The 136,671-nt window shown below is 37.2% G+C and overlaps 1 protein-coding gene across 33 annotated transcripts; it reads right to left on the bottom strand.

The window, feature by feature from the left end:
- Positions 1–64,131: 64,131 nt before the first annotated feature.
- On the bottom strand, positions 64,132–135,981 carry chl1a (cell adhesion molecule L1-like a). Of its 33 annotated transcripts, none has more exons than XM_051880406.1 (35): positions 135,861–135,981; positions 103,035–103,225; positions 102,739–102,847; positions 101,210–101,400; positions 100,799–100,921; positions 99,646–99,816; positions 96,694–96,729; positions 96,267–96,366; positions 95,980–96,161; positions 94,893–95,027; positions 92,520–92,660; positions 91,951–92,062; positions 89,840–90,006; positions 89,606–89,765; positions 87,236–87,360; positions 86,830–86,931; positions 86,350–86,547; positions 85,974–86,044; positions 85,328–85,550; positions 84,164–84,279; positions 83,402–83,606; positions 82,384–82,506; positions 81,981–82,154; positions 81,402–81,467; positions 80,763–80,828; positions 79,808–79,873; positions 79,487–79,552; positions 78,538–78,603; positions 76,968–77,006; positions 75,987–76,055; positions 75,437–75,544; positions 73,522–73,680; positions 71,090–71,215; positions 70,198–70,270; positions 64,132–66,128 (listed from the first exon to the last, which is right to left on the bottom strand). In XM_051880406.1, exons 2-35 carry the CDS (start codon positions 103,120–103,122, stop codon positions 65,930–65,932), a joined length of 4,155 nt encoding a protein of 1,384 aa, XP_051736366.1. In that variant the 5' UTR covers positions 103,123–103,225; positions 135,861–135,981; the 3' UTR covers positions 64,132–65,929. The 33 variants fall into 33 exon arrangements, 25 of the variants coding, with proteins under 25 accessions (XP_051736366.1, XP_051736364.1, XP_051736363.1 ...); XM_051880404.1 differs by lacking the exon at positions 135,861–135,981 and adding an exon at positions 112,989–113,108; XM_051880403.1 differs by lacking the exon at positions 135,861–135,981 and adding an exon at positions 108,244–108,502.
- Between the last annotated feature and the right edge of the window lie 690 nt (positions 135,982–136,671).

The raw sequence follows: 136,671 nt of genomic DNA, 5'->3' as shown, positions 1-136,671 counted from the left end.
GAGAGAGAGAGAGATACGGATGCTCATTTGTTTATATATTCTGCTAATGAAAAATCTTTCAAAAGAAGTGTATTGGAGCATCTTTTGAGCATATGGGTGAATCAAATCGATGAGTTAATGGTTAATTTCGGGGCTGTTTCAGTGTCTTTAGATGTTTCAGTTCAGAGATTTTCATTGTCTTACACTTAAGAACAGGTAATCATTATTGCCAGTAAAGATGAACTCACACACCCAGCAGAGTATGTGAGTGGAGCGACCACAATTTCCCTTTCCTCAAAGTATCCTATAATGACTCCAACTCCACTCCAGGTTTTATGTGATTTTGTTTGTATTTCTGATCATGAGTTCGTACCATTCACATATTCTGACACTGTTGCACAAAGTTAAATAAGGCACAACAGTATTTATTTATTTTTAAGTGGTTAAATTACTTTTTTGTTCGTCAAATTCTGTGATGTCTGAAGGTCACACATTTCTTAAAGCATAGAACCATTTAATGAACTAGAATGTCAGAATGGTATGAAACAAGTCACATTACTATGGCTTACCGGTAAATGAAGATTCAAATAATGTCTTTTCCCATTTTTTGTGGTGTAATTCCTGGATAAACATCATCTGTTCTTCCTGGAACAGCTTTCCAATCAACCAGGTCTCAGATTTTATGATCATAGGTTTATTGTGTGCATTTTTTTTAGCTCTAGAAACTAACTGATTCTTCTCCTTGCTTTGCACATTTATAGTGTTTTTGTTCTGTATTGCATAAGTATAACTATACAGCATAGAGAGACGGAAATGAAAATGCACTAAGAAAAAATAAATTAAGTAAAAAATAAAAAAATAAAAAAATGAAAGAGAAAGAAAATTGCATGTTCACAGCACTGAAAGTCACTTTGTGAATTCATGTTAAATTATATTTAACAGAGCATTTCATTGCATACATGAAAGGGTGCTGAAATATTTCCAGCAGTCTGATGATTTTCTCAGACGCCCATGCAAGTTCACCTTCACACATAAGCAAATGTAGAGAAGCTTCAAAATAGCACCTAACAACTCCTATATTGAAATAGTATGTTGCATAACCAGACACGAACGGAAAGGTAAACCTGTTTCATGAGCTAAAATAATTCATTTGATTGGCATTAATCTTGGATTAGGTATCGCTCAACAGTGCCTTTATGTAAGTGATTATATCTCTGCTGATGTCATTTGGGCACATTACAGGGTAGGCAGGATTTCAAATCTATCTGTAAAAGTTAGTAGTAAAGCAAACTACTTGGGTTTCAGTTCACTCCAGTTTTTATACAATATGATATACAATATGGTTTTATCATGGTTAATGAGCTCTGGACACTTTACATTGATCCTTGGAGCATGTATTTTACCCTGGTAAAATCACTGTAACACAAAGCCTCTTTTTTTTGCTATAATACAACATGCTCTTTCCATAGAATTAAACAAAAAGCATCCATTATTTATATTGTGCATGAGAAGCAGAAGCATGGCTCAGTCTGAGAGCTGTACTGGGGCTGCCCTAAGGTTCCACTGAGTGTGAGGTTTGCCTTTGATGTGTGTCAGAGCGCTATGACAGTAAGCTTTGATAGCGACAAACCAAAATGATCCTCCCTCCACTGGGTGGCATGTGAGGAACAGGCCACGATAAAAAGACAACAAGAGAACAGCATTGTGGCAGAAGAGCTCAGGAACTTCAGAGACGACATAATGAGGACAATGGGGTTCATTTGATATGCTGCTTTGGTGAGAGCATAAGGCACCGTGCCAAAAGTTACCTGAAGAAACATTTTTGTTTTATTACAGCTTAATGATTGCACTGCTACAAAGGCTTCTGTTTTTTTTAAGCTGTTGTTTTACATGGCCAGTTACATTGTTGCTGTCTTTAATGAGACTGAATCAACAAGCTGTGGTGCACATGTCAGTGTCATGTTCTATGGGCTGAGATGTCTCCATCCCATTTCCTTTCTCGAATGTTCTGCCACTTTCCATGGGATCAGTCTTATAAAAAGGCAAAAGCTTATTCTTCAGAAGCTTAGATGTGAATTACTGGCAGCATTTGCCCTATTGACTTTTGAAGAGTTTGAGCCTTGTAATGTTTTAGAAAAGATAAAAGTGTCATGTGTCTTAATGGAATGCTCTGGTTAGGTGAGAAATTGAAATAAATCATCAGCTAAGGGCAATATTAAGTGTACACTGAGTCATAATCTGTTAAGATCATTTTGTTCAATGGTTTGCACATGAGACAAATTCAAGAGGTTGAACCACAATGTAGCCTCTTAATGCAATGAAACTCCTTAAAGGTGAAGTAGTTTCTGCACCACTATAGTCACTGAATGAAATGGAACACTCCTGAACACTTCTCAGCTACAGTAAAACTGACAATATCTTTACTGTTTGTACCACTGTGTATCAAGTGCTGAGGAAGCTCTGGAGCTGAAATTCAGACATGGTAATTGGCGCTTTGTTTCAGATGTGCTGTAAGCGGTAGACTAATCACAACAGACTGGGCCATCTGACCAATCATAGCAGAGTACAACCCGAATTCTGCAAATGTTGGGATGTTTTTTAAATTTGAATAAAATGAAAACTAAAAGACTTTCAAATCACATGAGCCAACATTTTATTCACAATAGAACATAGATAACATAACAAATGTTTAAACTGAGAAATTTTACAATTTTATGCACAAAATGAGTTCATTTCAAATTTGATGCCTGCTACAGGTCAAATAGTTGGGACGAGCATGTTTACCATGGTGTAGCATCTCCTCTTTTCAAAACAGTCTGAAGATGTCTGGGCATTGAGGTTATGAGTTTCTGGAGTTTTGGTGTTGAAATTTAGTCCCATTCTTGCCTGGTTTTCAGCTGCTGAAGAGTTTGTGGTCGTCTTTGACGTATTTTTCTCTATTGGTGAAAGATCATGTTCACATAAGGCTTCCTTTTTGGATGATAGAGTTTTAGTTGGCATCTGCAGATGGCACCGGGGATTGTGTTTACCGACAGTGGTTTCTGGAAGTATTCCTGGGCCCATTTAGTAATGTCATTGACACATTCATGCCGATGAGTGATGTAGTGTTGTCTGAGGGCCCGAAGACCACGGGCATCCAATAAAGGTCTTCGGACTTGTCCCTTACCCACAGAGATTTCTCCAGTTTCTTTGAATCTTTTGATGATGTTATGCACTGTAGATGATGAGATTTGCAAAGCCTTTGCAATTTGATGTTGAGGAACATTGTTTTTAAAGTATTACACAATCTTTTTGCGCACTCTTTCACAGCTCTGCCCATCTTTACTTCTGAGAGACTCTGCCTCTCTAAGACATCCCTTTTATAGCTAATCATGTTACAGACCTGATATCAATTAGTTGCTAGACGTTCTCCCAGCTGAATCTTTTCAAAATTTCTTGCTTTTTCAGCCATTTGTTGCCTCCGTGCCAACTTTTTTGAGACCTGTAGCAGGCATCAAATTTGAAATGAGCTCATTTAGTGGATAAAAATGTAAAATTTCTCCCTTTAAACATTTGTTATCTATGTTCTATTGTGAATAAAATATTGGATCATGTGATTTGAAAGTCTTTTAGTTTTCATTTTATTCAAATGTCCCAACATTTCCGGATTTCAGGTTGTAGACCAATCACAACAGACTGGGCCATCTGACCAATCAGAGCAGAGCAAGCTTTCGGAAATGAGGGGTTTAGAGAGACTGGATCCTTTATCAAACCATTTCAGACACTGAGAAATGAAGGTGATGCTGCAATGTATGTTATGATCAAATAAAATAATGTTTTGACCTTGGATGCATTTAAACCTAGGAGCCCTCCAAATCAAAATTAGGAACATTTAAAATAGCATAATAGAAGCACTTTATACTTGTTGGGAGTCAGTTTACAAATGGTTTATTTTAAAGTTTTCTCTACATATTAAGCTAGAATACAATAAAGTATTTTGACAAAGAAAAACTGTACACCACCTTTACGAAGTACTGAAAATGTTTGTTTCTGCCATTTTCATGGGCATACTTTCTGTCAGTGAAGTAATATCTGTTTGAGATATATTATGATGCATCTGTTAGGTCATGTTGTGTAAAGATCCATGTATACCATTCTGTTAAGATTAATCAATAATATATCATCTGTTAAAATGATGAATGTCTATCGATTTCCTAATAAAACATTCGTCTTAAGCTTTTATTGGATGCAGTAGCAAGCAAATGAATAGGTCTCTGCAGCCAGTCAGCCACATGGTTAACATCACAGATCCATTTTTCTTTTTCTTATCCTTTGATTTGTGCCAGTGGTCGACTGGCTGCATTTTCTCTGTGGAAAAGAGGCGGAATCAGGCTGTATTTGTTTGTTCAGCAAAACCTCGCTGTGCCAGTCCTCCTCTTTGACTGCTCTGCTCTCACCTCAGGTTTCTGTCAGATAAAACAAAATTGAGAATTACCAGTCCACACTATTCAAAAAAGAAAACAAACTCAAACAGTTTCTTTCTTATATCTGACATTTACACATAGTTTCTGAAGATAAAAATATGCATGTCATCGTCCCTGCTTTTGTTTATTTTCGACTTATTTGCTTAGCTCATTTTGTGTCCTCATTTACCTACAACTATGAAGGCGGCATTGTCTGTAAATATTGTCAAGCAAAATGTCTAAACAATTAAATATTCATGCAACATCCAATTATTATAAATATAAAAACGCACATTTACTGCAACGGTGTCAGGACACAGACAGAGGCAGACAGGTAAGTGTATAACAGGTAGTTTATTTAGATCAGAGGCACGGAAACTGGCAGACGGAGAATGCAGGTGAGTAATGGCACAAGCACTTATGAACAGTCACTTAGCTGAAGAGTAATTGAGGAATGTCTCTTTGCAGGAATGGAATCAACGATGGATGGAGAACAGACGAAGGAAGACGGGAGGAGGAAGATCCGGATGGCTTGGGTAAGTAGTCCAGGTACGTGTAACGTTGTGATATCCATTGACGAGACCAGACAACGTGGTGGAGTGAACATGGGACTTTAGTAGTGGTGTGCTGATGAGTGCTAACAATGGTGATGGCTTTCAGGTGCAGGTGATTGATGATGGTGTACCGGTGAGGAACAGAAGGGATGCTGGGAAATGGAGTGCAGGGAAGGTGACTGAGCTGGTGACTGTGACAGTACTTCCTCCTCCTGGAAGGTGCAACCTTGCGCCGTGGATAGATAGCCGGGGAGGGGGGGAGGGAGGGAGGGAGGTCATCCTGGAGTCGTGACGAGTGATCAGGGTGATACAGGGTAGGTCGTCTCCAGGATGGTACTGGCTGATCGGGGTGCCATGGTGGATCAGGCAGCTTGGGAGGCCATGGCGGTGTTGGCCCTCCAGGAGGCCATGGCAGGCCCTCCAGCCCACGAGCCCGCTCAAGAGTCTTCTGTAGCCCAAAGACCCAGAGTCTCGCTTAAGTATTTTTTTTTGGGGGGGGGGGCTATCTGTCCCCGACCTTGGTGGCCGAGCCTGGGGTCTGAGCCAAGGCCACGGAGCCCGAAGGGCCGGACCCACCATGGTGTCTCGAAGAACCTGACCGTAGGGTGTCCCATTCATCATTTAAGCTTAAAGAAGGGTGCTCGTGAGCGCCCCCTTTGCGGCTGCTATGCGCCCTCGATGCGCACTTCTGCTGAGCCCACAAGACTGTGAGCTACGCAGAGGACTTTACCCGGCAGTCAAAGCGGCACTACGTCGTGAAAGTGCGGACTCAGAGGAAGACCATGAGGCTTTAGGATGCCATTTGGGAGAGGGCCAGTGTGTTTGCTGCTACGACCTACGTCAATAGAACCAAGTGAGCCGGTTCAACCAACTGTCGAAGTTTGCCGAAGATTGCCGAAGACTCAAAAACAACCGAATGAGCCGGTTCAACCAACTGTCGAAGTTTGTCGAGGATTACCGAGGAGTCTGATGAGTGAGTTGACAATACCATGCAAGCCTGAGGCACGTACGGGAAATATGCTTATTATGACAACTGTTTTTAAATAACATTTATTTAAAACCTGCAAAAACCTTTTTGTCGAGAGATGTAAATAAATCTTACTATGGTTTATTATACATACAGATTATATTTTAAGTTGTTAAGTGAAATCAATGAGTTTATTCTTTCGATAGGGCTACTTTAGACATGTAGAACATATCTGCGTTTGTGCATAAATATGTGTGTTGTAGTTGCGAATCTTATCCAAGATGTAGGCTAATCAATATTGGTCAGTCATATCCGACTAAAGGATCCGCGATCCAATGAAACTGTGACCACAAACTTGTGTGAATATGAATGAAAGGTAATAATCAGCAATATGCGTTCACATAAATAACTTTTTATTTGAATGCTTCAATATGCGTTGACACAAATGACTTTATTTGAGCGTTTCATTGATATAACATGACACTGAGTTGTTAGAAAAGAAATGCATAGTGGCAACAGATGCATGGAGGGAAAATCAAACAAAGGAACACAGGAACTGAAGAAATACAAACTAAAAGTCCATGAACAAAACTAAACTGAACATACTGGTGACATCTTCACATTGTGCCTGACTTTAAATGTATTTTCAGAAGCAAGAAAACCACAAACAATAGTACTTTTCTTTAAAGTACTTTGTTCTTTTGTGACAAAGGAATTCTCTCCATCAAAAACAAAAATGTACATAGCTTTGGCCTATTTCTTTTTTGTGCATGGTTTGCGTCCAGCTAGCAATCTATTTTTATTTCTACAGTTGTTCTACATTGATATTTCTTCACATCAAAACAAAGTGTTTTCAAAGGCAGAATTAAAATAGGCTAATGATTCAACTGATGTTAAAATACTAACCATGTATTATTCTTCTTACCTCACCATTAAGCAGAAGGTTATTGGTTTTTGTTTATTATTATTATTTTTTTGCCTTTTAACTAGTTTTAGTCTTCTTTGACCTTTAGGTTTGTATTTAGCAAAATATTTATGAATTTTGAGTTCTTAAAACACAAGATTCACTGTTTGAAAAACATTTTACAATGGAAATTAAGTGAATTCCCATTTCAGTTTTTGAGGCAATAGAGCAAATCTGGCTCCCATGCATGATTATGTGATGGCACTAATTGATGCCATTGATAGCGACTGAAAGGGACCGAGGGAAAAGTCTTGTCCATTAAAACGGTGTTAGAGAAAAGTTCTCTTATTGCAATTATTAGTCAGTCACATCGCTTTGTCCCCCTCTTGTTTGTCTCATGCTCAGTTCACGAACTCATCAGACGCCTATTTTGATTGTAAAGTCAGATGACAGATGTAGGGCTTATGCCATTACAAACTTCCCTCATTTGACACCAGAGTTGACAGCACATCATATTTCTGTTTGACAGTTCGATTATGTTAGCGCATAGGAGTTTCATGGAGGATGTTTAATTTTTTCTGTTGTTCTCATGTTAACTTTCTACCTGTTAACTGTCTACCTGTCATTATGACTTTAAATGAACAAACAAAAAAAGACACGATGAGAATATGAAGGTATGAAGTTGTCTCTTGAGTCGTGCTTATATGTGAGGGTTTTGAAAAAATATTTTAGATCAGTGCTTTAAAACTGGATGCAGGTCTGTTTTGATATTACTCGATCAATCAATCAATCAATCAATCAGCCAACCAACCAACCAACCAACCAACCAACCAACCTCTCTCTCTGTGTCCGTGTGTGTGTGCTTAAGAAAAAGGGTTTAATGTAACATTTAATAGCAACTTAGGGGTGGGCGATATGGCAAAAATATCACGATTTTTTTCAGGAAAATCACGATTCACGATTTTTATCACGATTCTTCATGTTGTTTTTAATATTTTGCAAGTGACTGAGCATTACAGCCAAACTAATTTCCCTATTTTAAAAACAAAGCCTTACAAAATAACAAAATATAAAATAAAATTTTAAATGGCAGACATTTAGGCCAAAGTGGCGAAGATAAAAATCTTTGTCATTATTTTTTATGTTATTTGTTATTATTTGTTATTAATTTTATCTTTGTTATTAAAAAAGAAGAAAAACATAGGCTACACATTATACAAATGAAATTAATAAAATGATTTATTTTTTCAGCTACAGTAGATGTATTTAACAGTAGCATTCAAATAAAAAATTAAATGAACAAATATAAAAATATAACACTAGACTTCACTGTATAAATTATACATTTATTCTTAATAAAGCTAATGTATTAAAGTTCTCAGTCAAGAGCAAAAAGTTATTTTGAAGAATGTGACCAGACAAAAGACAAAAGTTTAACCGGCAAGGCACATGAAATAATGAACTTCTGTGGATTGAAGTGTCCCGCGAATATTACTCTACCGCTGCGTTAAAATGTGACGTGAATGTACGTCACGTTGAACAGTATGCTGAGACGGAGGCGCTGGAACTGCAACTGATATAAAGCACTGTAGCACGATACTACGATATTTCTTCATAAGCAGATCGTGGAGACATTTTAATTGTCCACGATTAAAAATCGTTATATCGCACACCCCTATAGCAACTTTATCAAACATTATTACCTTCTTTAAAGGGATAGTTCACGCAAAATGAAAATTCTACAATGATTTACTCCCTCAAGCTATCCTAGGTGTATTTGACTATCTTCTTTCAGATGAAAGACAAAAACGCATCACTTCGCTTTAAAAGGCCTTTATTAACCCCCTGGAGTCCTATTGATTACTATTTTTTTTACTTCAAAATGCAGTCCCACATTCACAACCATTATAAAACTTAAAACTTGGAGGACTAAAGATATTTTTAAATATATCTCTGATTGTGTTCGTCTGAAAGAAGATAGTCATATACACCTAGGATGGCTTGATGGTGAGTAAATCATTAAATAATTTTTGGGTGAACTATCCCTTTAATGCTCAACAGATCATTAATGCACAACATATCTTTTATACAACAAAACCTTTTATAAACAATGAGATTGGACTTTATATTAAAACTCCACGCAGCAGCTCTGCAGACCCCTGGTTGACGACCCTGGCTTTATGATTATGAAGTAACAACTACAACAAAACTAAATGATCACTGTAACAAAGTTAAAGGCAAATAACGAAATGAAAGTAAAGCGGCAGGCCCTCACGGACGACTGCTGCATAAAAACTGTCGTGGAAATTCCCAATACTAATCTGACTTCACCGCTGATAATTCAAACAACCTCCATTTGTCAATATAATAAAATACAATACTACAGTACCAATACAGTACTACAGTACCTTCGAGGTAATTCCCATCCCGAATATAATACAATACTACAGTACCAATACAGTACAACAGTACCTTCGAGGTAATTCCCGTCCCGAATATAATACGATATAATACTACAGTATCTCGAGGTAATTCCCTTCTCGAATACTTCTAATACATTTCCAATACTTCGAGGTAATTCCCCTCCTGAAGTAAGGTGACGGCGTCCCGTCAAGAAGCTACTATCACTACCTCAATCACACATGAGCACACAGGTCTTTAGCATCTATACACTCTCACCATCCTTCTCAGGTGTACGCTGGTCCGACACAGAATCATTAATACTAACTCCGAGTATTACAGCCTCACCCCGAGGGCGACTCTATAGTCTTCCAACATTATCACTGTCTCTGCTGTGGTCTTTTGAGCGTAGAATCTTTAGTACTTCTATTCCTTATCTGCGCAGCATATACCTGACACGACTTCCAAGTTGCTCTTTGCAGAAATGAAGTTGTATTTACGGCTGGGAGGTCACTCGTCACAACAACAGAGTGAGTCTCACTGAATAGAAAGATAAATGCACATTTAAGTCTTACAGTTGAGTAAAAATCAATGTCTTCTTCACTGTGATTTGTTCTGGTGATTGGTTTGTAATGATCTAAGCTAATCATATGACTGGTCTTTGACCTGAGCATCCTTAGTCTGCATTTTCTGTACATTTCATGTTGACGTAAAATTTTTCTATCACAAAACATAATAAAACAACAACATAAATTGTCCAGGCCTGGACCTCTCTCATCCTTCATTGTCATCACTTCTTCTTTTATCCTCCCGGAGCTCCTCCGTATAGCTCAAGGCCAGTGTGGCACGCAGGTAACGCTCATTAGCAATTGCGCCACCGGCCTTGCTCCGTTCCCACAGCTCTCAGTGCCACCCTTCTTGCCATAATCACCTTCTGACCATTTTTTTCCTCCAAAATGGTGGACCTTTGGCTGAAAAGTAGCTTCTTTTTTTTCTAATTTAAAATTTTGATGTTCAATTAGCAAGTAAAATTACATTTCATCACATTAAGTTTTCCAATTTAAGTGGATAGTGTGTGAAATCTCACATCTCACTCTGGAAAGAAATCTCAGTCTATTTTCATATGTATTAAAAATCTCCAAGTTAAATCCATGATCTGTTTGACTAAGCCTTCTTAGTGTAGAGTACTCTAAGCCTCCATCTGCAGTTCCATGAGTAACATTTTTCCCTGTCACAGCAGCTTTTTTTTTTTTTTTTTTTAATCCATATGTCTAGCATGTTCCATTTAGGTAAAGTATCATCTGCCACTAAACACTTCTTACCTGCACAATTTCTCTTAATTTCTCATACAAGCTTCAATTCTGACTGACATTAGCACTCTGTAGAAAACATCTGGTCAGGCTTGGCATCTGAAAACAGCTTTAAATGCCTGATTTTCTCTACTACTTTTCACTTATTGCATAGTATCATAGATTGCTGCTGAATTCTCAGTATAGTTTTGGGAATTATGAAAAATATCCTGAGAATGCCTGTAGGAAATTTAACATGATACATGATTGTGCTGTTTGCAGACCTGAGATTACTTTTCCCATACAGGGGAAAAAAAAAAAAAAGAAAAGAATGTCTTTCTTCAGGACATACATTTTTTAAATACAAAACATTCTTTAAATACAAAATAAGGTGGAAGAAATGTACAGTACATGATTTTATTTGTGGAGCAACTGTATAATAATCCTTGCAAAAGCTGTTTGACTTTCTACATTCTCTACTTTCCTGCAAATTAGGAAGATGTTAATTACCGCAAAGGCATCTATACTGTAAAGAAACAAATGTTCCATGTTCTTGTAATATGTTTTTGCTCAAGCGCGTCACCTCAGCTGTTGATATGGAGACGATAAAATTACTGATGTGGCTACTAATGATATCACACCTTCTATGGCTAATTACATTGATATTTTCATTAATTAAAATACACCCACTCACATCCTTGTAAATTGGTGACTTATAAAAAGGAATGAGCCCCTTAATGTCTAACTTAATTATAACCACCCAGCATTATCACTTGCAACTTGTGCTCAATTTCAGTGATACTTTTTGGGTATTTGATTTTTTTTATTTACTGAAGTAAATTGTCTGGCATTCAGGTCAGTGTTTCTTGATCTTTTTTCGTATGTAGGGTCAGCAGTTTGAAAAGAACATTTATTTTATGACTGCATTTAATTTGATAATGTTTTGATTGGATGAGACAGAAATCTACCTCTATAAGGAGTCTTGCTATGTGCACATACTTTGTATAGTCTCATCCACACAAACATACAGTCTAGATTAGAGCACTGGGATTTCTCACGGTTTGTATCACTTCACTTGTGTGTATTTGCGTGTTCTGTACAGACTGTATATTAATTGTGGTGACTCTTCAGTGACTCTTTTTGTAGGTTACATTAGTACGCCAGTAGGTGGCGACAAGTGACTGTCTTTAATAGTGAATCATTTGAATCATTCACTCAAAAGGTTAATTCAAAATCTGATTCGTTCAGGAATGAAAAAGGTGTCTTTGTTTAGGAGTCACTGGCTGCGTCCGAAATCGCATACTTCCCTACTATATAGTAGGTGAAAAACATTATGTGTCAAAAGAAGTATGTCCAAATTCACGGTAGCCACATCAGTAATTTTATCGTCTCCATATCAACAGCTGAGGTGACGCGCTTGAGCAAAAACATAGCCTACTCGTAAAAGAGTAGGCAAAAGTACCTCCTACTTCCAGCAAGATTCTGATACGATGGACACTTTACTATCCCATGAGGCCACGGGAGAGGATTTGGGAATGGCAGTGAAGTGACGCAACTGACGCTGGTAGGTTACAATATAATGACAACATGGTGAATGCAGTAGGCTACGTCCAGATTGCATCACACATTCATACTATATAAAACTTACTTCTTTAGTGCTCGCAAAAAGTACCTACACTCAAAAGAGTATGCAATTTCAGACACAGCCAGTCTTTCATTCAACTGTCGTAATGCCTGTTTTATAGGTTTAACAAATTAAAAACTAAATACCCACTGGAACCTGCTAATGTACAGCTTTTTGGTAATCAACCCGATCACATGAGAAATTGTAACTATTTTACAGGTGGTTTCGTATGAATTTATTCAATGTGATTTGTACTAAAATTTATGATTTTTAGGGAAAAAGTAAACATGAAGGTCTACCCCTTCACCTACACTTTTAGAAAAAAAGTTTGTATATATGAAGCGTCTGACAGAACCCTTTAAACATTATCTTCTAACACCGTGTACTAACCAAACGCGACGCCGCGACACACGATAAAAGGTGTTTTTTTTTTTTTTTTTTTTTTTTTTTTTTTCACGGTAAACAGAGTTTTTGTCCTAACCAACCGCGACACGCGACGATTCTATTTTTCTGCGACATTCCGGCTGGAACAACAACACAAAGTATGATAATAATGTAATCTCTGGTATTGTTTATGTGCTTTATTTAATGTTAAAAGCGTGTAATGTGACCTTGAATATCATTTTGTGAGTCTTTTATAGCCGTACTGAAAGCAACAATGGACAATTCACCTTAGATCTTCAAAATAAATGAATGGAAACAAAAACGTTCAAACTGTCAACTCATTGTGAACAGACAAGTGTATTCTATGACAAAGATTGTTTCAGTTACTCAGCTTGTATTTTTAATAATGTTAAAATGGTGTGATGTTCATAAATTTGATTATGTAGGCTACTTATCTATTTCTTTGTGAGTGCCGAGAGCTTGACAAGAGAGCCCGCCCACTTGCTCTTCTGATAGGCTGTGATTTTTGATTGATCTCGTAGTCGCGTCGTGTCTGGTGTGGACAGACAAGTTTGTCGCTGGAATCTTATCGCATCGCATCTGATTACGGTGTAAGAGCGTAACCGTCAGAAGACGTAAAGGTTTGAAAACATACAAATGGAAAAACATTTTGGAAAACTTTATGGTTTCATACAAATTAGTTGCCAATTCACCAAAACTACAATGAGCTATAGCTGACTTGAAGCAAGGAAGTAAAAGGCAGTTATTCGACTCATAGAATGACTCTAAGAAACATCTGTAGACTGTGAGACGAGCCAAATCCACGAACACTGTTGAAACAAATATGTTCACTAGACTGTGAAACCCATGTCAAGGACTACACACACGTGTTTGCGCCCTCAATGTCACCATCTGTTGATCACAACACTTTAAAAAGAGATTTCCCTTTAGACTGTGTTAAACATCTAATCTGATCTAATTTTAGCATAGCAATTTTCAGTGTCTTCCTCACATTCCCCTGTCATTACACAGCTATCGCAACCTTACAACCTACATTTAATTAGCTGCTGCAAGTCAATTAGTGTCCTGGAGAAATCACCATGTGCTTATCAAAATCACCATTGAAGGAAAAACTGAAAAGACAGAAAATACAATGAGTAGAATTATGTCAGATAAAGGGGAAACATAGTCATGAATGTAAAACAAGAGAAGGGAGTTTGATATTCCCCAAACGGGTCACTGTTGTCTTCAATATCAGATCATTCTCGAGAAATAATTATGCATTATGCTAGAGGATTTGTCATCAAATTGCCTGCCAAAATCATGATGAGCCAAAGCTTTCAAAGTAGGAGAAATGAAATAAAAACTTACTTCTCATAATTTAATCATTTGATCTATATAAAAATCCAGACATGTTGCATAACATTGTTCAATAATAGAAATTGTCAAGACAAGTTTGTTGGATACATCTGAGATCCTTTAGATTAAATTAACTGGGACAGATGGCTCAGACCTGCACTATGTAACATATAGTGCACTGAAGCTTAGTGTGCTTTATAAGCTTGAAATATCTGAAACCCATATTATCTGATACTGTATTTTTTAACACACAGAAGGACCATAATCACCCATTAGTTCCATATTTTCTGCATACTGAAAGGAATAGTTATATACTATGTATAAAGCAATATTTATATATACTGTAAATAATATCTTATATTTTATTATTTTAATATAATTAATAAATTAAAACTAAAATAAATCATTTTAATTGCTACAATTGGAGAATTTAAGCCTCGTATGAAAAATGGATATTCATTTTGAGATTTGCTAAAGATTACAATTAACAGTGTTATTAAATTATTTGCTTTTTTGGATTAGCTTCACGTGAGTGTTAGATGATGGCAAAGTAATAATAGCGGTGATGACCATGCATAATCATATTATATATATATATATATATATATATATATAAAACATATACATACACACACACACATATACATACATATATATATATATATATATATATATATATATATATATAGGGCTGTCAAGTGATTAAAAATGTTAATCTAATTAATTACATGATGTGGCGATTAATTAATCTAATTAATTGCAATTTAATCACATCAATTTTGGCTGAGAAATTACCCCCAAAATATAATTTTAAAAGTGATTATTGCGTAAAACATCAAATAGATATTACAAAAAGTAGCTTTAGAAAGAAGAGAATTTATTACACATTAACTTTTGGATCATGAGGTTGAGTAAATGATGACTGAAATTTCGTTTTTGGGTGAACTATACCTTTATTATTTTCTTTAATTAATATGGAAATATGAAATTATTTTTTAAATAAAATTAGACTCTAAATAAGAAACTAAAACTGCCAGTAGGTGACGGTAAATGTCTTAATGATAAAGTTGTTCATTCATTCATTCGATTCAGTTAAACGGCTGATTCATTCAAAAGTAAATGGATCTCTTCAGGCTTGTTGGACTTGAAGAGGCGTTACACAGAATGATTGGTGTATGTTATCAAAATAGAGATCATACGGCTCTGTTTGCTTTTTAATCGCACTCGCTGTACTTCAGTGTCGTACACCGATTGGTCTGTGTAGCGCTGTTTCAAGTCCAACGAGTCTTTTATGAATGGTCTGCTGAATCATTAAGGTTCATTAGTTAACTAGTTAACATGATCTAATAATGAACTGCACTTATACAGCATTTATTAATCTTTGTTAATGTTATTTATAATACGTTATTAAAATCTTGTTAAAATTAGTTAATGCACTGTGAAATATAACTAATGAACCTTATTGTAAAGCGTTACCCATTAGTTTCACTCGGTTCGTTCAAAACACGGATTCAGAAATGAAACACTTCTGTGCATTGCGCTGAGACGAACAGTTATGCTTTGTCTTTATAGTTTCATCAGCAAAACTGAACAAAATATACAATATTGTGTCTAAAATTAAATCTGTAGGCTATCGCATTTTCACTCATATGGGACAAAAACAGCACTCGTGTAGGCCTATTGTGCTCCGTTATTCGTGTGATATTGCTTAACTCATATTATCTAAATATGAGACAAACTCATAGAGGGGCATTTTTGCCCCATATCTTTAATTTTAGAGACATTCTACTGCATTCTATAGGCTCCATCGCATAGTGAGTTGTTGTTATTGTCATCAATCATCTGTATGAAATGTCAGATGACCTACAAAGGTCTGGGGCGGGGCAGGTGCGTTAAATGTGTTAAAACATTTATTTAATCTAAACGCGTTAAATCGATAGCCCTAATAATATATATATATATATATTATATAATATGCTCATTAACACTATTACTTTATTATTATACTTTATTTTTTATAGTTCTTTTTATATTTCGGATCGAAATTTAGGATTTTAAATGTGATTTCACTTTAAAATTGCTGTAAGTTGCATGCAAAAACATATTTTTATTTTCTGCACTCCCTCAGTATTTACAGTCAATCTTGGGACTTTTTTTTTTTTTTTTTTTTTTTACAAAAAGACATCATACAACAGAGGAAGCAGCAAACCTTTTAGTCACACAACGAGAGTGTTCTGAACCTTAAACCTGCAATCTAATTCTTGTGTTGCATTTTATGACGCAAAACAACTTTCATACTCTCACAATGTGAAGTATTTAGCACAGAGATTAAAATGTAATAATGTAACGTCACACATCCCTACTCCAGATGTCAGATGGACGTATCTAGTACACATTTGTGTTCCTCAGAGGATGCTGCTTTCATTTTACTCCAGCACTCTACAGTCACACAGTCCTCTGACTTCTTTTAGATTTTGAGCTCTTGTGTTCTGAATCGCATCTAATTTTATAACGGGAGTCCCAGCGAGGGATGTTCATCTGAAGTGTCCAGCTGTGCTTACAACCCCTACCCTACTCGTTTATTAACGGCCTTGCATCAATTACCCAAATGCACCGTAGTTTTATGAAATATTGAAGTGAAGCAGAAATCCTTCTCACGGTCTCAGGCCTTTTGCCCATATGTTTCACAGCTTGCCTATTCAGCTTCTCCAAAAAGGTTTGCTCTCACAAACAGTTATGCAGATTGTAGAAGTGGACAGGCAGCTGCTGATTAAATCTGAATGTACAAGGGTCTCTCCCTTGTTATTCATGAGTGTTCCTGGCAATTCTAAATTCATAACAGTTTTACATCTGAATAGCTTTTCTGCTGCAAATAACAACGTCTCATGTGGGAAATACATTTAATGGAGAAATGCTTGTGGTTAATGTGGTCCAATTTCTCCAACAAAGAATAAAAGTGAAAAGATACCAAATAAATAGCAACTGAAATGCAACTGAAGGCACCTGAAATCAAAATTGACAAATCTGTAACACTTTATTTTGATGTTCCCCTTTAGACTTTCTGCTGACTATACAGTAAGTGACGATGCACTTACATGTCTCTCATTTGAGTATTAGAAGACTGTCCTTATAAAGGTGGGATAAGTAGATTTTCAAAAACACTGTTGGACATTGTTGATATCTGAAATCAACCCAAACAAACCTACCCCTCTCTTCATTGATCTGCATTCAAAACTCACCGTCCAATTCTAACCACCCTACTCCGAGTCGGTCTCACACCCCAGCCCGATCACTGCTGGCATGCAAGGAGAATGCACTACCTATGACGCTAAACACCGCATTCTCTAGCAGTCGTCAGTGTGCAGTAGTTTAACAGCAAAACTCTCATTAGTTGGCCACTGTTACACACGCAATGCAAGTGGATGTCTGTTTATCACAGCAGACGCACAACAAAATGCTACACGAAAAATAAAGCGCAGCTGATGAACGAATGACAAGGAAGCAGAAATGAATGAATGCACAGTACACCAGAGTAAATACAAAGTGTTCGTTGTTAGTTGCCAATAGCACAGCAGCTCCAGACACTCAAACCCAGTGTTACTCACATGAGAAGGAGTCAAAGCAGCCTCCGCGTCTGTTTTCAGGCCTTCCCGCTTAGCTCTCTCCAGCACTGGAAAGCTTTTCTAATATAAATGCGGGTCCTAAAGCGTTTTGCCCAGGCATAAACCTTCATTCAAGTGATATTCTTTTGAGCTCTTTTGTATTGTGTCTCATCTCTCTTCCTGTGGTTTTTCTTCAAATCTTCCACTTGCTCGTTCTCTCTCCTCGACCGTCATAAGCCCCCTAATACTGATTGGTTACACGTTTGTTGTTGGTGTCGGCCCAACTAACTTCCAAACAGTGTTTTTCAAAATGTACTTACTCCACCTTTAATACCTGCTTGACACATTATTGTGATGGTCCCCTAACAGAAATTCTACTGACTAAAAGTAACTTTGCATGTATGTCAACATGTCAACTATTAATCCTAACCCTAACCCCTTATTTTACTAACCTTAACCCTACCCCAACAGTTTACTAAGGGTACGTTTACACGACCCTTAGTTTTTCCTTTGCATTTTTTTTTCCCCGTATAGACGACAACATTGTCAAAAGGATCCCGTTCACACTCTGAAAACGATAAATGTGTTATGCATGTCAGGCCAGTAGTTGGCAATGTCACTTAAAGAAAAGTTTTCACCTGTAAAGAAAATGCATGAGGTCACTGTTTTCACAAATTCGTTTTTTTTTTTTTTTTTTACACTGTAGTTAACACTGTGTTGATAACGGCATAACGGTTTTCAGTTTTTAGCTGAAAATGGCATTGTGTAAACGGCCCCTAATACTCTAATGAGAGTTAGAGCCTGTACACGGAGACGCGTTTAGCTGTATATGTAAAAATTTTGTATCATATTGACGTTTCGTCCAGACGGATCTGCCGTTTTTTTTTTGGTCTGAAACCGCTATTTTTTTAAACTGGGTCCCAGAGTGGATAAATCTGAAAACGACACCCTGCCACCTGCCACTCATCAGCCCTCATCACCAGCACTATGAAGCACACACACCATCACAAGTTGTCTGGCCTCGCCAAGAGAACCCAGACTCTTTTACTTGGAAACTTACCTGGGAATATCCTACTGTAAGCGTCTATGATCTTATGCAATGCAACTTGTTACATGTCAGTCAAAGTCGTCCAAGTCATCTTCTCGACTCGTCTGCTCCCTTGTGTGTGTGTGCCCGGACTAACCCAGTAAGACAAACTCAGTTATCTTCGTCAAAGTCTCCATTGTTGTTATATTACAATCTATTCACTTACCAGTTTGTCATTTCTCACTCTCTGCCATCGTCATTGTGTCCAGGCCTATTGTGACAACATGTAGGTGCAACGCTCTTATAGTCAACAGAATGTCTAAAGGGGACCATCAAAATAAAGTGCAAATGACAATTCATATTTTTTTAATGGAATATTGCAGTATTTATTATAAATGATTTATCTGTCCATATTCAATCATTGAATAATTTACTCAACCATTTTGTTCAAAGTCTACTGAATTATTTAGGTATGAAACACAAATATGCAAGGATCTGCTGTGGCTTCATTGGCGGAGCGAAAACAAACTGGCAATGTTGTGTCTAAGTATTAACTTGTAACAGTTAGATGAACTGTTGTACAAAAGCAGTAGCACACAAACCCTTCTTGTTATTCCTCTAAAACAGCCCAAGCCATAGTTGCCAGCAACACTCTGTTTTAAAGGGGTACTATTATGCCCTTTTATGAAGTCTTGATTTTGTTTTTAGGGTGTACTAGAATGTTTTCATGCTTGTTTGTCCAAAATACGCAGTATTTTTCACATATTTTACATTATTACAGCTCCTCTCTCCCCAGTCTGTCTCTAACACACCATTTAGTTTCGTGTTACGATAAAGCCCCTCCTTCCAAAATACGAAATGTGCTGTGATTGGTTAGCTGGCCCAGTGTGTTGTGATTGGCACTGCTTAGCGTGTGTTTAGGAAATGTCACTCACCTTCATAGCAATTTGAGTCCGATTCAGACCCCGACAATGTTAACGAACGAGAGGATCATGCAGAACGGATTTTAAGCACGGACTTCACAGGACGTTTCAGTGTTTTTTTTTTTTGTGTGTAATTTTCTTATAGATAACAGAAACGATGTTATCCACCATTTAATCATATTTGTCAGAAAACTATGTTAATACAAACAGTAATCTATCACAAAACCATAGATAATTTTCCTAAGAGGTGGTGAACGGTCTTACAAAAGCAACAGCTTACAAAAGCTACAGGAAACCCTGTTGAAAAAACCAGCATATGCTGGTAAGGAAGGTTTTGATGCTGGGATGCTGGTTTGAGCTGGTTTATGCTGGTCAAGTGCTGGTCCTATGCTGGTCCATGCTGATCTTATGATGGTCCTATGCTAGACCATGCTGGTCATGCTGGTAATAACCATGTTTTCCTCCACTGAATGTTATCTATTTTAGAACCTCCCCAAAATTTTCCCTTTTGGAGAAATTGAGTTTCAAGATTGAGAAAGTTGATGAATAAATATATTATAACATTCTTTACTTCAAAGCAAAACACCTCACAAACACAACTGTGAAAGTTGTTTTGAGCATGACTCATGGGTAAGGGAAGCTTTCATCATACATATTGATCCATCAGGAATCGTCTTTATAACAGAGTTGAATTCTTTAAATGGAACAGGACATTGATGGATATTCATAAAACATTCATAAGATAACAAATCACCATTAGAGTTGAATAGATCAGCAAAAAAAATATGTTTTTATTCAACCATTTATCAAAAAAAGACTGATCTATTTCTAATTTTAATATCCAAATTATTCCATAAGATTTGGTGGGGGGGAGTTGTGGTTGTAAACCAGTTTCCAGGCTAACAAAGCTTGTTGATGAAATCTGGCCAGTTTAACAGGTAATTTACCAGTGGAGTAATTGCATTTCATCAAAAAAGAAAGGCCACCTACCCTATTAAATATATTATTAGGAATAAAATACCACATAGAATCTGACCCAAGCAAACATCTTTTTAACCAATTAATTTTAAATGTATTGTTAGTATCATCAAAGTTCAGGATTTTAAGACCCCCATCACTCCTTTTGTTTGCTAAATCATATTTCTTTAATTTGTGAGATTTATTACACCAAATAAAATAAAGAAAAATCTTATCTATTTATAGTTCTTAATCTGCTGTAGGTATGACTTACTTTGGTTTGCCTGAAAATCAGGGGAGTACAGGTTCCTATAAAAATTAGTAGGTAACTCCGAGCCTCCTGTACCCATTCTGTGACGTCAAACAACTTACCTGTGCAAAGGATCATGGGGCCCCTAAGTGTTCATCAGTTGTACCCTTCGAAATCCTTCATTCCCAAGGGCCATTTGTAGTGGCCAGTTTTGAGCACTTCGGTTTGGAACAACCCTTCAAAATGGCGGCCATGATTGTTTTCACTCCGAAGTGCCTTTCAGAGGGCGATATCCGCTTGTTAAGTCGTGACGTAAGGAACGCCGTTTCTGGGTCCAAGCATCGACTCGTTTCACTTGAGAATGGTATCTCCACGACTGTTTATGAGCGCTTTTTATTCATATTAAACATTTAACATTTTAAAGTTAAACATTTAAAATACTTACAGTCTACACAACAGTCTCCGTGCTCACAGCGTCACAGACATTAATATTTTAACAATATATAAAAGATGAATCACTGTCTGGCCATCTGGGATTTTGGTATGGAGATAAAGGTTATGATTATAATTTTTTGGAAGTATTACACCACATCGTGTGTGTATATTAGCACCATTTGTTGTTTTCTTGTGGTATGAGATAGAGCGTTTGGACCCGGAAGCGCTGCAGCGTGACGTCAGACTTAACAACCGAATATCCCGTTTGGAACGCACCGATCGTAAAGAAGGATTACGCGCCTGTGCATACGCATTCTTAACACTCGCACCAAACGTGCATGACTATCCACCTTATTTTTTACAGTTTACAGAACTTTCATATTCTTCTCATTATTTCCCTATAGCGGCTAATAAATCAGAAGTCTTACACATTCACAGAAATACCTTAATTCCGCGTTGACAAATAAGGTGGATAGACTAAACACGTACTACGCATGTGCGTGACGTCACCGTTTTCACAGATTCGTGTTTTTGCAGTTTACACCATAGATATACATAATAAAGGCTAGATGTCTTACGGCGGAGTCTCTAACGTCATCACCGGTGGCCATCTTGTCACAGGCAAGCTTTCTGGTGGGCTCTGTGGTACCTGATGTAAGGTGAGTGATCTGCACGAACACAAATACTCTTATCTCGCTGAAATCTTGACGGATTTACAAATGGTTTCGTTTCTTACAAACGTTATTAACGTGGCTATAATTCTGGATGCTTGAACATGTTGAAATTGCAGCTTTTCTTTTCGAAAAACGACTTAATCGTGCAGCATAGTTGTGTATCACAATCGAGCTGTTCAGTTATATAGGTTTTACTGACACCAATAACGATTTTATGACAACTAATCTTTTGTCTAAATTACAATCTTTGTGGATGTGGTTGTAGTTATTAGCTGGCTAATAACAAGAAGCTTTGAGTGAGACCTAGTAGTTACAGTTTAGCTGCTACCCAGCAATTTTACATCAGTGGGAGAGGCAGAATTGCTCTTTCTTTTCAATATAACTTAAGTTGCACATGATTTCCAATCGGTTTGGTTTGTTAAAAACATCTTGCATTATGATACAGGAAATTGCTGGCTTTATAGGAGAAGATACCAGACTTTTGTGCAGCCTACGGATGCTCCAATCGCCGTAGTCTCAAAACGAGAGCCCGTGGGATCACCTTTCACCTGTAAGATATGACAATATTATGATTATATTTGGGATAATCGTTAGTTACTTAGTGGATGTATGTACAATACAGGTCCTGTTACACAGGAACAGTGGGGCTATGACATAATAGTATTACAAGATTGTTGTTGACCCAAAGCTTTTTACAAGTTTTTTACAACCCTGAAGAAGTAATAATTCAAATTATTTTATTATAATAGTAATATTCATATTATAAAAGTATATATATATATATATATATATATATATATATATATATATATATATATATATATATATATATATATATCTCATGTTGCCATTCTGTACACTGAGTTTTAGTAGCCTATATATTGATTTAACATAAATAGCCTACCTTGTGCGTGTGTATATTCATTGCACCTATCTGTTCTGTTCAATGTTATTTTCATATGGAAGTCCATGGTTATAATTATTCATAAGTATGCAGTATCATAAGTACATCTCTGACGTTTATAATAAAAACCAAACAGTTTGAAAATCGGTAGAAAATTGAGCAAGTTATGGTTATTTAAAAAGTACATGCACCATTAAAACACAATGTTACGAATGAGCGAGCTGACTGTTACAAGATGGCCGCCAGGTGCGGACGTCAACCTCCTTTGGCCAGCAGCGCGGACGAGACATCTAGCCTTTATTATGTATATCTATGGTTTACACAGAGATGACAACGGTATCGTTTTAAAAAACGTTTTCCGGCCACCAAAACGCCATTGTCGTGTAAATGAACAGCCAAAACGCATAAAAAGTTTTCCGTTTTTAGTTGAAAACGATGTCGTGTAAACAGCCCCTTCAGTTGAAAAAGTGGAAAAGCATAAAAGGGCCCCTTTTTAAAGCAAAACTGGTCACTAACTGTCCGTGATTCGTCCAGCAGGCTTTTTTGTTAGCAAGCGAATGCACAGCATATTCTTGACACCGGTTGGTCCGCGCGTGTCTGACTCGACTACAGCAGCAGCAGCAGCATTCGTGTGCCTAACAAGCACTTCACACTACAGCAGCGGATGCACAGGGAACAAGGTGAGGAAAACAATGTGAGGCACTCAATATACTGCACACACTAAAACATTAAGTTGCATGTTAACCACGTTGAAGTTGGTTAGAAAACTAACCAGTTGTGTAGAGGCCTCTGAAATCAGAATTTGATTTGAACTGATTTGATTAACGTTAATAAATGCTGTAATTGCTCATCATGTTAGTTAATGCATTAAATAATGTTAACAGATGAGACCTTATTGTATAGTGTTAAACCATTAAGCCATATAAAAACCATTAAACCATATAAAAAAAGATTTAAATATGAACTTAAAGGAACACTCCACTTTTTTTGAAAATAGGCTCATTTTCCAACTCCTCTCCTTAAACAGTTGAGTTTTACCTTTTTCGAATCCATTCAGCCGATCTCCGGGTCTGGCGGTACCACTTTTAGCATAGCTTAGGATAGTTCATTGAATCTGATTAGACCGTTAGCATCTCGCTCAAAAATGACCAAAGAGTTTCGATATTTTTCCTATTTAAAACTTGACTCTTCTGTAGTTACATTGTGTACCAAGACCGACGGAAAATGAAAACTTTGCTGCCGTACCATGGGTGCGTAATATCATTGCGCCTGCTGCACCCATGGTACGGCAGCAAAGTTCCTTGATTATTACACTGGAATGAGAGTATAGTCCCTAGCCATATCGGCCTAGAAAATCACAACTTTTCATTTTCTGTCGGTCTTAGTACACGATGTAACTACAGAAGAGTCAAGTTTTAAATAGGAAAAATATCGAAACTCTTTGGTCATTTTTGAGCGAGATGCTAACGGTCTAATCAGATTCAATGAACTATGCTAAGCTATGCTAAAAGTGGTACCGCCAGACCCGGAGATCGGCTGAATGGATTCAAAAACGGTAAAACTCAACTGTTTAACTCTAGTTGAGTTGGAAAATGAGCCTATTTTCAAAAAAAGTGGAGTGTTCCTTTAAGGCTTATTCTATCTGTAATTGTCTTACTTTTTCACATATAATGAGTAACAGAGGCTTGATTCTGAATCAGTAATGTAAGAAAGTAGTTCCTCACACAAGGGAATTTGGGACACTCCTTGGTTTTTCCTTACTTTTTTACATATTTTTAACCGTTTAACTGTTGATGTTACTTGTGTGATATTGCTTTAGTGTGATTTACATTACTTTTAAAATGTTTATTGTTAGCATTAAAGCATTTTTATAGGTAATCAGACCATAACAGAAATGATGATGACAACATACCGTCTCTCTGTCCCTTATGTCAAAAGGGTCGCTGCATAGCTCAAGGGCATGTGGCTTTGATATTTCCCTATGTAATTATAGTACATGACTCAGCCCAGCTCTTCTTTGAAGAAACAAAAGTGTCATTCTCAGACTTAATTAACCTTTGGGCGCGCTGCACATTTACCTCATTACGAGCAACAAAGCATGACAGGTTCCTTTTCTGATGTTCTTTCTGAATGTCACTTTTTGGTTCTTGTTTAACTTGTTTAGTTTCCTAATGAAGGTAATTCGTAGGAAGGTAATTCCTAACGAAGGTAATTCATTTTCATCCCCTGTGGTGTAAATTAAGGTTTTTTGTGTTGTTTATATGTCTAAGTGGTGTTTTTAATATACTTTAAGACAAACCATGTGCAAATTCATCACAAAAGTCAACACCAGTGCTGAGTATTTTCTCTTTAAAACTGCAATGATCTAAAGACAGTCTCAAAAACACGGTTTGAAAACGTCACAAACTACCTTGTAACCAATCACGGCAATGTGCTGGCGGGCTTTATCATATAATTAACTACAACAGCTCTGAAGTAAGAGAATCTCAAGAGAAGCTGGTTATCCCAATATATTTTTCTGTTCATATGACAAATCGGTAGATTTAGCAAGATAGCTGGTGTATGATGTATATTACGATGTTATGATGAAATATATGCCTTTCTCCACTGTCGTTCTGAGTTATTCAAAGCTTTTCCAAAGATGCTGATATTTAGAAGGCCGACTGAGATGGCGAACGGGAACATGGTTTGTGTAACATTAGCAACACATTATTAGCTGTTTGATAACATAGTCAAGCAAAAGGTTAATTATATTAATTACCGTTATGTGTCCGATGTTGTGAAAAGCGATACCATTGTGCAGCATTTACTTTAGTAAGTTGACCGAGTGGATCTCTGAGCTCATGCAAGTGAGTGGAGGCGGGGCTAATTAGCATATTCATAGATCTGCGGATAGTAAATGAAACAAGGTTGTAGAGTTACCTTCAAGCTATTTTAAACGGTTAGTTCACCCAAAAATGAAAATTCTGTCATTAATTACTCACCCTCGTGCCGTTTTACACCCGTAAGACCTTCGTTAATCTTCGGAACGCAAATTAAGATATTTTTGTTTAAATCCGATGGCTCCGTGAGGCGTACATAGGGAGCAATGACATTTCCTCTCTCAAGATCCATAAAGGTACTAAAAACATATTTAAATCAGTTCGTGTGAGTACAGTGGTTCAATATTAATATTATAAAGCGACGAGAATATTTTTGGTGCGCCAAAAAAAACTAAATAACGAATTATTTAGTGTTGGCCAATTTCAAAACACTGCTTCGGAGCGTTATGAATCAGCGGTGTCGAATCCGCAGTTCGGAGCGCCAAAGTCACGTGTTTTCAGCAGTTTGGCGGTTTGACACGCGATCCGAATCATGATTCGACACGCTGATTCATTACACTCCGAATCTTCCAGTGTTTTGAAATCGGCCATCACTAAATAAGTCGTTATTTTGTTTTTTTTTGGCGCACCAAAAATATTCTCGTCGCTTTATAATATTAATATTGAACCACTGTACTCACATGAACTGATTTAAATATGTTTTTAGTACCTTTATAGATCTTGAGAGAGGAAATGTCATTGCTCCCTATGTAGGCCTCACGGAGCCATCAGATTTAAACAAAAATATCTTAATTTGTGTTCCGAAGATCAACGGGTGTAAAACGGCACGAGGGTGAGTAATTAATGACAGAATTTTCATTTTTGGGTGAACTAACCCTTTAAGGCATGAAGAATTTTTTTCAAAGGAAAAAACTTTTAAATATGTCATTATGGTGATCAAAGATGAGCTTTAAGGGATAATATTATTGACTACAGGAGGACTTTAAATAACTTTAAGTCAAAATGAAAGGCACTTTTTCTATTATTAACAAAGAAAAACTAAAACCATGTACAATACAGATTTTAAATGGCAATTTAGAAATTGGCTTAATAAGCTCTGGAGTTTTTTGTATCTTTTGCATGGCCTCCAGGGACACGTCACGTTGAGATCTACTGATCTTCAGCAACATGCGAACCAGCGGCGAAAAAAGCCCAGCATTCTCCTCTGCAGAGCTCAGAGAACAAACACGCATACAAATCAACTCGACTCAAACCGAGACCCCAGGGACACATGAATCCCATGCAAACGGCCGCCCTGCCTAGTGTTTTCTCCTTGCCTATGGCAATATTTGTGTGACTGAGTAAAAGTCTTATTTGTAGATCTACTATAACTTTATATAGCAGGCACATGAAATCCTACTACTCTTTTTGGAATTATAGGCATAATAAGAGTGGGTGATGGTTTCTCCCTTCATGTAATCAAAGATAACTGACCTGTGTGCAGAACAATCATGGCTCAGTCCGTAATGGGGTCTTCAGATAACTGGCGGTATTGGAGCAGATTACGGCATGCCTTTTTAAAGGCCCTACCTGTGATGCAGTCATTTGCTCGGTATGATGGGATGCAGTGAAAGGAGCTAAATAAGCATTGAGGAGCAGATACGGCACATTAGGTTTATAAATTGATGGGCGGTAATGATGAACTGAGCTGAGGGCGTCTGATGGACAGTGATGGCTCCCCAGAGTGAAGGCTCTGCTGAGTTTTTGTTGGCATCTATGGCAGTGATTGAGGGTGTATCGGGCCCTTTGTTGTTAGAAGATCTCATGGTGCATTGAGAAAATGGGAGCAGGGCTGAACATTGATAGCACTTAAGTAGCTTATCGCATCTGTGGAGCGGTTTAGCTGATGCGCAGTGAAAGAGGGCCCCAAGAGCGAACACTTATCTCATGCTCCAGTGAAATATTGTCGTAGCTTCCTCACTCAAGGGCTTTCTTACAATAGATCACCCCGGTGCCCTCTTTTCACAGTGTTTGTAGTATTGATTCACTCAAATTTAATATGAACCTGTCAACCTTTAATATGAACTGTAGATTATTCTGAAGCGAACATGTAAAAGCATGTGTTATATTGATGAATGCATCAGTAATGCTCAAGTATATGGGCTGTATGTATGTATGTAATGATATGCTGATTTGTTAGTTATTCATTATTTAGTAGATTTATTTATATTTTCCTATCCAAAGTGACATTTGAAAGGGACATTAGAGGGACATTTCTCCCAAAGCAACTTGGTGTTAAGTGCTTCGCTTAAGGGCACAATGACGATCATAATGTGAAACTAAGAAACTCAATTTCATGGATCATTCTGGGATGCTTTTAGTTTGCTATCTTTAACAGAAAATCTACCTGCAGAGTTGCATGTGTGCATTGTGATACACCACACAGTTGTGCTACACCACACAGTTGTGCTACATTCATAATTTAATTGAGATTGAATCACTTGTATTGAATTTGAATGAAAGCAAACAGTTTGCAGAATCAAATTTAAATTTAAAGGTACACTGATACTTTTGGCCTTCTAGCGGTTAAAAACAAAAGTGGATGCATTTTGCGGAAGAACATTGTTTTGGTTGTGCTTCAGCTCTACGTGACTGTGCGGATGAATATGATTATCCTACTGTTCATAAAACATTCACTACTAGGCTTAAGAGATATAACCAGTTTAGATCTAAAGGATCTCAAGCTGATTAGCTGAAGATGTTACTGTAGCTATACCCATTAATAGACACGGTACTTGCTTGAAAATAAATTTCAACGCAGCTCTACACCAACCATAATGAAATGACCATTCACAAGAGATAATGCTTCACAATGAACTCTTAGAGAGCTACATATGGCAATTTATCTGTTTAAATAAAATGTACTCATCTGTTGAGTAATAAAAATGCCATCTCCGTGTTGCTTTTACAACATTTCAAATCCCTCAGTTCTCGCCATCTCTGAAAAGCCAATCCACTGTTGATTCTCGTTTTATTACGAGCTCTTTCGTGGTCTCTTTTTGCCAGCAGACTCTCCTCTGTTCAGCTTTTTATTTCTTTTCTTTTTTAACGGGTGATTCCCTGAAGGGTCAAGATTTAACTGCTCCATGTCAGCCTTTCTCACTCGTTGTGACAACTAACCTATGCCACTCCCACACCATACACACGTAGGCTTACCATAGTGAATTAGGGTAAGACAAAAACACATTTTGGAAGAAAGATTGATGATGACTCATTATTTGAGTTTTGTTAAAGAGGACTTTTATTTTGTGTTTGTCCCTTTAAATGCAAATGAGCTACTCCCTGCCCACTTTCCAAAAGAGGGCGGAGCTTTAAAGGATTAGTCCACTTTTAAATAAACTTTTCCTGATAACGAACGGAACGAACGCAGCGGCAGTTAAATTTTTTCCGTAAGTAGAATAGGGAAGGCGTAGGACGTACAGCGTAAACTTTTTGAAGAATACGGAAATGCGGTTTTGGCGGAAGCACTTAGAAGGCGAACATTTGTTTATATAAAGCATATACATTTACATTTTTTTTTCGAAAATGACCGATCGTTTCACTAGATAAGACCATTATTCTTCGTCTGGTATCGTTTAAAGCCCTTTGAAGCTGCACTGAAACTGTCATTTGGACCTTGAACCGTTTGGTGTCCATTGAAGTCCATTATATGGAGAAAAATCCTGGAATGTTTTCAAAAACCTTCATTTCTTTTCGACTGAAGAAAGAAAGACATGGACATCTTGGATGACATGGGGGTGAGTAAATTATCAGCAAAAGTTTATTTAAAAGTGAACTAATCCTTTAACAGCTCAAGCTTTGGTTGTTCAACAACAACAAAGCTGGAGAATCTCACGCAGCCAAAATGAGGATTGTCAGTAACAGTGTTCAGCCTTACATTGTTCAAACCGGAGTCGGACACTGATGGAGACTCAGGAAGAAGTTACAACTTTTAGAATGAAACTGGATGTTTCTGAATGGTTAGTGGATAAATTTATGTAGTTGCTTTGGAGTTGATTCAACTCATCGACTAGCATGTGCCGTCATGTTAATCTTTTGTGCAAAACCCGCATGGACGCCCACTATACATAGCGTACCTGTTTGCCAAACAGAGCCATACAGAGTAACGTTTATGATTGCTATCAAATGCTGTGAATGGTCTAATATTTTTTTTTCCAAAATATCACTTGGACAGAAACGCTCCATCCCAGGTAAAAAAAAAAAAAAGTACACTTCTACAATATACTTAAAGTGCTCTATTTTCGTGCACTAATTTTGTACTTAATATACTAAAAGTTCTTCTTTAGTACTTCTCTGTATTTAAAAAATGTATTTAGATACTACTTATAGTACATTTGAACACATAGTGTACTACAAGTGGTAACTAAATATATTTTTTAAATACAGAGATAGTATATTAAAAGCACATTTTAGTTCATATTTCATGCTGTCTCAAAATAGCACAGTTGAGTACACTTAGATGTTCTTAAGATTATCTTAAGAAGTACTAAAGAAGAATTTTTAGTATATTAAGTACAAAAATAGTGCGTGAAAATAGAGCACTTTAAGTACATTATAGAAGTGTACTTTTTTTTTCACCTGGGTTTTTTAGTAGTCGAGCTTTACAGGGTCAACTTGCAGGCTATCCAAGACTCTAAATAGTGTTCTGTGCTCGTCTGTGCAGCCAACGATAGAGCAGTTAGCATGCTTTGCTCAAACTTTTGCCATGGTGTTAGAACTGGTACACCATTTTTGCTTGCAAAAACAAAATGATGGTGCCGTGGGTGGAAACGTGCAGATTAAAGGGCGGTAAAAATCCTACGTCACAATGGGAGCGAAATCTGAGTGGCTTGTTTTTTCACATGTTTGCAGAGAAAGGCTTGCCAAAACAAAGTTACTGGGTTGTCCTTTTCACGTTTTTTGGGTTGGTAGATGCACCAGGAAAAAGTCAGATTTTCATGATATGTCTCCTTAAAATTTTAACAAAAAAGTTACATAGTGTACCTTTAAGGAATTAAATGTAATGAATTAATATAAAAGTCATATAACTGCTATGTTTAGTTTTAATATTACATTTCATTCCCCCATTAAAAAAAAAAAAAAAAAATGTTAGTAATTTTAATTCATATCTGTCTCTGAGTGCCATACTGACATTGTTATCTGAAAACACTTGTTAAATATTTATAATTATATTTATTTATTTATAATTATGTGACTTTATTGACTTTATAAATAAATAAAAATGCTCTTTCTCTCATTCCTTTTCAAATTCAAACTCTTGAATTGGAAAAAAAATGAACCAATTCTTAAATTATGACTTTTGCCCAATCCTGGTACAGCATGCATCATTTTAAGCAGCATTTATATGTCTTTGTGTTCAAGTTAATAACTTTTATGGTTTACTAAAACAACTGGTTTGAAATGTGCTTTTATAGGCGTTTTAAGACCAGAAGCCATTACAAGCATGTGTGTTGCATTTGCGCTGAACAGTGCATTTTAGAGTGCTATAAAACTGCCTTAGTCCACCGCTTGTGTCCAAGGACATCAGTCTTATTTGTATTTAAGTGCAGCTCGCTCTCATTTACTTTGACTCTAAGGAGCTGTGACTCTACCTCGACAGACAGCAGAGCTGACTTACTGTGAAAATGGAAATGGCACTTGCGGGGCTTTGTGCAGTAATGGTATTTATGCTGCAGTATCCTGCGCTAGGTTCATATGTTTGTGTCTTCCTCAGTGTCCGCTCGTTTCATTGGCCAGCTTAATGCTAGTAGGTACATCCGTGCTTTGTTTATAATGTGGACATTACTTCTGATAAATGTGTTATGCTTTGCAATAGCAACAATGACTAACTGTGAGGGCGGTTTCACAGACTAGTAAGTACAAAAGCACAACAGGCTTTTTCATGCTGAGCTCCTCAAATTAGTTTATTCATTCTGCCTGTAACAAAAAATGTGGAGGTCACTCAATTTTCCTGAAAACAGTTTTGATGAAGACAATTCTATTTCGATGAATGAAGTATTGTAATGTTTTGACAAGACAGGCTATTTTTAATACATGATTATGGCAGAAAAACTGACTCAAATAACACATTTCCATGCTCGTTTTTCCGTTATTTATATCTGCCAGGATTCTTCCCATCATAAACAGTGTTTTTTCACAGAAATAAACTGTGGTTGAATTTTAAAACACCTAAAATTCAATACTTTGCTATTCCTTGGTTCTCATAACAAGAACATGAAATGCTCTCCATTTGCTTGAGATCAAATAGGAAATATTGGAAAAGTATTTCACATAGAGCTAGCTGATGTGAATTCATATCTTGCCTCTGTATAAGCCACCTTTTTCAAAGTTCTAGAGCTTTAAGCATAATCAATGAAAAGGGTTCGTTTTGTACCAAAATGATACTTTCCTCTGGGCCGCCGCAGACACGCTGGGAGTTGTATTACCATTTTGCTTGAGAGTATAAATCATCCAACACTTGTACATTCTTTCCAATACTGCTGATGAATATTTCATGAACGAAATTGCACTTTCACTGATATTCAATTGTGCCAACCACCCCCCACACCACCCCATTGATCAAATCCACTAGGACAGAAGAACACCTTCCTTCAGGCCAAGGCTTAACTCGTGTCCTTAAACTCACAGCGAGTTTGCTGCTGTACATCACATCCAATGTAATCAGAATCCGAAACTTTATTATCCATTTGCACATTTGTACCTCGCGGTCAGATCTTCTGACTGCTTTCCGCGTGGAGTTTGTCATTATTGTGGATGATAACAGCGGTGTCATCAGCGGTTTAGTGTGCTTCTGCTGAGTGTACAGTCATAAGAGTTAATACAGGCAGGGTGTTAAAAACTGCCTGGAGGATGTTGAGTATTTTGAATCACTTTCATGAGACTTTATTACCCATTACCCATTTAGTACCGCTTATGGGCTTCCCGTCCGACAATCCTGTTTAGACAGTGTTGCGAACACCGAGATCTATGAGTCTGATGACGACCACAGAGCCTGTGTTGGTGTTAAAGAAAGAACCACGGCCAACAACAACATCCTGATATAGATGTGTCACTTATGGTGAGACGTTCACAGGGAGAGATGACATTATCTGCAGATATCTCTGAGGAGAATAAAACTAGGAGTGAATCCACTCAGACTAGATACTAAAGAGAAACACTGGTGGGAGGTCAGCTTTTGTGTTGGCTTGGGATGGATTTGAGTTTAAATTCAGCTCAAAATAAAGGATTTGTAGGATTTTGTAGATAGATGTTATCTATAAGTGACTTTTGAATTTTGTAGCATTGTGGTTTGAGCTCTAACCCCAGGACACGACTTGCAGGTCTCCAAAACATCCTCATAGTACAAGCAAATCAAGCGGTTCAATTCTAGTTGCCACAGCAATTCTCTGCCAAATAAAAACACCCACAGCTTTCTGTGTGATGCAGCACTCAAGTCAACCACTTTTCTTGGATTTGCAGGCTCATATGGTTACTATTTTACATGATTAGAATTGAATCTGAAAAAAGAGCTACACATATATTTGAAACAAATATTTTTTTTTCTAATATAGTTTTCTATTCCATGCCAAGCAATGTGCCAATATGAACTTAAATAATACCACTTTTGGATGGGTCTCCTGAAGCACTAAAAGAAAGTTAGTGAAGTGTAAAGGAGCACTCACACTACACTCTTCCTTCACTGACTTCCATCAAAGACTATATAGATATAGAAAGATATCTCCTATTAATTATGAATGGACGCAATATGGCGGAATACATCCCGACTTCTAAGTAAAAGAGCCTGTCGCTGTTTGATAAAGTCATTGTGTCACTGCAGCTGCCATTAGAAGCTCCGGTTCCCATAGAAACCTGAGACTCGCGCATAGGACTGCGCATGCACATTGGCCCGTCTAGCCTGAAAAATAAGCTTTTTTAACGCTATTTGAGCATAACAAACAGCATTTATGGGAAAGTTCATTTCAGATTTTGTTGCTGATTTGAATTATGTTATTTAAAGGGGGGGGTATCACACACAGTTTCTGTAAACTTCATGTTAATCTTGAGTACATATAGATTAACAACGCATCCTTCATATCTCTGAAAAGTATTTAGTTTTATCATATTTATAAAAGATAGATACGCTAAACTAAGTCTTTCCGGAAAAAAGCTGAGATCCTGGAGGCGTGTCTGGCATCAGTGCCGTGGGCGGAGCTAAAGAGTCACGAGCACGCGCAACTTGTGTAGAGATCACATGCTAGCTGCGACATCATTAAAAATAAAAAGGGAACAAAAACGTTCGTGTTGTTTACATTATATGCTCTTGCGCGCCGATTGCCAACAAAGCACAGACATCTGATGCAGCTTTACTCACCACCCGCGATCTGCAAATCCAGCGCCGAACTGGGAATTGTTTACAAAGTATTCATCACTGAAATCCCGGGAACAAACAAACATACATGCACAACTCCGTTGCTGTCCCGGAAAAACAAACATCATCCACTGTTCCCTTAATGCTGGCTTCTTTGGGAAGCTGAAAAAGGTAATCTTTCCCTCACAACCAAAAACACACTCCTTCGGTGACAGGAGCTGCGTCTCATTTCAGGAGCTGCATCTCATTTCGGAGGCTGCATCCTTCGGAGATCGCATTTGAAGGCTGATTACTTAATCAAGAATGTCATATTTAAGAAAAGTAACCGTAATAAAATTGAATGATATTCATTGTGAGGTGTAAAATACTGTAATTTCTTTCTTACGTTGCAATCTAATGATTATTTTTCTTAAATGAAAATGATGTATGCAGCCTTCAAAGGGGGCAACTCCTGAAATGGGACACAGCCCTTGTTGAAAAATCTCTCGGTTTCCGTATCCCGAACTAAACGTGTTGATGGGCGTGCTCTTGCTCTGTGTGGTGTGTGTGTGCACGCTTATCAGGGAGAAGTGCCTATACAAGGAATTCCGCTCTCTTTTGATGTCATACAGGCCATACTCAAAAAAAATTCTCCGAAACCCATACCGAATCCGGAAGTAGTGGATTTGGCTCAGAAACGTCCAACTTGTGTTTTGAAACTTTGGAAATGTTTAGCATGAGAATGCAACTCTTTAACAGTGTAAATAAGTCAGAATGCATGAAATACCGTTATAGGAGATAGGACTTGGTCTTGGATGCCCGAAATAGCTGCCCGGAGGCATTGCAAATATGAAGACAAGAATGGAGACAGGAAACGCAAGCTCATGCAAATTTAGCTGCATTCCAAAGTTCAAGTTTGGTGAACTCTGCCCGGCGAATTCATATCATGTGAAGATGCGTGGCCAATAGAAGACTGATATGTCACACCTGACCTCTTAGCTAAATTAAAATAATGCAAATTTTAAATCTGCAGCATTGCAGTAAAGTTGAGTAGACTGGATATTTTTACATTGTACATGTAGCTCTGGCATATTGATGGTTCCACGAAAAACCTTTAACATCCATATAAACTTTTTATTCCACAAAAGGTTCTTTATAATGAAAAAGTTTCTCTAGATTCTGAAAATGTCCTTCACACTCAAAAAAAAAAAGTGTACTGAAATAAAAAATGGCATTGCTGTGAAAACCCCACTTCAGAACATTTATTTTAAAGAGCATTGTATGTTGAATTATGTTTTGTAAAAAAGATGCTATATTATATTGTATTATATTATGACCATTACAGTGTTGGTAGAAATTTTGTGTGCTCAAAGTCTAGTTTGACTGCAGTTTTAGATTTATTTAATCAGGCGCTTTTCCCAACAGTAAAAACGCTTATAAATTAATGAGAGCAACTTGTTCCACTTGCTTTCACAATGTGTCGTGGGACACAAATAGATGATTAATGCATTTTTATTATTTAAATGCCATTGTACATTATATTTAATAATAATAATAATAATAGCAAAAGTTTATGGATGCCTACTTTAATAAGCATAATTGGGTAACACTTTATTACTTTATTGTTCTTGTTACATATGTTACATATATTTGCTAATAACAGTAAATTTTGCAAGCAACTGACATTAAAAACCTAACCCTAACTCTAACTATATAGTAAGTACATGTTGTTAATTAATTTCACATGTATAAATACACTGTAACAAAGGCAATACAGAGCTGATAAATTACATTCATATTTTGGTAACACTTTACAATAAGGTCTCATTTGTTAACATTAGTTAATGCATGAGCTAACATAAACCAATATCAATATTACCAATAAACCAATATTTTAAGATCATTTTTATATAAATATTAATATATTTCCAATAATATGAGACTGTGCAACAGTTTTTACTCTTAAATGAATAAGTACCTACACACACACACACACACACACACACACACACACACACACACACACAAACACACACACACACACAAACGCACACAAACGGGCCTATGTTAACAGATTTGAGCGACTGTGCACTAAATGAACACATGCATTTATATTATATTATATTATATTATATTATGTTATATTATATTATATTAACAAGCAGAATTACATGTGAAAACTGCAGAACCCCTTATCAGCATGTCATGGCATATGACATAATATGCATTTATTTATGTGTAGTTGAGCATTAATCTTTCTGAAAGCTTGTCTACAGAAATTATTTTTCTTACAATATTCAGTACTGTCTAATAACTTCAAAAGACCACATGCAATTTCTGTTTGTCAGTTCCATTATGTTTATTTGCGTTATTTATTTACAAACTACTGGAGATTTACTTGGTCTTAGTTTTGGACTTACTTTCTGTGCTAATTCTAATATATATTTTACAGCTAAAATTAATATCACTTGTGAAAACTGTGATTGCTCATGAAGGATGGTCTTACAAAAAAAATAAGTTGTCTTGTCACTGTATTTATTTTTCTGTCATTATCATATACTTTATTGCATGAAATATATGTTGTGATATTGTTCAGCACTGCCTCATCATGTTTAAAGTGTACAGCTAAACTTTCTGTATGTTCAGGTTTTGCTCTTGGTTTAAAAGTTTGGGTTAAAATGCCCAGAGTGGCATAAACCCGCAGGGATATTTACAATCATCTGCCAGCTTTAAGAGCTTTCTTTCGGGTCTCACTCCATCTGACAGATGCTCTTTTAATTCCCATGGCTCTATCTCCCCAGAACAGAGCGAATCCTTCTGCTGCAGTCAGCGGCTTTGGCACCTCATTTACACTTTGAACCCCCTGCAGTAAGTCTCGACAGGTCTCCGTCCCGTCCGCTCAGATAACTCTGTCTTCCCAGCTATTGTCTATAGTATTAACTGATTGCAAATCCTCTGCAGGATATAAGCAGACAGGCTCTCTTCGGTCCCAGGCACTATCTTCATGCAGTAACTGAGAGGATGTTGAATTATACATTAATGTCCCAAATAATTTGTGATAATACAAAGAAACATGCCAAATCATTTTTGGCCAGGCTGTCATAGAAATTATGAACAAGAGAGAACCAACAAAATATTAATAACTAATTATGTTGTAGTCAATGTATGCTTTTTCCTGGGAGCTTTTTGTATTTCTATTCAATTTTTTTTTTTTTTTTTTTTTTTTTTTTTTTTGCATAGTAAAATAAAACAGTAATTCCTTGTAGCAGCAGTGCTACAACAACCACAATGAAATTGTGTGTGTTGATTGCTGAGGTGTGTAAATGCTATATTCTTTTCTTCAGAAGCAAAGACTGTAGAGTTCACGTCATATTAATTGCTCAAGAATCTCAAGTGAATAATTATTGTTGCTAATTGGTCATTGGAACTAGAAATCTAGTTGCAGTGACAATTTATAAGACATTTTGCATTTTGCAATGATCAAATTGGCTATACAAAGTAACATTAATAAAGGGATAGTTCACCCAAAAATGAAAATTTGATGTTTATTTGCTTACCCCCAGGGCATCCAAGATGTAGGTGACTTTGTTTCTTCAGTAGAACACAAATGATGATTTTTAACTCCAACCGTTGCAGTCTGTCAGTCGTATTATGCATGTCAATGGGAACACAGTCTATGAGAGTAAAAAAAAACATGCACAGACAAATCCAAATTAAACCCTGCAGCGCGTGACGACACATTGATGTCCTAAGACATGAAACGATTGGTTTGTGCGAGAAACCGAACAGTATTTATATAATTTTTTACTTCTAATACACCACTATGTCCAACTGCCTTGCGCACGGCATCTGGTGCGTGAGGTGTGTACGCGCTCTGGCGAAAGGATTAGTCCACTTTCAAATAAAATGTTCCTGATATTTTACTCACCCCCATGTCATCCAAGATGTTCATGTCTTTCTTTCTTTGGTCGAAAAGAAATTAAGGTTTTTGATGAAAACATTCCAGGATTATTCTCCTTATAGTGGACTTCAATGGTCTCTCTAAACGGTTGAAGGTCAAAATTACAGTTCCAGTGCAGCTTCAAAGGGCTTTAAACGATACCAGACGAGGAATAAGAGTCTTATCTAGCGAAGTGATCGGTCATTTTCTAAAAAAATACAACTGTATATGCTTTATAAACACACATGATCGCCTTGAACGTGCTTCCACTTTCCGTATTCTTCAGAAAGCTTACGCTGTATGTCCTACGCCTTCCCTATTCAACTTACGGAATGAACGCAGCGCCAGTTCTGTTTTTTCCGTAAGTAGAATAGGGAAGGCGTAGGATATACAGCGTAAGCTTTTTAAAGAATACGGAAGGCAGAATGGTGGAAGCACTTGCAAGGCGATCATTTGTATTTATAAAGCATATACAGTTGTGACTGACATGAACATCTTGGATGACATGGGGGTGAGTAAATTATCATTTGAATTTTATTTGAAAGTGGACTAATCCTTTAAACTACACACCACGCACCAGATGCCGTGCGCAAGGCAGTTGGACATAGTGGTGTATTAGAAGTAAATTATATAAATACTGTTTGGTTTCTTGCACAAACCGATCGTTTCGTGTCTTAGGACATCAATGTGTTGTCACGAGCCGCAGGGTTTAATTTGGATTTGTCTGTGCATGTTTTTTTGACTCTTATAGATTGTGTTCCCATTGACATGCATTATATGACTGACAGACTGCAACGGTTGGAGTTAAAAATCATCATTTGTGTTCTAATGAAGAAACAAAGTCACCTACATCTTGGATGCCCTGGGGGTAAGCAGATAAACATCAACTTTTCATTTTTGGTTGAACTATCCCTTTAAGACAGTTGCTAAGAGAACTATTCGTTGCATTAAAGGCACAATATCTAAGATTTTTGGTTTAAAATATTCAAAGACCACTAGAACAATATTATATATTTTGTTGACTTGTGTACTTACATTATCCCAAATGAGAAATCAGCGATTTTAACCATTGTAACGGCCCTTGTCATTGCGCTGCCTGTCAATGACGCCATATCCACGTTACCCTCGATTTCCGGTTTTACTTCCGTAGAAACCGTGGAATCACCAAAGACGCTTTAATACATTGTGTTTTATTTAGGGAGGTGAGCAACTGTTTGGATACATTTATCGGCAGAAAACTAATCATTGTTATATAGATCACCACGGTTAATCTTATTGTTTGAATATTTTCTTGATTTACCGCGAGTAACATGTTTGTACCGTTTCTCAGAGACAACACTATTTTGTCAAGTGGCTAAAAACAGCATAATCAGAAAAGGCTTTATTTGTAGTAACAGTAATATAGCATTTCCTCTACCATACAATATATTTTGAAATTAATTGCTTGCCATTTAGCAACACAAGTCATCCAGATTTTATTAATATATTATAATATTGATCTAGTTTGCTGCAGTGTGCAACAAGTGTCTCATACCAGCCATAGAGCTAAAGCATAGTAACGTTATAACATAACTTTAAAAAAACTTGTATGTATTTTTAGTATGATTGTTTTGACCAAGTAAAACAGTACTGCATTACCCCACAATTTTTATTTGTCAAATAAAATGACCTGTATTCATTAGAATGAAATAAAGTAATGTGAATTTAAGTGATCAAACATAACTGTAACAAAGTTCAAGTTCAGGGAAGAAGGAGGCGGACATTAAACATAACTTTAATCGTAAAATACACATAAACAACAAAACGAAAGGAGCAGCAGTGACCGACTGCATCATATAAGCATAATAAATACAGGAATGTAAAATGTCCCAGGCTTCATACCACAGTAACGTTAATAAAACTTTAATACATTTGCTCATGAACATGATTTCTGATCTATGAGTCCTGTTGGATTACTTTCCATTTCAGGTGAAGACGACAGCTCCCATTATTCCACTCTCATTCATGTCGTCATCAAGGTACGCTTTTGTTATTGTTTTGAATAAGCGACCTCTAACTTACATACTGTGTCTTTAAGTGAATGCATCATAGTGCCTTGCTTTTTGAACTTTTGGAAGGGTAAACAGAGTAAACATATATGACCTTTCAAAAGTTTAGAATCACTATAGTATGCTTTCAAAAGCAAATTAATACTTCTTTTGATCCAAAGTAGCATTTGTCTCATCAAAATACAGTGAATATTATTATTACTGTTTGATATAAATGTAAAACACAAATGTTATAATATTTATTTACCTGTGACAGCCCCATTTTCAGCAACAATGACTCCAGTGTAGTAAAATAACAATGTTACATAACCATTCTCATGTGCTAATTTAGTTCTCATGAGACTTTTCGTGTTGTCTAAACACAGCTGTGCTAATGAAGTGTGAGATCACAGAACAAAGCCCTTTTTAGCTGATGAAGTACTGAGTACATTTTGAATTTCAAAAGATCATTTTTGTTTAAAAAAAAAAAAAAAAAAAACCCAAACAAATTTCTCTAATTCATCAAGTTATTGTACTTTTAAGAAATGAAGGCTATTTTCATGTCTAAGTAACAGTGTCTTGAAAGCTGGATTTAATCAGAACAGCAAAAGAAATTAGATGCACAACTTTGGAAAAAGACAAACACATCAGAGAAACAGATGCTCAGCAGGCAACTTCACTGAACAGAACACAATAAACATCAATAATTAGAAAAGGGTTGGATGAGTTTGAAGATATGAACATATTTTTTTTTTAAAAATGTCTCAGTGATTTTTTTGTTTTTTGGTCCATTTGATTAAATTCAGTGGGGTCCAATGTTGTTTGGCCCCCAGCTTTTTTCAAAATATCTTTTGTTACAGAAAAACATGTTTGGAATGAGTAAATAATGACAGAATTTTCCTTGTAGAGGTAAACGCTTGAGTGACTATGTTTACATGAACCCTCAAAATGGATGTTTAGGAAATATTGCCATTAAACTACCTCACATATAGTAAGCAGAATACTTCGATCAAATTGATGTGATTAAACTCATAAACATAGTAACCATAATCGTAGTAAAACATGTGGCGTATGCTGATTTTAATCGCAATAAAGATATATGTAAACACATTAATTGTATCTATTCCACTGTGACCAAAGTATGCATGTGCTTGCGACATACACAGCGGCAAAGGAGGCATCATATTTTTGGGGTGCTGAAGAAACATGAGTTCATTGATGGTAAAAAAACATTAAAATGAAGATATTTTAGGCTCGTAACAGAAAAAATCCAAAATGTCTTTAAAATATGTTTTAAATTTGACACAAGTAGATTAAAACAGTGGCCAGTGCATAATGTATGTGAGTTCATCATTTGTGCTGTGCATTGGGCTGTGAATAATGTTGGTAAAAATAACCACAATTAGCAAATAATCAGAATAATGAAAATCGCTTGTAAATGGGAGTGAAGAGGTTTGCTCGTGTCATGAACACATCCAACTGTGATTAAATCTTTACTCTGATTATCGGAAATGATCACATTATTGATGCACATGTAAATGTAGTCACTGAGTGTGTTAACTGTTTCACTCTAGAGCACTATAAATTTATATGGCATGAAACAACCCGATCTCAAAAGAAAACATAACTATTTTACTATATTAAGTTGGCAATTTCAAAGACTTTTGCATTATTTGATTCATACTAAAAGAAGAAGGGAAAAAAACTAAGCATGAAGGTCCACCCCTAAATCTAACCCTCACTGGGAGAAAAAAGTCCCCGATATATTTAAAGCAAAATTGAAGAACGAACTGGTGTGACGTCATTTTGAACAAAACCAGGCCAAAACAAAGTCCATTCAGTGTTCGTTTCGAGAGTTCGAAACAGCTTGCCAAAGCGAATTTTCCAGAGGAGTTTGCTCTGGCTGGTAACACATTCAAACTACCATTGGTCCGTGGCAATTATGTCATAGGTGGGTGTGCTCTAAAGGCTCCGCCTTCTTTGATGCAGAACTCTTCTCCGGGTTCATTTCTTCTGTTCAGTCCATCGAGGTCAGACGTAAAAAACGTGAAAACAACGGAGAGCTGTGTTAGAGCAAAAATGGAAGTTGTAATCCTGATTGAACGCAAGACTGACAGTTTTTCATGTTTAATACTGTAAAGCTGCTTGTTTTTAAACAATCTTTTGTATAAAGTGCTATATAAATAAACGTGACTACTGGAGTGTCGAATTGCAGCGCTAACATATCCACATTGCTATTGGATGCTTTCTTAAAGGGTTAGTTCACCCAAAAATGAAAATAATGAGGGTGAGTGATAAATGACAGAATTTTCAGTTTTGGGTGAACTAACCCTTTAACTGCTGTTTTCTCACTGCTATCATTTTTTTTTTTTTTTTTATTGGAGGATAAATACATTACAGATAAACCTAATTGAAATCAAATCAGAAGTTCCTCCAAATTTCCATATGCAAAAAAACAAAACAAACAACCAAGTTATAATTTCTTCTGCAGTTAACTATACATATTTGTACATACGTATATACACACACGTGTAAACCAATAATCATTACTGCTATCATTTTTTATTGTGTTTATTTTGTTATTGAAAGGAAAATTATAAAAAAAATTATAAAATTTATTAAAAAAAAGATAAAATTTCTCATATTATGGTCATATTGCCCACCCATACATACCAGCTGATATACCGTGTAGTTTTGATAAGGGTGGTCAATCTGCATCTGAAAGATTGAAAGCGTTTTAAACCTAGCTAAATCAAGTAAAATGACTCAAAATCAAGTAATTTTAGCATGCCAAAGTCAACTTTAATCATATAAAATGTAATTTCCCAATCAGCAAAATTGTGGCCAGTGAAAGTGCTGAGTGGCTAGTAACTTTGGAAAACCACTAGCCACAGTGGCTGGTGAACGAAAAAGCTAATGTCAAGCCCTGGTTAGTAGAATGTCTAAAGTGGACTATTGAAATAATGTAACCATCATTTCTAATATAACGCTTATCTTGAATCTTTTTTTTTAAACCACGGCTGAAAAAAAAAAAACTATGCTGTTAACATAAATCATTACATCAAATCAGACCTACTTGTAAAAAAAAAAAAATGTAAATATGTAAAATGCCCAGATTCTTTTGTAAGATGCATGAGAAATCTTGTCGATTTTAGCAACACAAGTGAGCACATATCAAATTTATTCTGGTAAGCTTTGGGTGTTCCAGAGTAAATCTGTGGGAAAGTACTTTGTGAACAACCAGTTATTCAGTGTGATAACCGAATGGGATACTTTAGCAGTCTTGCAATCTGGCTTATGGTGACCATCATGTATTGTGTCTGTAAGTTACATCAGGCAACAAATGCTGGCCCGCATTTATGCTCAACAATAGACAGTTATGAAAATGTATAGTGTATTCAAATAGATGCCTGCAGCAAATGGCACTGTGAATAAATAGCTCCAGTGGGTTGATCAGCACTAAAAGCTTTTCAAAAATGCCTCATGGTATGGCTTGTTCAGAAGAAGAGAGAGAACTGAATGCTTCTTCAAAACGCCTTTCTGCAGCCCACATGTCTGGTTCTCTCTCACACTGCTTGATAAAACTGGCACTCAGCAGTTATACAGACTGAACAGAACAGAAACTCTAGTACAAGCAGCAGTCAGTCAGTTGAATCTAAATGTTACCCCAATTTATCATCTGACCATCATGTGACTTTAGAAAACTCAAAAAGATGGACAAATGATACTTTGGAAAAATGTAAATAAATAAATTAACAAAATAGTAAAACATCCACTACAATATAAATAAATAATTGCAATGTACAGTATATGTTGCTTGACACAAAATGGCTGTCAAACCAGAAAGATTCTTTTTGACTTTCAGATGGATTTGTAGCATCTACCAGCAGTGGTTAACTGGGTCATGCTAACCTGTCAAACATTGACTCCTTGATCTGATTTGCAGTATTTCTGCTTACCCAAAACAATTCTTTGTAAAAATGCAGGTTCGTAATTATTATGCCACAGTCTGTTGATGTTGCAAGTATGATGCTCCATGAGCAAAGGTGGAAAATTTCAAAAGTCTTACCCTTGTGCTTTAAGAGCAGCATGTGTTCAGAGACAGATTCACAGTGACTCATTTTTAATGAGTCAACCTACCATAAGGTATGGTGTGTCACTACTGTAATGTTTTTCTTATTCCCCTACATGCGTTTTAAGGGCATGACCAGAGAATGCTCATCAAACCATATTTTGAACCTCACTCCAGCCACTTTTGTGGTTCCTCCATCGCAAAGATCATTAAATATTCATGATTACATACAAGGGCCCAAGGCAAGTTAACCAATTTATTGCGGTAGAGTAGGTGTAAAGAACATAGAATATTTAAATATGTGTTATTAACACAAACACCCTTTACAATGATTTCAATAGCTACATATTTTCAAGAAATCTGTTCATGAACAGTGGAACTGTAATCAGACCAATTGTAATCAAATTGTTATCAACTAATCGAACTGTAATCAAATCTTGACCAATCAGATTAAAGGAAACTAACTGGAACTGTTGTATAAATTCTTGATTAGTTCTAAAGGTCTCTGGGTTAGTTTATTAATCTTCACAGGGAGACAACATGATAATATATTAAGAATGACTACTACATTTAAATGTTAATTTGTCAATAAATTAAAATGAAAAAGTACTTATTGTGTTCATGCTGTATTGCAAAACACTCGTGCTGCTACTGAGGTGAAATACGGGTAAGGTTAGGGGCAGGTTTGGTGGTATGGGTAGGTTTAAGGGTAGGTTAATGTGTAAGAGAAGGGTCAATGGTGTAATTATATTTACAAATGTAAAACATGTAGCCAATGGTATCGGCGAGGATTTCCCGTCAGGATTTAGACCGTGTCATTGTACTGAGACTGCCCTCATTAGAGTTACAAATGATTTGCTCTTATCATCCGATTGTGGTTGTATCTCTATTAGTGTTACCGGATCTTAGTGCTGCATTTGATACTATCTATCACAACATTCTTTTGAATAGACTCAAAAATTATGTTGGCATTTATTGGAATTGCATTGGCATGGTTCAGATACTTATCTGACCGTTATCAGTTTGTAGAAGTAAATGAAGAGATGTCATTCCGACCACAAGTTCAGTATGGAGTACCGCAAGGCTCAGTACTAGGACCACTACGTTGACTTGTTTAAGTATGGATATTTATTTTACACAAATGCATCGTTTCGCTTCAGAAGGCCTTTATTAACATTCCGGAGCCATGCGGAGCACATATTTATGATGGATGGATGTGGATGGAAGCACTTTGTTCAGCTCATACTTACTGATCCCGTTCACTGCCATTATAAAGCTCAGATGCGTGAGGATATTTATTAATATTTCTCCGATTGTGTTCATCAGAAAGAAGAAAGTCATATACACCTAGGATGGCTTGAGGGAGAGTAAAGGTTGGGCTAATTTTCATTTCAAAGTGAACTAAACCTTTAATATCCTTCCTTAAATTACTACACAAGTTAGGTAAAAAGGTACTGCAAGAGCAATGACCCACACAATGTTTAGCATGACTGAACATGTTTACGCAAGAATATCATGTTATTTGACATACAATGCAATACTGTAAAGAAATTTGTCAGATCATGTGGGGAAAAAACATGTCCAGTGAATGAGTTTCACACAGTAAAGACATTTCATGTGGGTATTTTAGTGTCAGACAGAGGACTGAATCATTTATAGGTGGTATTGTGAGACCATAAAGGCTGTGTTTCAATGTTGTTGAAAAGGTAAATGCTTTTTGACGGAGAGCTTTGCTGGGAAGATTGTACAAAACCCCATTACTGCGTTTTAATGGGTGACAGTGGTGCAATTAACTGCATTTTATTCTACCTCAACATTACAAGCAGTGAATCCCCACGTCTCTGATACTATTAAAACTGCTGGAGTGCAGTAGATTTAAACACAGCCGACCAAACTGTTATTAATCTTTTTGATTAAATCTCAGCTTTGCTGTTTTCTTCCCCCCCCGATCATCATGGCATTTCTCCAATATATAACAAATTATTCAGTAACTGTTCTGAACCTAAAGGTTGCTAGTCAGAGTCTAGAAAACTAGACCACAACTTAAAAATGGTGACATACTCTAGCAATACTAAAACTGAAAGGGAGAGCATTTTGAAAGTAATGTACAGTATGCTCATAAAAAAATAATAAAAAAAGAAAAATCCAGAGTCAGCATTCTGAAGACACTAAAAACCCACATTACGGTTCTTTAATCATATCAGAATTATTTATTTGATTATTTGTCTTTTCCGTTTTATGTTCAGTCTTGCCATTTTATTTTCTACTCGCATTCCCCCATTTACCTTGCAAACCACATCCATGTCAAATAAAACCTAAATATAAAATGATCAAAAGATGTGCTTTGCATCAAATGCAAATGACTGTGTTTATTGATGCCTTCGTGCATTTTTAATGAATGTTATCTGCAAGCGCTGCATGAAATATATCAAAAAGCCTGCATGTATTCAGACTTCAACACTCACACCTCATTGTAGGCTACTATCGTAGCATAACGTTTTCCTCCCTCATTAGTGTCTGAGGTGCTTTGAAGTAAACTCTTTTTCTTGTAATGACTGATCGTCAGATCTCATTAGGTCCTGTTAAGAGCGACCACATTAAAATGGAATATTTGCTTTCCCATCCAGCCCCTCGCTATTGAGTATTTCTAATTAGCTGAACGCATTTTGGCAGTTTTCGTATTTTGTTAATTTGCTTGCAGTTGCTCTGTGAAAATCTGCTACAAATACTTAAAAAATAAGATTTTGTTTCCTTAGCTTGAGCTCATTTTCAAAAGCCAGGAAAAATAAATGTTTAAAGGTTTAAAGCATTTGTTTCACTGACACTTCTTCATTCCAGCTGTAATGGACTTTATACTGACACCTACTGGCCTGGATGTACTGCTGCTGCTTCACACATAGATGTTTGTTAATCATTGATTTTGTTAATTTATGTCTGTTTTTCTTTATCTCATACCACATAGTATATGAAATGGACATTCTTGGATGTAATCCCAACAAATATTTACATATAGGTGGACTGTGCTGGTGTGGGTCATGGAGGGTCATGGTTTGGCTGATTAGCGTGACACAGTTAGCCTAGCTTTTTCTAGAAGACTTATCTTATGTGTACTGCAGGGTTATTATCGTTAACTAAAACCAAAACCATAAACATTTCCATTACTTAAAAATAAAATAATCATTAACTGAATTCAAGTAAATATAAACTTATCTTTTATTTCAGCAACATTTCTAATGAAAACGAGAAAAAAAACCAAAATTATTAAAAGCTTAATTAAAATTAAAATGAAAACAGAAAAAAAAAAAAAAATCAAAATATTAGCAAAAACTATAATAGTATATCAATGATACTAAATTACCCCCCCCCCCCCCCCCCCCCCCCCAAAAAAAAGAAAAAAAAGAAAAGAAAAAGACAGATGTTGCAGCTACGGATTACACTTCCGACAACTTTGTGGCCATGTTTTATTTATTTAATGCCTCATTTTTTTAGTTCAGTTGTGGCCATGTTTTATGTGAGGGACCAAATCAAATGTGAATTAAATGTGATGTACCTAAAACAAAGAAACAAATTCTTAGTTAGTGGCCACAATATCTTGTTTTTTCCCCTGTATGTCATGTGCGAGGCTCTGTACACTTGAATGTAGATCATTTTAATTTCACTATTCACTTTGTGTATTTGTAAACCTTTTCTATTTTAAACATTACTGAGTGTACATTTATTTAAAAATCTTTTTATGTGATTTCAGTTGTTTTTAGTGTGTCCTAAAGCATTGAAAGATGTACAACATATGCCTGTTTATGATACTGTGTAGTACCTCATGAATACTGAATGAGCGATAAACAGTAGAAGGTAGTAGAGGTTCTCACTCCATTACCCAGTCGTGCTATGTAAGCTTATTAACATCGCTCGGCTCTCATTATTTCTTTCATGGCTGAGAGTTTCCTTGTTCCTGCTGATGCCACAGTGTTTGCTCTGATTGGCTTGCTGACATGTGTGATCGCGCAGCCACTATCTAAAGCGTTGTACCAGGAAGTAATGACTTCTAACAGGCGTCTTTGCATAATTGCCTTTCTAGTGAGACAAATGAAGTTTCAGTCTAGTGTGAGAACAGGACCAGCAGAACAACAGAGAACCCGAGATCACAAAAGGACGTGGATGTTTTTTTTAAGACAATCTTTTGACTCTGTTCTAAAACCTTGTGAACTTCATTTTAAGATGTTATAGGTACTCCTCATGTGAAGTTTATGGATGATGCCTTCTAAAATACCAAATTCTGAGACATTACCATTTATCTTCTTAGAGGAAGTAATGCATTAAAACAACTCTTGTGGAAAAGAAATGTATAATGGTATTGAATGTGCACTTGTATCGTATTCAAATCTTAAAAGTATTTTTGTAAAAAAAAAATTCTTGCAGATAATATAATATTTATGAAATAAAAAGTCACTTAAGTGTACTTAAAGAGAGTAGCTATACTTCCATGTTTCTTAACACACTTGAGTATATATTTTAAAAGTGCACTTTGTAATAATGTCAAAGTAAAAGTTTTACTTAAAAGTACTTTTTAAATCATGTTTTAATAATATTTTGTCGTGCTTGAAGTACACATATTTCAATGTGTTTACTATGACATTAAAGCACATGTAAAGTACTTTATTATAATTTTACCTTTAATGTGTTATTTGATTTTACATTTAGCCTAACATTAATATATTTTATGTAAATTGCAACTTCTTCATTGTTACAAATGTGTAATTGCAGATATATTTTTTAAGTACATGACATACAAGTTTCAATAGAAATGACATTAAAGTATATTTTATTGTTTATCTTTACTGGTCAGTACATGTGGCAGAACACTTTATTCATATTTCAAAGACAATAGAATTATGAAGTTACATAAAAAGATGTATGTAACTCCTACTAAAGTTTGTCAAGTTCAGTTAAGTATCAGTTCGCACTTAATTTGTGTTCTTCTAAAGTATATTATTTTTGTAATAAGTTCTATGCTAATGCTATAGTATACTTATTTTTCACAAGGGAAGGTCTGTGGTCTGTGAAAACATAAAATGTTAAAGGGATACTAAAACATGGACAATCTGTCATCATTCACACACCCTCAAGATTCATATTTTTTTTATAAATACTGCATATATCCTAATAAAGAGACTGAGAAAGAATTATATATGGTCATTATACCATCGCTAAAACAACATCTAATGGTGGCCTAAGACTTTTGCACAGTACTTTATATATATATATATATATATATATTAGACAGAAAATTAGACAGCGCAAAATCGTTATTGTGCTTTAGTGACCTAGTGTGCTTTACAATTGGAGAATCAGTATCTGTATGGCTCAAGATGCAGAAAAGCTCTAAAGCCAGAAAGACAGAGAAAGACAAAAAATTAGCGTAAACATCAGTATGACAAACACAAGATGAAAAGATTTGATGACGGAAAAAATCTTGTCTTGTGTTATCAGTATCTAAAGGGTTAGTTCACCCCAAAATGAAAATTCTGTCATTATTTACTCACCCTCATGTCGTTCCAAACCCCTAAGACTTTCGTTCATCTTTGGAACACAAATACATGTTCACGAGAGCACCAAAAAGCATGCGTGTTGTGTTGACGCGAGAGCATACGGTGTTGCGTGAACACACGTTGGAGATTAATATTTTTAAATTAAGTGGTAAATTTATGTTTTTTTGTTTACAAACAAAGTACTAGTGTCGTGTCATAAAATTGAAAGTGGTTAGTTACCTAAGATGTCAATGGGGTACATCTTTATTAGTACATTAGTACACCTTTACATGATAGTGGTGACTGGTGAATATCACCTGTATCCATAATGACTAAAATAAATATCAAAAATGCCAACTTTCATAACACTAGTCTTCTATAATCTTATTACAACTGACACAATGTTATTTAATGAGTTCCATCAAGGCACAAGTTCATCTGTCACACATTACCAAAAATGCGGTTGTGAGTCTTAAAACTTTAAGACAGTTATCTGGTTGTTATTCTTGTTTTTAACCAATCTGTGTTTTGTACTGGCAACCATATTCTGTAGCTGTGAATATATACTAAGTTTTTCTCACTGAACTTGACAACTTGACAGTTTTGTTTGAGAGTAGTTCTCTTAAAAATCTGCTGTTTATTAACAAAGCAACCCAGGAATCTTGAAATATGACACCTGTCATATTTTACCTCCCCGTGAACCACACGTTCATTATTAATAAAACTCCATAGCGTGTGTCCTCCACCTTCTTGTACACTCTGTGATGGCAGCACTGCTCTCTGGAATAATTGGTAGATCAAACCTTGTCTTCAGTGAGCCCTGGTGTTTTTATTTACAGTCTGATTTCATTCTTTATTAAGGCTTTGAGAGCTGCTGCATCCAAATCTAATGGGGTTTGGGTCAGGGTTAGGGTCCATGTTTATGTTTGATGAGTGAAAACAGTGTTTGTGTTGACCCAAGAGAGGGTCACTGTGCACTAGTTCAGGATCACCTACTGAGGTACTTCCTAAAACACTTTATGCAGCACATCTTTATGCAAGGTAACGATAACCTCTTGTACCCAACGTTTCTATAAGACTTTCACAGCATTGATTCACAGAGAATGGTCTATGCGTTCACAAGTTTCCTCAACCTTGGTGCTTTCTTTTTAGACAGCTTGGGAGCAGTGAAAGTAGAAGGTATGCTAACTTTAAGGACTTTTACATTTTATGGCATTGTTTTAGAGCAAAAACTCTAGCTTTACCATATATTCCAGTAGTTAAGCAAACAATCCAGACAGATTTTAATTTCACCCTTGTGGTCCAAAAAAACATCTAGGTTACTATTGTAACCCCCGTTCCCCGAAGGAGGGAACAGAGATGTTATGTCGATACTGACGTAATGGAGTCTTGCCTAGGAGCCCAATCACCTCCAAGTGGTACAAAACGAGCCTATGGGAATTGGCCAGTGAGATTTACATGCCAGGCCACACCCCTGGCATCCGGGTATAAATAGGACCGGCATACTCACTTCCATTCATATTTTGCTTAGGAGCCGAGCCAGGGAACCCCGCCATTCAGCGGTGATTCAGGGCTATGGCAAGGGGACGTAACGTCTCCATTCCCTCCTTCAGGGAACGGGGGTTACAATACTAACCTAGACGTTCCCATTCAGTCAGTCACGTTCAAAGTTACGTCGATACTGACGTAATGGGGTCCCAATGGAAAACATTACGAGTGTTGGGGAAGCAGATGCTGGCAAGCCGTGATGTGCCCAATGCAAGTGCTACCCCAGATGTCGTAACCTTCCAGCGTCCGGAGTAAGCCAGAGGAAGTCTTCCATACCAGTGGGATGAAGTGGACAGTGTGTTACTCAGGGGATGGTCGAAGCTGCTGTTCCTTATCCCCGGGGAAGAGTGCTTCGGGACTCGATTCCCACGTTTTCTCAGCCATGGACAAATGCCAGGAAAGTGTTCCCAGTCCAATGGAGGGGAAAGCTACGGAGACCACACCCTGCCCAAAGGGAGTTGGCGTGTGGAAGACACATATGGACTGACCCGTGGGGCAGTAACGCATATGGAGATCTCTGAGGTAGGACCTACCTAACCAGGGAAGAACACTACAGAGATGGGGCAGAGCCGCCCAGGGAAAGACATGGGTTTACCATCAGGAAAACTGTACCATGGACAAACACATATGGAATTACCTGCAGGGAATCACATCATATGGGCATCTAGCCCAGTACAAGGGCTGACTACCTGGGCATGCACACGAGTACTGGACCTGGCGTTGGACGCCTCCACCTCATCTGACTGCTGCAGGATGCAGGAGAACCTCCACAGGGTTCACCATCTGGGGAACTGAATTGAGTAGCAGAAAAGTGCTCGTATTCCCTCGTCCGAGCGAAATGGCACAGCAAGTGAGAACCCGTGGCTATCTACTTGTACACAGCACATGGGAGGACACCGGGTCCACTCGGAGATTATAAAACCTCACGAATGTGTTCGGTGTTGCCCAGCCCGCAACTCTGCAAATGCCTGCCATAAAGGCACCGTGCCCCAAAGCCCGGGAGCAAGCAACACCCCAAGTGGAGTGAGCTCTCACCGGCTCGCCTTGGGACTGGTACGCCAAGGCGATGGCATCCACTATCCAGTTGGCCAACCTCTGTTTGGAGACAGCCTTTCCCTTCTGCTGACCTCCAAAGCAGACAAAGAACTGCTCAAAGCTTCTGAAGCTCTGTGTGATTTCCACGTAAACACGCAGGGCACGAACGGGACACAGCAACGCGAGGGCTGGGTTTGCCTCCTCCAGGGGCAGCGCTTGCAAGTTCACCACCTGTTCCCGGAAGGGAGTGGTGGGAACTTTGGTCACATATCCAAGCCGGGGTCTCAGGATAAAGTGAGAGGAAGCCGGCCCGAATTCTAGGCACGATTCGCTGACCGAAAATGCTTACAGATCCCCAACCCTCTTAAAGGAAGCGAGCGCAGTCAGGAGTCTTCAGCGACAGATGTTTCAGCTCGACTGACTCAAGGAGTTTGAAGGGAGCACTCTGTAGGCCCGCCAGGGCGACAGAGAGATCCCAAGAGGGAATGAGGTGAGGCCCAGGAGGATAAACCCTCCTGGCACCTCTGAGGAACCTGATAATCAGGTCATGCTTTCCTAGTGACCTGCCACTGACCACATCGTGATGTGCTGCGATGGCGGCCACGTAGACCTTCAAGGTGGAGGGGGACAGCTTCCGCTCCAAGCCATCTTGAAGGAAGGAAAGCACAGCTCTGACTGGGCATTTTCGGGGGTCTTCCCAGAGGGAAGAACACCACTCAGTGAACAGACTCCACTCTGGAACCTCTTCGGCTAGAGGGGGCTCTAGCCGAAGTGATAGTGTCAACTACCGCTGGTGGTAGGCCACTTAAGTCCTCTGCGTCCCGTCAGGAGACCACACGTAGAGGTTCCAGAGGTCAGGACATGGGTGACATATGGTGCCCCGTCCATGAGAAAGCAGGTCTTTTCATAGGGGAATCCGCCAGGGAGGGGCTGTCGCGAGGAGCATCAGCTCTGGGAACTAGGTCCGGTTGGGCCAGTATGGCGCAACTGACAAGACCTGCTCCTCATCTTCCCTGACCTTGCACAGTGTCTGTGCGAGAAGGCTCACTGGGGGAAACGCACATTTGCGTAGGCCCTGGGGCCAGCTGTGTGCCAGTGCATCCGTGCCGAGGGTCCCCTCGGTCAGGGAATAAAACCACTGGCAGTAAGCGGACTCCTGGGAGGCAACAGAACCACCTGTGCATCCCCGAATCAGCTCCAAATCAGCTGGACCACCTGGGGGTGGAGCCATGCCCACCTCGGGACTCGGCTGTGTAGCCAGTGCTGAACCGGTCTCATATGCAGCAATCCGAGCGGCGTGACCGCGGCTACAGATACCATATGCCCCAGGAGCCTCTGAAATTGTTTCAGTGGAGCCACTGTCTTCCGCCTTAACATATTCAGGCAGTTCAGCACCGACCGTGCGTGCTCGTTGGTGAGACGCGCCGTCATACTAACCAAGTCCATCTCCACACTGAGAAAAGAGGTGCTCTGGGCAGAGAAGAGCTTGCTCTTTTCCCAGTTGCCCCCGAAACCCCAGATGGCTGAGGTGCCTGAGCATAAGGTCCCTGTGTTCACATAACTGATCTTGAGAGTGAGCCAGAAAGGGTCAGTCATCAAGATAGTTCAAGATGTGAATGCCCACCTCCTTAAGCAGGGTAAGGGCAGCCTCCGCGGCTTGGTAAGACGCGGAGAGACAGGGACAGCATAAATGGGGAGGAGCTTGTACTGGTATGCTCGACCCTCAAAGCAGAGCGAAAAAATGGTCTGTGTCAAGGTGAAACAAGAGTACGTGTCCTTCAGGTTGATCGCTGCAAACCAATTATGGGGTGAAAACATATGAGGATGCATTCCTGCATGAGCAACTTGAACGGGAGCTTATAAAGGGCCCGATTCAAGACATGCAGATACCAGATTGTCCCTAACCCACTGCTATCTTGGGTACGATGAAGGGCGCTTGCTGTAAAATCCTTCATCTCGGCTGGAGGGACAGGCTCTGTTGCGTCCATCGCCAGGGGCTGGGTTGTGCGTATACGAACTCCTGAGAAAGAGCTGTTCCCTGCAACTCCGGGTCACCCATCCCAGGACCACCTCACCAACCATTTAGGTTTAGCAGTGACCTGGGAATGGGCTGCATCACCTTCCTGCAGAGGGCTTGGCCTCACGGCTGAGCCGGGGCGGAGCACTGCTCGCAGGGGGATGTTCTTGGCGACAAGTAGACTGGACCATGGTCAGAATGTCTGCTTCTGAACTGTCGGGAACTGCCATGCAATCCCCGACAGTGTCGCCAAGAGATCACCTTGTGAGATGGGAGCGTCAAGAAAGTGCACTTTGTTGACATCTCGCATCGCTGCAAGGTTTAGCCAGAGATGGTGTTCCTGGACCACAAAGGTGGACATCGTCTAGCCGAGGGCCCGTGCCACGACTTCTCTCACCCAGAGGGCGAGGTCAGTCAGCATGTGCGGGTCCTGCATCAACCCCGGCTCAGAACTACCCCTGTGCGTTGCCTTGGCCAGCAGAATGACCATAGCATGCAAAAAGGAGGCGGTCTGTCCAGCAGCACCATGAGGCTTAACAGCTAGAGCTGCCATCACCTCACAGGCACTGGATGGGAGTCACAGATAATTCCTCCAGGTGGCAGCACTTTGCAGGTATAAATGCACTGCAATTGCACAATCCACCTGAGGAACCTCCATGAACACCCAGACCGCCCCACAGACGAGGGTAGTGAAAGAGAAAAAACTTTAAACAGATTTTGGCACTAATCTGCCTCCATACTGCCAAGGTTCTTCATGCACTTCTAGAAAGAAAGGCATGGGGGCAGGGCGAGGTGATCTTTCGTGTCGCGCTCCAAGCCCAGAACCAATCCACCAGAGCGAGTCTGAGCGTGCGGCGGCCCGGGAAAGCATGGCTGTCAACTCTGAATCCGATTCAGCATGAGCAAACACCGCCGAAGCGGGAAGCTCAGCTTCATCTTCCTCTCCAGAGAACGATAAGCCCTCTCACCGATGCAGCTATCGACATCTGATCCTCATCTGGAGTGCCTAACGACGCGCTGGGTTGCCGTGGCAACACGCGCTGTCAGCAGGCAGCTCACCGGCACACGAAACGCTGAGGAGCGGGAAATCCACAGGGGTTTTAACGGCAGAAAGCTCTCGCTGTAACTCTCAGTCTCCCAAAGTGTTGAACAGACCCACGGCTGTGCTTTTACACACAAGCGGCGGCTGGGCAACAACAAAGGGGACTCAAGCCTTTACGAGAAAGGAGAGTCACGACCTGCATGTCGACGTGATCATGTTCCCTCGAGAACATGAATCACCCATGAACACTGTATCAACATGTTGGGCATGTGACACAGCGACCGTGGCCGTCGGATGAAAACAGGAAACGACTGCATCCAGGAATGCACGGACAGAGAGGCGTCTTTAAAAAGACACTCGCTGCCGTGCTCGCTTTTTTAGGGAAATACTCTTAGCCGAAGTGCCCAGGGGCGAATGCTGCCCTGTGTACACAGCAAGCTGGATGCAAACACTGCTGGAATGCGCCATCACACCTGCAGAGAGATCCCATGACAAGCTGCAAGCAAAGTAGCAATTAAAATTGCTGTTTTCAGAGTGTTCTCCTGATAGCAATTAAAATTGCTGTTATTTGCTCAGAAATTTACTCTCAATAGAGGTGAATTGGAAAGAGCAATCGCTGCACAACCGTTCGGCTCCAAAGCAAAAGTATGAATGGAAGTGAGTATGCTGGTCCTATTCATACCCGGATGCCAGAGGTGTGGCCTGGCATGTAAATCTCACTGGCCAATTCCCATTGGCTCGTTTTGTACCACTTTGAGGTGATTGGGCTCCCAGGCGAGACCCCATTATATCAGTATCGACGTAACGTTGAATGTGACTGACTGAATGGGAACTCCAGTTTGCCTGTGCTTTTCTGATTTCATGTCCTTGATTATCAGATCTGACAGGAATAGTTCATCAAGCTATCAAGTATCGTGGACAGGATGATGAAGGCTGAAGATTGAATTAGCATTTAGGTAAGCTTCACTCTTACTACCGCTAACACTTAGCATAGAAGTGTTAAACTTGCATGCACTGTTTGTTCTAGTGAGTGTTCCTGGGAAAGCTAAAATGTAGCTACCTAAGCTACAAGTTACTTGTAAACAATAGCTAAGCTAAGCTAAAAGATACACTTCAGAGAAAGTAGCTATTAACACTAAGCTACAATAGTGTTCAAAAGTTTGGGGTCAGACAATTTTCAGAAGAATTTCACCTGACAAAGGAAAACACAGGCAAAATAATCCCATAGACTTTGTGATGGAGAGATTTTGCGCTGGAAAGCATGACTCATATTTACTTAAAAAAAAAAATCAATCTATTTTTATCATCCGTCTCAATTCTAAACACACGCCTGCAGCAGTCAGTTACATTGGCAGCAAGTGAGCACAGCAGATCGACAAAAGAACTGGGAATGGCTGGATGAATATTATAAAAACAAGGGTCAACAAAGTAGAATTGTATGTTGTCTATGAAACCTCAGTCATGTATAATTCAGGTGCACTGACCTCAGATGCTCACTATGGGCTCTTACCTGTGTGTTACACGTTGAATCTGATAGCCTTGGACAAGACGATGTATTTCTGACAAGGCCAAGGTCTGCTGATGGGGGGGAGGGGGTAATCTTTTGTTGTTGTTTAGTGGGTTTCATTGCTCTACAGAGAAAGCAATTTTAGAAAGGATAAAAGAATAATCCAGCACGAAGCAGGGATTATCACTGTGAATGACTTTATTTCAGCTCTAAGCATTGGGTGCTTTTCAAGTGCTTTAGCCATGGAGTCATCTGATTATAGCTAGATGCCTATTTAATCTTAAAGAGCTTTGGATGGAATAATGGCAATTCACCTGCACAATCTGCATGAGATCAGATTCTCACATGGCCTGAATAACTGAATTTGACTGTGAACCTCACAACACACTAATTTTGCATTCCAAGAAATGTTCTTAGTCAGTATACTGTTCTTGGTTTGTCATCTTGACATCTGCGTAGGATAAATGTACTTGATGCATTTTTTTTTTTTTTTTTTTTATACAAAAGTAAGTCTTTTTTTTAGAGAATATATCTTAGTTTACCTTACTTTTATTTTCATTTCAAGTTTATTAACTTTATTTGTTACCTCATTGGCAATTGTTTGTTGTTCTAAGCATAAACCTCATAGCATTTTGCTTGAGTTATACTTAACAATGATAAAAGGGTAAGACAAATAAACTTTATTCAAGATATATTCTTTGAAAAATAGCCTATATATATACACTCAAAGGCCACTTTATTAGGAACACCTGTTCAACTGCTCGTTAACACAAATATCTAATCAGCCAATCACATAGCAGCAACTCAGTGCATTTAGGTCAAGACGATCTGAAGTTCAAACTGAGCAAAAGAATGGGGAAAAAAAAGGTGATTTAAGTGACTTATTTAATGTGGCAATGGTTGTTGGTGCCAGACGGGCTGGTCTGAGTATTTCAGAAACTGCTGATCTACTGGGATTTTCACACACAACCATCTCTAGTGTTTTCAGAGAATGGTCCAAAAAAAAAGAAAATATCCAGTGAGTGGAAGTTCTGTGGGTGAAAATGCCTTGTTGATGCCAGAAGTCAGAAGAGAATGGCCAGACTGGTTCAGCTGATAGAAAGGCAACAGTAACTCAAACCACTCGTTACAACTGAGATATGCAGAAGAGCATCTCTGAACACACAACACGTCCAACCTTGAAGCAGATGGGCTACAGCAGCAGAAAACCACACAAGGTGCCACTCCTGTCAGCTAAGAACAGAAAACTGAGGCTACAATATGCAAGGGTTCAACAAAGTTGGACCAAAGTCTCGATTTCTGCTGCAACATTCAAGATGGTAGGGTCAGAATATTTTCAGGATATTTTCTTTGCGCACTTTGGGCCCCTTATACCAATTGAGCATAGTTTAAACACCACAGCCTACCTGAGTATTGTTGCTGACCATGTCCATTTCTTTATGACCACAGCGAACCATCATCTGATGGCTACTTCCAACAGAATGACGCACAATGTCACAATGCTAAAATCATCTCAAACTGGTTTCTTGAACATGACAATGAATTCACTATACTCAAATGGCCTCCACAGTCACCATATCTCAATCCAATAGAGCACCTTTGGGATGTGGTGGAATGAGAGATTTGCATCATAGATGAGTAGCTGACAGATCTATAGCAACTTATGCTATCATGTTAATATGGACCAAAATCTCAGAGGAATGTTTCCAGCACCTTGTTGAATCTATGCAAAAAGGCAAAAGGGGTCCAACCCGATACTAGCAAGGTGTACCTAATAAAGTAGCCGGTGTGTACATGCATGCCATAATTCTGCTTATTCATTTAATTAGTTATTTAATTAATGTACTAATCTATTATTGCAGTGTGCTCTGTTCTTGCTTTTCTTTAATGATTCTCTGTTTTTTTTTACTTAATTTGAAGCTGTGACATTTGCTCCAGCCTGACCGTAGAAAGCAAAGGGTGGATTTGCTGTTGACAGCTTCCTCCTCCAATATCCACCATATCCAATTTGTTAGAGAAATGAGTCACCTCTAAAGGTATCAAGAACATTGCAAAATTGCCCAGGACATTTCTTTGAAAATGGGATTTGTGTAAACGCATTTCTTATTTACTTTTTTTTTAAAAGTAAGGGTCATGGAAGATATCTCTTCTTATTTCATTTGTCATAAACATCATTAAATTGCCATAAAGCAAAGTCTAAAACCATGTAGTAGGCAGAGGTTACAATGACAGCTTGACACAGTAAATCTGCAGACTATACTCTGAAACACAGAAGAATTGATTTAATCCTAGACTCAATTTACTTGAATGTGACTTTTTGTTGTTGTTGTATTCAACTTGGTACCATTTATGTTATATAATATTGTATAGCTCTATATTATATTGCATAATCTTTACCTAGGTCTCCAAGCCTTTTCAGGCCAAGGACCCCTTGGTGTATAGCAAGATGGAGAAAGGTCCAGGTGTAGCATATTGTATAAATTGAGTGCTGAATTTTAAGCCTGTATTTTATGATGACATTAAAATAATAATGTTTAAAATTTGTTTTTGTTTATTTATGTTTTTACACGTGTAAAGCATTATTGTTCATGCCTACCGCAATGTGCTTAAATATGAGTATGAGGGTGGATACTTATTATTCAAACTATTTCATGGTCAAGCTATGGATGGAACAAATGTTTGCAAAATACACCAGAATACACCAATTCTGTCGTCTTACATAGCACATTATGGTTTCCTAGGATTCACTAAGTTTGCTTTTATTTTATTGTGCAACTTGCATACTGGTAGAAGACAACGTGCAAATACCATCTTAGAAAAAGAGTTTACACACTTTACAAGGTCTCATTTGTTAGCATTATAGTTAATGAACAATATATTTGTACAGCATGTATTAATCTTAGTTAATAGAAATGTTCTTGTTCGTGTTAGTTCTTCGCGGAGCATTAACTAATGTTATCAGATACAACATTTGATCCTAAAAATGTATTAGTAAATGCTGATATTAACATTAACTAAGCTTAATAAATGCTGTAGAAGTATTATTAATTGTTAGTTCATGTTAACTAATGCAGTTAACAAATGAAACCTTATTGCAAAGTGTTACCAGAAAGGGTCAGGAAAATGTGTTGATGCAGGAACTAATGTGTACTTTCACTGAAAATACACAAAATCTGACCACTTAAAATAAAGTGAGGAACCTGTGTTCATCCCCAGGAACTAATGCGTACTTACAGCGAAAATACACATAAACTTAAAATAAAGTTATTGTAAAGTGTTGCCAGAAAGGGTCAGGAACATGTGTTGATGCAGGAACTAATGTGTACTTACACTGAAAATACACAAAAATTGACCACTTAAAATAAAGTGAGGAACCTGTGTTCATCCCCAGGAACTAATGTGTACTTATACTGAAAATACACAAAAACTGACCACTTAAAATAAAGTGAGGAACCTGTGTTCATCCCCAGGAACTAATGTGTACTTGCAGCGAAAATACACAAAAACTGACCACTTAAAATAAAGTGAGGAACCTGTGTTCATTCCCAGGAACTAATGTGTACTTTAGCGTAAAAAAGGTTGGGAACCACTGATATACATCAATAATTAAATCATACTACAGGTTGTGATTTTGAGGAGCATGTAGGTCCAAATAAAGTGGGTACTGTCCCATTTTTAATGTCTAAATGTAAATCCCATTTAGACCTCGCAGAGATTTAAGAAGCAATCATCTGACGATTCGTTTAGTAGGTTCAGAATTATTTCTTTCTTTTGAGAGACAATAACTTTATTTAGCTTGCACTTTCAGCTTCATAACTTGCAGATCATTTACATTCACAGACAGCTGCATTACACATTGCATGAAAGGTAATATTCAAAAAAGCACAATAGGGGCACTTTAATGTAAATTAGTTATTAGTGTGTGATATAGCTGTTTGTGAATGTAAAAGGTCTGCAAAGTTTCAACGATCAAAGTGCCCAAATGAAAGAACCGAACCTGAACTGCTTGAAATGAGTTGTCAGTAATTCCAGTCTCACCTTCTACATGAACCTACATAAGTTTGTAACACATTTGCATAATGCAAGCCTATGGTCTTCATTGTCTGCCAACGAACGACGTCTACTTTGACCCTTAAACACTGTCTATTTTGACCCTCAAACATTGTAGTTGCAGCTGAGGCCTGGTAGAATTTGTGTTGTTGACATATCAGGAAAATGCAGTTTTCTGCGCTACAAAAGCAAATCCACTTTGCATGGACTTCCAAAGAATGAGGACTCACACTCCAATTGATATGGTAAAACACATTGTAAGCAGTAGACCACTCACAACAGACTGGGCCATCTGACCAATCAGAACAGAGTAGACCAACCACAACAGACGGGACCATCTGACAAATCAGATCAGAGTAGACCGATCACAACAGACTGGGTCATCTCATCAATCAAAGCAGAGTAGACTAATCACAACAGACTGGGCCATTTCTCTCTAAACCACTGCACTGACCAAAAACAGCAGAGTAGATCAATCACAACTGACTGGGCAATCTGACCAATCAGTGCAGAGTAGACCAATCACAACACACTGGTCTTCTCTGCACTGATTGGTCAGATTGCCCAGTGTGTTGTGATTGGTCTTCTCTGCACTGATTGGTTAGATTGCCCAATCAGAGCAGATTAGACCAATCACAACAGAATGGGCCATCTGACTAATCAGAGCAGAGTAGACCAATCAAAACAGACTCAGCCATCTGACTAATCAGAGCAGAGTAGACCAATCAAAACAGACTCAGCCATCTGACCAATCAAATCAGAATAGACCAATAAAAAAACCACTGGGCCATCTGACCAATCAGAGCAGAGTAGACCAATCACAAGAGACTGGGACATCTGATTAATCAGAGTAAAGCTGACCAATCACAAGAGACTGAGCCATCTGACCAATCACAACAGACTGGGCCATCTGACCAATCAGGGCAGAGTAGATCAATCACAACAGACGGGACCATTTGACCAATCAGAGCAGAGTAGACTAATCACAACAGACTCTGCCATTTCTCTCTAAACCCCTCCATTTGACCAAAAACAGCAGAGTAGATCAATCACAACTGACAACTGTTGACAACTGAGCAATCTGACCAATCAGTGCAGAGAAGACCAATCAGAACAGACTGGGTCATCTGACCAATCAGAGCAGAGTAGACCAATCACAACAGAATAGGCCATCTGACTAATCAGAGCAGAGTAGACCAATCACAACAGAATGGGCCATCTGACTAATCAGAACAGAGTAGTCTACTGTGACAAATCAGTCCTCTGACCTGATCGGACTCACAATAATAGGAATAGTCAATATCTTCAACCTGAATCTTGGTTCAGATGCCATAGATCTATAATGGGATGCAACCCCCATCGTTCTTCGGAACAATGAAGTACCGGCTGTAGATCCCAGACTCCCACTTGGGAGGAGGAATGCGTTCTATGGCCTCCTTCACCAAGAGGGAATGAACTTCCTGTTCCAACACCTGATCCTGCTCCAGGTCTACGGAAGTCCAGACCACCCCTTTGAATTTTGGGGGGCAAGACCCAAACTGTAGTCTGTAACCTTTCTCTACAGTATGCAGGACCCATTGAGATACATTCGGAAGACCTTTCCATGCTTCGAGAAAAATCTACTAGGGGAATCAGCCTCTTGAGGCCAACTTCGGGTGGTTTGTTTACATTGACTTTGGTACCCTTAAGCAAAGGACTGCCATGGAGTGGCCGATGGCGCAGGCTGTCTCCTTAGTAACTCGGAGAGATAGGTCTGCAGCCTGACGTAGCTCTTTAATATCGTCAGGCTTGACTCTCTCGCCCTCATCAAGGTCCCTTACAGGTCAGCCTGTTACGCCTGCATGATGGCCATCGTGTGCAGGCATGCTCCAGCCGGACCTGCCACCATATATGCCTTTCCCACCAAAGCAGATGTCATGCGGCAAAGATTCCTCAACCCGCGGCATTGTCCTATAACCATTCTCCTTAGTCCCCTGTATGCCACTGTAATTATGAACAGTGGAGCTAGATATATGAGAGGAGCAACTCATTATGCAGATCGGGAAAAAAGGGTAAGCCCCGACATGGAGGCTGTGATCTGGATTGCAGGAAGCGCTCATCCAGCTTACTACTTTTTTTGCACTTCCTGCTTCTCGCGATGCCATTCGATATTTAACTTTGCCACAGCACGAGTCACAACCTCCACGAGCTCCTCATAAGCAGGGGGATGAAGTGCCGAGTCTTCATACTCCCCTGCATCAATTCTAAGAAAATCCACATCCTCAGATGCAGATATCTCAAGCATTATGCCCATGTCCCGGGCGGAAGAAGCCACATAGCAGGCTTCCGCATAAGGATTGTGAGTGTCAGAGCTGGTTGATGAGTGCTGAGAAAGCACCGAAGTGGTTTCAAGCACGTCAGCCACCTCCATTTGCGATCCCCATGACATCAGATACGAGCTGCGGGGAGCGCGAGCCTGGCCGGCCATATCGAACACGGCCAAGCGGGAGCAGAGCGGCAGCAACTCACAGTGCACACAGACAGCTCCCTCGAGAGCTGCCTGTGCATGCTCGGACAGACAGACAGTTTCAGCACAGAGCGCTTGCTGAAGAGCAGAAGCTGACGCTATTGTGTGCCGGCATCTTTTTATAGATTCAATGTATGCCGTCACATGCCACGTCACTGGGTACGTCATGACACAGCACCAATCAGGATTGGTCTAGTTTCACATGTGCTTCAGACGCTTGCATGCCGAAGGCATTCCCCAACGTATCCTAATTACGATGCAGTGCAAGTTCCCTCGAAAGGGAATTAAAAGGGTTTTTTTTTAATTTTTAGTTTTTACCTTGGATGTATATCTTTTGTAGGAGACCTCCAAAACAAAATTAAGGACCTTTAATGTAGCATAATAGAGACACTAGGGACAACCAAACATTTAGCTGAACTTTAGCTTCTATATTGTAGCTTTGGTTGAAATGATTACTTTTTTAATTTATATCGTATTCTCATCTATACAATATTACAGAAGTGTACCTGGTTATGCACTTTGGGATCTTGAGAAGGAAGCAAAAGTACTTGAATGTCAATTTTCTGTCCACTTCATTGACTCTTGGCCAGTTATATATAGTGATCCTGATCTGGTGACCCTCTTGTAGATGTTCTAGTCCTTTTTTAGTCCTTTGGGATATGTTCAGATTCATCAGGATGCGCTTTAGCACTGGTTATAATTGTAGAGGTTGTGCCCTCAAAACCACTGTCTGTCTTTTAAGTGGAGCACCGCTGTATTGTGGAGACGCACATTGTACAAGTTCAAAGGTCACAAGGCACTTTCCACAAGAGCATGTAACGGCTTATTACAAAGCCTTTATCTACAACTCCCCTACAGTTTGTGGAAATGGTTTACCTGGATTTCTAATGCATTTTTTCCAGTTGTACTGGAATCAGAAAATGTTTATTATTATTAATAGAAATATAAACTCAATATAAGGTCATATATAATTGAAATGTTAAAAAAAAAAAAAAAAAAAAAACTGTTTAATAGTCATTTTTATTGTCCTATGTGTTTCTGTGGTGAAACCAGAAATCATTTAGGTTCAGTGTAACAAAATGTGTCTTGATAGTCAACATTTCATAGTATTGTGCATGAATACAAAATATAGAAAATGTGGGGGTAAACATATTTCTCAGGTCTGAAGATATCATAAAGATGAACATTTTTGCAAGGAATATTCTAACAAAAACTCCTGAGTCTTTAGTATAAGCAACATTTTCAGGCAGAATAAAATGCACAAAAACAAAAATGCAAAAAGAAAAACATACAAAAAGAAACAAACAAAACATTATCTACAGATATGTACAGTGCAAGAATCTACAGTGGAATCTCTCAACTAATATATAAAAGAAAAAATATTAGAAAAAAAAATCTCATCTCATATATCAGCAAAAGGGCTTTTTTCTCTCATTAATAATAAATATGTTAGTGGGATTTAAAGTTGGATTGACATTACGTTGGATTGCAGCCTGGACATGATATATTATTAGAAACATGGATTCTGATGATCCACAAACCCTTCTTGTCGTATCATTTCATTTTGGAGGCAAAACATAATTTAAAAAAAATGTAAAAGATTTGCTGAAGACACCAAAAGTATACTGACTTGATCATACATGAGCCTTAGAGTTTCAAGAAGCTAATAAAGCAATCTTAGCATGTTATTGATAACGAAACTTATCAAAAACGAAACAAAAATATAGTATCTAACCACTCAGTGATGACCTTTATCTAAGAATTTTCCCCATGGCAGCTCCAATGTCAGTTTTAATAAAATACATGGTTAAACAGAAATATGTTTTTGTAGATATACTGAAGAGTCAGAACATAATTGTTTTGTTTCATTGTGTCAGTATCTTGCTGAGAGGCGTGCAGAGAGGTTACGTGATTGCCCACACAAGCGAACATGTAACCGAAAATTGTGCTGTCAAGATATCAGTTTTGTGACAGGCCATGAATTATTTATTTTTCTTCAGCAGGAAAAGTGAAAACGTTTCCTAATCCGACCGCAAACGTGTAATCCACATTAATTCTAAGGTGCACGAACCTGTTTGTTTTGTTGTTTGGCAAACCTGCAAATAATGTTTCAGGTCACACTTTATATTAGGTATCTTTTATGTAACTACCATGTATTTATATAAAAAATAATAATTATGTACAATCTATACTTACTGTGTTTATGTTGTATTGTAAAACACTTGTGCTGCTATTGAGGTGGGTAAGGTTAGGACAGATTTGGTGGTATGGGTAGATTTAAGGGTTGGTTAAGATATACCCACCCTTAAATCTACCCATACCACCATGGTATCTGCTGCAATTCTCAAATCTCATTCACATTTGCACATATTCAAATATGGTGCAAATGTGATTGAGATTTGAGAATTGCAGCAGATTATCAGCAAGTAATGACTTAAATTTCATATCATATGAAAGGCTTTTTGAACATAGCTAATGAGTCATATGTTTGGAGCTTTGCCGCCCTATTTACTTTTTAATTTTTGTATGGAAAGAGCATCTTGAATACTCTGCTAAACATCTCAGAAAGCCATTATTTGAGTTTGAAACAACATGGCGATGAGTACTGTAAATAATGGCATAATTTTCATGTTGTGCTGAACTATAACCTGTCATCACCCTTCATATTAATACTGTAAAGAAGTGGCCATTTGTGCAAAACTCTTACAAAACATAGGCACATTCAAGGCACATCATACAAACAAACATTTCTTTTTTCCCTGTTAAAACTGTATAAAAGTTCATAAGATTGAACCAGCATTAGGAAGTCACAGGGGCGTGTCCGTTCACCTCCGTTGACTCCTTGCGCTTGCATCCCGAATACTCGCCAATGAACGACCCGTCTTCGTTGAACTCGCAGTCCTCGTCCTCTGATGTCATAGAGCAGTCTTCACTGCTGTCATCCTCTTTGATGTCTCTGAACAATCGTTGGCTGCTCTTCAGCGGCTTCTCATCATCACTGTCAAACACCAAGAAAAATGAGTCAAATTCAGCTCAGAGTGACTAAGAAGATGATACTAGTCAAAGCTGGCAGAAAGTGCGGGTAAGGAGGGGTGTAGGGGAAGGATGCAATCATTGCTATCTGCTAATTACTAATTGCAAAGACTTCAAAGCCTAATAGCAATTCTCAAAACGAGAGAGAGAGAGAAAATCACAGAGCACTGGTCACGCCAGCCAATGAGGGGACTGACTTAAAAGATGCTTTGTGTGCCTGTAGACAAACAGCCTGTCAGGTTACTTTAGTCCCTAAGGAATGATGGGACAAACCAAAATTAGCTGCCAATTTGAGAGCAGGCACACTGCCAGGAAGCAGGTGTCTGTAAGGAGACGGGGGGTCACCGCGTAAGCTCCCAATTACTATGAGATGCCACAACATCTTGGATAGCAATAAAATAAATCCAGACAGAACATTTATTAGGATAAACTGACATTTGTCCTCTTTTAATTTTAGAAATAGTAGTCCCACAATAGAACATTGAACAATAGGGACTGCATTGTGTCATCTTTTGCTGGTTAATTGGTGCAGATAAAAACTAAAATATTTTTATCATAATCTGTTAGTACACACACACACACACACTACCAAAGACTATCAAAAGTCTGAATAAAATACAGAAAAAAAAACATTAATATTGGGAAATATTATTACAATTTAAAATAAATTTTCTATGTTGACATATCATAACATGTATTTTATTCCTGTGATAGCAAAGCTGAATTTTTAGCATCATTACTCCAGTTTTCAGTGTCACATGATCCTTCAGAAATCATTCTAATATGATGATTTGCTGCTCAAGTAACATTTCTTATCGTTATCAATGTTGAAAGCAGTTGTGCTGCTTCATATTTTTATGGAAAACATGATATTCGATGAAATGATTTATAATTCATAAGAAAAATCTTCTGTCTTTTACAAAGTCTTGTAGGATTCACAATGTGTCCTTGCTGAAAAAAAATTCCTTTAAAAAAAAAAATCTTACTGACCCCAAACTTTTGAACGTTCCTGTATGTATATGCAGATCGCTCAAGTCCCATAAGTTGCAAGGTTGCAAATGCGTAATTGGATTGAGATCTGGGGAATTTAGGGGCCAGCGCAACATCTTGAACCCTTCATCATGTTCCTCAAACCATTCCTGAACAATGTATGCAGTGGGGCAGAATGCATTATCTTGCTGAAAGAGGCCACTTCCAACAGGGAACACCATTGTCATGAAGGGGTGTAATCTTCATGTAGGTAGGTAGGTGTAGGTAGGTGGCATGTGTCAAATTTATGTCCACATGAATGGCTGGACCCAGGGTTTCCCAACAGAACATTGCCCAGAGCATCACACTGCCTCCATCGGCTTGTTGTCGTCCCAGAGTGCATCCTGGTACCATTACGTCTCCAGGTACGTGGTCGTCCACATGATGTAAATGAAATGAGACTCATCAGACCAGACAACCTTCTTCTACTGTTCGAAGGTCCAGTTCTGACATTCACGTGCCCATTGTAGCTGCTTTCGACAGTGGACAGGGGTCATCATAGACACTCTAATTGGTCTGCGGCTACACAGCCCCTATCTTCGATCTACTAAAATTCGATCTACTATCATATTTCATTGCATCAAATGAAAATCATCAATGGCGTAACATGATAAACCAGCTCTTCTATTCCCCAAAGTGTAATAAATCAGTGGCCTCCTTGTGCAAGCCAGAGTAATGCAGTTTTGAAAGCCTATGAGGCTACCGTCATACTCCACAGCTGGTACGGGACGCACTTCCCTATCTGGTTACTTCAGTTAGCAGATGTTTGAGTGTCTGGTGCTTTAACTCCCCAAACAAGGGTAGCGTACAGATCAGACTCCGAGCCTCTGCTGGATTTCTTTCCTGAGGGAGGAATAAAACGGGTATCTCTGTGTCTAAGTGTAATGAGATGGAAACACATTTACGAATTCAAGCTTCTCCATGTGCAAATATACAAGCTAACTGCACATAGCCCCCTTTTTGCTCGCCTCTGGTCACACAGGTTTTTAATGTGCTACTTGTTTGAACCTGGTTGTGACACAGTGTCATGACTATGACTGGTTAACTACACATATTTTATAGGGTTTTCACAATTTCTTACCAACAAACTTCCATGACCTTTCCAGCCATTTCTGATTATGTATGTTCAAAAGTTTGGGGTCAGTAAGATTTTATGTAAGTCACCACTCGCCAAGGCTGCATTCCCTATCTGGTTACTTCAGTTAGCAGATGTTTGAGTGTCTGGTGCTTTAACTCCCCAAACAAGGGTAGCGTACAGATCAGACTCCAAGCCTCTGCTGGATTTCTTTCCTGAGGGAGGAATAAAACGGGTATCTCTGTGTCTAAGTGTAATGAGATGGAAACACATTTACGAATTCAAGCTTCTCCATGTGCAAATATACAAGCTAACTGCACATAGCCCCCTTTTTGCTCGCCTCTGGTCACACAGGTTTTTAATGTGCTACTTGTTTGAACCTGGTTGTGACACAGTGTCATGACTATGACTGGTTAACTACACATATTTTATAGGGTTTTCACAATTTCTTACCAACAAACTTCCATGACCTTTCCAGCCATTTCTGAATATGTATGTTCAAAAGTTTGGGGTCAGTAAGATTTTATGTAAGTCACCACTCGCCAAGGCTGCATTCCCTATCTGGTTACTTCAGTTAGCAGATGTTTGAGTGTCTGGTGCTTTAACTCCCCAAACAAGGGTAGCGTACAGATCAGACTCCAAGCCTCTGCTGGATTTCTTTCCTGAGGGAGGAATAAAACGGGTATCTCTGTGTCTAAGTGTAATGAGATGGAAACACATTTACGAATTCAAGCTTCTCCATGTGCAAATATACAAGCTAACTGCACATAGCCCCCTTTTTGCTCGCCTCTGGTCACACAGATTTTTAATGTGCTACTTGTTTGAACCTGGTTGTGACACAGTGTCATGGCTATGACTGGTTAACTACACATATTTTATAGGGTTTTCACAATTTCTTACCAACAAACTTCCATGACCTTTCCAGCCATTTCTGATTATGTATGTTCAAAAGTTTGCATTTATTTGATCAAAAATACAGTAAAAAAAGGTAATATTACATTATTTAATATTAGTAAAATATTATTATTTTGTATTTTAATACAAAGTTCTAAGTTAATACAAACTCTAGATGGCGCAGGCTAATAGGTCCTTTAACTCAACCTGCTCGTAATCACATCATTATCTATAGGGCACAGCTGATTGGTTCCTGCTGTATCAGTAGCCAATGAGCTCGTTGCTCAACCTTCAAAATACTTTGGTAGCATTGCCTTAGCAGTGCAACGCGCTTCAGAAACCCCTTCACCTTCTCCAGCTCCACCTGTATAGATCTGCAACGGGTAATTCATGTACGCTATCTTGTACAGCAGCAGCATGTCTGTCTTGCTCACAGCAGCGTGTTGTGTATGTATTGGCAATAGTAAGTACCGTACTTGCTCTGCAGCAGCAGCAGCGTAGAAGATCTATTCCACCAAGACCAAACATATCAACATTGTCATACCCATTACCATGCCAAACACTCCGAGAGTTGTCATGACAGAAATATATTTTAAAATGTAATTTATTCCTGTGATGGCAAAGCTGATTTTTCAGCATAATTACTCCAGTCTTCAGTGTCACATGATCCTTCAGAAACCATTCTAATATGCTGATTTGTTGCTCAAGAAACATTTCTTATTATTATCAATGTTGAATGTTTCTATAACTGAGGGAAACTTTTGAAGTGGAACTATAGTCTTAACACAATACGACAACTATATTCACACACCACTACACTAAAGATCTGACTTTTGAACTAAACAAAGCTGCCGTTCACTACCTGTGTGTGTAGGCTAGTGAGAGTAATGCTTTCCGTGTGGCTCCAAGTAAATGCCATGCATGTAAGGTTTGTTTGCAGGAGATAAAGGCATTAAGAAATGATGTTACAGCAGGAACTCAGTGAGATGAAGAACTTGTGTCGAGATCTATAACAGAACTAGTGTGGCTCTCTGACCTGTACTCGCCGGGGGTCTCTTCACCCATGCCGTGAGATTCCGGATCAGCAGGAGAATCCTCCTTTTCCTTCACTGCCAAGAAAAAAATCGGAAAGATTATTTATTCTAAAAGTAACCTTGTATTACCTTTGAGGATTTGACTGTAATTAAATTACAACATTCAAGGAGAGTGTTTTTTTCTGATGTTGCTTTTTAAACTTCTGGCCTTGATATCATTTCAAAAAGGACATTGTTGTTCATAAGAGATACATGTAATATTGATATCCACTTGCTTTCTTGCAAATGCTAAGTAAACATTCAATACTTAACAAATTTGAGAGAATGTTTATTTATTTTTCTATCTAGAAGCAAATCAAGGACACTGATTGTCTTTTAGATAAACTACTATGCAAGCTGAGCTTGAATGTAAGATATAGCCTTACTGGTGAAAGCATTTATTCTTTTCAGCTTGGTAAGGTATATATGAATGTAAATGTAATATATAATGTAAAGTATAGCTAACAGCCCCAGTGAAAAAACAAGGTGTTTTAAGCTATCTTGCAATGCCTTAGGCTCAATTGCATACACTACATAAGGGTTCTTATGCAATTGTATAATAATCCATTCAGGACATATTTCTTGAATCCATTAAAAACCTTTCATATTGGTTAAATGTATATATGGAACAAAAAGCTGAGGAAGACCACAGTAGGGGTCGATGAGGACAGGTCAGTAAAGCTCACTGATCTCAAGATATCTGTCTGACGCAGCTAGTAATAAGTCAACGGGTTTGTGCAACAGAACCACACAAAAGCACCAAGCTAAGGTCTAGACCCTTTGACTACAGACTACTGTGAGCTTGGACAGAGGTGTGGGAGCTCTGTATGACCTCTAAAGCTGTTTGTGTCTTACCTGCATACTTGCCGCCTTTGTTCTTCAGCACAAAACAGCCGATGAGGACAAGCAGAGTTAGTAAAGCCACCGCGCACATCATCCCCACAAACCACTCCTGGGGTCCCCCCGCTTGTTTACTAGACGCTGCAAGGACAAAGAAGAGATTGTTTTTGGAAAAATGTCATTCATGAGCACAATCACACTGATGCCAATTTGAAAACATTGACAAATACTGTCTTGTTGGGTTAGAAGATAAAAAACAATCATATCCTCAAATGGCATTTTTAAATACGGTTCCTGTGGCAACTTCTGATGTGGGTTGTCAAATGAGAACAATCAGAACCGTATACAGGCCGTACACTAGTTAAGTCGATTTACGGCGAAAGAGTAACTTCTGACCTGATGCATGTTGTGTTGGTGAACGCGGAAACGCAGAGGATAGAGCAAAACAAATCACCGGTCACTAATTAGAAGTCTAAAATGAGAATTTTTAAACAGAAATGTGGAGATGAGGATTTTGAACTGCGAGAGGAGTCTAAGCTTACGCTACTCCTACACCAAAAAAAAAGGGTGCTATATAGTACTAAAAGTGGTTGGCTCGTAATCATAGGGGAACCACTTTATAGAACCAAATCTTGGTATTTCAGTGGTTCTTAAGTGGTTCTTCACTGGTTCTCTGGGATGACTGAGGTGCTATATAGCACCGCTACCGTATACAACACCTGTTAAGCCCCTGTATGGTTCTTCAGTGGTTCTTCAGTGGTTCTTTGGGGTGGTTAAGGTGCTATATAGCACCACTGTTATGCCCCTTTTTAAAAACCTGTTATGCCCCTTTAAAGGTTCTTTACGAGCCAAAGAACTACTGTTGGTGCTGTTAAGCACCATTTTTGTTAGAAATAAAATGCGATATGGCACCACTTATGGGTTCTACATAGCACCATTTGACAAAGGTGCTGTAGAGCACCTTTAAAGATATGGTGCTACATAGCACCAAAAGTGGTTCCCCTATGATTACGAGCCAAGAACCACTTTTAGTGCTATATAGCACTTTTTTTTTTTTTTTAGAGTGTACATCCTACGTCATACGTCGCGTCAGAGGTTACTCTTTCGTCGTAACTCAACTTTGCTTAATTCCATTTGCTGGAAGCTAGTTATTAATCCCCTGGAGCTGTATGGATTACTTTTATGATGGATGGATGCACTTTTTTGAGCTTCAAAATACAATGCCCCATTCACTACCATTATAAAGCTTGGAAGAGCCAGGATATTTTTTAATGTTTTACAGCCTAGTTTCAATAAAAGTTTATTCTGGAATGGAACTTTCGAAAGTTTTGAAAGCCACAGTTTGTTTATAGTAAAATTAATTATTTTATCCCAAAAGATGAAAAAAAAAATGGATTCCTCATGATAAGACCTTATCAGGGGATCTCAATTCTGGCCCTCCAGGTCCACTTTCCTATAGAGTTTTGTTCCAACCTTTGATCAAACTCACCTGCCTGTAACGTTCTAGTAATCCTGAAGACATTGATCAGCTTTTTCAGGTATGATTAGGTTTGGAGCAAAACTCTGCAGAAAAGTGGATCTTGAGGTTATGATGTTGTTTAATTAATGTTTATTGCACTATTTTAGTGTCACTTGTGTTACCATGATGGTGTTTTGTGTTTGTGTGCCTAACACTGTGACTTGTTGTCAGTAACGCTCTGTTTAGTTCCTATCTCTATGAAGCCCCTCCTTCCAAAAAGCACAGTGTGCTCTGATTGGACGGCTGGACCCGTGTGTTGTGACTGGTCAACTGCTTTGAGCAAGTTTAGGAAATGTCACACCCTTTACCATAACTGCGTTAGACCCGTGCTGGAAAAAAAACAGCGTCTCTTGAATATGGGCGACAACACGCTACTAACGCAACTCAACCAGGCCTCTCTCCTTTTTTGCGTATGTGTTGGGCAGGAATTATTTCAGTGAGGAATATTGTGACATGTTTGTTCCCAGAAGAACTCGAGGGAGTTCAGAAACAGTGCGCACTAAAATAGAGAATAACTGCTTTTGAGTGACTTTGTAACTTTACAGACCTCTTTGCTCAAACGGCAACATTACACACTACAGAAAGTTGAAAATGTAAAAAAGCATAATAGCTCCTCTTTTACATTACATCAGTTAATGAAATATAAAATGATGTTCCTGTAAATTTAAGTTCAGTTCTATAAAACCTAAAATAGTGCTGGCAACCACAGCTGTTGGTGTAAATTACACACTTTTTTTTTTACAGTGCATTTTATAAACCTATAATAGTGAAGTATAATATTTTTTAAAAATCGCTTGTTCAAAGGAATTGGAGAACTTTCTTTGAATGTCCTTAGTGCTAATGCACCCACAGAAAAACTATCACATACTATACTATGTCAGTGATACCTCTAATGCTGTTCTACAGGCTAAATTCTCTAACTTCTCACCTTTCCTAGTCTTGAAAACCTCTTCAAAAATGCTAGGGACATCAACCCTGCGTGAAGCCTGCAGCCGGACTGTGTACACAGTTCCTGGGCTGAGCCCTTCAATGAGGTGGAAACCTTTAGATGTATTTAAAGCCTCTGAAAGTTGCCAGATACCATCACCTGAAGGAACAACCGCATAACCAGATAGCGTTAGGCCACAACCCAGCATAAAGAGGTGATATCTATGATAGTGAAAAGCCACATTTTGAAAGGTTAGAAAAGTTGACAGAATAAGATTGACACTAGGGCTGCAAATAAAAAATCTGTAAAGAAAATAGTCAAGAATGAATTTCATTATTGGTTAGTCTGGATTTTTGGGCTGTTCGGCGTCATCGAGAGGTTTTTCACCAGGATGTTACTCACATTTTATATATTTAATATGCTCATTTACTTATTAGTAAGCAAGTAATTAAATGTCGCTGTCATCATTAAACTTTAAATACTTGAAATATGCACAAGCATGTATGTCAATCAAACAGTGCACAATAGAGAGAGGGTGAGCAATCACTGCTGTACATCAAATTCACTTTTTAAATAGACTTTTCTGCCAGGACATTATCTGTTTTTCTATTTTTTATTATTATTTTTTTTTTTACAATATACAGCACACAGCTCTTTTAACCATAATGAATTATTTTTAAAAAAATATATATTACAGGGTTAGTTCACCCAAAAAATGAAAATTCGGTCATTAATTACTATACCCTCATGTTGTTCCACACCCGTAAGACCTTCGATCATCTTCAGAACACAGTGTTCAACCTAGACTACAGTGGTTCAACATTAATGTTATGAAGCAACGAGAATGCTTTTTATGCGCAAAAAAAAACAAAAAAAAACAAATAAGGACTTTATTCAACAATATCTATTGAAGGGCGATTTCAAAATACTGCTTCATGAAGCTTCGGAGCTTTACGAATCTTTTGTTTCGAATCAGAGATTCAGAGTGTATCAAACTGCCAAAGTCACATGAACCATTAAAAATTTCGAAACGTTTCGAAACATTTATGACGTAACGAAGCCTCGTTTACTGAAATCACGTGACTTTGGCAGTTTGAAACACGCTCTGAACCACTGATTCGAAACAAAAGATTCGTAAAGCTCCGAAGCTTCATGAAGCAGTGTTTTGAAATCGCCCATCACTAGATATTGTTGAATTAAGTCGTTATTTTGTTTTTTTGGCGAGCAAAAAGTATTCTCGTCGCTTCATAACATTAAGGTTGAACCACTGCAGTCATATGAACTGTTTTAAATATGTCTTTGGTAGTTTTCTGGGCATTGAAAGCTTTAATTATCTTGCTGTCAATGGAGGCCTCACTGAGCCATCAGATTTCATCAAAAATATCTTAATTTGTGTTCTGAAGATGAACGAAGATCTTACGGGTGTGGAACGACATGAGGGTGTGTAATTAATGACATAATTTTCATTTTTTGGTGAACTAACCCCTTTAATTTCAATTAATTGAACTACTAAAAAAAAATACTGAAAAATTATTTGATTTCTTTAATATTACTTCTACTTCGTTTATTCACCTTAAACTGCTGCTTTCAAACTGAGAGCTTTTGTTGTTTTTGTCTGTACTTTAAATTGTAACCTTTCTATTTACATGTTAGCACATTATATAAAAATATCATACATAAAATATTGTACATTATACAGACTTTGTACATTGATCTGTATCAATCAAAATGTTGAATATCCACTTAATCTAAGAAATAACCGACAGACTATTATATCGATCATCAAAATAGTTCTTAGTTGCAGCCCTAGATGATGCTTTCCAAAATGCACTACAAATAAGTCTACAATTTACAAAAAGTTCAGTGTTGTAAACAATGAATCCTGACAAAGCAGATTGTGGAGTGACATTCTTACGGTGATTCATTATTGCAACATAGAGCTGTAAATCAGACCGTTCTCCACTGGTTCTCCAGCTGATTCTTGCAGAGGTCTCATTTACGAAGGTGGATATGTTGAGAACAACTGAGAGAAATATACAGAGAAGAAGATAGAGAACAAAAGACAGGAAAAACTCTCAAAAGTTTAGTTCCAGCAAAAGAAACCCAGTACACCCATTACCATATTGTGTTAAAGGAATTATACAGAAATGCTTCATCTAAATGAAACATTGTTAAAGTCATCATGAAACAGCTCTTACAGAACTGACTGGTCTCTATTTGAGGGACTGGTATTATATTATATTATCTGAGTATATTATTTAAATACTGTACATTATAATACAAACATCTTTGCAATAACATGCACTGATGAATAATTCTCAAAAAGACCAGGAACATGTAGTAAATACAGTCAATTTTGATTTCATGTTGACTTTAAATGCAAATTTCACTCAAGTATGGAAACGTTGAAATATGAAGTTATGAAAATGATGGTTAACTGTATATATAGATGAATGGATGAATACCTAAGGTAGGAAAGGTGGCATTGACAGAAGGAGTGTCTGTATTAGGTGAGGTGAAAGAGAAAGGTTGCTCTGCAAGAGAGAGAGAGAGTTCAGACCACATGTATTTCCCTATAGAATGGATTGCAGCAGTGAAAACCTATGTAATGTGCTTGTCCAGACTTAATACAAAAAAAAAAAAAAAAAAAATCAGTCTGCATGCCATTAAATCATTATTTATAGCTTCAAATCAACATGAACAGGAACTATATAAATAATTAGGATTGTTTATATCAGTGGTGCTGGACAGGTGGGCATACAGGAACACAAAATGGCCCATGGGTCTAAAAGGGTCATAAACAGCAGGGGGAAAAACAATGTGAAATGCAAATAATAATAGAATCGTGCATAGTCAAGATAGCAAAATAAATGGGCCTATCAAGGTAAAAGTCCCTTTTTGTGTGCATTTGGACTATGAATATACAGCTGGTTTTTACTAAATGAACTCTGCTGAATGATGTATTCCTGTCAAAAGCCAGACTGGTTTTGTCAACATTGATAAAGGCATCATGTTTTTGCTGTCTTTAGCAGGGGTTCAGGGACAGTACTACTGCCTCACAGAGGTGCTCTTAAAAGACAAAGCAAACGTAAACTTGAACCAGCTGTCACTAGGTGGATTTTTGATTAATTAGTATGCTCAATTGTGCAGAATTAATACAGAATTAACTCCTACATTAAATATGGAGTTATTCAGGGACTTTTGATACAACAATAATACTAATACAACAACAACAACTGATTATTTATTTATAACTAACTATTTATGTGGCTAAAATTAGTACTGTTACTACTGACACTATGAATAATGTTAAGAGTAAAGTTTTCCCATGCTTTTATGAGTTAATATAACTAATAACATTTATTAGTTATTTTAGACATAATGTAGGGGTTAAATATACTAGGTTTTCAAGTTACAAGAACAGCTACAAATCTTCTGGTACATACTCAACTCAGATGATGTCACTTCAGATGTTGACAGTTCATCTTAAAAAGACAGTACAGGAAAAAAAAAATTAAATATATATACTGTGTATATATATATATATATATATATACACTGTATACACACACACACACACACACACACACATATATATATATATATATATATATATATATATACATATTTGGGGTGTAATGGTACACAAAAATTGCGGTTTGGTACGGATTCGGTAAAAACTAAACATATAAATTGCTTTTTGTTTTTTTCTTTTTTATTGAACAGTGGTTTACTCAACAAATTGTGTCTCTGTCTTTAAATAAATTCAGTTATAATTACAATTTTCTTAAGAATATTTTTTTTTTTTTAATTAATTTGCAATTTATTTTGAATCAACACTCACATAAACATTGTATGGAAAATTGCATATAAGGCAGTTTTTGCATTAAGTTCTAAATCTATTTCTACTCCAGTATGATATTAAAACACATTCATTTACACAGTGGCCATCATAACTTGTTTTCATGACAGATTTATTTAAACATACATTAAACATATATTAAATAATCAAGACAGGTTAAGTAAAATATAATGAATATATAGGCTAATATAGTACAAGTAGCGAAAGAGTTAAATTATCTAGCGAACTAACAAGCTGTGGACACTGAATGGCATTTCTGAGGTAAATGCTATGCAACATATTGTTTACAAGCTGTTTCATTGATGTCTTTGCATGGTTGAAACACTGATTGAGTGATTACACGAGATATATTTCAGTAAGCTGTACTGGATCTTTCAACATACCTTCAGATGTTCATTTAAGTTTATTCTGTAACCAGTATTAAAGAGGAAGAGATGATCGCATTCACTCGCGCTACCGCTTGATCTGAGGCACCTATACAGTGATCTGTCACGCGCACATCAAAGAGCGATCTGTCATGCCACAACAGTGACAAAACGGCATTTATTGTTTGAATTTTGTGATAAAATGGACAGAATTTGAGGGATGAGACTTTGTTTCTTATCGAAAGTAACAAAACACAGAGCTTATTTGTGATTATTGGTGGTTAAAAGTGGTTAATGGGCTATAAAACTTTGTATTCATCAGTACACGTGTACTGAACCAAGAAATGCGTACTGAAAATTTTCGGTACGAATACGTGTGCCGTTACACCCCTAATATATATTATACTATATATATATATATATATATCTCTATATATATATATATATACTATATATATATACACTATATATATATATATATATATATATATAGTATTATTATTAATATAAATAACTAACTAAAATAAATTATCATTTTCCAGACATTCAAACTGCTTCGACTATCTGACAGACAACTTCATAAAACTGACATTATCTCATTGAGTGGTTTCAAAATCACTTCAAGTTTTATGTCTATAAGCTGACATGTTTTACTGATAATATTTATCTACATTTAAAGGTCTCTGAAATGCAGATGTTACGGCAGGACACTGTAAAAGTTACATTGTCAAAAATAGCAATTACTAAGTAAGTTGCAAAATGCTGCAAACTACAGTATGTGATACATACAGCTCTCTGTCGATGTCTCAGCTGAGACTGTAGAAACTTCAGGAAGTGAATGTTCAGGTATAGTAACTAGATCATGAGAAACAAAAGGTGGTTGATAAGAATCAGTTTAAGATTAAGCTTAAACAAACTAGGGCAGGGACAATACATCGATTCTCGATTTGCGATACAATGATTCTAAGTCAGTTCTGATATTTTCTCTCTAAAATCGATTCTGAGCTTAGTTTTTAACAGCAGATGGCACTCTAGGCTAGTTTTTTTTTTTTACCGCACACTCAAATACTCACAAAGAAGAGTGCTGGACATTGTTCATGCATTCGGCTGAGTCATGTAAGTGGTTAAATATACTAGCACCTCGGCTATATACGAACACCCTTGTAATTTGCTTCAACCTTTTCGAACTTTATGAATGGTTATTTTAGGTTTAAGTGGTGTGTGTAAAGGAACTGGAAGCTAACAGAGAATGGGTGTTTCTAAGGCCGCATTTACACCGCATGGTTCAAGTGACCCAATTCAGATTTTTTCCTCCCATGTGGCACAGATCGGTTATGACCCACGAATGTGTAAGCATGAAAAAAGCACATGGATTTCGATATTCTCAGATTGGTTTAAATGCGACCAAAAGCACGTAGTGCCATCTGGTGCTAAAAACTAAGTTTAGAATCGATTCGAGAGAGAATCGCGATACATCGAAAAATATCAGAATCTATCCAGAATCTTTGTATCGAGAATCTACGTATTGTCCCAGCTCTAAAACAAACCCATAGAGTATGTCCATAAGCTGATATGTTTTACTGATAACTTCAAAATTTTTGTATTTATCTGCATTTAAAGGTCTCTGAAAAAGCAGATGTCATGGCAGGACACTGTAAAAGTTACATTGTCAAAAATAGCAATCACTAACTAACTACTAAGTTGCAAAATGCTACAAACTACAGTATGTGATACATACAGCTCTCTGTCGATGTCTCAGCTGAGACTGTAGAAACTTCAGGAAGTGAATGTTCGGGTATAGTAACTAGTTCATGAGAAACAAAAGTTGGTTGATAAGAATCAGTTTAAGATCAGCTTAAACAAACCCATGTAGTATGTTGTCCATAAGCTGACATGTTTTACTCTTAACTTTAATTTTTTTTTATTTATCCGCATTTAAAGGTCTCCAAAAATGCAGATGTCATGGCAGGACACAGCAAAAATTACATTGTCAAACATAACAATTACTAACTAACTACAAAGTTTCAAAATGCTACAAACTACAGTATGTGATACATACAGCTCTCTGTCGAAGTCTCAGCTGAGACTGTAGAAACTTCAGGAAGTGAATGTTCAGGCATAGTAACTAGTTCACGAAAAACAAAAGTTGGTTGATAAGAATCAGTTTAAGATCAGCTTAAACAAACTAGGGCAGGGACAATACATCGATTCTCGATTTGCGATACAATGATTCTGAGTCGATTCTGATATTTTCTCTCTAAAATCGATTCTGAGCTTAGTTTTTAACAGCAGATGGCACTCTAGGCTAGTTTTTTTTTTTTTTTTTTGCTGCACACTCAAATACTCACAAAAAAGAGTGCTGGACATCGTTCATGCATTCGGCTGAGTCATGTAAGTGGTTAAATATACTAGCACCTTGGCTATATATGAACACCCTTGTAATTTGCTTCAACCTTTTCAAACTTTATGAATGGTTATTTTAGGTTTAAGTGGTGTGTGTAAAGGAGCTGGAAGCAAACAGAGTACGGGTGTTTCTAAGGCCGCATTTACACCACATGGTTCAAGTGACCCAATTCTGATTTCTTTCCTCCCATGTGGCACAGATCAGATATGACCCACGAACGTGTAAGCAGGACAAAAGCACATGGATTCCGATATTCTCAGATTGGTTTAAATGCGACCAAAAGCACGTAGTGCCATCTGCTGCTAAAAACTAAGCTCAGAATCGATTCGAGAGAGAATCGCGATACATCGGAAAATATCAGAATCAATCCAGATTCTTTGTATCGAGAATCTACGTATTGTCCCAGCTCTAAAACAAACCCATAGAGTATGTCCATAAGCTGAGATGTTTTGCTGATAACTTCAAAATTTTTGTATTTATCTGCATTTAAAGGTCTCTGAAAAAGCAGATGTCATGGCAGGACACTGTAAAAGTTACATTGTCAAAAATGGCAATTACTAACTAACTACTAAGTTGCAAAATGCTTCAAACTACAGTATGTGATACATACAGCTCTCTGTCGAAGTCTCAGCTGAGACTGTAGAAACTTCAGGAAGTGAATGTTCGGGTATAGTAACTAGTTAATGAGAAACAAAGTTGGTTGATAAGAATCAGTTTAAGATCAGCTTAAACAAACTCATGTAGTATGTTGTCCATAAACTGACATGTTTTACTGATAACTTTAAAATGTTTGTATTTATCCGCTTTTAAAGGTCTCCAAAAATGCAGATGTCATGGCAGGACACAGCAAAAATTACATTGTCAAACATAACAATTACTAACTAACTACAAAGTTTCAAAATGCTACAAACTACAGTATGTGATACATACAGCTCTCTGTCGAAGTCTCAGCTGAGACTGTAGAAACTTCAGAAGTGAATGTTCGGGTATAGTAACTAGTTAATGAGAAACAAAGTTGGTTGATAAGAATCAGTTTAAGATCAGCTTAAACAAACCCATGTAGTATGTTGTCCATAAACTGACATGTTTTACTGATAACTTTAAAATGTTTGTATTTATCCGCATTTAAAGGTCTCCAAAAATGCAGATGTCATGGCAGGACACAGCAAAAATTATATTGTCAAACATAACAATTACTAACTAACTACAAAGTTTCAAAATGCTACAAACTACAGTATGTGATACATACAGCTCTCTGTCGAAGTCTCAGCTGAGACTGTAGAAACTTCAGGAAGTGAATGTTCGGGCATAGTAACTAGTTCACGAAAAACAAAAGTTGGTTGATAAGAAGACAGATCAGTTTAAACAAACCCATGGAGTATGAGAATATGAGCATAACAGAAAGAAACATGCAATTCATAACAAAATTGTGGCCTACAGAGAAAAGCAATGATGATAATGCAAAATCAGTTACCCAGTAAAAACACATCTAGAGGCAACTATTTTTAATAAGCCACCTCATTGATCAGTCAATGCATTGGACACTAGGCTGTAGACATTATTCCACCCTTTCGATCATTACAGCACGTAAGCAATAATCTAATCATTCTCCTTTATGCAACAAGATCTTGCCAACAGCAACTTCTGTAGTTCCATAACTGCTGCTTAATCACTTTTGAACACCTTGCAGCTGTGCTAATTAGAACACAACTAACTTTTCTTGAATCAGATGTTTGTGTCTCAGCATGGGCACCTCAATTCAGATTCTGACAACAGATCCATTATAGCTCCTGGGACTCTGCTTATAGTTGCTTCCAGGCTAACTTACCTGCTTCAAGGATGGTGCTTCCTTCCTCACTGATGGCTGATCCGCAGCCCACTTGCGTACATGCTCTCAGGTAGAACTTATACGAGTTCTTTTCCTGTAGATCACGCAAGACCCACTGTGTAGTATCTGGTGCACTGATGTTTACAGAGTTCAGCTCACCCAGAGTATCATTAACTACAAGAAAAATGAAAAAAAAAAAAAGAGTTTTAAAATAATAAAAAAAATTTGGGTCCAGTAACATTTTTAATTCATCAAGGATGCACTAAATTGATCGAAATTGCAGTGAAGACATTTATAATGTAAATGTAGCAGTATATAGATCTAGTACAGTTAAGCAAAATGGTTTATATAAAATTCACTGAGACAGATGATGTAACATGAGATAAATCTGCGAATGTCATACCTGTCTGGTATTGCAGCAAGTATCCCGTGAGAAAACCGTTAACTTCGTGTGGAGGCGCCCACACCAACGTGATTGAGTCTTTCTGGAAGTTTGTGGCTCTCAGGATGGGTGGTTTCTCAGGAACTGTGGGAAGATGTCAGATGCTACTGGTCAGTATGTACCTTAAACTTGGAAACTCATTAAAAACTTGCACCACTTTTATGAACGGTATTTCAGTGCAAAAACCAGCGTCTTTATTCTGCAATTTAGTTCTGCTGCTGAAATAGCATTGTATCGTATCTCAATTGAGTCGCTGGGTGCTTCTCAATACTCAAATTATTGCTTCCTCGTTTCCTCGCTCCTCCAGCCTGTGACCCGGAAACCGATCAAAGAAAGACATCTTGAAGGACATCTCAGTTCTCTAATTGCATCGTGAGGAATGAGTAGTGAGGAAGCTTCCAGAGAAGCGATGAGCAAGGATGCACAGGTGTATCCTATGCGGAAGTCGTTCGTCGGAACGCACGTATAAATCCTCCTCCTCCTTCACATTTGTCACAATAATTTTAATTTATGCTTTACCTTTGCAGTTTAAATACCATACATCTCACATATTTCAACAATATTTGCATCTTGCTTTATTTTTATTTATGAATTTCTTAACTAAACTTCAAGGGCAGATCTTTTGTGCATAGCTGATGACACTTTGAAGTGACACTCGAGTGATCAAGAATATTCCAATATACAAATAAGCTTTCCTTCGATTCCTCCGTCCTCATTTTCTTTCCTTGCAGCCTTACCTCGCATCCTAAAGGGGAGTGGAGCTAAGACATGAGGAAAGGAAATGAGGATGCACAAATGAGAAATGAGAAGCACCCACTGTCATTCTTTTCATGCCTCCTTTCTATGTAAATTAGTCTTATGTTCAGCAGTACATTTTGGGGCGTGAACAACGTGCAAAATTCAACCAAATCTACACAAGACTTAGCAAACCCTCAGACTACTGAATATTAAAACGTATCTACTGTCAAAGTGTTCTTGCCTCCCTGTGGAGTTGTGAAAGAGATGGGACTGCTGCTGGGCCCATTCCCTCTCCGGTTAAAGACATTGACAGTCAGGCTATATTCAGAGAATGGCTTCAGTCCCAGCACCATGGTGTGACTCCTGTTTCCAGGGATGGTGAGAGACTGTCTCTCTGAGGGAATTCTCTTAGAGGGCAACAGACTTTGAGTTTGCCACCAGTGCACCTGAGAGCAAAAGACGGGAGGAAGAGGAAGAGGGTGTTGAGATACACACACACACACACACATATACATATATATATATATATATATATATATATATATATATAAAAATTATTCAGACATTAGATATATTTTTTTATATTTTTTTACTAGTGGGCGCAGAACACTATAGTTCATTTATGTAAGTGAGGATAGCAAAATAAAGTAAACTGTGACATATTATACCCAAAAATACTTCATACAGTGGACTACCAGTAAAATTGATACAAATTTGGAACCAAAAATTATTCAGACGCTTTGACCTGACCTTGTTTTGCTTAATTCTGAGATCTTGTGATATTTTATTACCATTTTTTAAACTATAGTGAATAAACTGTATTAATGTTCAAGGTGTCTGAATAAATTTTGGTTTGACTGTATATATATATATATATAAAATATAAAAATATAAAAAGCAATAAAAAAACACGGAGTAGAATCTATTCATTGCTATAAGAGCTTGTTTGTTGCTGAATGACCAGCACCAAGGGACCTTTGAGCTGGAGGGGTCAGGAACTCACAGTGTATCCTCCAAGATGGCCCCTCAGGGCGGTTTGAGGCACTTGAGACCAGCTGACCCTCAGTAGTGTAGAGTTCAACACCTCAACAGCTACGTCTTCGGGAGGTGCCAAGGGCACTAGAAAGGGTAACAGAACACACATCTGTTTAAGGCTAAACTTTCCCAACTGGTGTAAGAGGGAAAAATCTCACAAATTCACACATACACAACCATTTCCTGAAGCAACTAAAGGCAGAGAGGGCGAAAAAAAAAAAAAAGGACAGTAATTGGATGACACACTGACTGTTTCCAGGAAAAGCGCACATGCTAATACAAAGCTATCCACAGTGAAATGAGGGTAGGAGAAATGCTCTTCAGGGATGCAAACTCATCTGGGGTGAAAAAGGTGATAAAAACTTACAATAAAAACAGTAGTAATAATAATATTTTTTATTATTATTATCATAATTATTATTTTACAAAATAATAGTAAAATTACAATACTAATATTTATGTTGGTCTTAATTTTCTTTGCTTTTAATTGTTAATCCATAGAGCTTTTATTTTGTCAGAAAAATGCAGAGACCTTTTTGTTGACAGCAGATTTATGAACCATTCTCAATGCAAATTTAGGAAGATGGTTGCATTTTAAAATGCACGTTATCAATTACTCAAGCTTTACAGCGCTTGCAGTGATGGAGTTCCTATGGAGCAGTTTTTATGAGCCGCTCTATGGCTTTTGAATTTCGAACTTCAAAAACTCATCGGTTCTACATGAATAACACTGGATTCAGAAACTTTTTTTTAGGTGAAAGATGGCAAGTTTGCATCCCTGCACTTTGCAACAGGAATAACAGGGATAATCTCTTTGATGCAGGAATAACAGGAACAAAGTCAGTCCAACCTGTTGCATCATCCTCTAGACAATGCCAAATGTCAACTAGAGACAAGGGCATGAAAAATATGAAAATTGAATAAAACAAAAAGATAATCACATAAATGCTTGGTAAAGATGTCTGATCCCTAAAAGCACAATGTAAAAGCTCAGCAGAAATGGCTGATCCTGGTACAGAGTGGATTAAACCACTCTCCCGACTAATCTCCTATCTTAAGTGTTTATTATTGGTTAATCGTGGCAGTGTCACACGACTGTGAGATGAATACATTAACGTGCTGTTTCACTCACGGTCTTCCCCGGAATAACCAGTCACCACTCGGGGTTCTGGTGCCCACCCATGGTGGTTGAAGGCCTGGATCTTGACCTCGTAGGGGACGAACGTTGGGGTGTCTCGCACCACAAATGAGTGTCTCTTCACCATCTGTTCTTTCCAACTGTCCTCGACACCCAGGAGTCTGTAGCTCAGTTTGTATTCCAGACCGGGACCGTTGTGCTCCACAGGCAAGAGCGGCTGGTGATTAAAGGGAAAAGTGGGTCAGTGCACTGCAAACATTACTGAGCATTTGGAACATTTGAAAAGAGTGGAAGAGTGGAAGAGACATTTGCTGATGGGTTTGTGAAATTTGGCATGGGAACCTAGTTTCTGGGGTGCCTCGCTTGGCTTTCCTTCAGAATTGCAATCCGAAGGAATTTTGACTCATAAATAGAGCATCAACTGGCTCGTGAATGGAGATTTGCTCATATACTTGACTGCCAGTGCAAATGAAGTTGTTATGGCTTTAAAACGACAAGATGCCAGACTTCATAGGCGCTCCAGGAACATTTAGTTCCCAAGCCTCCTTGCGTGAGGGTGTTTGCCTTTTTCTTGCTTCCAAGCCATGCATATATGCATATGCATTCAAATTGTTTGACAATGCTGTTTGCATTTTATTACCTCCCAGCTGATGTCCATCTGATGTGGCAGGTGACCCTCAATCTTAATGTTTTCTGGGTTCCTGTCGGGAGCTGTACAAATGTGAATATGAATTATTTAACATCTGTCTCAGTCAATAATACCACTGCCCTCTAACACTGCCAATGTGTATCACACATAATGACGAGCATGCAGTCATTGATAGTCCGAGACAGCGCTCGCTTAAAAGAGCATTAAAATTTATGGAGCTTTTATAGACATCTGTATAATTTTCTCAGGGTAAATCCCCACAAAGACACAGAGACAGGCGCTTTAAACAAGTCCAAGGTGAACCAAGGACAGCCTAGATGGAAACATGTTATGAAAGCAAGTCTTCAAGAATCACAGATATCCTTACCACAAGGAGGTGTCTTATATCTTTCAGAGGGCATGCTGGGACGACTTCTCCCTATAGCATTGACAGCGATGACTCTGAACCGGTAGTTAATGTGGCCGTAGAGCGTCAAGGGGGCTGAGAACTGGCTGCTAGCCACTCGTAGAAGCTCCTTCCACTTTCCTGGTTCCCAGTGGTTCTCTTCATACTGGATGATGAACTCTAGTCATAGGAACAGAGCAGTGGTAATTGAATATGCAAAGCGTATGCTCTCAATACACTGTGGTGCTGCCCCAGTGGGAGCCCCCTTGAAATATTGTAGAGCAATGTTTGAGTATGAGCAACATCCATGAAAACGACTTCAGAAAAATCTGCTTAAAGCAAAAGCCTACTTCAGATACACTGAAAATGTGTACCATTACACGTGAAGGGTACACTAATGGAAGTGTTTTGCATTTGCTCTGTAACACTGACATTACAGTATATTTTTTAAATGACTTTTACCTGTTATGGGACTGTTATGATCACTGGCGGCTGCCCAGTTGACCCTCACACTGCGGTCTTTCAGATCAGTGAGCGTCAGTTGAACCGGTGGATCAGCGACGTCTGTCACATTTCAGACACAAGACTATAAACAAGCTTCATATCAAAATAACTATATCCGAAGACCATTAGTAAGAGAAACAGAATCGCTTCAAGAAATAACTAGTGCAATAATGATCACAAAAACAACACATCTTTCCCACTATGTTTTGTGTTTTCTCTTCAATCATTTGTGGAGATTGCTGCACCACTAATGAATATAATTTTTTAAAGCAGGTCTATTATTGTGGTATTAAAGTAATATATAAACATAACAACACAATCTAGCTGTCAATCAGTCTAGTCTCAAAAGGTCCTTCAATCGTACCTAACACGGTTATGTAAGCAGAAGCTGTATCTTGGTCCAGTGATGTTCGAACAATGCAGGTGTAATTCCCTTGATCACTGTTGCTCACATTGACAATCTGGAGAATTCCATCTTCTGCGAAATATCTGCAAATAACCCATAATAGTTTCACAATGTATTAAAAATGATAGTAATATAAAATAATAGTTTTAGCTGTAGCTGTATTTGATTGATAAAAAAAGTGTTGTCAAATTAAAATTCATGAATTCATAAATTAGACATCAGATGAATAAATTACTTCATTCATGTAGTAGTTCCAAGTCTCAAAATTTACTTCACAAAGAATCTTACATTGTTTCAGGAGCAAATATCTTGTATGGCTATGAAATAACTAATGTGCATTCCAGGAATATTTATTGCATATTTCTATGTTGGCAGCCATAGTCAATGGTAAAACAATAGGTAAGAAATACTGAGTTGTTGAAATACAAGTGTGTCCAAAAATCGAGTTAAAAATATGTGCCAAGTTCTTGGAATTGGTTTCATTTGGTTCTGAAAAACTTTTACAATTTTTCAAAAGTTTATATTTAATTCCTCTAAAATTGCTTGGTGTAGCCAAGTATAAATTAATTAATATTTTCCTTAAACCTTGAATGTGACCTTACACATTTTAAAGGATTAGTTCACTTTCAAATGAAAATTATCCCAAGCTTTACTCACCCTCAAGCCATCCTAGGTGTATATGACTATATGACGGGGGTTAATAAAGGCCTTTTGAAGCGAAAAGATGCATTTGTGTAAGAAAAATATCCATATTTAACAAGTTAAAAAGTAAAATATCTAGCTTCCCCAACCGCCTTCCGTAAAGTGTAAAACTCTCGCAGTTCAAAACGTTTACGCTACATCCAACGCCTTCCGTGTTCAACATATGAAAAAAGTGTAACTGATGCGACGTCAGTTACGTTTTCTTCCTAAGTTGAATACGGAAGGCGGTCTGGCGGAAGCCAGATATTTTACGTTATAACTTGTTAAATATGGATATTTTTCCAACACATCGCTTTGCTTCAGAAGGCCTTTATTAACCCCCCGGAGCCATTTTGCTTTGGATGGATGTACTTTCTTGAGCTTCAAACTCGTTGTTTTCCGTTTACTGCCATTATAAAGCTTGGATGTGTCAGGATATTTATTAATATAACTCTGATTGTCATGTACACCTAGGATGGCTTGAGGGTGAGTAAAGCTTGGGGTAATTTTCATTTGAAAGTGAACTAATCCTTTAAAATTATTTCAAAAAGTTTTTAAATATTTTTTTCAAGGTAAACTGTATTTCTTTAATAAATATTATGAATTATTAATTCATAAATAGTCATTAATTTATGAGGGAGTCGCACCACATGACATTTTACAACCTGAACTATTCTTGTTTTTTTTTTGTTTTTTTTATTAAATCATTTCATTTCATCATTAAAGGCCAAATTATCTGATATTTTAAGAGCCTTATTGACTTTTAATATCAAGAGGGTTTGCAAATAAACCTCAAAGCAAAATTCAAAGCAATTAATTTTCTCAAAATACAGGAAAAATAAAGTGGCTGTTGCTCAAGTTGCTGTGCAGCTTGACAAAAATAGACACCAGGCATCCGTCAAATAACACAGCCACTTATAGTGTAGACATCTCCATTGATTATAATGGAAGCGATCTAGTTTGTCTCAGGACGGTGTAGACACAGTTGTCAGAGGCAGCTCTGTGGCTTTTGTTCTGTATGAAATGCCAACTAAGAGTGGCACTAAATTATGTCATGACAATCAATGCATGACTCTGTTCTGTTCGCTGTGTGTATTTGTCTACAATGTTTTAATTAATAAAAAAACAATAATTTGCAGTTGGGGTGGAACTAATCAGTGTGGATCTGAATCACAGCCTGCTAATTGGTGACCTGAGGTAAAAATGTAAATTTAATTTCTCTGGAAGCAAATAACCAGTAGCCACAATAACAAAAACATGGCACAGTATTACACTGCATTTACACAGAAGATCCGGCTGGGCATCATATTCTAGCCAAGTAGAAAAAGGTTAAAGCTCCTGCTCATTAGCTGGAGTACCTTTTGATTTTCAATAGAGACATTTCCCCCATAAAAGCATATTATTACTGATAAAAGCTTACAATTACATCTAGCTCTGCTCTGTTACTACAAAGTGTAAGTACTTAATCCATGATTCCAGCACTGATAAAACTATAAATAAAATTCAAAAATGTCATAGCTCATGCTAATCCTTCCTGTTTTGACAGCACAACCCTTTCTGAAATGAGGTTTTACTTAAATGGAGAATGGCTTCAATGAATTCAAAGTTTAACCATTATGGACAACCTAAGGAAATCAGGTCACCCACCTTTCTGAGAAGTTAGAGAGGATATTTATCTCATCTTTTAGCCACAAGATCTCCAGCTCTCGTCTGAGGGTGGGGTCGCACTCCACCTGGCACTCCAGCTCGACCATAGATCCTCTTTTGACCTTCATGTCTTGGGGAGCTTCTACAATCCTAGTTGAATCTATCAACAGCAGGCCTTTAGTTTCAGTAATGACTAGGAAACAAAAAGCTTTTTGATTAAGGAAGGTGGCTAACCTTTAATGAAAAGTTCAGTGATGATGCTGGCTGTGCCCTCGGAGTTGTTTGCCAAACATTTGTACTGGCCCATATCTTCCATCTCCACTTTGTGAATCTGCAGGGAGCCATTCTTCAGGAGAGAATATCTCTCTCCATCTACAGAGCCCTCTGGGTCTTCTCTTCTCCTACAAAACAAACATTGAACCCTTCACAGTTCTTCTGAAATAGGGGCCCATGGGAAGGGCCTTTACTGAAATGACTACAGATGCTGTGTTGATAAAACCGAATCCAATGTAGCCTATTTTTTTTTTTTTTTTTTACCCCTTTTTTTTTTAAACATGACTTTCAAAATTGACCAAAGGTTTTTGAAAGGAAACTTTTCAAAGAAGAAAAAGAGTATAAATATGAGTGCAAAAGGAGGATCCCCTAGAGAGAACAGACATTTCAAAAGGGCTAGATCTTGCAGTGTATTTTCTCAATGTATTGTCCCTTTTTCCTTCACTTAATTCACTCGACACTATTGGGTTTGCATTCAGCCATAATCTGAGGACAAGCTACAATGATAATATCATGCTGAAGACCCTGCATATATATATGATGTTTAGATGAAATAATATGTAAAACATTTATTTATTTGATTGATTGATTGATTGAAGACCAGTTTAGGTCAGCACAAATGTCCAATCGTTACGTTATAAAAACGTTAACCCCACCTACTTTTTGGTAGATCTTTCTCTAAGACCCATGCCTTTTCTTTAACATCTATTTGATTTAAATAAAAATATTTTCCAAAAATAATAAATTCAAATTCCTTAAAATCAGCATAAAACTGTTAATTGTGAAAACAATTCAATTTAACCATTTGGAAAAAAAAAAAAAAAAAATATATGAACATGGTTTAAATATGGCTGTGGATTCAATTAATTTTACAATTAGTTACATTTATTCTTGATAAATATATAAACCTTGTTACTGTGCATGTAAATCATTTGTGACTCTGGACCAAAAAAACAGTCATAAATCACACGGGTATATTTGTAGCAATAGCCACCAATACATTGTATGGGTCAAAATTATCGATTTATTTTCTTTTATGCCAAAAATCATTAGGATATTAAGTAAAGATCATGTTCCATGAAGATATTTTGTAAATTTCCTACCGGAAATATATCAAAAGTATATTTTTGTGATTGGATATGCATTGCTAAGGACTTCATTTGGACAACTTTAAAGGCGATTTTCTCAATATTTTGATTTTTTTGCACCCTAAGATTCCAGATTTTCAGATAGTTGTATCTCGGCCAAATATTGTCCTAGCCTAACAAACCATACATCAATGGATTATTTATTCAGCTTTCAGATGATTTATAAATCTCAAAAATGACTGGTTTTGTGGTCCAGGGTCACATTTGGTTTATTAGTAATAACACATAAATCTAATTTTTACCCATTTCATTTATGTATGACTGGCAAATATGCATTATATGAAGTTCATAAGTTATATTAAAAGTAAAGTTCATGAAGTTCATAAGATTGTTAAAACTGTGAAATATCCAAATGGATAGAATTTTTATGCAATTAAAATACATAAATCTTAAATATAGGCCTAAATATTTTTAAATGATATGTACAATCAATTGGCTTAATTAACATTTGTTCACATGTCCTAACCAGGTGTAACGTAAAAACAAAAATGTTGTTTCAACTTAAAAAAATAAGTTTTCGTGCTGCCTTAAAATTTTAGTTTTAGACAACTTGAAATGTGAAGTTGTACTAAGTGACAACTTGGATATTTGAGTTGACTAAACGTAAAATTTCAAGGCAGCACTTTAAGGTGATTTTTTTTTTTTACAGTGTCTTCAATGAACATAAAAATTGGTGCGTGACGCAACACAACGCAAGTTTGATGTATAATATACATAAATACAGTACAGTACAGTACTGTACTTCAGTTTAACGAGATTTCAGTGTGCTCCGCATTACAGAAATATAAACCAAGAGACGAACAAAATGTAGCACCACTCATTATTTCTCACAGTTAGTTAGGACTTCGATGTGGCTTGTGGCTTATCATGTTGCGTCTGGTTAAGACACGGTGTTAGAATCACAACGCTTGTTACCAAACTCACCAGTTAAGGGTGGCAGGTGGTGAGCTAAAGACTTTGCAGTCCATCATCACACTCTTGCCTAACATGGTTGCGTACTCCAGATAATTCCGCGTCAGAATCAAAGGAGGATGATCTGAGAGAAAGACAGACCATTAGTTAAAAGTTCACACAGACAAACATCAAACAGCCAGTGTGGCATATGGCCGAGGCACACTCCCAAAATCACAATTAAACTGTAAAAAAATCTATTAGCATATAAAAGAGGTCTCTTCTTCTGCCAGAGCTACAAACAGAAAACAGAGACCGAAGTAGTTTTTACACACACTCATGCACACGTTTAATATTTGTCTTCTACGTCAATTACGAATGAACAGCTGCTAAAACCCTTAAGCCATTACATGTCAGCAAGAGTGTCATATCATAATCAAAGCACAGAAAACTTCAATGAGGACCACAATCTTCACTTCTGGTGATATGATTAATTGGTATATGTAAATTATGTGGGTTGCACATTAATAGCGCTGACTTGCTATCGCATTCTAAACATCGCAATATGATTTTCATTGTCTACAGGTAACTAAAGTACTCACTCATGACAAGCACGTTAGTATTGGCAAGTAGGGTCCCATGTTTGTTGGAGGCCTCACACTGGTACACTGCAGTGTCTCTCTGCTCCGCTCGGAGTATGATTATTTTGTCATCAAGCACTTGGTGATTGGTAGAAGGGAAATCTGGGGGGAAAGAGGCTTGAATTGGCACCCAAGAGGAGAGACATGGGTCTGTCACACTACCATTCAAAAGTCTGGGGTTGGTAGGATTTTTTTAATGTTTTTGAAAGATGCATATTTTGCTCACCAAGGCTGCATTTTCTTGAAAAAAAATACTCCAATATTGTGAAATATTATTACAATTTAAAATAACTTGTTTTTTATTGTAATATATTTTAAAATGAAATTTATTCCTGTGATTCCTGTGAATTTTCAGCAACATTACTCCAGTCTTCAGTCACATGATCCTTCAGAAAACATTCTAATATGCTGATTTGATGCTCATGAAACATTTCCTATTATTGTCAATGTTAAAAACAGATTTTGTGGAAACGGTAAAAAAAAATTTCAGGATTCTTTACAGCATTTATATGTAATAGAAATTGTTTGTTATACGTAAATGTCTTTACTGTCACTTTTGATCAGTTTAATGCATCCTTGCTGAATAAGGGGTTCTTCACACAGAACACATTTTTCCATTCCAATGCGCTACTTTTCCATTGTTTTTCTATGTAAACATGCGCTAGACGGAGGTGTATGACCATTTCGCTCATGTCTTGCATCTTTTGCAGCGTCTCGCACATAAGCGCCGTGTTTTTAAGACGTTGTGTCAAGTTAAAAGAATTTCAACTTACACGCAACGCCACTCATCAATGTCAGTTCCAAAACAGTGGACCAATCAGAAGGTGGGGCAAGAGTTGCAAGCTTTTGTTTACAGTAGCAAGTTGGCAGGGAAATGTTTTATTTGACGGTGTAGTGACAAATTGGGTCCCCCTCGAAATTGGGTCTCCATTACGACCCCATGCGATCCCATTGGTTCAAATTGTTTTTAATAGGAACTCTCTTTAGCGCCTGTTTACAATTCCTAAAAAATCATGTTATGATAAATGCTGTTTCAACTATGTTATAATGACCATTTATGTCTGCATTAGTTAGCTTATGTACTAGCATAGCATAGAGATACCCGATTAGCCTGATAGCTTAGTTTATACATGCATTTGCACTTACCCTACATGTATTCACAATCATCTTTAATGTAATTGTATTAAATTAAGTGTTAAATGCCCAAATATTTCAGTTATAAATAAAACAAATGAATAATGTTCAATTATTCACTTAATAATTATTATTTATTAATTAACAGTTAATTAAGTGTAAGAAATTACATTCAGTTGGTTTTATTATGCACTAATTTGTCTTCTTACACATTATATAGTAAGATATATGGGTATTTTAAATTAATATAATTTGTATATACTTAGGATAATCATTAACTGACAGTTTTGGGAGACCTGATTTCGAGGGAGGACCTGATTTGTCATGACAACGGCAACACGGAGGAGGAGGCACTCATAGTGGCTGTGTCCAGATACCCTGAATTATATAACATTTCTTAAAGCAATTATCGCAAGCTGTTTCTTAAAAAAAGAGCTTGGAGAGGCGCTGTTTGGCTATTTCTGTTATTGCATCACATCTCAAAAGGGCGTCTCGAGACCCTCGCATTCTGCACTGCACTTTTTTTTTTTTTTAAACCATTCCTGAGCGCTGCATCTCGCGTTTTTAAGACGCAGAGATGCGTTCTGTGTGAATGCCCCCTAAAAGTGTTAATTTGTTTAAAAAATCGTACTGACCCCAGCTAAAACAATGGTTTGATATTTCTTTGTTTTTGTTTGTCTTAAAGGTTTACATTTTGCTGAAAAGCCACCAAATAGTGTAGATACACTATTCAGACATTTGACAAAATGCCTTGCTATTGCTATTTCGGGGAGCAATAACAGTGGAAACATTCATTTGCCAAGTCTTGAAAGTATATGTGTCTATACACACATTGACTTTTATAAAAAATAAACCCACTGTGAGAAATATAGAGTAAAAAGCATTACAGCTAGCTAGAGTGTTGTCTATATTGTAAGATTTCATATCATTATAGCAAAAATAAACTTGTGAGGTATATTTGGATGATACATCATTGACTTTTGCTGTATATTATGTACTGGTCTACTGCTGATATATCTTTTTACCAGAGCATGTAAATAATGTATAAATGCAACTGCTGTTGTTGTAAAGTCTAAATGATGAGAAAAAACAGAAAGGAACAACAGACTGTTCACACAGCCAGTAATTGCACATTTGGCAGTGGCTTTGAGGCAACAAATTTAGTCAAATGGGCATGGAGGAGGAGTGGGTTTAACACACCATCAAGGGGCTGGCCGTTTCTCTTCCAGGTGATTGTGGGTTGTGGTTTTCCTGTAGCAGAACACTTGATGTGGATGTCAGATCCAATTTCTGCTAACTGACTCTTCACTGGCTCCTCCTGCCAGCTGGGCGGCTCTGGGACACACAACATATGAATACGGATTAAAACAACTTCCTACTTAGAGCAATACTGCCCCCCTGTGTTTGGAAGTGACATCAGTTCACATTTTTATATAGTGTTGATGATTTTAGGAGATCAGTAGTTTGGTTCTCAGATTCAGATTATAAAATAGATATTAATGCAAATATAACAGACTTCATATAAACTTCACATATTCAAACAGACTACTGAAATATATATTTATAGACTTCTGCTGTTTGTGATTACCGGATAAAGATATTTAAACTAATTTAATAGAGACTACACTCAACTGGAGCAGTTTCTAGCAACTGGAAATCACAGTTTTAAAATTCTCTGGCATTTCCAAATATCCTAGAATATATATATTTTTTTTGTCAAACAGATTTACTTACTAGAATTACTGAGAATCATCAAATACCTGAATAAAATTCAGGCTTTAAGGGATAGATCACCCAAAAAATGAAAATTATCCCACGATTCACTCACCCTCAAGCCTTCATAGGTGTATAACTTCTTTCAGACGAACACAACCAGAGTTTAATTATTATGCGTCAGGTATGAGACATTACTCTTTTGGTGTAAGTTGACTTGTGTAGGCTGTCTGCTGGAAATTAGATATTTTATTTTATAAAGATTTAAATATGGATATTTTTCAAACAAAAACCCATCACTTCACTTCGGAAGGCCTTTATTAACCCCCTGGAGCCGTGTGGAGTACTATTATGATGAATGGATGCACTTTTCTGGACTTCAAATCATGAGCGCCATTCACTATCATTATAAAGCTTGAAGCCAGGATATTTTATAATATATCACTGATTGTGTTCGTCTGAAAGAAGATAGTCATATACACCTGGGATGGCTTGAGGGTGAGTAAATCATAGGATCATTTTCATTTTTTGGATGAACTACCCCTTTAAGACCTTGTAAACGTTGTAAACATACCTTCCACAACAACAATGAAATGATGCACAGCTTCACCAAGAGCATTCTTGGCTTTGCACATGTATTTCCCTTCATCCTGTTCTGTGACATCAGGTATAGTCAGAAGCTTTCCAAAGTTTTTGATATGTGAGCGCTTCGGTAAATTATCCGACATCTTGATCCATTCTACCTCTGGTGTAGGTCTGAGAAAAGTCCAAAATAAATTGCTGTCACTCTCTGTCAGTGGAAATGCTTTGTTGCTGTGTTGTGTTTATAAGCCCTAAGTGGCCAAAGAGAAGGGAACTCACAGTCCTTCTGCGATACACTCCAGCTCCAGCTCGTCTCCCTTTTTTAGGTATGTCGTTGAAAGACTGGAGGGAACCAACATGTTCGGCTTTCTCTCCTGAACTGAATGGGGACAAATGATGTTAAATGGCCTTGACATGGATAAAAAAGAATCCTACCTGTGTGTCTAAATAAGAAAAATGGGCCAAATAGGTCAGAAAAATAAACATAATTGAAGATATATTCACAAAAGCGCATAACTTAAACTGAAGAAAAGTCTAGAACACACAGTCTGAACTATAGAAATAGCTGATAAACTAGCAAATGCTGAAGTCTGCCAGAGCTTTATCCTAAAAGAAAAGCCCTCAAAAAAAAAAATGAGATAAATTAAAGTTTTTGCATTTGATACACATTTTTACAAAATATTTGTCCTTCTTATCTGTGACTTACCACTCTTGATGCCATCATCTCCTTGGGTTGAATTTACTATAAAAAAGAAAAATAAAGAAAAGGGCATTTTCAACACATTCAAATAATAAATAGCACAAGAACTCAAAGAACAAGCAAATACAAAGTAACTGTACTGAGGGTCAGAGTGGTCATCCAACAACTGATTAGAATAATTAGGTTTGGGGTTTTTAATTGCTAATATTTTTAGCTGTGCTAAACATACTAAATTAACATCTTAATTTCTCAGTAAAAAAGGAAATTAAGTGAAAAAAGTGTAGGGAAGAACCTGATTTTATCCACCGGGAATTGGTTGGATTGTGGTTGGAGGAAGGGTTCTTGAAAATAAACTGATTTTGATAAAAGATATGAGAGATGCAAGTGTTTGTCCAATAGTTACTGTTATACTAAACCAAGTGCATCTTTAAATATACATCCACTTTAATGAATTGCCTCAACAGCTATTTGAGCACTGCTTTTGGAACCAATCTACTACCATCATCAATAAATTTAGGGCGTTTTCAGACCTGTAGATCGTTTGCTTTGTTCCGATACAAGAACTTAATTTTACAATCTTGCATTTTCTTCTTGGTTCAGTTCACTTTCACATAGCAACATTTCAAAGCGTACCAAAATGTGTTTATGCAAGTCCATGAGCTTACTGTGGCTGTTGAGACACACACAAACACTTATTTGAATGTAGCTGTCATTGCTGTAACTGACAAATTATATATATTTAATTATATTTAAAATGTGTGTGTGCGTGTGTATATATATATTTATACACTACCGGTCAAAAGTTTGGAATCTGTAAGATTTTTAATTTCGTCTGCTCACCAAGGCTGCATTTATTTAATTAAAAAATACAGTAAAAACAGTAATATTGTGAAATATCATTACAATTTAAAATAACTGTTTTCTATTTGAAAATATTTTATAAAGTAATTTATCCCTGTGATCAAAGCATTACTTCAGTTTTCAGTGTCACATGACCCTTAAGAAATCATTCTAATATGCTGATTTGATGCTCAAGAAACATTTATTGTATACAATTGTACAAAATATTTGTGTACAATATTTTTTTTCAGAATTCTTTGATGAATAAAAAGAACAGCATTTATTTGAAATATAATCTTTTGTAACACTATAAATGTCTTTACTGTCACTTTTGATCGATTTAATACATCCTTGTTGAATAAAAGCATTAATTTCTTTTCAAAAAAATAAAAATAAAAATTCTTACTGAACCCAAACTTTTGAACGGTAGTGTATAATGTTACAAAAGCTTTGTATTTCAGATAAATGCTGTTCTTTGAACTTTCTATTCATCAAGGAATCCTGAAAAAAAGGTACACAACTGTTTTCAGCATTGATAATAATAATAAATGTTTCTTGAGCAGCAAATCAGCATAATAGAATGATTTCTGAAGGATCATGTGACACTGAAGACTGGAGTAATGATGCTGAAAATTCAGCTTTGCAATCACAGGAATAAATTACTTTATAAAATATATTCAAACAGAAACCAGTTATTTTAAATTGCAATAATATTTCACAATATTACTGTTTTTACTGTATTTTTAATTAAATAAATGCAGCCTTGGTAAGCAGATGAAACTTTTTATTAAAAACATTAAAAATCTTACCGATTCCAAACTTTTTACCGGTAGTGTATATATATATACAGAATGAAAACAAACACTCCAAATAAGCCAGACAATTACTTTAATTAATTAAGTACTTAAAGGATTAGTTCTCAAATGAAAATTAGCCCAAGCTTTACTCACCCTCAAGCCATTCTAGGTGTATATGACTTTCTTCTTTCTGATGAACATAATCACAGAAATATTAATAAATATCCTGATGCATCCGAGCTTTATAATGGCAGTGAACGGGACCAATGAGTATGAGCTGAAGAAAGTGCCTCAATCCACATCGATCTATCATAAATGTACTCCACACGGCTCCGGGGAGTTAATAAAGGCCTTCTGAAGTGAACCAATGCGTATGTGTAAAAAAAAATATCCATATTTAACAGGTTATGAAGTAAAATATCTAGCTTCCGCCAGACCACCTTCCGTATTCAACTTACAAAAAGAACGGAACTGGTGTCGTGTCAGTTAAGCTTTTTCCGTAAGTTGAACAGGGAAGGCATAGGATGTAGTGTAAGCTTTTTGAACTGAGTTTTACACTTTCTTCGTAAGGAAGGTGGTCTGGCAGAAGCTAGATATTTTACTTTATAATTTGTTAAATATGTATATTTTCACTTCTCTTCAGAAGTGAAAACTCCCCGGAGCCGTGTGGAGTATGTTTATGATGGATGGGTGGATGTGGATGGAAGCACTTTCTTCAGCTCATACTTGTTGATCCCGCTCATTGCCATTATAAAGCTTGGATGTGTTAGGATATTTATTAATATTTCTCCAATTATGTTTATCAGAAAGAAGAAAGTCATATACACCTAGGATGGCTTGAGGGTGAGTAAAGCTTGGGCTAATTTTCATTTGAAAGTGAACTAATCCTTTAATTGTTTACTTAATTAATTATTAATCCATGTATACTTTGTTCAGCTGTTGTTGTGCATCTCACAGTTGTTTTTCAGAGTCATGAACATTGCATTTTTATTACGACGTACCAAACTAAAAATAGTCTTGACATCTTGTCAAAACCAGCATAACAAGTCTTTCTACAAACTGATTAGTTGATTATGAAATAAGTAGTTTTGCCATCACGGGAATAAATTACATTTTAAAATATTACTGTTTTTACTGTTTTTTTGATCAAATAAATGCAGCCTTGCATGGTGAGCGCAAGACATTTCTTTAAAAAAAAAATCTTGTCGACCCCAAAGTTTTGAATGGCAGTGTATACACACAATAGTAACTCTTTTCTATTTAATTTTCTTTAATCCATATCATGTTACTTGTACTCCCTAGAGAGATTCTTGGCACATACTTGGCTTGACCCTCAGGACCATGCTGGGTTTCTGAACAATTGTGCGTATCTTGAAAAAGGAGGCAAAACAGCAGTAGTCATCATGGCTGTCTGACACCAGTGTATTAGAGAAGTACAGATTCCCACTGAGGCCCATGGACACCCTCTCATTTTGCTCAATGTGACGAAGATCTGAGAACAACACAGAGAGGATTGTTAGATTAACATGAGCAACAGGACATCAAAGAGGACATCCCGCCCAGAAATAGTCCCATCTGACAGACTGCACAGCAGATAACAGGCATCATGGGTAGAGCTTTGAATGCTCAGACATTCTTGTACCTCACATCAGATGTAGGTGGATCAACATGATTAAGCTCAGGAAGTGAAGACATGTACAGACATGTACAGTAATAACAATGAAAAAAAAAAAAATATGTGTGTATATATATATATATATATATATATATATATATATATATACATATTTATAATACCTGATTAAATTCATTAGATTACTATGAAATAATTTTTTTTCTCTTCTCAAATAACTTTATCGTGTTTAAGGATTTTTAAATCCTTAAGGATTTTATCATGTTTAAGGACAAAAAGTAAGAGAAACAAAGTAAAGACACATTTAGAAACTAAATTTAAAGCATATTACTGGGCCAGATTATTGCAGATTATGATCATTTTATTGTTTGGTAATTATTTACTTTTTTTTTGCTTTGATAATTTTGTTCTGCATTTAGTTGCGACCAGTTTAGATCGACTGATCTACTCTTTTACTGGCTTGACTGAAATGATGAAATTCTTCAAATGTCACATATCTCATGCTTACAGTAAGTGTTAACAACAACATTCTTCACTATTTGCAACATGTAACATGTTTATCATTAAAAGCCTGTTATTAGTGCAGGCGGTTTAAGAACTCCAGTCTGGCGCCAGTAAAATGCTAGTTATATACAGTTGGTTGAAATGTCTGCATCTGTTTACACTGTGGCCAAGGAGTTAATTGACATATCAGAAAGAATAATGTTTGTTGTAACAGCTGATGAGACTCGAAGAAGTAGTATTATAACTAACAAGAAATTCACAGGCAAGTGCATAAAATTTATCCCCTTGGATTCCTCTATTTGACTAACTTGATGTGCAGAAAAGTATCTTGAATTACCATTGGTCATCCAGTACAGCTGCCATGGTGGAATCCCTTGTGGTGGGTTACACTCCAAAATCACTGAATCACCCTCTGTGACCACCACTGGCTCTGTCTTCTCTTTGGGAAACTTGGGAACCACTGTGATCAAGCACATAAACAAAAACTAATAAATTCAGTCACTTTCTTACCAAAATGTAAGACAGGTAGCCTCCTATTGAAACTGCCAGTAAGAAATGATCAAGATTAAAAACAAGTTGAGCAACATCATGCTAGATGTGCTCAAGCAGCCACACTGAATATGCAAATTTCCTGGAACGGATCCGAGGAAATTCTTAATACTAGAATTTCTGAAATTATACTAGTTGTTTCATGATAAGCAGCAAAGATAATGTGTGAGACGGGATATTCATGTGTGCAGTGACTTACTAGGTACAATAAATTCTGATTCCTCTGATATTGCAGTTCCAAGCTTGTTTGAGGCATAACATCTGTACTTTCCCTGGTATTTCACTGTATCTTTATTGTTTGGTATCACAAAAGTCCCACTACTTTCTTCTTTAATGAGCCGAGAGTCTTTATGTGGGTCAAAATCCATCCCATCTTTTGTCCAGCGGTACCTGTTCAATTAAAATCACACAACAGGCAACTTGTAGCAACACTAATACTTTCATCCCACCTATTAGACATTGGGTGGGGGAGGGGAATAGTTTGTTTCACCAAATGAGAGAAATGGTCTTAGTATGGTTGGTGTATTTCTTATTAGTGTCATATTAGAAAATATTAAAGTTTCCTGTGATAGTCCACTTCAGACATTCTACTGACTATAATGGCACTTTTCCACTGCATGGTACGGTTCGGTACGGCTCGGTACGGCTCACTTTTTGGCCCTTTTCCACTGCATGGGACAGCTCGGTACGGCTCGCTAAAATAGTACCACCTTGGTGGAGGTTCCAAGCGTGCCGTACCGATACTAAACGTGACGTGTAAACACTGCAGATCACTGATTGGTCAGAGAGAATTGTGCGTCATTGGATTTGAAACACAAGACACCAAACCCGCTAGATTTTAATAGTCAGTAACAGCCACCGCAGTATCATTTGTTCACAAAATGACTTGCTTTAAATGACCGTTGCACACAACTAGAAAAAAGAAATGGCTGTATCGTGGTCAGTAGACAAGGTGCACACTCATTGGTAGACGAGGAGTGGATCCACGGCAGTAGAGTCTATAATCCCACCCACTGCAGTGGAAAAGCAAACGGAAAGTAAAGCGAGCCGAGTCGAGGCGAGTAATACCACACAGTGGAAAAGCACCATAACTAACTTTGCAACTACATGCCAAATTATTCTACAACCCTAACCTAACATTCAACTAACAGTCTACTACAATTTACTAATACTGTAATAAGAGTTAGTTGACATGTAGTTGCAAAGTTAGTATGATGTCTAAAGCGGACCATCGAAATAAAGTGTAACCTTTTATTTGGATATTTCCCCAGTTTAGCTGTCTGCACTGACATCCTTAAAGGGTTTGTTCACCCAAAAAAGAAAATTCTGTCATCATTTTCTCACTCTTACGTCATTCACGTCGTTTTAGGCTTTTATTCACATATAAACATTGATCAGCAAACATACATAGAGTGCACTCATTTGGTAAATGTCAAACAAACATGCTTGAGTTTCCGAGCGAGAACCAGTGAGGTTCATTCTTGCATGTCACACCAGCACGTTTGAGCTTCTGCAAGAACCAATGAGGTATCCATATGGATTTATTTTGAAGCTTTAGAGGTTTGAGTGAATAGACTTTTAATGGACAGACAGACATCTGACATCATTTGTGTTTTAAAGATGAATGAAAGTCTTATGGTTTTGGAACAACATGACGGTGAGTAATTAATGACATAGTTTCCCATTTTGGGGAGAATTATCCCTTTAAGTGAAGGACATATCACTCACGTAGGTCTTGGGTTGCCTTTGGCTTCACACTTGAACAGGAAGTTCTCATCATATGGCAAGGCAATGAGAGAGCCCGAGGTCTGAGCGGTGATGGTCGGCAGCTGCTCCACTACAGGAAACAGGATCATAGGATAAAAGAGCTGTTGTGATGGTCATTATGCTAAAGGAAGCTTCTTTCTGGAAGAGCTTACCAGATAATAATATGTAATGGTGTTGAATAATGACCATAGCCTCAAGTTTAAGTTGCACTGATAAGAACAAACGTATGAAATCAATTTAACTGTCCTGGAACTTACCGTGAGGAGGGAAATAAAGACCAAAGGTAGTAGAAAAGAAGGCCGACAGGAGCCCGACACTTAGGCTCCTGAGCCCCCTTAGCAGCATCCCAGCCAGCAGATAAGGACAAAGGTAAAGAAAATGCTGAAAACACCCTTGGAAAGTTGTTCTTTTAGCAAGAGCTCTTCACTGACTCCTCCAAGGAAAAGATCTAAAGAGAAATAAAAGACTACAAGAGTCAGAACAGAGAACAAATTGTCATAAATCCTTCTACAGCGAAACTGAGAGGAGATTTAGCAAGCTGTTTCTTTGAAGTTTGCTTTGTAGTCTTAAGTGTTTTACAATATTTTGGATAAACAGCAGGTGAGGTCCTTTTAAAACATTTTCACCTCAAAAGCGAGATTATATTGATACAAGTCATCAACACAGACTGCAATAAAATCCAGGAACTAGGTTAATGATGTGATGCTTTTTGTTTTGGTCCTATGTATTAATTTATTTAAAAATACATTAAACATACAATTCATGCATACAATGCAACACCTAGTGTTTTTAATTTCTGTACTAAAATCAATTTTGATATTTTTTGGGTAAAAATGCCAGGTTGATACAACATATCTTAATTAATGAAGAAAGTGGCCCATTAAAAGAATAAAAAATTTGAAAAGAAAACCTCATTAAGTAGCATAGCATAATACTTTATTTTTTTCTTAGAAAAAAAATATAATATTTGAACAAAACTGCTCCATATGCAGGGTGGCAGGGTGTTTTGTTTCTTAAAGTATCACAAAATGTGACCATTTTATGACAAGATGAGGTTAGTTCAGGTTGTAAAATATGATGTGGAGCAGGTGCAGACAGTCACTTGCTTCGTTCCTGAATGAATAAGCCTTTGAACGAATCAGCTAAATGACTCAGTGACTTACTCATGACTGCCACCAGCTATGGGCCCTTATCACATTTCCGGTGAACAGGAGATGAGAAGAAATATAATTTTTAATTCCCATTAGCTCCAATAGCAAAAGAAAAATTAATGCTTACAATTACAGTATAAATGCATTCACGACACCTCTGAGCTGCATTAAATAGTCTGTCCAAATGTACCTAAAAACACTTCAAATGCACCTTCTGTGACACTGAATTATTGGTGATTATTGAATTTTAAAAAAAAGCCCTAAAAATGGTCCTGAAAATCAATTTAGGGGGGCAAAAATCATCCCTTAATGGAAAATGTATTTCTGTCACTGCTGTGAACCAACCATTGCACAAAAAATATGAAGAATATGAAAATTGTCAGAAATCAGCTGTCCACAACATGCCTCAACCTGTTAAGGTACCAGCTCAGAAACACTCAGCAAAATATTGTCTAATTATCGTTATTGTCAAATTCCAAGAAAATTTCAAGATATAATTTTTTTTGTCAGTATCGCACACCCATATACACTCACATGCAGGGCCTAAAATAAACACTTGTCAAGCACCAAATGAGCATAAAAATGGTGAGTATATGAAACAGTGTCAGTCGCCAGATGGCCGGTAACATTTTTATGAATTCTAGCAATTGTGAACAACACTCGGGACAGATGACAGGCCAGTGCTGCATCATCACGAAAGCACAAGACGCGGAAGGGAACTCAATTCCTGGAAAGCCGCGTCTCAGACAGCGCACTAATACTGAATTGAGTTCTCTTTTACGTCTTCTTACGCTTGAACAGACATATTCAAACAAAATTATGTCAAAAAGCCCATCTTGGCAAGTAACCTCATAAACATAGTCAGTTATGTCTTACGTGAAGGTAAACAGAAATAAAACACGTGTATCAGTATATTGGATCAGTGCATTAGGTCTTAAAGTGACAGCAGCCTAATATTCCTGCTGCTGTTTGTGTTTAAAATTTTAATCAAACAACAAAATACAAAGGAAAATCACTCACTGCTCTTGAGTGAATAACTTTTGTAACTTCAGTAAGGATTAGTCTATGTTTCATGGCTGGTAAAAAATATTTATATCCAGTAAATTTTCTTAAGTCATCAGCCATTGGCAGGTTAGTTTTAGGCCCTGCTCTGTTATTTCTTTTTACTTGTTTATACCACATGACACTGTGAGAGTTTTCTCTTGAAAATGGTAAAATGTTTAAAATGACATGAACTGGGGAGTTAACGTTAATAGCTTCAAAAAAGCTTCAGAAAATGTGAACTTTTCAGCATGTGCAAAGTCAAGTCACAAAGGTTCCAAGGCTAAAATGAAAGACGTCAGCTGAGAAAAGAATTTCACGTTGTTTATTTTACTGACTTGTGTGAGTTGTTTGCCTTCACGCCTCCATGAAGGCTGTTGCACCGTGAGCACGCTTGTGCCACAGGCTCATTCCACACATAATCGTTCACACTCACAAGATGCACAGAGTCAAGCCGCCTCCACAAATTATCAGCATCGACCCAGATTAACTCTCCTTATCTAGGAGTGGCCAGAGGTGATAGAATCTCACAATTTTGCCCCTGGCTTATAATTTTTGAGGTCTTCCCCTTTGTCATGAAGAGCAACTCTTGAGCAATCAAAACACCTAGATGGACTTGAGGAATCCGCACACTATATGCACTAACAACAGTTATGCCCTGCACTGCTGAGATTTTACAAAAGGTGAAAATGTGCCCTCAGAATGAAAGCGGTTCTGTACAAAAATTTAATGAAGCTATATAAAACTGAAAAGACATAAGCTTAGATGAATATTTATGAAATAAAAACTGTAATAAATGAAATTTAAAAATAATACATTTAAAAATAATAACTATATTATATATATATATATATATATCTGTTTTAAACATTTTTAAATGTTGCAATTTTAGGCAGCTAAAATGAGCTATAAACCCTAAAATCCCTTATATTTTCATAATGCCTGTATCGGGGAATGTTTCAATCACACTGGAGACTCATTTGTAAAATTATTAAAATGATAGCTCCAAGATGTAAATTGTAATGCGCTAAAAGCAAAATAATATATGACTGTTCAGAAAATCCTTAAGGAAATGACAAATGGTGCATAATTTCCTGGTTTAGTTATTTTGAATAAGAGCACATTCAAAAGTTTGGGGTTGGCAAGATTCTTTTAAATATTTCTAAAGTCATGAAATCATTTTGATTCATTCTTATGCTCATCAAAGCTGCATTTATTTGATTAAAAAATCTGCAATATTGTGAAATATTATTACAATTTAAAATACTTTTTAAAAACAGTTGTGCTGCTTAATATTTTTGAGGAAATTATGATACAATATTTTTTCTTTATTCTTTGATGAACAAAAAGTTCAAAAGAACAGCATTTATTTGAAATAGAAATATTCTATAACATTATAAATGTCTTTATTGTCACTTTTAATAAATTTAATGCATCCTTTCTGAATAAAAGTATTAATTTCTATCTAGACAAAAAAAAAAATTACTGATCCCAAATAGTATTGAATGACAGTGTATGTACTTTAATGTAATATATATATATATATATATATATATATATATATATATATATATATATATATGTATATATATTACATATATACTGTATATGGGTCATTGACAAATAAGGTTTTTAAAAGTTAAAAAAAAAAAACCAATGGAAATATAATTCATTTTGTAGTTTTATTAAGTGTTAACAATGAGATTATGTGATTTTTATAATCAATTAACACTGCTTTTGTCATTTTTTACAAGATGGACAAAATTTGTCACCAAAAAGTCATTCAGTTTAACCAAAATTTCGGTTTTACCGAATGACACTTTTGGTTATACCGAATGACAATATTTTCAAACAATGCTAACAGGCTGATATCTAGCTGGTTAGCTTGCTAGCTAGCTAACAAAATGGCAATCAAACATTTTATATTTAGTACAAGTTTTTAAAATATTACAACATTTTCGATGTTTTATAGCGGTTGTACCGAATGACCTGATGTTTCAGGACATGCGTATGAGCAAGTGAAAACATTAATTTTTCAAATAGTTAAGAGAGAGTTTGTTACTTTGCTTCATGACCATGTGGTCCTTTGCAGGTGTCTGAATGATGTCAAATCCTGTCACATGATATTGACCGCATGACTTGATTCAAAATGGTCCCTTTATATTGGTTACTCCGAATGACATCAATGAAATTCATTTTTCCGGACATTCTCTCTTATAACAAAGCAACGACTTCTACGCATAATTTTAATACCATTTTGCACTATGTTGATATATGATGTTAGAAAATCAAGGCAGAATAAAAAATATACACATTTATTACATTTTAAGATATTTTAATCACAAAATGAAATGGCTGTATTGGCCTTTGGACGGTTAAACTGAATGACCTTTATCTTTAAAATACCTTTATACGTAACAAAATATAATTAAAACCTTTTGGATTCAATAAAAGAGATCCAGTTGTACTACTTTACATACTTTGGATGTCATATCTTTGTTTTTTATTATTATTAAGGCCTTTGGACAAAATAACCCGTCACGTCATTGACCCATATATATATCAAAAGTATTTGCATTTGCATTCATTTCTTCTTATTTTATTATGTCTTGTTTTACACAAGTCATGACGCATCAATCTTCAATAAAAAGAAATCTGTTTTAACATGCTCAATATGTGTAAGGACAAGGGAATTACAAAAAAAAACCATTTTTAGCCCTGTTGAATTCCAACGTTGTATTTAGTCAATATAGCAAACCTTTGACCTGCAAATCTCTAGCTTAAAGAGATGTAGTCTGATGACCTCTGCAGACCCTATCAAGTGCTTGATGCTGCTTAAGACAACATGGAGTAAACTTCTGACCCCATTCACAACCATAATATCATAAAACCACTGCAAGCTATAATTCTGCCAGAAATGTCACATTTAAATCTATCATCTGCAACAGCACTTCTAACTGAACCAAATATATCCACTTCAAATCATACTGTAATTATTTGCAGATCTATTTCACTTGAACAAATTAAAAACATATGCAGCAAGTTAATCAAACAATGAGCCTAAGATAAACTCACTGAAACACATGACTGGATACTTTATCCATTAATCCCGGAGACTGGATATAGAGAACGATATCCTTGACTATCATCAGAGAAAACTGCTGAGGCTTACGGTTACACCTTTCTCATTTGCTTCACTGTCACCACACAACTGCACACTTTAATCCGTTAAACAAATAGCCAACTAAACAGAACAAGGAAACTCTGTACTTACTTACAAGTCACACTCACACACATGCAGACAAGACAGTAATTCCCAGAGGTAGAAGTGATAGTATTAAACTGCGTTCAGACTGAGCATCCAAACTCTCAGCATGCCCCTCTAATTCCTACACTCACACACACACACACACACACACAAACACACAGAGAGAGTCCAAAAACATGCCCCGGCACTCCAGTAATGCACTAAAGGGGATTCAGTGAAGAGACATATGTCGGCAAAGCCTCTCACCGGGATACGAGGCTTGCTAAACCTTTGACAAAGATTCAAATAAAGCTTGATCTGCCGAGCTATTCACAAACCATTAAAGAATAGTCCGGGAAGTGCTGGAATTCCTGCCTACACAACTCCACGCTTCAGAACAGCCTTGACATGAAAACACAGCAGCCTGAAGAGACTTTGACACTGAGCTATTTGATTAAATACGAACCTTGGAATCATTTTATTGTCCTATAATCATTAGTAAACAGGAAAGAGTGGTTTGATAAGCAGCCAAGTAGGAAACTGCTTTGATTAGTGATAGCGTGGTTCAACAGTAAAAATCCTCTTAGTATAATGAAGACTATTGTCTTAATTCCTAATGCTGTCTTAGAGGGTCGGCAGATGCATGTCGATTGTGTCGTGCTGAGACAAAACAATTGTTTGTTGATAAAAAAGCATGTGTTAAAAGTCACAATTATATAAGGCTATTTTATGTTTATGTTCCATTTGATGACTAATGAGTGGAGTATAATGATTTTTTTAGTGCTTTATGTCATTTTGTGGTCTGTTTGACCAACCTATTGTACTTAATGCTTTTGGACCACCATATGGCATGTAGAAAGTGCAAACAAGGTGAAGGACACATTCACTTATAGTATGTATTGGTACAGCTGAACATATATAATGCAACAACACATGATCCCGGACTGTGAACTGTACACACAAAGCAAGCAAAGTGTACACAATGGACACAAACTTTATATGAAATTCTATACTTTGCATATAGGGTGTACACTGCAATGTAAATATTACATGGATAAGTGCACATTACAGCTACACTGTAAAAAAAAAAAAAGAAAAAAAAAAAATCATTAATTTATTATAACATTTTTTCTTTTGTCAAATCGACTTAGATAATTAATATAGTTCAGATAACATAATATTTTGAGTTTCTGTTGATTAAACCAATCACCTTCATTGTATTAATGCAAATTTTTAATTTTAATGAACTTAAAATTTTCAGGCAGCCAGGCAACTTACTTTTTTTAAGTTAGACCAACAATTCTTTTTTACAGCGTAGCAAAAGTTATTGTAGTAACAAGGAGGAAACAATTGTGAGATATTGATTTTACACAACAGTTCAATAAAAAAAAAAAAAAGATAATATTGAGTAACTTTCTGTAAATTTTACAATATAGATACAATATTGCCAGTTATTTTGTTTTTGGATGAAGAAATTATGAATGGATGGATGGATGGATGGATGGATGGATGAAGAAATTATGGATGGATGGATGGATGGATGGATGAAGAAATTATGGATGGATGGATGGATGAAGAAATTATGGATGGATGGATGGATGGATAAAGAAATGATGGATGGATGGATGATCGATGGTTAAAGAAATGATGGATGGATGGATGGATGGATAAAGAAATGGATGGATGGATGGATGGATGGATGGACGGATGGATGCATGGATGGATGGATGGTTAAAGAAATGATGGATGGATGGATGGATGGATGGATGGATGGATAAAGAAATGATGAATGGATGGATGGATGAAGAAATTATGGATGGATGGATGGATGGTTAAAGAAATGATGGATGGATGGATGGATGGATGGATGGATGGATAAAAAAAATAGCGTAGAAACAATTTTCATTCAGAAATTTCCAGTAAAATTCACAATTACAAAGAAATGAAAAGAAACACATTAAATTAAGCTCTAGATTTTGAAATAGAAAAACCAAAATAGAATTTTCCTGTAAAATGTACTCCAATAATTTTTGTTTTATTTACAAAAAATATCATTAGATATTAGACTGTTTTTGTCTCCTACATGACATCTTTTAATGATGAGCAGATGTTCAAGACCTTCAAATAAAATTAAGACATGTCTCTCATTAGGTGGCCGGCAAGATTGTGCCAGGACACTCTCTCTGAATTCCAAAGACTTGACAACTTCAACATGTTCATAGCATGCCAGTCCCTGCAAATAAAGCACATCCTGCCGTGACAGCTGCCTTTTGACCTTTGTCTACAGCAAACATGCTCATTAATTCCTCATGATTTACAAACAAAACATAACTCTTTTTCTTTGCTCTGGATCTTTTACGACATCATCAAAATATTTATACTAGACTAACAAAGCTTTAAAAATGCCAGAGAGGAAGCAAAGACAATCAAGCAGCCCGGAAAGACAACTAATAAGCACTGACACAGAAACATTCATTCACAGTGGAAGCCACAACATAAAAGTACCTGTAATTATAGAAGCAGGTGTGTCGACCCAATGATAACCTGTATGTAAGACGTACACCTGTCACATGTGAAACCATTTATGGGAGATTCGTCATGTTGGCTGGTTTTGTGTGTGAAAAGTTTGAGGTTTTTGGACAAGTTACAACCCATGCAAGTATTCCCACTCTTTCTCCCTTTTCCTTTCGTTCTGTCTCTCACTAATATATATGGACATGTAAGGCACAATTAAAAATGTACACTATGCTGTTCAAAAGTTTGGGGTCAGTACGATTATTTTAATGTTCTTATACTTACCAAGGCTGAATTTATTTGATCAAATATACATTTAAAACTGTTACAAAAATATGTTTACAATTTAAAATAACTATTTTCCATATTATTTGAATATATTTACTTTATTCCTGTGATGGCAAAGCTGAATTTTCAGCATCATTATTCCAGTCTCCACTGTCACATGATCCTTTAGAAATCATTTTTAATTTGAATAATTTTTAATCATTTTAATTGGCTGATTTGATGCTCAAGAAACAGTTGAAAACAGTTGTGGCTGCTTAATATGTATGTGGAAACCATAACACATTTTTTCAACAATCTTTGATGAATAGAAAGTTCAAAAGATTAGCATTTAAAAAGCAACATTTTGTAACAATATAAATGTTTTACTGTCACTTTTGATCAATTTAATGCATCCTTGCTGAATAAAAGTATTAATTTATTTAGTAAAAAAACCATACCACAAACTTTTGAATGGTAGTGTATGAATGTCATTGCATTATAGCCTATATAACAAAATACCAAACTAGCTTTTTATTTTAAATAAAGACAATCACAATTTTCAATCAAAACAATTTACAAAATTTGTTATACGATTTAAATGCTAAAAATTATGGAAGCCCGTTTTCGCCACTTTTTATCTCACAATTGCGAGTTGATATCTCGCAATTGCGTAATATAAAGTCACAATTCTGAGATATAAACTTGCAATTGCGTGATATAAAGTCACAATTCTGAGATATAAACTCGCAATTGCGTGATATAAAGTCACAATTCTGAGATATAAAGTCGCAATTGCGTGATATAAAGTCAGAATTGCGAGATATAAAGTCGCAATTGCGAGAAAAAAGTCAGAATTCTGACTTTATATCACGCAATTGCGAGTTTATATCTCAGAATTGCAACTTTATATCACGCAATTGTGAGTTTATATCTCGCAATTCTGACTTTATATCACGCAATTGCGAGTTTATATCTCAGAATTGCAACTTTATATCACGCAATTGTGAGTTTATATCTCGCAATTCTGACTTTATATCACGCAATTGCGAGTTTATATCTCAGAATTGCAACTTTATATCACGCAATTGTGAGTTTATATCTCGCAATTCTGACTTTATATCACGCAATTGCGACTTTATATCTCAGAATTGTGACTTTATAAAAAGTCAGAATTCTGAGATAAAAAGTCGCAAGTACTCTTTTTATTTTTTTTATTTAGTGGCAGAAACGGGCTTCCATAAAAAATAGACCTAATGTTTAAGATGAAGACAAAAAATGTGTAACATTCTGATTGTGTATAATTAGTGGATCATTATCAATTCCATAGTTAATATTGTAAAGAACTGTGTAAACTGATTTCATACATCCACTAAAATCACCTTGAGAACAGATGGTTAACAGTAAATGAAATAATTATGCTAACTTCCCTTTTCTCAGCTATTTTTAGTTTACATAATTTGTTTGCAGATACACATATTGTGTAAACTACATTTTTAAGTGTAGCTTACATATTCAAATACTTTTGAAACTACTGTATACACACAAATGCAAACAAATCAAAAACTAATTAGCAGACATTGCAGATATTGTTCATCAACTGTCAAAGCAAATCAGTCCTGAATCCTGCGTGCGTGCAGCTCCAAACTTTTACAGCTTTTACAACTTTTACAGGCACAGAGGTATTGAAATGCACATACAGATATGTATGTGCATAAACACGTAATTTGCATGTTGAAACATGCAAATGATTTCTATATGTTAGATTCCGAACATTTTTTGGTTAACCTTTTACATTCTTTCGGCATCTGTATAATCGGTATGTGCTTGTCTATTACCAAAATTCCAAAGTTACATTGACATACCATAAGTGTCATAGCACAGTTTCCAAAATAAAAAAATAAAAAAAAATAAAATACATACTTTCTGTATAGTAAGCAAAAAATACAATAAAATAACAATTCTAGGAAATGCATTAAAAAAGACACTCTTACCTTCGGACACTCTCCTCCACTCACGCTACTGTCCCTCTCACCTGCACCAAAACACTGAGATCAAACAAGCTTGAACTCACTGGAACACAAACACTCATGTACATTACTCCAGACCTCTGACAACTCACGGAAAGCTAGAACCAGTAATACCAGAAGTAGGGAGGTGACTTGAGGGCTAAGCAAACACAGAGGCATGGCAAGTCAATGTAAAGCGTGTGGCTACCTATCCTGTTTCTAGAAAGCCCATTTCAAAAGAATACCATTGAATCACAAAGCGCTATAGGGGGTTACATACTGTTACTACAATAGAGAAGCATTTAGAATACAAAAGTTCATTTCATTAATTTTCGTTAAGTCTGACATGAACAATGCAACTTTATCCAAAAACATTAATGGTTTTCTCAGTCTTATAATGGAGTTAATGGTTTACTGTCGGGATGGGAGACCAAACATCCCAGTTTCGTGAGGTGTGTCCCATTATCCCATCAATTGGCTAAAAAAACAAACAATATTTCCCAGATGTTAGGCACACTGTCCATCTAAATATAATAATACTGCATAGAACACAGCCCCCAAAAAAAAAAAAAAAACTAGTTCAGTTATGAAACTCTACATGGCGCAGGCAAATGACAATCTGCAAGCAATCATATCATTACCTCATGAAACAAGCTGACTGGCCTCTGCTGATCCTACAGCCAATGAGACCGCTTGCTCAGCATTCAAATAGTCTGGTTCAGTTTTTGCTGAAGGCTAGTCCTGCAGTGCACTATCAGAGTTCCTCTGAAATCCTCCACCTCCCCAGCTCCACCTGCCTAGATCTGCTATGGGATTTATGTATGCCTATTTATGCAGCAGCAGCATATCTTAAGGCCCGTTCACACCAAGAACGATAACTATAGTAGTCAACATTTGAAGTGGATCAAAAAAAGTTCATTAAAGTTGTCCTAAGACAAGATGGGTATTGCATTTTGGTTTTAGGACAACTTTGATGAAAGGTTTTGATCCACTTCAAATGTTGACTAGAGTATAAAGATAACTATAACAATAACCATATTTGCGTCCACACCAACGAACAATAACGGTCTGTTTATGCAGCAGCAGCATATCTTAAGGCCCGTTCATACCAAGAACGATAACTATAAAGATAACTATAACGATAACCATATTTGTGTCCACATCAAAGAACGATAACGGTCTGTTTATTCTAAGCTCACGTGCTGCAGTTTCAAAGTGTGTACAACATGTTTTTGCTGTTCTTGTTGCATTTACACGGCTTTAACCAGCAGATGTCCTCAGCATGCCATGTTTTGAGTGATTAGCTCACGTAATCAATCTAATCTAACAGTGTATTTAGCTGATGAAGCCAATATAGTGAAATAAAAACAACGTCTAGTCTTTTTCACTGCAACTTCAAAGGAAGCAAGACAATGTTGTCGAAACTAGTGCTGGATACTTGAGGTAATTTTATGTTACACAGTTTGCTAGCCTGGCATAATGATCTCATCGTTAATACTTCTCACCATTTATTCCGAGGGTATGACCGATTGTTTTCCATATATCCATTTTCTTTAAAGTATCCTTGAAAAGGGCGTTTGACTTGTCAAACAGTGGTGGATTTTTCTGGACCTCGGCGATTAACTTCTCCGCAGTGATATCTGCCATTTTAAATGCGCGAGCCCTTAAATTAGAATGAATTCTGATTGGCTGTCAGTGTTTTATCATTCAACAGCTGGAAAAAAAAACAAAAAACATTCTGAAAGTGATCCCAACGATATCAGTTCTCTATATTGTTATCGATATAGCTTGGTTGTGAACAGTACTATTTTATATTGTTATCTTTATAGTTATCGTTCTTGGTGTGAACGGGCCTTTACATGCTCACATTAGCATGTCTGTCTATTAGGGATTGAATGACTTCAGATTTTTTAAAGTTGACATTTCTGTGATTAAAGTCAAGTCAATGTCATCTAGTTGATGATGACATCATAAATTAACAAATAAGATGCTGTTCACCCAGAATGCACTTTTCCATTGTAAAGCGCTACTTTTTCATTGTTTTTCTACGTAAACGCACTAGACAGACATGTATGAGAGTTGCGCTTGTGTCTTGCATCTTTTGTAGCGTCTTGCGCATGACATGGCATTCTAAAAATGAGGCGCTCAAGGTCAAATCAGTTGTCTCGCATCTCGAGACCTATGGTTCTCCCCTCCCCCCCATTCCCCTGCCCGCATCTTGTGTTTTTGAAATCAAAAATACGTTCTGTGTGAGCCCTAAGTCTGAACCTCGAGCTGACACTCGAACAGACTATGGCATATGACACTGCCCACAAATATTGCTTCTGTGTAACAGCTTATTTTTTATCTTCTTTTTTTTTTTTTTTTTTGTCTTTGGGTCGCTATATTTCTTACAGATTTCTGCTCATTCGTCCGATATTGAGAATCCAGATGGCATAATCAAACATACATTGTGGAGCACTCTCGGAGTATGCATTTTTTTGTCATTAACTGTTGGATACGGAGCGTAAATGTTGACTTCAAAGATTTCTTATCCTGCTGCGCCCTCTATAGGCAATGACCAGCGACTAATCGACGTCATGCTTAAAGCGTCATGGCAGAGCATTTAAAGGTGCAATATGTAATATTTTCTGTCTGCTAGACGTCGCTAAAGGCCTATTCAAAACAAAGGCGTAGCTTGATGATGCCAAGTTTGAGCGTGGAATCTTGGGACATGTGGTCTTCACCTCACAGCCGGTGGAAAACAATTGGGATAGGACTCGGGAAGAAATCATGTTCATGGATGCTATTATTAACGTTATTGTAGTATGAAGCAGAGCAGGACCGAGTGTTGTGGGAGCTGAACGAGGCCGCTGGAGCGATTGCGCAACACAGGCCTCACGAGCAGCGGAACTTTTATTATGCCACAGTCGCCGGCGCCGCTTCCGCTTTTCCAGTCATGAGTATGAGGTAACGCAGCTCTGTTTATCATATTAGATACATTTGAGTGTGTTGAAAATGTTATAACGTTACTCAGCGGCTGCTGTGAGACACTTGTTGCACACTGCAGTAAACTAGATCGATTTTAGAATATCATATTAAATGCTGGATGGCCTGTGTTGATAAATGGCATGCAATTAATTTTAAAACGTATTGTATGATGGTGAAAATCTGTATTACTGTTACTAAAAATAAAGCTGCATCTGATTATGCTATGTTAGCCACTTGACAAAATAGTATTTTTCTCTGAGGCATGGTAAAGCATGGTACTCGCAAAAAATCAAGAAAATTAGATTTAAACAATAAGACTAAACATGTTTATATAACAATAATTAGTTTTCTGTCTACAAATATATCAAAACAGCTGTTCCCTTGTCTATTAAAAAATGTAATATATTAAAGCGTCTTTGGTGTTTCCATGGTTTCTACAAAATAAAACCGGAAACCGAGGGCAACGCGGGTATGACGCAATTGACAGCCAACTCCTCACACGTCCCGGAGCCTTGGTTAAAATTGCAATTTTCTCACGATTTACAAATAGTTGTAAACATTTGGGATATTGTAAGTACTCAAGTGAACAAAATATATAACACTAGTCTAGTGGTTTTTGGATATTTTACTGCAAAATTCTTACATATTGCTCCTTTAAGTCAACTAGTCGATTAGTCGGTGCAACCCCTAGTATCTATTAGCAGTAGCAAGCCCATATTTGCTCTGCAGCAGCAGCAATAATGAACAGCAGCGGCAGCAGCATAGCAGATCTAGTCCGCCAAGACCAAATACATTAACATTGCCATATGAAAGAACATGCTGAAATTATTCAGAGAGTTGTCATGATTGAGAAAATATTCAATAATTATTCGATTTTTTATTTATTTAATATATTAAAATAGTTTAATATTTTTTCATTACTCCCCTGGAAAAAAAAACTTAAAAAAATAATGATAAAAAATAAAAAATGTAAAAAATTGTGGAATTCATGATTAACATAAGAAAAAAGCTTCTAATAAATTGTAGTGTAGAGGAGATACACCACAGCCTAGAACCTGCAACACTCACATGAGCACCACAGCTGAACATCTTAAACATATGAATGGAAAAACCAAATGTAGATGCCATCATGGTTGAGTGACATGTTTTCTTCCTTATAGACCATGAACAAAACAATTCCAGATAAAAGAAAAAATAATCTGTGATCTTACAGTAAATGCGGGTTAACTTGAATGACAAACAAGGTTTGTGACGACCAGTGTTTTTTGTGTTGAATTACTGGCTGCTGAGAGAGAACAGAAAACACAAGATCCTGAATCAAAACCTTTAGAATCCCACTGTGCTTCATTACAGATCCAAAAGCACAATTAAAACTGCCCATCTGTATTATTTTTCTGTATTAGCACATCTTTCCGTTCACATATAGTTCAGTCAACACAGCACTTTTCATGCTAAGTTCAAAATTCCGTAAACCGCATCAAACGTTTCTATCAGTATGCAGTTATTTAGGATGGCAGGATGGAGAGAGAGATGATGGGGTGGGAAAGAGAGAGAAGGCTTAATCTGTGCCTCACAGCAACACAGTGAAAGTTTGGAAGTATCTGGGACAGTCAGGAAGAGAGTGACGGAACCTCCCATTCATCTCACTACCATTCAGAAACATCCTGGGCCGTCAGCAATCCTGTACAGTACCTCGTCTGCTTTAATCATTCCAGTAATACACAGCCAGAAAAGAGAAAACTCTCTTATGCAATTTTCTGCTACTGTTATTTCCATACTATTTTATGCAAGTCAACATTAAAATGCAGAGACATTGTAATCTCTGGCTTAGTAGAGGGGAAAAGCCCCCTAAAATTTAGATAACCCTGAAGTAGAGCAAAGGATAGTCTTGTTTTATACATAAACTAAATGAAGCTAGTTGATTTATGATATGAACCTGAAAATATTGTAGACAAGCACTGGTCGTGTCCCTGAGAATATGTTCACTACAAGGTGGAAGTAGTCCAAAGATAATTTATCTTCTACAATCTGATTTGGCCTATTTTCAAATATGATTTCCATCAGATTTGGAGCCATGCAACACCACCAGATTGGAATTTTGTATATTTATCACAGATATCATTAACAATTGTACAGGGTAAGTAAAAAATATTTAGTTTAAGTAAAAACAACATATCACAAATGAGTTATCAAATTTCATTCAAGCATAGCATGCTATTTGATGAACTGTCTTACATTTTGTCATTGTTTGTGAGCATGTGATGTTATTTTTGTCAATCCATATGTGTGTTCTGTTCACACTGATGACAGACATGGATTTAGAAACAAGAATGTGAACTGTAAAAGCAGAAATATCAGATTTGGCTAGAGGTTATGAAACCTGACTCAATAAAAGAAACTCTTAGTTCTCCTTTTTCATTTAAAGTGTCTGTACTGTCTGCATAGACAAAACAAGAATATAAAAACAATGTTTTATCTGGATGAGGAGGCCAGAATCAGAACTCTCAATGAATGTTTGGTTCATTTCTCATACAGGTAAAGAAGTGCAGGAGGTAAATGTGCTCTTCAAGGATTGATTTCCAGAGAAGCTCTTCCATTGTTGCCAGATTGTAGGTGCTCATGTGCTGCTGTGACTCAGATATACTAGGAATTTGATGGTATTTTTCACACTTGTTCCGAGATGGAACCAAGATCATCAGCTGTAAAAATCTGGATGAGTGTTCTGCCCCAACTTGCTGAGCATTTCATGTAGATTTACCCCAAACATTTTTTTTTTTTTTTTCAATTATAATCTTCACAACATGTTGTGACAGATCCGCGCAGCAGATAAACAGGAAACCACTGCCTGTCAATCAGATTCACTCAAGAAGCAAGAGTTAAAACCTGATACATCTCCAACACTGAAGAGAATGATTAATTCAGTACATAAAATATTTTAATATGGTATGCATTACGTTCTAACCACCCCACCCCATAATAACAGCAATAAGGTCTTGCCAAAATTTAAGTTTGTCTACTTGAAAATTTCCTATTCACTTCAAAGTGTTACTTGCAGTATCTTTCAAATTATTTGAGAAATTTACTAGGAAATTCTGAGTAAAAACTGTTTCAAAGAAAATACAATTTTTTGTATGTATTTTAAATTATAATAATAATTTCTGCTCTAATTAAAGGAATGCTTCTTTTATGAATTGGTGTATTTAAACATTTAGAATTCAACTTGATTTGATTGAATCACTAAAAATTCAATATTAAAATCATTAATACGTGCATTCTTTTTCTTGGCCTCATTGAAAAATATAACTTATCAACTTTTTCTGAACACATAACATTGTATTGTGTTTTTTATGCAAAAGTATAATTATAAAGTCCTGATGAGGAAATGCATTTTTGCGGTTTAATTGTGGTTCAGAATTGTTATATGAGTGGCTAACCAATTAGAGATGTCATACAGACTCAATATACAGTAACTTTCAGAAAAATCTTGGAAAAAAGACCATGTCTTGGAAAATAAATATAATGACAGAAAAATAGCATATTGGCTACTGCCCTTGTAATGTAATTTCTTGCAGTTTCTCTGAATAATGTGAAAGAGATTATGTGTTGCCATCAGTGGTGGCTTGTGGATTTTAAAATTCCCCTTCTCTATCCCCTCAGACTCGCCTTAGAAGTTTTCCAAATAGCAGATTTGGCATGTTCAGTGGAGGAGCAGCAGTAATATTTTATGGTGTTACAATGGTGAAATTACAAACAAGAAATTCACATTCTGAGACATGAAATGAAATGAATAACTGAATTTTGTGTCTCCCTTGCCTCCCCTGACGAGCCACCACTGGTTGCCATTTTGGCAGTTAAATGCTGAATAATTACTAGAGTAGTAACTTCTCTAATATATATACAGCAACTACTAAAATAAACAAACAAACAAACAAACAAAAAACCCTTGCACCAATATAACCTTCAAGCACATAAGAAATAGAGCTGCATTTTCTCGTCTGTGCCAAAAGCATTTAGGCACCTGTTTACCAGGGGCCACTAGGGCCACTGTATGTCAGGGCCTTGATGGCCACTGTTAGCTTGTAGGCTGCCTGCACTAATGGCTCTCTATGTGAGGAATTACACCGTGCCATGACATGGGAACTCCTTGAAAATGTGTCGGGAACCAGCCACATTAGCATTTTGGAAACGCATGAATGAGTGTGTTTGTTCTAGTCTGTGAGGTTTGCTGAAAGACCCCATTAACAGCAGGTCTAGAAGGACTGCAGTGTGTCAGGTCAGACCGAAAGTGAACACAGAGAGAGGGAGAGAAAAGAAAGAAAAGAAAGCAAGATGAATAGAGAAGGAGAAGCTGATGAAGGTGTAAAGTTAAATTAATCACTTGAAATAGAGCCATAAAAGTCAGTAGTGTAATTGAACCCATCTATTAAAGTGATAAAATGATACTCACATGAGATGAAGACTCAGTATATATATCAGCCTTCTCGAAAAAGTTGTTTGCATAGAGAGGGACGCCACCAAATTATGATAACGACCAATCGTTTTCATGCAGTTATCTAAATTACTAATAATTACCAAGTTCTGGCATAAAACCCTAGATGGTGCAGGCTGATGGGTCTTTAACTCATTTGGTAGTGATCACATCATTATCTACATAGCACACCTGATTGGTTGCTGTTGCATCAGCGGCCAATGAGCAGCGGCTCAACACTCAAACAAATAGAGGCAGTGTTTGCTGTCAGCAGTCTGTAGCGCACTTTCAGAAACCCTCCTCCTTCCCCAGCTCCACCTGCATACAGTGCCCTCCACAATTATTGGCACCCTTAGTAATTATGAGCAAAGGCAGCTGTGAAAATAAATATGCATTGTTTATCCTTTTGATCTTTAATTTAAAAAATATACAAAATTATAGCCTTTCATTGAAGGAAAAGAATTGGGGAAAATCACATTATGAAATAAATGTTTTTCTCCAAAACACGTTTGCCACAATTATTGGCACCCTTTTATTCAAAACTTTTTGCAGCCTCCTTTTGCCAAGATAACAGCTCTGAGTCTTTACCTATAATGTCTGGTGAGTTTGGAGAACACCTGACAAGAGATCAGAGACCATTCCTTCATGCAGAATCTCTACAGATCCTTCTGATTCCCAGCTCCATGTTGGTGCTGCTTCTCTTCAGTTCACTCTACTCATTTTCTTTAGGGTTCAGGTCAGGGGACTGGGACGGCCATGGCAGAAGCTTCATTTTGTGCACAGTGACACATTTTTGTGTTGGTTTTGATGTTTGTTTTGGATTATTGTCCTGATGGAAGATCCAACCATGGCCCATTATTGGATTTCAAGCAGAAGCAGTCAGGTTTTGATTTTTTATCTGTTGGTATTTGCTAGAATCCATGGTACCATGTATCTGAACAAGATGTCCAGGACCTCCAGCAGAAAAATAGGCCCACAACATTAAAGATCCAGCAGTATATTTAACTGTGGGCATGGGGTACTTTTTATCCATGTGTGCACTAAACCCATCTGGTGGGTTAGCTGCCAAAAAGCTCTTTTTTTAGTTTCATCTGACCATAGAAGCCGGTCCCGTTTGAAGTTCCAGTCATGTCTGACAACTGAATATGCTGGAGATTGTTTCTGGATGAGAGCAGATGATTTTTCTTGAAACTCTCCCGAACAACTTGTGGGGATGTAGGTGCTGTTTGATAATATTTTTTTAGGCTTTCTGAGACTCAAGACTCAACTAATCTCTGCAATTCTCCAGCTGTGATCCTTGGAGAGTCTTTGGCCACTCAAACTTTCCTCCTCACTTCACATTAGGACGATTAGACACATGTTCTCTTCCAGGCAGATTTGTAACATCTTTAGTTGATTGGAACTTCTTAATTATTGCCCTGATAGTGGAAATGCTTTAGCTATTTTCTTACAGCCACTTTCTATTCTGTGAAGCTCAACAATCTTTTGCTGCACATCAGAACTATATTCTTTGGTTTTTCTCATTGTGATGAATGATTACGGGAATTTGGCCTTTGTGTTTCCTCATGTTTATACTCCTGTGGAACATGGAAGTCATGGCTGGACAATTTCATGCTCCTAGTCACCCTGGTATGCTAAAAAATGTAAATATGAATGGGAATATACTTCAGAGATATTTTACTCATAAGAATTTCTAGGGGTGGCAATAATTGTGGCCAACATGTATTGGAGAAAAACATTTATTTCATAATGTGAGTTTCCCCCCACTTTCAATTGTTTTACTTCGATGAAAGGTTATAATTTTGTGAATTTTTTGAATGAAATATCAAAAGGATAAACAATGCAGATTTATTTTCACAGCCGCCTTTGCTCATATTTACTAAGGGTGCCAATAATTGTGGAGGGCACTGTAGATCTGCTACGGTGGTTAATTCATGTATGTTACATGTGCAGCAGCAGCAGCATGTCTTACATGCTAACAGCAATGTCTGCGAATGTACTGGCAGTAGCAAGTCTCTGTACTTGCTCTGCAGCAGCAGCAGCAGCGTAGCAGATCTATTCCGTCAAGACGAAATACATTAACATAGGCATATCCATTACCATGCCAATCTCTATTACCATACCAATCTCCCGAGAGTTGTCATAACAGAACTAATTTTGTCAAAATATGTTCTTGAATATGTCCATTACATAGAGGTGTGTAGTATGAGATAAAGAAAAACATACTGTAGATGAAAAGGAACAAAACATAAGATGAACAAACAGCTTCAGTGTGAAGAGGCAGCAGTTAGTAAACAAACTTCAAGCATCCAGGACAGTAGGTGTCAGTATAAACTTCAAGACTACTGGGATGAAGAAAAGCAAGCAAAATAGAAGTAAAAACATTGAGTTGACCTTTCAGAAGCTAATTTTAAAGATGCTGTGTGGAAATTTTAGCGATATCTAGTGGTGAAGTTGCGAATTGCAACCAACGGCTCAGCACCGTGCTCACCCCTCCCTTTCGAAGCACATAGAGAAGCTACGGTGGCCGACACAAAGACACAGATGTCATCGTCTGAGACAGCAGAGAGTAGCCAATCAAACAATGAGGTTTCTTCTTACTTCTAACAAAGAACGGTTTCTGCTTCTAATAAACCAGACAACTACTATTACTACTACTACTACTACTACTAGTACTACTTCTTCTTCTTCGTGCGTATTAAATATAGTGACGATGCAAGCTGCCTCTAAAAACACCAACGAACATAGTGAATAAACACGCTCTGTAGAGTGTTTGTCCGTTTAGGGTTGCTGTGGAAACATGCCGGTGCAAAATGACAACTTGACATGGAGGGGGACCTGCGGTGTATGTAGATAGAAATGGCTCATTCTAAGGTAATAAATACATAATGGTTCATTATGTAAGGTCTTTATACACCACTGAAAACATAGTTATGTATATTATATTGCATTTCTGTCAATCGATCCTCCTAAATTTTACACACTGCATCTTTAAAATATGGTATGAATATATAATTTGGACCAAAACTTATAAGGAACCGAGTAGTTTGGTGGGGAAGTTTTTTTTTTTGTTTTGCTTTTTTACAGTTGTTAAGACCTATTTCACTATACTATAATTGTTTTGATATTATTATTATTTTATAGATTTGGAATATATTTCAATATGTTATTACTGTAGAATAATAGCAAATTATGTCTTATTCAGTTTTGTATTATGTTAGGTTTTGAAAAAATTATGTAAACATGCAAACTGGCCTGTATGCACATAAAGTTTTGGCGGTGGTTGCATTTGAGTGAGAAATGAATTCATGTCATTTGAAAGATGCAGTCATTGAATGCATTTTGTGCCAAAGCAATGATAAATGACCTACAGTTTATCCCACTGCTGTTGTGATCAGTGAGAAGAGGTTTGAAAAAGTGACCTAATTCACCTATTGAGAAAATGTTCCTAGCGATTGTTAAAAAACAAAACAACAAACCTATGAATGAAGCTTGAGCATTTGCTCACCACTACACCTGGAATTTTCCTTTCGTTTTATCACAGAAACTTGCTTTTGAATAGCACAGCTCAGTGACCATTCTGCTCAGACAATGGAAGAATATGCTGCACACTCCAACTCAAAAGGTATTTTTTTTACCTTTGTCTTAAAATTTACTTTAAACACACGTGTGTGTCAGCGTGTATCTGCATGCATTGTATATGCAAAGGGTGTGTGTCTGCGTGCGTTCATCAGTCTCTGTGGGAGAGAATGAGAGTGGTGAGTAATCAGAAATCCCTGAGGCTTTACAGCAGCGTTATCATTTTTGCCACATGTAACAGCTTGTTGAGTAAAACACCCAGCCCAGCAACCATATTCCCAAACAACATCCACACTTCACCTAAGCGGACACTTAATCTTTACAGAGGCAAGGACTGTGCAAAAAAGGATCCACACTCATTGTGTAATGTTGTTCCCATAAGTTCTGCAGAATTCTATAATTCTAAATCAAATATACAGAGTTTACTATTGTAATTATAATATGAAATAAATACATTTGAAATTAAAACAAATTAAATGAAGAGGTTTATAAATTATATTAAGTTTTTATTTATGAAGATGATAAAAAGGAGTGTATTTAAGGTGCGTAATCGGCTCGGGCAGGGCCGGCCCAGGCTCTGTTGGTGCCCTAGGCGAGTGGAAAATGGAAAATGGTTTAAATTTCAATTATTTTAATTTATGAATGCTAGATTATAGTCCTAGTTATGGTCTTTTTCAAAAGACATTTAGTGCAATTTTTCTTGAATTAAAAGCAAGCAGTAATGTAACTGAAATTAAAACAACATTACAGAAGCTTACATTTATTTTAACGAAAATAAAGTAAAATTAAATAAGCAGTTAACTCAAGCAAAAATGTTCCACAGTGTCATTGTTGCCAGTTAAGGGGCCGTTCACATATCGCATCTTTTGAGCGCTCAAATTCGTTATTTCAAATGTAGCTGTGCGGCAGGCGCGCTCATAATGGAAGCGTCGCAGTCGCGACGCGCATGCGGTGCGTTTTCCAGGCGCGTCATATCGAGATGAAAAATTCTCAACTTTTCAGAATGCCGCAAGCGCACTGCAGGTCATGTGACAAGAACCAACCAATCAGCTTTGGCCTTTCCGTAACAAATGCTGTGTTCACGCCACCAAAGCCACTGGAAGGCAAGCCTGCAACCTTTAGCCAAAAAAGCGTAACGGCTAATGCTAACTGGCGGTACGGGCACTACGCAGGGAGGTGTTTTGAATGGCGACACGATAGGCTGAGAGGTGCCGCATGTGATTAAGTTAGCTGTTACACTTTCTCCAATGGTAAGAGATACAGACCCTCTTATCTACCCATAATAATACGATCTCTGACGCCACCTCGTATTTACCGGAATCTTGAGATGACAACACGTGACGTTGTATTCGAAGCTGTTCATGTCCTTTGGCTGGGAATTATGCGTTTCTATGGCACCACTATCAATGCCTAAATCAGGGGTGGGGAACGTTGATCCTGGAGGGCCATTGTCCTGCAGAGTCTAGCTCCAACCCTAATTAAACACACCTGAAGCTAATCAAGGTCTTCAGGATTACTAAAGTTACAGGCAGGGGAGTATTTTTTTCAGGGTTGGAGCTAAACTCTGCAGGACAATGGCCCTCCAGGATCAACGTTCCCCACCCCTGGCCTAAATGAATCTACAGCGATCAGGTGGCACAGCGGCCACGTGGTACATGTGGGAGCTTTCAGAAAACTCCCAGCTTACAGTAATTATGATATGGCATGAACGCATCTTAAACAACGAAAGCTCAGCCGAACAGCTGATCATAGCTGTACAGGGTGGTTTTTATATCTAGAAATCAATTTATCCTTTGCTGAAACTTCCTCGTCCTCGTGGAGAGCGCAGTTCATGGTTCCATAGGAACGACAGATGCCACAGGAGTGCAAGCGCTTTGGAAATAAGAAGAAAGCGGCGCGGCCACGCTTTCCACGCGTTTTTAGACGCAATATGCGAACGACCCCTAAAATACTGCATAAACATCACGGGATAATACAGTGATTAACTTGTGATTCTTACCTTTATATTGCTTTTTTTTCCTTCTTTGCGCCGCTTCCTGCCTTGTGCACCTGATAAGTTTCTTTTTTCACTCATTTTTTAGAAATAATACTTTCAGAGCACATAAATGGCAAAACTATTTTAACTGCGTGCGCCTGGCATAATTACTACGTTATGGTGATGAAATATATAATTACGTCATGACGCAGAAAGTGTTAAAAATTAGTCCAACATGACATGTTGTCAAATCTTATGATTTTTCGTTGATGTCGATTTTATTTTATTCTAACATTATTTTATTCAGTTTGATGATCGATCAGTACTAGAATTCTTAATTGTCAGTATTTGCTTAATATATGGTTGTAGAAGCGCACGATGGTCACAAGAGGGTGCTATTCCGAGAAAAAAAAATTTCGTGCGGCGCCCCCCAGTCATTTTGCACCCTAGGCAACTGCCTATGTCTCCTATGCAATGGGCGGCCCTGAGCTCGGGGACCATTTTGGGAATGTTGATTGAAAAGCTTCCCATACCCACACACAGTGCTCTAAATACAAAATTCCGGTGTCATTTTACAGGAAACCCTTTGAAGTTACATAAAACACTGCTGAAAGTGATAAAAAATTATAGTATATGTTGTCTGTGCTGTAACAAACCCCCCAAAAAAGTGGCGCTTTTTGATTTTTAAAAAAAAATTGTGATATAATATAACTCAGGCCCTGAGTGCTCTAGCACCCTGCAGACAGTTTTGGTTGTTTCAGCAAAGATTTCAGCAGACACTGGAAAAAATAATTTAGTCGTCATGTTGAATGCAAGAGTTATTCAAATGCACCTTAAGGGAAGAATATTACCTTTTTTTATGTAATTTCCACCTACCCAAATCTAAAGTCTTCCCATACCCATATACAGTGGTATAAATGCAATATCCCAGTGACATTTTACAAAAAAACCCTTTGAACTTACATAAAACACTGCTGAAAGTGATACATTTTATGGTATATGTTGTCTATTTGTAACTGTTTGTGACTGATTGCAGTCATCGGAGCTGGAATGTGATGCTTGTCTTTGTTTACTCTGAGTGATCATATTTCACTGCGTGATTCTTTGGAAGATCATTTGATCTATGATTGTCGCACAATGAAATAAACTACATGGGCAAATTCCTTAGAATGAGAACTTTCTTGTGATATATGACTTGACTGTTTTGTGAAAAATATTAAAAAATACATATTCGTAGAAAATTTTCTTCACCATCATCAAGCGGAAATTCGTGTCTGGGACCAATACACATGTAAGCTCAATTTTACTGCTTTATGTATCATAAAAACAAAAGGTATTTTGGTATTCTCTGTAAAGTTTAGATTCTAAGCTTTCAAATGATACCAAATATGGGGTGATGCCTTATAGGGAAGCCTTTCAAATGGATGTATAAACATTATTATGATGTAGTTTCGGACCCTCATAAGGGTCCGTGGATTTAATGAGCAGCTAAACTATGAAAAGGCCCAATTTTGTGATAGGTCTGGTCTTTATCTTTAGGACATATTTTAATGACTGAAAAAAGCTTTAGACAGGAAGTTGTTTTTAACATTTTGTGGTACGTGTATAGGAAAAGATTTACTGAACATTTGAAGTTTAATAAGCTTCACCTTCTGTTCTGTGCATATTTGCATACTGAAATGTCTAAATGTATAAGGTTTAAGAAAAAAAAAAAAACTATTCAACTTTAAAATCTGACCGGATGAGCCATGTTCAAAGTAAACTAGAATACCATTCAGAAAAGTTTGGGGAAAGATTTAAAATAACTTTTCTGCTATAATGTAATTTATTCCTGTGATGACAAAGCTGAATTTTCAGCATCATTACTCCAGTCTTCAGTGTCACATGATCCTTCAGAAATCATTATGCTGATTTGCTTTTTTTGGAAACTGTGATATTTTTGTTCAGGATTCTGTGATGAATTAAGTTGTTTTTTTTAAACAGCATTTTTTTTTAATCTGCATCTGGTCCTTGCTGATTAAAAGTATTTATTTATATCTTTCAAAAAAAAAAAAAAAAAAAAAAAAACATCAGCTGCATGAATTATATTTTAATGTGGCTGAAAATGTATTTATTTGGCTTTGCATTGTGCCAAAGAACAACACTTAACTGTGGTAAAAGCACTGTAAATGTGTCTTCTTCCTGCTTCATTTTAGATGTGCATAATATTTGTTTGGAATTTTAAGCAATAAAACACAAAAGTTTAATGACTGCATCTGCTTATCCCAGAATTAGGCCTGTTATCCGACAGGAAAGTGAATACAGGTGTTGAGAGGCTGCGAGCAACACACTTCAGGAGGTGCTAGTGAGATTAGATTGAGAAGAGGGACCCCAGAGAGGGGCTTCATTAGCATATGAATCTTATTCAGCTTGATAGAAAAGGAAAAGATCTGGGGAACAGACCCAAAATGATAAAAAGATTCATGAAAGGAATAAAAAGCAACATTTGGCTCCTTTCACACACTAAAACATCAATGCAATTTGAAGCTTTTTTGAGCTAATATAAACCATGTCACACCTAACAGCCTGCACTGACCTGTAAAAACATCTCATAGTAGCAGCCATGTTACTTATACTTTCCTGTTCTGTGATGACTGACATTTTTGTTGCTCCCATTGGGCAATATGTGAGATAAATAGCATCTGAATCCAGTCTTTCATTTGAACCAGAGTGGTACTGTCAAATGATTGTTTCTGTACCCTCGATGGATTCGACTGAGTCATATGAATCACGCCAAAGAGGAGAGGAGGAGGAGGATGTCTCTAGGACGAATGGAAAGCGTATTTACTTCATGTTCCAGTGTAAGACAAACACTGTCAATATGGGTAGATGGGTGACTGATTAAAGGGGGTGTTATTTTGAGACCATGATGTGTGGCCTCAGAGGAAAGTGTGAGGGAGAAAGGTTATTCTATATCGGGACACAGTGAGAGCTCTGTTGAGCTGTGTGAGATGGGCTGAATTGGACTGAAGTACACTACAAGTGCCAGCAAACCATGTCTATGTGCACTTTGGAGGAATGTGGGCTTTTGTGCCTGTCAATGGGGAGGACGTTTTTCAAGTGGGTTGCAAAGAGTGTACAGGATGTTGGGAGTGGGTGTCTTTTGTATGTTGTGTGTATTTTTATTTGCATGTGTGTTTCGAGCTCAGATCTTTCTTGTCCTCTCGCTCAATGGGTGGCATCTTGATAGAATATTGTTTCCTCTCCTCAGAAGTGCCATGGAAAGCCGCGGAAACCATGTGAGATGGTAATTACATTAGCTGCGGTCAGCGGGAGAAGTCACAACCCCATTTCCATCTACTCACTTTGATGACAGAAAATCAGTGTAACACTTACTCCAAGGAGTTTCATAGTAAAAATGACTGTTGGTACCCTAGAAGTGCAATGTATGATAAATCCAGGGTGATTTCATTAGTATTCGTAGGAATTTGTAACGTTTACATGGATAGACATTGAAAACTATGATTAGGGCATGATGATCGACTGGCTAGTCATTGACTAGTATTGGCATTTTCTTACACAGCGTCCTGTCAAGTTAAAAATAATTCAAACTAGACTGATATACAATATTCGTCAGTCCCATTGATGGGCCATTTTGCAATTACTGACATTGCTTGATTACTGATTAACAGAAGTTTATCTGCCCACTCCCTGCCAAGTTCTACTTACAATGGATGGTAAACATATAAGTGAATAAATCTATGAACAAATTTAATTTTAACAGGTTTGTGTACAAATTGTTTTAATTTTAATTACATTTTAATTATATAAATCAGCATTATATGTTCCCGTGGTTACGTCATTAGTTAGTTCAGTTCAGCTGTGTTTAATCTATTATCTTGTTTCTGTTTCCTATTTAAGCTGCACCCTTACCTGCACTCTTTGGCCACATCCACACGAAGCCAGAGCTTTCCCTATCCAATCTTTTTTTTCCCTCGTTCTAAAAACAGTAAATATCTACATACACACGAAACCACTGAAACTGACTCAAAACGATGTAGTATACATGCCAGACCAGTATGTGGTGCTGGAATTCTGCCACAGAGATACACTAAAAACAGAGAAGAAGACTTGGAGCATAAACCTTTCACACTGTATACTGTATACACAGATGTGTACACAGACTTTTTCGCAAAAAAAAGACTCTTTCACAAAAGTCAAGTCAAACAAAAGTCGTGCTCCATCCTTGATTATTACTCCAAGTAATAAGACAGACAAGCTGCATTAATCGACAATTTTTTAGATAATATTGGACCCACATTTGAATAGCAGAACTACAGAAACGTGAGTTAGCCGGTTAGCAGGAGACATGTGTATACTACACAACATAACATAACATACAAAACTACGAATTTTGAACGATCGCTAGAAATATATACATCAATTCTTAATCATACTTACAGGCTGAGATTCAGAGGAGCAAGCTGGTCCAAAGAAACTGGGCTTTGATCCATATTTTAAGACCAAGCATTTTGCGATAAACACATTAAATTTTGCGTTAAACTCCCAGAGGTTTGAGAAGCAGTCATCGGTAAATGACAGGAACACAACAAAAGATTGTACTGCTGTGGTGTTGTTGAACAAAATTAATTTTCCCTGGTGTCTGCACACGCAATAAGTGGGTGGGCAATATGCTAATGTTTCATTTTGAAGTCACAACGAAACAGCTTGGGATTCGTTTTACAAACTGCTCGTTTAATTGACTCAGAGTCGACTCTTACTTTTGAGAGACAAACTTTATATACGGCGCTCAGATTTAAAACTTTGCAGGATGTTATCATTCACTTAGAGCTATGTTACACTACATGAAAGGTAATTAAAAAAAAAAAAATCCATAATAGGGGCACTTTAACCAAAGCAAATGTGAGATAAAAAAACACATGTTATTTTAGCTTGCTTCTACAAGTCTTTGATTTCTATCATAAATAAAGTTTCTATTAAGTTTCTATCTAAAGTTTCTCACGAATCCATTGCAAATTCAGTGTTGTACCAGTTGGGCTACCAACCAAGTTTGCTACGTCAGAAAAGTACAACTCTTTGCATACCAATACTTACAAATATAATGAGATCTTGTGGATAAATCAAGCTAGAGACCTCAGATGTGACAGAAGAATTCCGCAAAACCAGCTTTCAGAACGTCCAACAGTAGCCAAAAGTGTTATTGACATCCAAAGCATCCAGAATTTCAAAAGCAGAGATCTACAGAACATGCAGACCACGCTAAGTAACTAATTCCACAAGATCTCAAGAACCATTTTTCACAAACAGTCTGGAAGAGAGGCTTAGTGACAATTCATATTCATCTGAAGAATGAAAAATAGAGAACCTCTTCATTGTTAGCATTCACTGTCCTGGAGGGAAGAGTTCCCTAACAGGCCCCAGTGGACAGAGCTCTGACTATGAAACCCACAGCAGGACACTGTCAGCACTATACACCAGACCTGTCTGAGAGAAAGCCGTATGTAAAAGCAAGCTTTTGCTCGAAAATCCTAAAAAGACTCCCTCCTTTTACTAACTTTGGAATACTAACAAGATGGAATACTTGCACTGTCTGAATATCAGATACAAGCTAGGATTTTCATTTGTTAATGCTTGTCATCACAACACATATACAGTAGCCTAGAGGAAACTCTTTTGGTTTATACAAATTAAGGACATTTTGAGCTTGAATTTACACTTAAACTAACAAGCTAATTAACAAACTTTTTATTTTTTCCTGGCTCACTTGGTGATCGGGTTCAGACTACATGATATCAGCCCGATTTTGGCACGATCGTATAGTGTGTCACAGTGGCCGACAACCTACTCAGTGTCTGCCATGCATTATGATGTCCCGACATAAAGACTAGCATGTTTAATTTTTTTTCGGTCCTCCACGAGGGGTTCCGTCACATTTGTGATGTTGACCAATAGGAGCACAGAAGTCTTCTTTGCACAGCTTTCCATCATGGCGAAGCGAAAGAGAGACAATGTTATTGGTGCTGCTGGGTGGAATTATGCAATGGAGGAAAGGTTGGTGTTAGCATTAAGCTAACACGCCACTTCCGTTGCCATTGTTTGTTTACGTTCTTGTTTCTGGAATTCAGTCACTAGTTCCGCCTTCTCAATGACATCATGCACGTTCTTAAAGAAGGCAAGCGATGATTGGTCAGGAACACGACAAGAATTTACTAGTCAAAATCGCACACAATGTCTATCATAACAGACAAAAATATTATGTAGTCTGAACCCGGCATTAGGTAATACATTGTATAAGTTAAGGTGACCAGATTTCTGAATCTACTGGGGACAAATCCTATTCAGTGGTCAAAATATAACTGAAATCTCACTTATTGTTCCCGTTTTTTAATTCATAGATTTTTTTTTTTTTTTTTTTTTTTTTTTTTGGTTTTTTTAACTTTTTAAATGTTATTTTATGTGTGCTTTTGGAAATGGATTTTTACTATCCCCAAATGGTCTTATTATTTTGAGCACAAGATATCAAATGTAATTTGTTACAAGTACTTTCATGAACATTTAAAATTGTGTGCAAAACAATCTCACACCCTTTTCTGGCCCTGCTGTATAGTACATACAAACAGTATTACTTTCATTTAATGTGATGTGGGACATTAAGCAACCACCTAGAAATCACCCTAGAAACCAACCTGAACTCCCTTACAATTTCATAAAAATGTGCTAGAATGACCCACAACATCTTTACATATTTATCAACATTCTCAAAGATTGTTGGGTCCATAATGAATAGCCTGTGCAATTGGAGACTGGCTAAATGTTAAACAGACATTAAGTGGACACTCAGCCCTAGTGCCTCATGGGATTAACTCTGTGTTTACTGAGAACAGCACAGTCTCCACTGCCCACTGACTTTTACAAAATCACCCCAAATCCATTCTCACCACAGCAGGAATCACACAAAGGAGTTTATCCCTAAGACGGTGCAAGAATCCAAACACAGACATTACCTAGGAGAAAATCTGCTGGTGGCGGCAGACGTACAGAGAAATATGGAGTTTAGATAGATGTTGATAAATTGGATTACAGGTTTATATGGTTTTTATGTGCATCTGGGCAGTTGAATGGCTTCAGGACATAATGACAGAGATTAATGATATAACCCAACAAACCGAGTAGTTTCTTCACCTTTTGGATGGATAAAGCACAATTTCTTTAAGAATTATTTTGCTTTGTAAGTGGGTTTATTACTCTATTGTCTTGAGGGAATTATTCACCGAAAAATGAAAATTCAGTCAATATTTACTAGTCCTCATGTTGTTCCAAACATGTATCACTTTTTTGTTCTGTCCACTTACAACTGTTCTTTAACGCTCATGTTGTGTTCAGGTCATTTTGGCCCAGAGCTGATTTTCCCGTGCCCAAAAATGCTAGTTGATGTTATTGCATTGAACTAAAATTTTGGAAGTCTAACAACTTCCCAAATTTTTTTTGATACTTTGAAAAAGGACACCAGACTTCTTTGCACACGAGGGTCAGTAAAAAAAAAAAAAACAATTTCATATTTATTTCGTGATGTTTGCAAAAATGTGTTTTGTTAGCACAATGCTAATGTACTGTTAAATGTGGCTAAAGTTACCATTGTTTCTTACTGTATTCACAGAGACCAGAGCCATGTCGTTATTTTCATTTTTAACCCGAAAATGCTTGCAGTCTGTATAATTCATAAACACATCTTCATTCTTATTGAGTCTCTCCAACAGTGAGTAGCTTTAGCCACGTTAGCTGTGCAGCACGCTATCAAACTCGTTCAGAATCGAATGTTAGCAAACATCCACAAAATACATGCTATACCTACATGATCTGATATGCTGCATCATAAACAGTTTGTAATGATCCATTTTGAGAGTTATATTAGCTTCTCCTGTATTATTTATGCCTCAGTGTATTGGAATCGTGAGCTTGGGGGCGGGGGAGCACAAGCTCATTTGCATTTAAAGGTACACACACGAAATCAGCTCATTTTATCTCCCACCCAAAAATAGGCAGTTAAAACATGGTATAATAAAAAAATCCATGGGGTATTTTGAGCTGAAACTTCACAGGCACATTCTGGGGACACCTGAGACTTATATTACATCTTGTAAAAAGGGGCATAATAGGTCACCTTTAATGTTCAACCTGGAAATTACTTTAGAAATACTTTTATTTTGTACAAAATGGCACAAAGTCACACTTGTGGTGTTCATGGTCAAAAATGACCGGCCTACAAAAAAATAGCTTAAAAATCTTATGTTATTTTATCACCAAATATTATTCAATCTTTTTGTCAACCAGTTTTTTTTTTTTATTATTATTATTATTATTATTGAATTAGGACAGGTTAGTATTCATTTTTGAAAGTGATTGATCGTAGGCCTCATTGATTGAAACTGAGGTACATAAACTCAGTTAAATAAGGCCTACGATCGATCAGTTCTAAAAAAATAAATACAAACCCTGTCCTAATTGAAAGAAAACAAGCTGACAAAAAGATTGAATCCAATAGTTGGTGATAAGGTAGCATAACGTGAGATTTAGAAGCAATTTTTTGTAGGCCGGTCGTTTTTGACCGGGAACATCACAAGTGTTATAGGGTTTTTAACACAGCAAAAGGGATAAATTATAAAGTATAAACAAGTATAAATCTTGTGAATCTTGATTAACTTAAAGTTGAAATTGGTTACATTATTCTGATCAGTTAAAGTAGTTATCATATTTTTGACACATATTTTTGAAAAGTGCCTTAGCTTTTTTTTTTTTTTTTGGACCATGAATTGAAAGTCGGTGGGTCAAATGTTGTTTTGGACCCCACTGACTTTCATTGATTTAAAAAAACAAAAACTCAGAAATAAAGATAGGATTCCATTTTTCTCATCTCATATCTCGTTTCATTCTCAAATTTAGGGGTTTGGTGTGCTGCATGCATAACGAGAAGAAGTATTATACATCTATTTGTACTTCAGCATGTTTGTGGTGTTCATGTAAAGCTTGTGTCTGATATTAGGGTCTCAGCAGGGTATTTGAGTGTCTCTGGATTTGCCAATTACCCGCTCCCAGTCAAGTTGGGTCACAATGAAAGAGGTTCGACCTATTTCTCTGTGAAAAGCTGCAGCAGACTGAATAGACAGACTTCAGAGAACAAACTATAGCCCCTGCCCTGAGTGACCTCTTCTTTCTCGTGTGCCTGAGAAGAGCCCAAACGTTCACAATACACTCACTGCTTTGCTCTGCCATCCAGCCTGGTTAACACTAAATAAATTTAAATGAAATTATTTCACTCTAACTGGCTGAATTATTGCAGATATAGGAGTAAAATGCCAAAAGAGTGCCACCATTGGTAACATGTAAATTATTTGCTATGTTTTATTGTATTTAATTATATTTCAATATTACATTATTATTTCAATATTATTATTTCAAATGTAGCAGGCTGGTATTTCTTAGCTATTTCACATTTAAAAAAATAAATAAATAAATAAATTAAAAATGCATAAATAAAAATGTACACCTTAAGGAGCTATTTCTACCTTTTCTAACTGGTAAAGAAAGAAAAGACTGACATATTGGTGTTTTGATGTTATTTCAAATAACTTCAAGTGCACTGGCTGGCATGTTTCTTTTTGTAAAAGTAATTAATTAGGTTTAACAAATGTGGATTCTCGAGACATGACTTAACATGCCATCAGTTAACTCTGAATTAAACTCATGCCCGTGTGTGATGGATGAGAGTTAGAGCAGTCACAAGCGCTTTTAAAATCAAGAATTGCGCAACAAACAATCAATCTTTTGCATTATTCATTTTCCCACCTGTTAATTAAAAGTGCCTTACCTGATTTCAGTCGGCGTTAAGCTCCAGCGGGCTCTTGTCACAAGAGATAAACAGGATGACACCAACACGCAAACCTCTGAAACTTTTTCACGCACTCCGTGACTGAGCGCATCACCCTCCCCTGATCAAGCGCTGAGCGCGCGCCACATCTACGTGCACTGGCAGGAACGCGACGCTACAGACTAGAATGAACTACAAAACGAGAATGTTGTGAGAGGATTGTATTACTATTTTAAAAGGGGAACCATTAAAACTGTCATTAGTGTCCATGCTACACATATTACATTAAAGAAATTACAATCACACACGTGAGAGTTTAGCTGGTCATAAATTCCAGGCATTTTTTGCACCTGTAAATTTTACAGCTCATACAGTAGGCCTGGGGTGCGTTTCCCGTACAACGACATAACTCAATGCTTAACTACCATAGTTCATCGTTGAACAAATCAACTAGCTAGTCACGACTGTTTCTCGAAACCGTATTGTCGCAAAACTGGCGTTCAACCGTGTCAGGCAGGTCCAAACGGTTGAAGGTCAAAATTACAGTTTCAGTGCAGCTTCAAAAGGCTTTAAACGATACCAGACGAGGAATAAGGGTCTTATCTAGCGAAACGATCGGTCATTTTCGAAAAAAATACAACTGTATATGCTTTATATAAACAAACGTTCGCCTTCTAAGTGCCTCCGCCAAAACCGCATTTCTGTATTCTCCAAAAAGCTTACGCTGTATGTCCTACGCCTTCCCTATTCAACTTACGGAACGGAACTGTAGGACATAAAGCGTAAGCTTTTTGGAGAATACAGAACGTTC

The sequence above is a fragment of the Ctenopharyngodon idella genome, chromosome 22, assembly GCF_019924925.1.
Source record: "Ctenopharyngodon idella isolate HZGC_01 chromosome 22, HZGC01, whole genome shotgun sequence".
NCBI lineage: Eukaryota > Metazoa > Chordata > Actinopteri > Cypriniformes > Xenocyprididae > Ctenopharyngodon > Ctenopharyngodon idella.
The sequence above is the reverse complement of the archived record's forward strand: the minus strand, read 5'-3'. Positions and strand labels throughout refer to the sequence as shown.

Excerpts from the sequence above, each read along its gene's own strand:
- chl1a (XM_051880406.1), bottom strand. The coding sequence starts at position 103,122 with ATGCTGCTAAGGGGGCTCAGGAGCCTAAGTGTCGGGCTCCTGTCGGCC. Across the intron at positions 95,028-95,979 it reads TTTCATTGTTGTTGTGGAAG|AGCCGCCCAGCTGGCAGGAG; the intron begins GTATGTTTACAA and ends TGTGTGTCCCAG. Across the intron at positions 82,507-83,401 it reads TTTCACAACTCCACAGGGAG|TTCCTGAGAAACCACCCATC; the intron begins GCAAGAACACTT and ends ATCTTCCCACAG.